The sequence below is a fragment of the Mesoplodon densirostris genome, chromosome 4, assembly GCF_025265405.1.
Source record: "Mesoplodon densirostris isolate mMesDen1 chromosome 4, mMesDen1 primary haplotype, whole genome shotgun sequence".
Taxonomy (NCBI): Eukaryota; Metazoa; Chordata; class Mammalia; order Artiodactyla; family Ziphiidae; genus Mesoplodon; species Mesoplodon densirostris.
Window position 1 is genome coordinate 9305225 of NC_082664.1, and position 121896 is coordinate 9427120.

At 43.0% G+C, this 121896-nt stretch overlaps 1 protein-coding gene across 4 annotated transcripts; it reads right to left on the reverse strand.

Moving 5' to 3' along the window:
• Positions 1-61631: 61631 nt before the first annotated feature.
• Positions 61632-120267, reverse strand: PAPOLA (poly(A) polymerase alpha). Of its 4 annotated transcripts, none has more exons than XM_060095670.1 (22): positions 120043-120267; positions 105422-105595; positions 104835-104901; positions 100153-100234; positions 98413-98522; positions 97903-97956; positions 93966-94077; positions 93166-93255; positions 92937-93075; positions 91362-91434; positions 89915-90035; positions 88873-88957; positions 84247-84300; positions 83591-83710; positions 82191-82300; positions 78998-79119; positions 73982-74124; positions 71794-71894; positions 71368-71588; positions 68035-68097; positions 65875-65949; positions 61632-63767 (listed from the first exon to the last, which is right to left on the reverse strand). In XM_060095670.1, the coding sequence occupies exons 1-22, from the start codon at positions 120048-120050 to the stop codon at positions 63672-63674; spliced, it is 2220 nt and encodes a 739-aa protein (XP_059951653.1). In that variant the 5' UTR covers positions 120051-120267; the 3' UTR covers positions 61632-63671. The 4 variants fall into 4 exon arrangements, with proteins under 4 accessions (XP_059951653.1, XP_059951652.1, XP_059951654.1 ...); XM_060095669.1 differs by having other exon boundaries at positions 105422-105607; XM_060095671.1 differs by lacking the exon at positions 68035-68097 and having other exon boundaries at positions 105422-105607.
• Between the last annotated feature and the right edge of the window lie 1629 nt (positions 120268-121896).

Genomic DNA, 121896 nt, shown 5'->3' on the forward strand with positions numbered 1-121896 from the left:
TTAAGTGTCCTTCAACAGATGAATGGATAAAGAAGGTGTGGCACATATATACAATGGAATATTACTCAGCCATTAAAAAGAAATGAAACTGAGTTATTTGTAGTGAGGTGGATGGACCTAGAGTCTGTCATACAGAGTGAAGTAAGTCAGAAAGAGAAAAACAGATACCGTATGCTAACACATATATATGGAATCTAAAAAAAAAAATTCTGAAGAACCTAGGGGTAGGACAAGAATAAAGATGCAGACGTAGAGAATGGACTTGAGGACATGGGGAGGGGGAAGGGTAAGCTGGGACGAAGTGAGAGAGTGGCTTGGACATATATACACTGCCAAATGTAAAATAGATAGCTAGTGGGAAGGAGCCGCATAGCACAGGGAGATCAGCTCCGTGCTTTGTGACCACCTAGAGGGTGGGATAGGGAGGGTGGGAGGGAGATGCAAGAGGGAGGGGATATGGGGATATTTGTGTACATATAGCTGATTCACTTTGTTATACAGCAGAAACTAACACAACAATGTAAAGCAATTATACTCCAATAAAGATGTTAAAAAAAAAAAAGATAATGTGGTCCTGGTGTAAGGATAGGATCAATAGAACAGAACTGAGAGTTCAGATTATAAAACTATTACATTTATAAGCAACTGATTTTCAACAAAAGTGTCAAAGCAGTTTAATGGGGAAAGAATCATGTTTTCAACAAGTAGTAATGTGACAATAAAATTCCCATATGCAAAAGGCTGAATTTAGACCCTTATTTCACACCATACACAAAAAATCAAAGTTAACTAAAACTGTAAAACTTTTACCAGAAAACTTAGCAAAACACTTTGAATCTTGGGTTAGGCAAAGAGTTCTTAGATAATGACACCAAAAGCACACACCATATAAGAAAAAAACTGATAAATTGAGCTTCATCAAAATGAAAAGTTTTTGTGCTTCAAAAGACAGCCTTAAGAAAATGAAAAGAGAAGACATATACTGGGAGAAAATATTTGCCCATCATATATTTGATAAGGGATCTGTATCCAGAGTACGTGAAGAACTCTTACAACTCAATAATTAGAAGACAAAAACCTCAGTTTAAAAATAGACAAAAGTGACTAGACATCACCAAAGAAAATATACAAATGGCTAATAAGCACAGGAAAAATGTCAACATCATTAGTCATTAGAGAAATGCAAATCAAAACCACAATGAGTTACCATTATACACCCACTAGAATGGCTATAATCAAAAAGACAATGACAAGTTTGGCAAGAATGTGACACACTGGAACACTCATACATTGCTGGTGGGCATGTAAAATGGGGCAGCCATCTTGAAAAACAATGTGGCAGTTTTTTCAAGAGCTAAACATAAACTTACCATACAACCCAGCAATTTCATTCTTAGGTACCTATTCAAGAGAAGTGAAAACATTTGTCCACACGAAGACGTGTATGTGAATGCTCATAGCAACATCATTCGTAAGAGCCCCCAAACTCAAAACAATCCAAATGTCCATTAATTGGTGAATGGATGAACCAAGTGTATATCCTTATGATGGAATTGTATTCAGCAATGGAAAGGAAGGAACTACTCAAACACCTTGGATGAACCTCAAATACACCACACAAAGTGACAGAAGCCGGAAGCAAAAGACTACATATTTTACAATTTCATTTACATGAAATGTCCCAAAAAGGCAAATTTATAGAAACAGAAAGCAGATTGGTGGTTATCATGGACTGGGGGTGGGAACAGGGACTGGCCAAAGATGGTGGAATTACCAGGGTGATGAAATGGTTCTAAAACTGGATTAAGGTGATGATTGTACAACTCTCTATATTTAGTAAACATCATTGAATTGTAGACTTAAATAAGCAAGTTTTATGGTATTTAAAGCTGTAAATCTGTAAAAAAAAAAAGTCAATGTCCTGGCAGAGGGTTGGATTGGATACAATACAACTCACCTTCAACCCAACCCCTTGTCAACTTGATTCCTCAGCTTCTACAAGACCGACATACTAGACTGTGCAGGCAAATGCCCAATTTTTTTACTGAAAGGTTAGGGTAAGGGCAGTTTCAGAAGGGGAATTACAAGGCTAAAGGAGAAAAGTTAAGGTTTAAAGATTTTGAAACTTCCTTCAATCTCGCAAGAGGTCACAGCCACATCTTCTGAGCACCCCCTGTTCCCAAGCGCTGTTCCTCCCTGAGCCCTCCCTGCATCCTTAAGCAGCTGCCAGGCCTCATCCTAAGGGGGTTATTCCAGCTCTGGGTGGGACCAGGTCTCTGGGCTCATAGGTGAGGCTCATGCATCTTCCAACTCTGGGGCCTTTAATCTCTCATGAGAGCTGGAGCTTGCAACTTTCTTTACCAGTTGACCATTTTAGGAACCCCAGTACCAGAGGGGATTTCTCGTGGAGACAGGCAGAGATACCACAGGTATCCAGTCCTTCTGTCTGAGGTACCAACGGGCTCCCAGAGTCTTTGGACCACCCCCCAACCCCCACACAGACTGAGAAGATGTTTCTTTCTTTCCCACTCTTTCTAGGGACCTGCAGGTCTCATCACCTTGATTACAACCAGCCAGCATACACCAGCAGGAGGCTGCCAGAAGATCATGCATCCGGGGCTGGAGTCCAAGGGTGCTTGACCGAGGAGGCCAGAGAATAAGGCTGGAAAGGGGAGATTGTCATGTTGGGTGCATTTCCCGAGAATACAGGATTTAACCTCCTTGCCAGAACACCACATGATGGTACAAACTTGCTACTTTGATGGCTCCAGAAGTGTGGGGAAAAGAAACAATGTCCACATTGAAGTTGAAATGTCAGGATTGCCCCAGCAGGCAGTACAAGAAGGGATTGAAAGGCTCAGAGACGTCTGTTGGATTGGATGTGCTACGTAAGGTCAGAAGACACACAGGTGATTAGGTTACACAGGAAGCCCTGGAAGATAAGTCATTTATCAAGGCCATGGGCTAGTGAGAGGAGTGCCAGCATCATTATGAAGTTCCTTGGGCATCCCCCTTCTGTAGGCCAGGGTTGATGCTAGAAGATGCATTTACAGCACTTGTTTCCCTGATAGCAATGGCGATGCGAGCCATCAGAAGCCAGGGTGATGCAGCTGTGATAAACAACAGGGTGGGAGTGGCAGACAAGGGGCTCAGAAGGGGTGGGCGTGCAAGCTGAAACAGATGCGTCGTCACGACAGCCCCACTCAGCGGCGGCCTCAAGTAGCAGTGATGAGGGAAAACCCTCCCAACGGGCAGAGCTCGAGTAGTGCCTCTGGTCATTCACTTTTGTGACCTAAAGTTAGGATATATAGTCTCAGGTCAATGGCAAAGACCTTGGCAGACTGGTGAGGGACTTGTAAAGAGGAAGATTGGAAGATCTGGGACAAGGAAGTCTGTGAAAGAAACATGTAGGTGAGTAGACGGGAGTGGACACAAGAGGTGAAGCTCTTTTTATCACATGGCCCACCACCAAAGAAGCACTAAACAACCCAATGGCTTGGCCAGCTGACATCAGCAAGACTCTTCATCAGCTCCCTCAGTGCCGACATGAGGGACACATGAGCCGAGGGGCCATGGGGGCCATGCATGGTCCCAAAAGCATGGGTTTCCACTTACCAAGGCTGATCTAGCTACTGCCACCACTGCCCAGGCCTGGGAAGGGCATGGTGACTAGGAGTCTAACCCCTCAGGGATGAGGGTCCTACAGCCAGATAAGTCCTTGAGACCAACAAGGGGACTGGTTGGAGGGGCAGGGAATCTAAAGTAGACAGTAAAGGCAGGAGATGCGATTATGCGTATGAGTTAGTGGCCCTGAGACCAGCTGTAGGATCAGGTTCAGTAGCTCCACTAACCTTTCTCTTCCAAGTTTCCAGCAGGAAGAGAGTGCCCCCTGGGTCCTAGAGGAGCAGCTCCCAGAACATCTATGCAGACGTAGATCCAGAGGTGCCAGGGGTGGACAGAGGTGGACGACCCATATTCCTCAACAAGGGGGCTTTTGTCCCGACTGCTGAGAGCCCTGTTGGCAGTCAACCTGCAGCTCTCACTGTGGGGAGTCCCCTAAGGCAAGGTCACATGCTTTCCCAGGTGCCCCACATGCCATGACTGCTCCCTGCAGGAATCCAAAAGGCTAGCTGTCTCAACCCAGCTCAGGTCAACAACGAAGGCCACTCTAGTTCCAAAGCTCACCATGGAGCCCACCCAGGCTGTCCTTGCACCCACACCTTGGCTCCTCCCTCTGCCCAGTCCTGCTTCCATCCCCTTCCATAGTTTTTCATTCCTTTATATATAAAGGTATTTCAATGCAATCGTTAATCACATGCCCAAACATTGTTTTATAACTATATATAAGAATATAATTCTCCTTCCACTTCAAAACCCACATTTCCGTCCAAAGGTCACAGCTTTACCCATCTCCATGCCCACATCAACCAGTTCTCCCGGCAAAACTTTCTAGGTCGGGACTTCCCTGGTGACGCAGTGGTTAAGAATCCACTTGCCAGTGCAGGGAAGCCCTGGTCTGGGAAGATCCCACATGCTGAGGAGCAATGAAGTGCGTGCGCCACAACTACTGAGCCTGTGCTCTAGAGCCCGCGAGCCACAACTACTGAGCCCGTATGCCACAATTACTGAAGACTACGCCCCTGCTCCGCAACAAGAGAAGCCACCACAATGAGAAGCCCACGCACTGCAATGAAGAGTAGCCCCTGCTTGTCACAACTAGAGAAAGCCCGCACACAGCAACGAAGACCAAATGCAGCCAAAAATAAATTTAAAAATTAAATAAATTTATTTTTTAAAAAACCTTTCTACGTCTTGGCTATTTACAACAAGATGGCTGCCATTTTTGTGAGCAACGCTTTGTACCAGACATTTCTCACGCATCCTCTCATTTGATCCTTAGCATGGCTATGAGGTCATTCCTATGTCTTTTCCATTTCTGATGAGGGAACTGGAGCTCAGAAGGTTCAGTTGCTCACTCAAAGTCACATCTCTAGTGAGCAGTGGGACCAGTCTGATTCCCGAGCCACTGCATGCCCACACCACTTTTCCAGTTACCACACAAAATGAGAAGACTTGCTCGGTGCTCCCAGAGGACAGGAGGAGGACCAATGGGTGGACATTTTGCAGGGAGGCATATCTCAGGTAAGGAAAATGAGGAACGCTAGCAAGGGAATATTCAAAAGGGAGATGGGCTTTTTTGAGATGTAGTGAGAGCCCTATCTCTGGGGATATCCAAGTTTCTACCAGGACTAAGAGAAATGTTAATTTGGGCAATCAGAAAGGCCCCAGCCAGCTCTCAGAAGAATGGATTCTCTGATTCCATAAATGACACGAATCTCCCAGCACTGAGCTGACTCGAAGTTACCAACTGACAGTGATTTGAGGATCAGCAGAGTCTTGACCAGCACAGAAGTCCTTCAACTGGAGTGAGGTCTGCCCTGGCTTGTGGAACACTGCCAACCACTGTGGGTGACTCTCACTGCCCCAAAAGCAGGACGCCTAACTGAATGACGGCTGGAGGTCCCTCCACAATCCTGATGCCCTTGACTGCATCCCACCAGGTGTTTAATGGATGCTCTAGATGTGTGTGGTGATGAATGTCAATCAGCCCCAGAGGGCAAACCTTATGGAGATGCAGATGGAGATACACCAACTACAGCTCCTACTGTCTCGTGATCTCTTCCCATTGCTAAAATGTTTGTCTTAAAGCCTCTTGTGTGTGTTACCTGTACGTGCATCAGCCTCAGATTCTGAGCAAGACTCCTTCCTCCGATATCCTCCTTGGTAACCCCTTGGCTTTGGGATTCCCAGACTGGAGGGTAGCATTCTTCCTCTGATGCAGTGACCTCTCTATCAGCACCCACACCAGCCAGCAAGCCTGGATGTCAGAGAAATTCAGAGTAGTTCCTCATCGAGAAAAGTGCAACCCTCAACTCAGTTCACCTATCCTTCAGTCACCGCTTTAGATCCAAGTGAAGCTGAAGGAATATCAGCTATCCAGCAACAAACGGGATTCTTTGAGGTTTAATATTCTTACCTGGAACTCATTCATTCATTTAACAGATATGTATTGAGCCAGGACCTATAATAGGCTTGTGTCAGTCCATTCAGGCTGCTATAACAAAATTCCAGAGACTGGGGGGCTTAGAAACAACAAAGATTTATTTCTCCCAGTTCTGGATGCAGGAAGTCCAGGATCATGGCACCAGCATGATCAGGTTTTGCTGAAGAGACCCACTTCCTGGTTCATAGCCAGTGCCTTCTCCCTGTATTCTTACATAGGGGAAGGGACTAGTGATCTCTCTGGGGCTTCTTTTATAAGGGCACTAATCCCATGATGGGGCTCCACCCTCATGAACTAGCACCTTCAAAAAGCCCCACCTCCCAATACCATACCATCCAGGGTTAGAATTTCAACAAGTAAATTTGGAAGGGACAAAAACATTCAGATCAGAGCAAGGCTCTAAGACAGGCAAGTGTTTTCTGTTAAAGACCAGACAGTAAATATTTTAGGCTCTGCAGGCTAGCCGGTCTCTGTCACAACTACTCGACTCTGGTGGTGTAGTGCAAAAGCGGCCACAGACAATGTGGAAACAGACCGGTGTGGCTACAGCCCAATAAAACTTTATTTACAAAAACATACAGCAGGCCAGCTTGGCCCACAGGCCTTAGTTTGCCAACCCCTGCTCTAAGAATACAAAGAAGAATAGGTGTTTCTACGTGTATGTAGGAGGAGGTGGGATTTCTTCAAGTCTTCTGAAATTTTGTGAAACTAGAAAAACAAACCTTGATTTCAACTCACTTTGACATGCCACAGCAAACCAAGGCAAGCAGTGAAGGACCTCTGACCCCCAGTTCTTGACAGCACCAAAGAGCCCTGGGACAGGAGACCTGGGTTTGCGTCTCACCAGTGCATACGCCACTTCCAGGATCCTTGGTTTCCTCTTCAATAAATTTACAATATTGATGCTTATATGAATCAAGGGATTATGATGAGGATCAGATGGGGTAATAAATGGGAAAGTGCTCCAAAAATTATAAAAAGTTATGGAAATAGAAGATATTTTCAATATTATCTCCCAGGGCTTTCCTGGTGGCGCAGTGGTTGAGAGTCCGCCTGCTGATGCAGGGGACACGGGTTCGAGCCCTGGTCTGGGAAGATCCCACATGCCGCGGAGCAACTGGGCCCGTGAGCCACGGCTACTGAGCCTGCGCGTCTGGAGACTGTGCTCGGCAACGAGGGAGGCCGCGACGGTGAGAGGCCCACGCACCGTGATGAAGAGTGGCCCCCACTTGCCACAACTGGAGAAAGCCCTTGCACAGAGATGAAGACCCAACACAGCAAAAATAAATAAGTTAATTAAAATCAGTTGATGATAATCTATAAAAAAATAAAATAAAATAAAATAAAATATTATCTCCCAACCTGATGCAAAGATTGAGATTTGGTCCCAGTCCTGCCACTGATTAGCTGTGACTCTCCGGGAAGGTCATCTCTCCTCTCTCCACCTTGGTTTCCTCATCACTGAGATGCTCAAAAGGTACGACTGAAGCGCTTTGTTGAAAATGTGCATTTTTATGGAGGTGGCTGTGCCCAGTGGAGCACCAGGGCCCAGGGTCAGTCAGCAGGAACCTGGGGCAGGTGGGCCACGGACCACCCCGTCCGGCCCCTGGCCCACTTCCTCCCGATGCTACACGAGCCCGGGGGAACACATACGTGCTGCACACTTGTTTCTTTGGAGAGCAGGCATCGTTTTGTCCAGGCTGTTGCCCGTGGGTCCTTGTGGACACCCTGCCAGGCTGAGGGAGGCATGTTGGAGGGAGCAGGTGCGGGGTCCCCGCCACCCACCTGCCTGCACCCGGGGTGTCTGGCCCACGCCCACCCGGCTGCCTCCCCTCTCCGCTCACCTCCGTTCCTCTTTCCTTTCCTCTTCCGTCTCCTCTCCCTCCTCTTGTTCCTCACCTCCTCTTCCCTCCGCCCCCTTTCTGCTTCCTCTCCTCTCTGACATGTCTCTTGGTCTCTCCTCTGTCTTGTTTCTGTTTTTCTTCTCTCTCTCCTTCTCCCTTGTTTCTTTTCTCTTCTCTCTCTCTCCTCTGTGGCCGTCTCTTGTTCATCAGACACCCGCCTTTCTTGACTCTCTGTCCTGTGCAAAGACTTTTTCCCCTGCTGCCTCCAGGCAAAGTCGATGGAGAAGAATGAATTTTTCAGTTGTTTTCCCATTATTCTGCTCCTTTACCTAAGAAAGTGGAACTCAGGTCCCTCTGTTTGTGACTTAGAGATATGAGACACCTTGATCTCTGAGTTTTGTTTTGTCATTTCCCATAAAAGCAAACCCCAGTCAGAAAGTCAGGCGCCAGGCCCAAGGCATCAGAGTGGCAAGGCTGTCAGCACATCAGGTGGGCTCTGCCCTGTTGGTGGTCAGGGATATTGGGGGGCCCCCTTTGGCTTCAGTCCCTAGCAGGAGGGTAGGAACCTGTTAGAAAGCTTTCTCCAAGTTTCCAAGGATGCAGGTGCTGGAAGTTATGTTTCTAGCCAAGGGCACCAGTTGTGCACATGCGTGCTCGTGCACACACACACACACACACACACACACACACACACACTGAAGGGAGATCTGTGCAGGATTCACCTGCCTCCCTGAAAACTTTATTGAATATTTACTTGATCGGGGTCTTGAGTCATTGGAACCAATGTGATGAGAACAACCAGGGAAAACAGACTTCCCCCAGTGAGTTTTCCTTCCTCACTCTAGTTTCAAAAGAAAAACTGAGTCAGGATCAGCTCACTTGGATTTGTTTTCTGTTTACCGGGAAGATGTCATGTCCCTCTCTGTCCCTGACTTCCCATAAGGCGACCAGGTTCAGTGAGACTGGATCAACCATCCAAGGGTCAGATGGGAGCCCCACGGGGATACTCAGTGTCACCACGAAACAAAAAGAGGATTGTCCTTATCACACCCCAACTCCTTTTCATCCTCCAGGTCTCAGCTGCAGTGGCGTCTCCAATAAGAAGCTGTGTTTACCACTTTATCCAAACAATCCAGAGTTTTCCGTATTAGTCTCTAGCACAGTCTCTGATTTGTTTCCTTCTTACACCTCCATCGACTGGACTTGTTTTGCTTGTGTATTATTTGTTGATGGCCAGTCTCCCCCCATACAACGCAAGCTCCATTAGGACATAGAACTTGCTGTTGGCTCAGCGCCTGGCACATGGTAAGTGGCCGGTTAGTATCTGTTGAATGAATGGATGGATGGATGGATGGATGGATGGAAGGGATCATCTTATCCATGCTCCTGATGTCATCAGCGATGAAACTGAGGGCCCAGGGGAAAAAACAATTTGCCCAGAACTGCACAGCCAGTGGGGCTCCAACTACTCCCAGCGCCCTCCCCTGACCCCAGGTCTCCCTTTCTAGGTTGGTCTCCCCTTAACCAAGGTCCTTCCACAGGAACTTCATACCCACCCACCTGCCATCCTCTTAAGCCAGGCCCATATTTCCTTTGGAGTAATAATTAAAATAACATATTCACCAGCTGGGTTTTTTTCCCCTAGATTTAATCTGCTCAGGCTCTGATTTGCATATTAAAAGCACTAATTAGCCCCTCCGAGTGCTTGAGCACGGAGAGTGCAGGAACTGGTCACGTCGTCCCTGAAGACTCATCCCCGGTGCTCTGGGCTGGGATTCGGATGGCGGCCGAGCCCTGGGCAGGGAGGAGCCTTTGTGGCCCCGCGTTTGGGGACTGGAGTGCTGCCCGGCTTCATCCTGTGGCTCTTCTTCCCTTTGAAGTGTCGTGTTGGATCTTTGATCTGTTAGTTGTCTGTGAGTTTCTGCTGTAGCACCTTTGGAATGTGCATTTGAGCCGCTCCTGGCCACACCAGGTGAGGCTCAGGGCCCCCGGAAGGCGGGCGGCCTTGGAGCAGTGGTCCCCCAAGGTGAGCCCCAGGTCCCTCACGGCGTGCTGTCCTTCCCAGCTTTCTGTCACTGCCTCCCAGTGAGGCTAAGAAGGGGCAATTCCAGCGCGCCGGGCCCTTTAAATTATTCCTTTATTGGAAGGATACAAAGGAATAGCTAACTGCTGTTGTTATTATTTCCTTAAAAATAAAATCGGGGCGATGTGTGTGAGGGGAGCACGAGGGGGGCCGACCATAAAAGCTGTCAGCCTATGAAGTGGGATTCTGAGTGTACCTCCAGCAGACTGCAGGCCCAGAGGTAGCATTCAGTGGGCCCCCAAAGATGGCTCCGAGTTTGCCCCGCTCCCCCTGGGCTGAGATGCTAGATGAGGACCCGCCTGCTCCGCGCATGGCTCAGGGAAGGAAACCGAGGCCTCAGGAGCCGACAGAGGCCAGCCAGGAACCTGGCTGGGGAGCCGGTCCCTGAATTTCAGAAATTCCACCTGGCACGCCACATGCTGCACCCCCAGACCCTGGGTTTTCACAGCAAACAGCCCCTCCCAGGAAGGCCCGGGAGCCTGCGGGGGCTGGGCCGCAGCAGAGAGAGCCAGATGGCGGCTGTGTGAGCACCAGGGGGCAGGCCAAAAACCGTAAAAGGGAAGAACTCGTTGGCAAGAGAGTTTCTTTCATTCCCTCCCCCAGCTCGGCTCGGGGTGGGCTCCAGCTCTGAGGGATTCAGGGGAGAGTGGGCGGCCGGGCCCAGCCCTGATCAGAGCACACAGCCGGCTGGCAGGAGGTAGGCCCAGAGCCAGGCCGACCTCCTAGGCTGCCTCAAGGCCACCGTCTGCGGGTCCTCCCCTCCTCTCCCCTCCCCGCTGCACCCAGAACCAGAACACCGACACCTCTTCCGGGCCATCCTGAGACACAGAGTCCTCCCCGGTCCATTCCTGTACTTGCTGCAGATTTGCTGGTTGGGCATCTCGCCTGCACCAGACAGCAGGATGGATGGAAGATTGAGAAGGCGTCTGGGAGGGTGAGACATGTGGCCTTGACTCTCTCTGCAGCAATATCAGTTGCCCGGAGGAAGCAGCCTAACTAGAGACACTGGCTTGGCTTTGAATGGAAAGCGCCGGAAGCACGGAGAGGAAACTTCAAAGTCAAGTGTGTATCTTACAAGTCAACAAAGACCCTGGGGAAGAGAAAGGGAGGAGACAGCGTTCCGCAATGCTCTGTGGACAGAAGACTATCTCTTAAGAATCTCTTTTGACTTTGGTGGGAGGAATCACCAGGAACTTAAGGAAATGTGGAGTCAACTGAAAAGTTTTGTATCTTTCAGTCCAAACAAGAATTATGGGGATGAGAAAGGGCCAGCAAACCACGGCAGCCTGAGGTTTATGGGGCAGAAAAACAGGGGAGCTAGAGTCCTCCGAGCCAGCCAGGCTGCATGGAAGCCACAGACGGCTGGACCTGGGGGAGACGGGGCCAGGGTCGGATGGCCTGAAAGAGAGGTGACCATGCTGGGCCACTGGGGCCACCAAGGTGGTGGAGAAGTTCCCCGAGGTCTCAGGATGGAAGGCTGCAGGGAGGAGTAGGGGCTGTAAAGGGAAGGGGAAAGGATGCCCAGCAAGTGAAAGAATTTGAGGTTCTCTTTGGGCCTCATAGAGCACAGGCTTGGCTCGGGAAAGTTGTCAGATATTTCCAGCCTTCAATAATGAGGTACACGGGGCAGTGGGAGGAACTGTCACCCCTGCAGGCGGGAGCACGGGTCCATCTAGAATGCCAAGTAGAAGGCAGAGTGGAGGAGGGGCTTCGCAGGACGCCCACAGGGGCTGGAGAGCTGGTCCCGGAGACCACACACCCTACCAGGACAACAGGCGGGTGGGGGGCGGGTGAGGGGCCGGCGGCTCGTTTTAGCTCAGCTGCGTGGTCCACGGGCATCCTGTTCCCAAGGAGAAGTGGCAACCCCTCCCTCCATCCAGGACCCGTGTGTCAGGAAGACAGAAGGCACAGGAGAAAGTGCCCATGAGAAAAGGTGATGGAGTGAGTGAAGACCAACATGGAATGAAGAGGACATTCCATGTCGGTCCAAGTCTGGAAACTCTGGGACCACAACTTAGAAAGTCCTGAATTCCACCACGTGTTCTGGAGGCTATTTTCCAGGAATGGTGGGTTTTCCCTCAGGGAATAGAATCTTTCCAATGGGGGAGCAGGGAACCCAAGTCAACTGGTTGCTGAGAAAATCCCCGCAGTTGCATTTCAGGCCCACAGACGGGCAATCCGGCGACTGGCATAGAAGCTGATGGCCCGGAGCTTGCTCATGTCTGTGTTCTCCGAACGTGGTTGCCTCCTCCCAGGTACACCAGCTGGAAAAAGCTACTCTCTGTGACCAAAGACCTAGACTGCCACCTGAAAGGGGGTCACGATGGGGCTCTGAGGGCACTGTTGTGACTTGAGGAACATGGTCAGCAGGGGCCGTCAGAGGTGGTCAGCTCCTTCTGCTGCAGGCTCCTCTGGGCTCTCGGATCTGGTTGTTAATTAATCAGTGCACAGCTGGAGGGCGTCCTGAAGAGGCCTGAAGGCCCAGGAACTACAGAGGTGGAGTGTCAGGTGTTGCCTTCCCCTTGGGCTTGCAGTTGGAGAAAGCTAAGTTGAGGAAAGAGATTCACCCCTCATTTGACCCTGAGGATGTAGATGGGGTGATGGGGGGGTTTCATCAGTTGGGATAGAAACAAGGGGACTCAGGCTCAAAGAGATGCCCAGACGAGCACATTTTAGCAAGAACTGGGTAAAACATGAAGACAGTGTGGACAGGAGAGAGACTTTGTATGTGTATCATGATTTTAATTTCTCCAAAATGATCTTAAAAAACAAGAGACTGGTAAACTTGTCTAACTTTTAAACAGAAGAGAGTTTTATATACACACTACTATAAAATAGGTAACAAACAAGGTCCTCCTGTATAGCACAGGGAACTATATTCAATATTATGTAATAACCTGTAAGGGAAAAGAATCTGAAAAAGAATATATATATATATATATATATATATATATATATATATATATATATATATGTGTGTGTGTGTGTATGTATAACTGAATCGCTGTGCTGCACACTTGAAACTTATATGATAATGTAAATCAACTATACTTCAATTAAAATTTTTTAAATAAATAAATTAAAATTAAAAAAAATTTTAAAGAGGGTTTTAAGTGCCATATTTGCAAGTTGGGCTGCTATTTTGGTGTTCCATGCTGTGAATTGTGTTTTGTTTGGACCCTCCTATTGGAGCAGCAATGACATCATTGCCTGCTGTAGGTGATGTGACCATGTCTGGTGGGGTTGTCTGGAGATGACACTGGACAGAGCTGAGGTGGGAAGCAGACTTGGGGGGTGGTCTGAGCTGGTGTCTCACGTGGCCATGGATCAATGTGAGATGGACACAGCCGGGTGTGTTTCAGGAGCTTCTGGGGCAGTTCATGAAGGTCCCTGAGAGGCTGAATTTCACATCTAACTTGGATCCAGGAGGGTTTTAAGGGGCTACAGGAAAGTTAGAAATTGACCTTCCAAGATGCATCTTCTCTGATATTCCCCTAATTTCTCCCCCACGAGGTGCCTAGTCACACTCCTGGCTGACCGTGTGCCCAGCACATGCAGGGAGCATTGGTCCTTCCGAGGGAGTGCTATCAGGCATCATCGGCTCATTCTCAGAAGGACTAAAGAATTCTCTGGAGAAGAAAGGCTTAGAAATACGTGGAACAGAGCCACACTCATGACAACTCTCCCCCATCAGGCCTCTCCTCGCCTCGGGGGGTTGGAAGGGATGATGGGCTATAAAAACTTCTCTGGCTTTTTCATCCTCTTCCCTGTTGGATGGTTGGTCCGTGGAGATGCTGTCGGGCTGACAGCTGTTCTCACTAAGAAGGGACCTTGGCCCAAAGGGGAAGCTGGGACAGTAAAGAGCAGAGGAATCAAGTTGCTGGTGGCTTGCGGGGGTGGGGAGGGGCAAGCAGGTGACTTGCTCAAGGTCACACGAGTTGATGCAGCCCCCCTTCCATCAAGAGGTAGTCTGTTGGTCAAAGCAAGTCACAAGGCCAACCAAGATACAAGAGGAGGGGGAACTGCAAACTAGCGCGGCTGTGTTTTCGCACCAATTCCATTTCTCAGTGTACACCCTCAAGAGACTCTTATGCAAACTGATAGGTACGAGAATGTTCATTACAGCATCGTTTGTTATGGCTAAATTGAAAATGAAAATGCTAATCATTGGGAGGATCTAGAGAAGAAAAAATGGCATGTTCATGCATTGGAAAACTATACAGCAATTGATAAGATGAACTAAGTCTCTGTTTACAACCGGGAAGAATCAAAGAGTATGTGGATTGGGAAAAAAACAACTTGTAGAATTGAATGTATAGTATAATACAATTTTAAGGAAATATTTTAAATAGAAAAATAATACCATATAATATTTACATACAATGCATACATTTATGTAGATATAGCATGAAATTGAAGGGATATGCATTAATTAGATGAGATTTGGTGGCTATGAGTAGAATGGGTGTGGAGGCGGGACTGTGACTGGACCAGTGATGATGCTGCATCTCTAACTGAGAAGAAGAATGAGTGAGTAGGTAGGTCCAATGTATACACTTGGCATCCAACACTGAGCAATTTCAGACTAAAACTATACTCTTGGCAAGAGGGAGCCATGATGGAGGAAGATAAAGGGGATTTGTAGAAAGTTGAAGAAAGGTTAGCATCATGCATTGAGGTAGGACCGCCTTGCATGGGAACACCCCTGCACACAGACTATGAACACTCAGCTCTTTGCTTTATCTTTCAATTGTTATCCTTTTCTGTTCATTCTTGCAATGTACACTCTTTGTCAGAAAGGCCGCAGGCCATTGCTATGGTCTAGATAAAGTTGGTATTGGTCATCTGTTATGGGCAAAGCAGCTAACACTGTTATCCACATGGGTGGCTATGGTTCAATGGATCAACATTTGTTCATTGACTCCTCCTCCAGTGAACATTTATTGAGTGCCGTTGATGTGTCTGGTGCTACACAAGGCACTAGGGACACACCAGTGACCCAACAGCCATGGCTCCTGCCACCGCAGATCTTACAATGGAACAGTCTCACTCAGTGAGAAGTTACTCTTGATGTTCCCGACCCTCCCCTGAATTATCCACTCTGCTGTGGTCTTATGGGGCCACTCAGCCACTCCCTGGGTGTCCTTACCCACGCTCCTCCATGGTCACAGGTGATGGCCCATGTAATTCCAATCCAGGTACCTCCTGGAGGTCCAGACCCGTGGAGCCGATGGGAATTTTCCACCTGGATGTCCCACCACCCGCAGCCTCTGCATGCCCACAGGTGAGCTCCTCTCTCCCCAACACCTGCTCCTGCCTTGCCTGTGTGCCCACCATCCACCACCCAAAACAGAAAAGGGGAGTCATCCTGGACACCCTCCTTCCGGTGCCTCGCATGGAAAGAGTGGCCAGATCTTGTTCATTCGACTTCTTAAACGTCTTGCTCATACATCACCTCCTCTCCACCTCTTCTTCTCAAGCTCAAGCCTTCTCATCTCTTATCTGGACCACTGACTGAGGTTTTATCCATGTGGTTTCCTGGGCCCAGGTGCCCACACTGTGGCTAATGACCTGGTTGTATTTCTCCCATCAAGCGCGGACCGTTCCACTGACATCGACTCAGGGTCTAACGCATCTGCCCTGTGCTGGGTGCTGGGGAACTGTTATGAACAAACAGAATTCTTCTTTCAAGAAGCTCAATGTCTCATGGTAACAGCAGGGAAAGAATGAATTACCATACAAATTACAAACTATGGGAGATAGCAGATGACACAGTGGGAGCACCCAGGGCCCCTTGATGGGGTCTTGGGGACCTTGTGAGACTTTTTGCAGGGACTGACAGCTGAGATGAGTGAGGTCCTTCTCATTGTCACAGACTGAGTCCAAACTCTCCAGTAGGTCTGTAAGACCCTTTGTGAGCTGGTCCCTAGCTCCCACAGCCTCATTCTCACCTCCTCCCACACGCACACACATGCACACACACACACACACACGTCAAGCATGTCCAACCACCACGTGGCAGCGGGTGGGGTCCGTCTCCCCGTCATCTGGCCCCGGTACAACATCTCGCATCAAGGATCGTGTCAATTTGTGAGCTTGCAAATCGGCACTTAGCTCGCATGCCAAAGTCCACAGTCCTAAGTTTCGGTGGCAGAAAGACATTGCTGAAAATAATTGTGCCTGGCAGCACTGGGCCGGTTCCAGAAGCCGGCCGGTGCTCCAGCGCACTCGGAATCTTTGGTTGCTCTATGCAACAGCCAGATGCCTCCATATCCTGCCCAATTAATCTGGAATGAGTTGGACTGTGAAAACGTACACTCACAACAAACTGCTTCTGAAAGAAGGACCCCAAAGCCATTTCCCGGCCCCTGCCCCTCTCCCCGCCTCTCCCCCTGCCACCGCTCACCCGAGGGCCCTGCTGCTGCCAGGCCCCCACAGGTAGATGGGACCAGGTTGTGGCAGAAAGCGACAGCCGCACTGGCGAGCGGGCAGCAGAGACCCCTGCACTGCCAGCCATTAGCCACTGACTCCATTCCCGCTGGCTCCAGCAGGCGATGATTACAAATTCCTGCTCACTGCCCCTCCCGGGAAGGAGTCCATGCACTTCCTTTCCTGGAAGTGGCTCTGGCCCATTTCATGTGGTTGAAACTCCGAAGGCATTTCTGAGGCCTGGCTTCTGCCGGCAGGGACCTGTTTCCCCATCTTGGCGCTCCCCGAAGAACCAGAAAGACGAGGCCAAAAAGGGAAAAAAAACACACCTGAGTACCTGTCCGGTGCTGTCCCTATGGTTCCCTCCAGGCAACCTTCTGAGCAGGGCTCTGTCCTTCTTCACTCCTGTTAACATGCAAAACGGAAGCTCAGAGAGGGTGAGCACAGTGTGGAAGGCAGCCCAGCTGGTGGGTGAGCTCAGGTAAGGGCTCCTGACTCCATCACCCCTCTGCCCACCCTGTTTTACCATGGGTGGGGCAGGGCCATGCAGACCAGATATCTCTGTCCATCTAGGTCTACACCGATGGCGGTGTTCAGAGGCCCATTCCTCCTTTCTCTCCTTCCCCCTTTTCTTGGCCCCGTTCCTCCCAAGATCTCAAGGGTCCCCTTCCATGTCATCCCAGTCCCCACTTCCCTCTCCCCCTCCATTTCTGGCTATTCGTGGAACTCAGAGAACTCCTGACTCCAGAAAGGGCATCCAGGCCTGGATGGTGGCTGGAAACATCCCAGAGCTTGCAATGGAGTCATCTTTAAGAAATAAATGACCAACGAGACCGTTCACGTTGTGCTCCTCCTGGGAACTCGGAAACTTCCGTGAGCTCTCAGCCTGGTGAGCTGCCTTGAGGTGGGCTTTGGGGGGCAGGTTGTTCTTTTTCTTCTTTCTTTCTTCTTTTCCCTCCAGCCTCTCCACGCAGAGTAAGCCGCCAAGTGCCTGCACCCGGCGCCACCTCCTCTACGCCCACCGGATGCTTTAAGTTGCAACCTCGGTCCCCATTTCTTCCTTCCAGCACCTTCTCCCCTCGCTATGTCACCCCACCCTGTGCCCAGCCCATGCACCCACCTCTGCCTCCATCACTTCCGAGAGACAGAACCTGTCTTCTGGGTCCCACCTTGACCAAGAGAGATACCCAATTTTCTCCTCCCACCAGCACCCAAAGTTCTGTTATTTTCCGGACTGTGCATGGAGCCGGGAACAGGAGACGTGCAGGAAAGGAGGCAGAGGAGGAAGGGAATGGGATACTGACTCGTCTCTCAAGACAACCAGCATCAAAGTCAAGCACGGTTTCAAGTAGGGATTGACTCTATCAGCTGGGCTTCTGGCGGCCTCGTCAGCCATCCAAGACCCGCAGGGGCTGGCCCATTTCAGGCCGTTCTGGCACGAGGTCTCTCCACTCACGCAGAAAGTCACTCCAACAATTAAGCTCGGGTCCCTTTGTTCCCTCCCCTTCCTCTCTCTCTCTCTCTCCCTCCCTCTCTCTCCTTCCCGCGAATGCCACGTCCCACTGTGTGGGGTACCGCAGGCACCCTCCCCATCAGGCCGTTTCGCAGTGGTACTGCGGAGCCGTGGAGAAGGAGCTAATTGGATTTGTTGTCACCTCCCGAAGCTGCCAGGAGCTCACGTCTGCTCTGGTTACAGATGAAGACATCACGGTGACAGGCTCAGAGACAGCTCAGCTGGTATCCCAAGGCCACTAATAGAGCCATGTTGATTTAATGTCCGAGTGGAGAGGTGCAGACAAGCTGTTCAAGTTTTCCCTTCCAAACAAAGCAGGGATATACCATCCGTCATCTGTGGATCAGTAAATAAGCATCCATGTGCCTCCAGGAGCTCTTAACCATCGCCACAAAAGAATGACAAACTATTTTAAATGGGGAGACGGGACTTTGAAACCAAGCATCCCTCTGGTTTATGCTGCCCTCAGGGAGCCCGGCTGATTCCACCAAACATAAATTTTACTTAACTATGTGATTATGAATGAATCCTATTAGCCTTAAAATTGCCTGCTCGGTAAAGGCGTGCCCCGGTGTCTGTGGTCTCTGGTGTGTGTGGGGGCAGATGGAGAGGCACCGGTGAAGATGAGGAGACCTATTTGTTTTCAGTGAAGTCATCTGTCTGTTCAATAGAGTGAGCACCCACTATGTGCTGGGCACTGGGGTGGGTGGGTGGGGGAATGGGATACAGTACCCTCACTGGGAGGGGTAGATGGACACATCGACAGGCACCCGCAGCCCAGAGCAATAGGTATGTGGAGACAATAAAAGCAGGGGGGCAAGGAGAGGACTGAAGGGGAAACGCCGTTCCCTTTGAGTGTCTGGAATCAGCTCCCAGGAGAAGAGGCATTGAAGCCCAGGGTCTACTTTCAGAGGAGGTGGGGGGCAGGGAGATTCACCGCAACTCTCTTCCTTCTGGACAGCTGGGGTCTATAACAGGGTTACCTGGGGTGACCATTCCCCTCTGTCGTCAGGCTGGTCCAGTGGACCAGGGATGGGAAGTCATTTTCTCCAGCCCTCTGGTCACCCATGGTCCCCTTGGGCCTGCAGGTGGATGGGGCCCACAGAGTGAGGAATGAGGGGTGAAGTGGCACCCAAGGTCTGAGAATTGTTGGGGGTGTCTGTGAGGAGTCGGTTCTTGGAGCTCAGACAGTCCACCCAGCACATCAGCCCCGATCGTGGACTGGGGCTGGTCCCCTGCCTTCCCAAGACTTCTGAGCATCCACATGACACCTCTCAAAGGAGTTCTCCCAGACAGGGCACATGCCAGGCTACTGACCACCCAGGGACCATCCTCAGTTATGGGGCCCAAGCAGGAGGGTGTTGGAAATGTAAGTCAGAGTGAACGATGCCCAGCTGGACATCACCCTCGGGCCCAGGCATCCGAATATCCAGCCCCCGGACACCCTCCCTGTCCCTGCCCCACGCTCTCTAGGCCTTCACTCTAGGGGCCCACCTGCCACTCCCTTCGTCAGCCCTGATCCCTAATGGCCCAACGGAGACAGGGTTAGAAGGGGTCCCACAACTCAACAGAAGGGAGCCCTCAGGGTCACTCCAAACTAGAGAACCATCCAAAGCCCATCATGGGAAGGGATCTACCCCAAACCAAGGAAGAAAACCCTGGCAGAGGACCTTTACATAATCATAGACCATGGAGTACAGCGCCCCCATCTTGACAAAGACCTCCCACTCCCTCAGCTGTATCGTCCCCCACTCCCAACCATCCCGAAGTTATAGAAAAGTGGACAGAAATCCACACACCCTCAGACTGCAGCTTGAAAGGAAACTGATCTCAAATAGGCTGGGAAAGGAGCCAGGGCATCACCCACGCACCCACAGGTGTTTCCCCAAGTGCATTCGAATGCAGCACACGAGGTCTGGGCCGAGCTGCCCCAGTGGAGGAAATCGGACAATATTACCAGGCAGCAATCCTCAGGGGAAAGTGATCGAAAAGGAGAGAGAGACAGAAAAACAAAGATCCTGGCCTACAAGGAAACATAATTCTGGAAAGAGAAGGAGGTTCCTCATTATTGAACAACTACTGAGCATGATAACTCAATAAAACAAAAGCACAAGAGAAAGAAGCACGGTGGAAGCATCAGTGGCAGGGAGTGGCTTCATTTAAATATAGAACTAAGGGGCTTCCCTGGTGGCGCAGTGGTTGAGAATCTGCCTGCCAATGCAGGGGACAGGGGTTCGAGCCCTGGTCTGGGAGGATCCCACATGCCGCGGAGCAACTAGCCCCGTGAGCCACAAATACCGAGCCTGCGCGTCTGGAGCCTGTGCTCCGCAATGAGAGGCCGCGATAGTGAGAGGCCCGTGCACCGCGATGAGGAGTGGCCCCCACTTGCCGCAACTAGAGAAAGCCCTCACACAGAGGCGGAGAGCCAACACAGCCATAGATAAATAAATAAATAAATAAATAAATAAATAAATAAATAAAAATTTAAATATAGAACTAAAATTCAACAGCTGTGGTTTTAGAAGAGACTTAGTATCATGAAATAGCAGACCTAGGGACTAGGGATGGAGGAGGAGGTGTGGTGGTCAGCCTCAGAGCTGAGAGGCCAGTGGATGGTGGCTGAAACGGAAGCATAGAGGGCCTTGCCATTAAGCAAGAGAAGTGAAACATGCGCATTTATTCTGGTTTCAGGAACCTCACCTAAATGATGGTAAGAGAACAAAACAGCTAAAAACACATAAGAACAAAGAAAGCAGGGATGACTACCTAGCCGATGAGAGAGGTCAACAAAATTTTGGAAGATGGACAGTTGATGGATCAGTGGTAATTGACTTAGCACACTAGAGAACTAAAATTTAATTTATTTCAAGGGGTGGGGAGGAGGGTGGGCAACAAGAAGTAAACAAGGTCCCTCAAAGAAGCCCAGCCAGACCCAGGGGCCAGAAGGACCAAGGACGAACTGAAGGCTGGAGGCTAAGATGGATCTAAAGACAGAGAACAGGTGGGGCTTCCCTGGTGGCACAGTGGTTGAGAGTCTGCCTGCCGATGCAGGGGACACGGGTTCGTGCCCCGGTCCGGGAGGATCCCACATGCCGCGGAGCAGCTGGGCCCATGAGCCATGGCCGCTGAGCCTGCGCGTCCAGAGCCTGTGCTCCGCAACGGGAGAGGCCACAACAGTGAGAAGTCCGCGTACCGCAAAAAAAAAAAAAAAAGACAGAGGATAGGTGGAAAATCAGAGTGAGGACAGCAAGCCCACCAGCTGTCCCAGTCACCTGGGCCTGAGGGGTTTCCTGGATGTAGGACTTATGATGTTAAAACCAAGATGGTCCCAGGCAAACGAGCTATCCTTCCCCACCCCCATCCTGTGCACCTATGAAACTGCCCCTCCTACCACCAGGAGAAGACTGGAATAAAGTTTACTTTGTGGTAAAAATGAACAAGGTTGTGGTTCAACAACCTCAGGCACAGTGAACACCCTACTGAAAATAGGGGGTTAAGAGAAAGTTTGCCTGGAGAATATGATGGGACACTAGGCGCCCTGTCCTCACTCGGTTCAGTCCCTTGGCAGCCTGGTTTATGTCCCAGCCTGTCCTCCACACACAGCCCCAGCCCCAGCAGGAGATTTGGAGATTCCCCTTTGAGGACAGCATCCAAGAGGGAAAATCTACAGATACTGACAGCTGGGAACCTGCCAAAAAAATGACCAGATCGTCATCCAGTCATCCTCTATGAGAAACGTCAGCCCACAGGCCCTGCCCCTGCACCCAGAGCTTCCACTCAGCTTTTTAGTGCCTCACTCTTAACTACGGATGGACAGCCAAGGATCACCACGCATGATCACTGGAACTGGAGAAAAGCCTTTAATACAAAATTTAGAAACAGAAAAAAATTATAAGGAAACAGAAATCATAAAATATACCACATCTGATAAATAAGACTGGATGCTAACAAAACAACAACAGAAGGAACAACCAGAGGGAAAGAAAAGGACCTAAGAAATTAAAAACATGGCTGAAAAGCAGAAACTAACACACCATTGTAAAGCAATTATACTCCAATAAAGATGTTAAACTTTTTTTAAATTAAATAATAATAAATAAAAATTAAAAAAAGAAAATCTACTATACTTTAAAATGAAATAAAAATTAAATTTAAAAAATAAATAAGTAAAATAAATAAAAACATGGCTGAAGAAATTTTAACTTCGGTAGACAGTTCAGAGGGCAAAGTTGAGGAAACCTCCTCAAAAACAGAAGCAAGACAGGGAACAATATTCAATATCCTGTGATAAACCATAATGGAAAAGAATATGGAAAAGAATATATATGTATAACTGAGTCACTTTGCTGTAAGCAGAAATTAATCACAACATTGTGAATCAACTATCCTTCAATAAAATAAAATAAACATAAGCAAGAAAAGCAAAGAGATGCAGTCACAGCACAAATTCAACATGCCAAAATGGTAACAGTAGCTATCTGTTACTCTCTTGTTTGTCATTTTGTGTGTTTTCCAAATTTCCCACCATAGACACATACCAGTTTTATAGTCAGAAAAATATATATATAAAAAGACATAGTCAAAATCCTGTGACCATACAATAGGCAGCATGCCGGGGACTTGGGTCAGGGGTGCTGAGCTGGGCTGGGAGGGAGGCTCCCCTCATTCTTCACGGGCACCCAGATCCCTGGGCAGCAGGGGAGGGGTTCCAGAACCCTCCCAGCCGGGCGCCCAGTGGCTCAGGGCCTGGCAGGACTGGGCCTGCAGGAGGCTGGGGAGGGGGGCGGCCAGTTGGACAGGGACGGAAAGGGGAGAAAGGGCTTGGATTTAGATGAGATGGGTCATTTTGCTTCACGTCCACAAAGGACCAAACAAGAGGAGTGGCAAAGAAACACCTGGGAGCTGCCAAAGTGGGGAGAACTGGGTAGCGGTCCCTCTGTGTAAACGAGGAGGGCTGTAGCATCTCTCCCCTTCGCTCACCAAGACCTCAGCCCGTGTTTTCACTCAGCAAAGCTGAAGCAAACACCTTCTCTGTGCCAGGCCCTTGCTAACACCAGACATACACTCATGGACAAGGCTGGGCCCCCAAAGCAGACACATGGGCCAGAACTCGTTCTAAGGCCCCTGGTGCTCTGACTCCACAGGGACAGCAGGTGGGGGTGGTGGCGGGCGGTCCACAGTGGGAGAGGAGGGGGCTCCAGTTCCTCGAATAATCCCTTTAGATGAGAAAGTATTTTGGAAAAGAGCACAAAGGTAGAGTACAACGATGACGGTGGTGATTGCGAGTCATGGTGCCTGTGAGGAAGACAATGCAGTGACCTTCCCCCGCACCCACACCAATCACACATCATCACCTCCACGCTCCCCAGGGGGAAACTGAGGCTCAGGGAATCAGGCAAGTCGCCCTGGGCCACCCAGCTGCACGATGCAGACTCCGCCCCCCACCTCACCCTGGGCGGCCTCATTCCACTGCCAGGCTCCACGCCTCCCCAACATGCTGCCCAGAGAACCTTACAAGTTACTGACGGAGGCAACGTGGCGGGAACAGCAGAGGTCAGTCTAGAGACACATGCCCCTCTCGGCCTCTGCTCTGCACATCCCCCTCCAAGAAAGGCTGTGGACACGACATTTCAGGCTGGCCCTGGAAGGGCACGAGGCAGCTGGGTCATTGAATCCAATGTGGCTTCTGAAGTAGGACTGAGCGAGGGGCAGGGGAGGAGAGAGAGGGATCTCATTTTTAGTTCAGAGGAGGCTTTGCCCAGCCCGGGGATGGGTATGTGGGCCACCTCTTGGGGGTCCTCCCGGCATCACTGGCGCCTGTGGAGGCACTGACCCCACCATTGCTGGTTTCAAGGCCTCAACAAGGGAATAGAAACATCCATCCATCCATCCACCCTGCACAGGGGTATCGACCACCTCTCAGAGTCACCTGCGCCAGGTGTGAGGACAGAGGTGGACACCACGGCACTGGCCCCTGCCCCACGGAGATGACCTACGAGGGGGACAGGGCCTGAAGTGAATCGTTGCTCTTGTGATAAGGGCTTTAAAGGACAAACACAAAAGAATTCTGGTCTGTGGGTGTTAGGGAAGGATGCCCAGAGGAAGTGATGATGACAGTGAAACTCACAGAATAGGCAGTGTAAGAACAGCCAGGAGGGGTGGGCAAAGAGGGGAGACTGTTCCCGGCTGAGGGAAGGGGACGTGCTAAGGTCCTGGGGTGGAGAGAGGAGCTGGGGACGAAGGAAAGGAGCTGAGCAGGCACGTGGATGCGGCCGAGAGGGAAGGAGCAGGAGACCGTCCTCATCCCCACGCACCAACCCTGGCAGCTCGGCCCAGCTTCAGGCTTTTAACAGACCGGGGTTTGGAGTCAGGAGCTGAGTTCACCAAGTGATGCTGTTAACTTCGTTTTCGTCTCTCTGGGTCTTGATGTCCTTGTGTGTTGAACGGATAAGAGCACAATAGCTCTTTGTACCCTGCAGATGAGTCTCTGAACCCAGGAGATGAGCTGTCATCCCTGGCAGAGGAAACCCAACCACCCTGCTGCGGGGAGGAGATGGGCCTGCAGCAGGGAGGGAGCACCGGAAGGTGCCAGAAGGACTGCAGAGGGGCCCCAGCACAGCTCGGATCCTGGCTCTGCCTCTACTGGTTCATTTCTCTCAGCCTCGGGCCCCTCATCTGGAAAAGGGGGACAATGACACCTACCAGCAGGGTGTCATTAGAACTGGTTCTGAAGAAGAACAAGCATTGGCCACAGTGTCTAGCACTGCTTCCGCCAGGCCTGCAGCGCGAGGAAGGTGTGGGGAGCCGTGGGGCAGTGCACGCTTTAGATCCTCGGGGGGAGGAGTGGCCACAGATGCGAGGGCTGGGCAGCGCCGTCTCCCCGGCGGCCCACGGGTCCCCAGCAGCCGGAGGACCACTGCTCCTCGTGTTTTCCACCAGGAAAATGGCTACGACAACAGCACATCCCAGAACCACATCCTAGTCTATCCCTGAAAAGACAATCTCTGAGTGAGAGAGTTTGCGGGACCGAGTGACCCTTGCTCTGACCCCTGAGTCTCAGCCCTGGCCCTTGGGGGTCTCTGAGGCTGCCTCCCCCTGCCCACCACAGAGGACACGGGGAGACCCAGCTCCTTCCAGAGCTTCCCCGATCACACCCGAATCTGGCCGTAACTTCCTCCAAAGCTTAACTAACCACTGAGGGAGGACGGCAGGGAACAAACACAGAAGCCGAGAGGCAGGAATCGGGTCCACCTGACACAGTGCAGGGTCCTGACCCCGGGAGAGCCAGCTACCCTGCCCCCTGCCCCCCAGTAGCCTCAGCTGGGTGGTATTCCAGAGTCCTAACTGGCCTCACACCCAGGCTGCGAGGCTCTGTGTCCCCAGGGAACTGACAGCCTGGGGGAGGTGGGAGCCACCACAGGGGCCTCACTATCAGAGGGCAGTGCTGTGACAGCCGGGCACAGAGAGCTGCTGGGGAGCCGACAGCACTTGGCCCAGCCTGGAAGGTCGAGGCTCCCTGGAGGAGGGCACGCTGAGCAGGGTCTTTGGAAATGGGTGAGCATGAGCAATAAAGAAGAAGGTTGGGAGCAGCCTTATGGAAACAGAGCAGCCTGGACCTCAGAGGCTGCTTAAAGCAGAACTGTCCGTTCATCTGACAAATATTTATCATGTTGCTACTATGTGCCAAACACCAGTTTAAACGTTGGGGAATGCATGTCCATAGGCAGATGAATGGATAAAGAAGATGTGGTATATGTGTATAGACAATGGAATACTACTCAGCCATAAAAAGGAATGAAATAATGTCACTTGCAGCAACATGGAGGGACCTAGAGATTATCATACTAAGTGAAGTAAGTCAGGCAGAGAAAGACAAATATCATAGGAAATCGCTTATATGTGGAATCTAAAAAAATGGTACAAATGAACTTATTGACAAAAGAGAAATATACTCACAGACATAGAAAACAAACTTACGGTTACCAAAGGGGAAGGGGGGGTGATAAATTAGGAGTTTGGGATTAACAGACACACACTACTATATAATAAAATAGGTAACCAACAAGGACCTACTATATAGCACAAGGAACTATACTCAATATTTTGTAATAACCTGTAGGGGAAAAGAATCTGAAAAGGAATATATATATATATTATATATATATATAATATATATATACATAGCTGAATCACTTTCATAGCTGAAACTAACACAACATTAAAAATCAACTATACTTCAATTAAAAAATGTTGGGGAGACATGGTATGTTAGGGGTCTCCAGAGAAGCAGAAGCAATAGGAGTTAGAAAGATATAGCTATAGATATAGGTATAGATATATAAGATATAAGGAATTGGCTTATGTGATTATGAAGGCTAACAAGTCCCATGATCTGTCATCTGCAGCAGGAGACCCAGGAAAGCCAGTGGTGTAATTCCTAGAACCGGGGGCAGATGGTATAAGTCCCAATTGAGGGTAGGAGAAGACAGATGTCCCAGCTTCTCAGGCAGAGAGAGTGAATTCCCCTTCCCTGCATGGTATCTATGTAGTAGATACAAGCACTATGGAGAACAGTATGGAGTTCTTTAGTCAAAAGTCTAAAAATAGAACTACCATGTATGACCCAGCAATCCCACTCCTGGGCATATACTCAGAGAAAACCATAATTCAAAAAGATACATGCACCCCAATGTTCATTGCAGCACTATTTACAAGAGCCAGGACATGGAAACAACCTAAACATCCATCAACAGAGGAACGGATAAAGAAGATGTGGTACATATATACAATGGAATATTACTCAGCCATAAAAAGGAACGAAATTGTGCCATTTGCAGAGATATGGATGGACCTAGAGATTGTCAGACAGAGTGAAGTAAGTCAGAAAGAGAAAAACAAATATCGTGTAATATCACTTATATGTGGAATCTTGAAAAATGGTACAGATGAACTTATCTGCAAAGCAGAAACAGAGACAGATGTAGAGAAAAAACATATGGATACCAAGGTGGGGAAGGGGGCTGGGATGAATTGGGAGATTGGTATTGACATATATACACTACTATGTATAAAATAGGTAACTAATGAGAACAGACTGTATAGCACAGGGAACTCTATTCAGTGCTCTGTGGTGACCTAAATGGGAAGGAAATCTAAAAAAGCGGGGATATATGGATACGTGTAACTGATTCACTTTGCTGTACAGCAGAAACTAACACAGCATTATAAAGCAACTGTACTCCAATAAAAATTAATTTTAAAAAAACAGCCATGGTCATTTCTTTTTCTCATGAATATGCAATTTCATGAGAAAAAGGCTTGTCCTTGCCCCACGTGGTGTCAGCTGGGGCAGCTGGAAAGGGGCGCTGAAGAGTTCTCTTCCAAGATGTCTCACTCACGGGTTGGCTACAGTTCTGCGGTACAGGTCTGAGCTCCTTTCCACGGGGGCCTTTCCAGAGGCTGCTCAGGCTTTCTCCCAGCATGGTGGCTGGGTTCCAAGGATGAATGTCCCATGAAAACCAGGCTGCATCACCTGTGATACGATCTGCCCTCAGAAAGAGTGTCTTTTCCACCATAGTCCAAAGTTCTCCCAAATTTAAGAAGAGGGGGAAAGACCCCACCTCTCAGTGAGAGGAGTGTCAGGGCAGCTTGGGAAGATCCTCACCATGGCAAGGAGTTTGGGTTTCACTGAACACGTGACAGCACAGTGTGGGTGGGTGACATGACATGATTACATCTGGAGAGGATCATGTGAGCAGCTGAGTGGAGAGTGGGTTGGAGGGGCTGAGTGGAAGCAGTTCAGGGGTCATAGCCATAGTCCAGCTGGGGCATGATGGCGGATTTGTCCCCATGCAAGCAAAGAAAGGGGGTTTGGTTTACAGGCATGCAGAGTGACTGGGCTCTGTGACAGGTCAAGGTGGGCCATGTGTGGCCTGCTCGGGGGTCTAGACTGCGGCAGTGGGGACCTGCTGAGGGATTTTAGGCAAGGAAGTAATACGAATGGGACTGTGGGCTTTTTTTTTTTTCTAATAAATTTATTTATTTATTAGTTATTCTGGCTGCATTTGGTCTTCATTGCTGTGCACGGGCTTTCTCTAGTTGTGGCGAGTGGGGGTTAGTCTTCATTGCGGTGCACGGGCTTCTCATTGCAGTGGCTTCTCTTGTTGTGGAGCATGGACTCTAGGTGCGCGGGCTTCAGTAGTTGTGGCACACGGGCTCAGTAGTTGTGGCTCTTGGGCTCTAGAGCGCAGGCTCAGTAGTTGTGGTGCACGGGCTTAGTTGCTCCACGGCTTGAGGGATCTTCCCAGACCAGGGCTCGAACCCATGTCCCCTGCACTGGCAGGCAGATTCTTAACCACTGCACCACCAGAGAAGTCCCCAGGACTTTGTTTTAAAGGGAGACCTTGGAGAATACTGGATCTGGGACAACAGTCTGGCCTGTGTAGAAGTGGCCTAGAGAACCAAGTTCTGAGCCACCTCATTCAGCAGCCTCAGTAAACTCACCAAATGCCGATGGGCCACCTCTGTTTCAAGTCCTAAGTCCGTTCTGGGGACTTTCTCTATGAATTCACAGAGCTTTTAGATTTTATCACCTTCTTGCCTCTCTGGGACACGTCTGCTGCTTCTGCCTACCCAGCATCCATTCCCTCTTTGTATCAGTCAGCCTTTACTGAGTGGTGCTGTAGTAACAAATGATCCCCAGACAGATCTCAGGGACTTACAGTGGCAAATGTTTATTTCTCGCCTGCATTTCACGTAGGCTTCAGGTTGACGGCAGCTCTGTTCTGGCGTCTTCTTTAGTTTTGGATCCAGCCTCTGTGTGTGACAGCACCTCCTAGAGGCAGAGGGAGAAGATGAAGGGGGCTGGTGGGAAGCTTAATGTTAAATCTCTTAAAGCTTCCACTCAGACATGGCACACATCACACCTGCTTGCATGCCATTGACCAGAGCAAGTCCCTCGTCAAGCTCAAGGTCAGTGGGGACGGGAGGTACACTGCAAGCCAGGTGGCTTGGGAGGGAGCGGGTGGGTGTATAATCCTCCGATAAGAAAGGAGAATGAAGACAATCTACCACCCACCCCATCTGGTAGCCCCTTTGCCATAGATGTTGCTTCATAGATGGGCACATGGCCCAAGCCAGGCTGAGTCAACAAGATTCATTTCTAAGCCTTTCACTGGGGCTGAAGGGAAAGGGAAGTATTTATTCCCATTGACACTTCTGAGAAGGCGGATGTGAGCCTGGAGCTTCCCACAGCCAGCCTGGTGCTACGTGGGGACAGCCTGCCTGAGGATGGAGCCCTCCAGGAGACAGCAGGAGCAAGGCCAAGTCCCAGCAACATCACTTGGGCCCCTGAAGCCAGTTGTGGAGGAGGCTGCCCGTGGTCGGTTTGGTCACAAGAATCTGCCCAAGCTGTTTGAGCTGGGTTTCTGTCGCTTGCCACCATGTGTCCTGACAAACACGGCAACCGAATCAGGCCCTCTCTGACCATCACAGCTGAACTTCCTTGAAGGTGTGCTTTGCTTTTTTAACTAGACATAAAGTCCTTAAGGAGAGAAACGCATAGCACATATTTTCAATCACCCTGAGTATCTAATACACCTCTAAATACACATTTGGGGGAGAAGCATTTATGGAGCATTTACTCTGTGCCAGGCATTGTGCTAGGTGGTTTTACATGTCATATATCATCCCAACTTTTGAGGAACCCCATCAGGTAAATATTACGGTCAAGATTCAAAATAATTAAACTCTCTGTCCAAGTTGCACCCAAGTCAGTAACAGAGCCGGAGCTGGAGCTCACATTTGTCCCTGCTGTTGGCAGCTTTGTCTCCCAGAGCTTCCAGACCGCCTCCCAGGGCTCCAACTCAGGGTTCTGACTGTCATTGAAATGGATGTGTCACTCCTTTCAAGCCAACCTGCTTGTGACCAGATGCAGTGAGACGGCCAGCCAGGGCCGGGTCTGGACTCCGTGGACAGCAGGGGAGCCTCTTTGCCTTGGCTCAAAACCCCAGGGCTCCCATGCTGACGTCCAGCCCAACCTCGCCCCTGACCACAGCCCAGTGGGCCTGAAAAGAGGCACCGAAGGCCGTACCCACTCAATTCCGCCACCTCCAAAACCAGCGTATCTCTGGGCCAGCCTTTCGCATCTCTTCCCGTAGGCCTTGCAGGCCAAACACCACCTGCCAAAATTCCAAGCATGTGCCACGACCCCAGCTGAGCCCAAGCTGCCCCAAGCCCTCTGCCTTCCTCGAATTCCTTGTCCCCAGCGCCCAGGCCTCCTACCCTGAGGTTATTAAATATAACCCCCATTTGCAGGAAATATGCAAAAACTGTTTATCTTTGGAAACTAAAATATATGAAACTGAGTCATCAGGCAAATTATATGCATCAGTAAGTGATAAATGTTCAGGGCCAGCAATCCTGAAATAGCGCATGAAAGCCTTTTTCTACTCCTCTTTCTGCCTACGGAGCACTTTCGAGCAAAGTTCATCCCTGGCAGTACAAAGTCAAGCCCCATGGAGCCTCTCCCGTCAGTCCTGCCCGCTCAGGGGGTGCTGGGGGCCCCAGGGCAGGGAAACACCAGGGGCCACTGTCACGGTCCCTCTCTCCGCTCCAGGGCAAGACTGTTGCGACATCTCTTCACTCCAGATACAACCCCAAGACCCCCAAGGTTTGGCAGCTTGGAGCTAAAAGGAAGTCCAGTAAACGTTACTTTCCCAAACATTCTCTCAATACAACAGCCACCAATGGCAACTCCTCAGCCAGGACAGCCAGAGAAGGGCCCTGGCAAAGCGGGAAGTCAGAGCACCCCAGGGATCCACTTCACGAGGCCCTCAGAGGGACCACAGCTCCGGGCGGCTCCCCCTTCTCCTATGAGGTCCCTGCTCTTCCTCAACCCCTCCCCCACCGACACGCACACCCACTGCCTCCTTCCCCTCCCCCCCACACCTCCTGACCACGTGGGGTCCCTGCAGATAAACCATGAAGCTCTGGGCCACAATGGACTGGACGGCAGGAGATCCAAATTCTAGTCCTGCTCTTCCCCAACTCACCACATGATCTTAGACCTTCTCTGAGCCTGTTTCTACATCTGTAATCCAACAGTCTCTGGTCTAAAGCCCCTGTTGGCCCATCATTGATTTTCTCATTCTAAGCAGCTGCTTTGGGATAATCCAGACACTCATGCATTCACTCAACAAACACCAGTGGAGCACCTCCTGTTTGCCAGGCACTGTGCTAGGCCTTGGGGTGCTGGAGCCATGGAGACAAGGTCCCTCCCAGGAGCTGCTGGCAGTCTGGGTCCTGAAGCGCTCCCTGGGTAAGATGCCAGCTGAACCCGGAGTCAACATGCTGCCCTTTGTCCCGCACTGGGTCTCAGCTCCATCCCATAACCTTTATGTGCCGGCCTTCTGTGTGGAGAGGTAGTAATTTCAGTTGAGCATCATGGTTAAAAGCTCCAGCAGGGAGTTCCCTGTTAGTCTAGTGGCTAGGATTCTGGGCTTTCAGTGCAGTGGCCCAGATTCAATCCCTGGTCTGGGAACTGAGATCCCAAAAGCTGCGCAGCCAAGAAAAAAAAAAGAAAGCTCCAGCAGAAATGAGTTCCAATTCAGGTGCCCCCACTTACATTTTTTCACTTCGGTTTCTTAGCCTAAAATGTACATGATATGGAACAATCTTACGGGGCACCTCGGGGATTCCAGGAGATCGAGAGTAGTAGTTGGCACAGAGTAAGCAGCTGTCATTACTAAAGGGAGTCCCCCTGGCCACACCAGCACCGGCCACTCTGAACTCCTGAAGCTGCACGATGCATGGCTTCCTCCAGCTCAGGTGTGGCTTCAATTTCACTCTCTGCTGTCAGGGCCCAGGATGACCTCTGCTGTCCTCTGCTGTCCTCTGCTGTCCTCCACCCCTCTCTCCTGGTTTGGGTTCTGGCCGTACCACCATGGAGCGGTCTGTCCTTGGCTTGTCATCCTCATCTGAAACGTGGAGCTGATGCCACACCTCCCCTGCTCAGGGCTGCCTTGGGGACCAAATGTGACAGCATCCATGGACCCTGTCATTCCTGTGAAGGTTTCGTGCCTCAGAGTTAGTCTCCCATAAAAGCAGAAAGTCGGCTTCCCTGGTGGCGCAGTGGTCGAGAGTCCGCCTGCCGATGCAGGGGACACGGGTTCGTGCCCCAGTCCGGGAAGATCCCACATGCCGCGGAGCGGCTGGGCCCGTGAGCCATGGTCGCTGGGTCTGTGCGTCCGGAGCCTGTGCTCCGCAACGGGAGAGGCCACAGCAGTGAGAGGCCCACGTACCGCAAAAAAAAAAAAAAAAAAAAAAAAGCAGAAAGTCACTCTTCCTGTGCAGGATCCACTGGGAGGCTTTGGGCTGCAAGTAACGGAAACACAGACTCAAAGAAGTTTAGACAATAAACAGGTTCATTGCGCCACATAAAAAGGACCCTGAGATGGCACCAACTTCAGATGTGGAAAGGCAGCTGCCCAGCTTCATTGTCAAGGGGAGTGGGAACCTCATACCAATCACAACGCACAAAGCCAAGGCCAGGTGGAGGAGGATGGACCCTGAAGAAATCAGACCCCAGCCACAGGGAAGGAGGAATGGATTCAGAGCAAGCTCAAGAGTGTCTGCCACACCTGCTCACACGGGAGCGTTGAGTGTGAATGCTTTCGTCTACGTGCAAAGCATTCTCAGCATTTCCTAATGAAATTGAGAAAATGAGTAACAAGAATTAGTAAAGCCTTAAAAAAAAAAAAGAATTAGTAAAGCCTTGATTGGGAAAGATACACAATCCTGGCCTTGGTGATTTCCTCCCGAGAGCCACGGGCTCACACAACTCAGGATGAAACAGCCTTGGGCGGATTTACTGGCCGCTACGCCACGTCTCCAGTAGAACTCTTGGTCTGGCCAGTTGTTGTTCTGGCAAATGCCTATGCTTTATGAATCTTCCTCCTCCAGACCGGGGATTACAACTCACCGGGAAAGGGTACGGAGCCGAGGAGGGAGGGCACCGGGGAAGGCGAGTCCTGGTCCCGCCAGGCCATTCAGGACCCTCCCCACCCTCCTCACTCCTGACCTGCTTCTGCTCTGATCTATCCCCAGCAACCCCCTCTTGGTCCCTTGCCCTGACTGTGGTCCACGCTCTGGATCCTCTAAGAATGGCACTTGCACAGGCCTCACTGGAATTACAGCCTCCGCTAGAGGGACTGGTTCCCCGTGGCTGGGCTCCCAGGGCCACACTGCCTTAGGCAGGTAGAGGCCCTGCCTTGGCCTCAGGAAACCCAACCAGCCCCCGCCCCTGCCTCACCCCCATTAACCAGGGCAGTCCTGGTGCCACTGCCATGGGCCCCAGCAACCTCCAGCGAAGACCCCAGTTCTGCAACCAGCACCCAGCAAACACTCTGGGATGCTCTAGGGCTAGCACCCAGCAAGGGCCTGGTGCGTGTTGGTTGTCATGGTGACAGAAGCAGCAGTATCCCCCGAGGGCAAACGGGGATCACAGTCGAGGTGTGCTCCTAAAAGGACCAGCTCAGGTATCAGTCCCGGAGGTGAACGAGAGGTTGGAAGTGAGGCCGAGTCAGGAGCGAGGAGTGAGGCTGGTGCGGGGAGGTCAGGTCCCCGGGCTGTCTTGGCTTCAGACCGTCAGATGACATAAATGCCCTATACGTGACTGCACATTCCAGCGCTGCAGTAGCCACATTGCGCCGGCTGGTACTCTGTGGTCCCCTCTCCTCCAGAAGCAGCCCCCGAAGCAGGGGCTAACCCTGCGTGGCCACGTCTCTGGTGCCCACCCCACTCCCAAGCGGCTGGGCCAGAGTCTGCCCCCCAGGATTTGGAAACTGAGCCATGACTGTGCGAAGACTTGGGGCGGGGGCACTGTAGTGAGTCAAGTAAGGGCCAGGTCCGGGGATGGCCACCACCTCCTGCTGGCCAGGTCCCCGGGCCGCCCTGCTTCCCGTCCTTCCTGGGCCAGCACCTCCTCCGATTCCGCAGAACTCCCCCTTCCCGCAGTAAATTCTCTTTTGTTGGATAAGACAGTCAGAGCACGTGTCTGTTGGTTGTGCCCCCAAAGGATCTGAACAAATACAGTGGCGTCAGCCACATCCTCCCTCTACAGGCGTGGAAACTGAGGCCCCAGAGGTCATGTGACTTGCCGAGGTGACCCGGGGAGAGAATGGTGGGTCTGGGAGAAGCCAGGCTGCTTGGCATCACCCCTCACTCCAGAACATTCCGTAATACATGGGACTTGGCACCTTACCTCAGCCCCCTTGGCCCTGGCTTCAGATGGGTCCTCACTCCAGGCCCACTGATGCTGCTGAAGGAAGGAAGATCCTGGTCTGGCTCAGAGCCAAGCCGTGAGAGGAGATGGAAGAAGAAACTTCCCATCACCCCCCCGCCCCCTCCCCACAAGCCTGCCCAAGAGCCCCGGCTTTCAGAGCTATTGCGGAAAGGCCCTCCACCTGCCAACACACCTCCAGCTCTGACAACTTCCTGAGGACGAGAAAAGTTGCAACACTCCCCGGATAAGGAATCTGTGCAGAAGCAAAGCGGGGAAAAAAATGGTTGTGGTGTGTTTACTGCTCCCTTAGCTGGAAGGAGTGATCCTGCTCTTGGTAGTACATAAACTCTTGGCAAAGTTGGGTTTTCCATGGTTTGCTGAACTCCTGAACGCAGATGTCCCATTTGTGTTTCATTAGTACATCCGCCGCTCTGCGGCTTTCGACCTCTGCACCAGGCAATAATTACCTGGCTCGGGCCCATCCCTCCACCAGCTGGCTGGGGACTTGCTCTGCCCGACCAGGGCTGTGTCTGCTGTCAGCCCTTTCCAGGCAACTGGACAGCTCCGTCAAGGGGATGTCTCAGCTGAGCCCGCGTTAGCATGGGGTGGGGGAGGTCCGTAGACTTGAGCAGACACCTCCAGAGGGAAAAGAGCCTTCCAGAGTCCAGCCACCCTTGGGGAGGCTGGAGGAGGGAGGGAGGGAGGGTGAGAAGCGGGAGGAGGGAAGGGTGGAGGGGAGGAAGCGGTGGGGGGGAAGAAGGCTAGATGGGGAGGAAGAAGGAGAGGGAGGGGAGGTGGGTGGGGACCAGGCCCTGGTGGGGGAAGCCTCATCCCTGAGCTGGGCGCACTCGGGTGGATCTGGCAGGGCCCAGCCTGGATCCCAGCTTCACATCGTCGGGCTCCAGCCAATGGGCTCGGGTGGCCTCTCAGTCCCAGGGCAGCGGACATGCAGGGGAGCTCCTGGCAGGGTGTCGGCTGGATTTCAAGAGCAGCCCTGGCACAATGCAGGACTTTCACCCAGAGCTGACAAACCTGAGTGTGGGTGAGGGGGATCAGGGCAGCCCACCCACTCCCCACATGCGTCCCTGCCCAGGCTGCACTCCTGGGGCTTACAGACAGCCAGTGGGGAGGACTCCCAGAAGGAAGGAATCGGGTCTGGACCCTGAGGCACAAGCATGCAGTGGTCCCCAGGCCCCAGCCTGCTGCCTGTGAAATTCTGAAATTCAGCCTCCTTCCCTTGTCTAGAACCCTTCCATGGCCCTGAGCCCAAACTGGAGTTTCCAGCTTTGTGAGAAGCCCCCCAAAACCTCCATGTGCCCCTGGTATAAATTTTCAACTTCACCTTTTCATTTATCTGCACCGAGGTTTGGGATCTGGACATTCAAATCAAGAGTAAGTCTAACATAGAGAACAGACTTGTGGTTGCCAACGGGGGAGGAGGGGGGAGGGGAGGGATGGACTGGGAGGTTGGGATTAGCAGAGGCAAACTATTATACAGAGAATGGATTAACAACAAGGTCCTACTGTAGAGCACAGGGAACTATATTCAATATCCTGTGATAAAACCATGATGGAAAAGAAATGAAATGAAAAAAAGTGTATATATGTATAACTGAATCATTTTGCTGTGCAGCAGAAATGAACACAACAACCTAAATTAACTATATTTCAATAAAATACCTTTTTTTAAAAAAAAGAGTAAGTCTAAGATGGGACCGGGAGGGACTCAGTCAGAAAGTTATCACCTTTTGGATGGAGGAACCTACAGGGAAGGGTGGGAAGTGAAACCAGAAGGGAGGGCCAGCATTCATTAAGTGCCTACTGCATGCACCACGCCAAGCACTATGAATCATGAACTTATTTAATCTTCCCAAAAACCTGAGAGAAAGTTGTTCTCCTACCTGGCTGATGAGAAGACCGTGCCTCAGAGAAGTTGTCCCCAGAGTGGAGCTGGAATTCAATCTCAGGTATGGGGCAGTGTGGGCTCAAAGTTGCACAGGACCTGGGGGAAGGCAGAGTGAATGTTTACAATTTTGTGAAACTGCTGTTGTCAGTGATCCTGAAACATTTCTCAAGTAACTAGCACTTGCAGAAGTCAACTGCACAGTACCTTTCATTACAAACTTACAACCTATAAAATGTGTCCTTAGTTAGACTGCTGGGGTTTGTTTGGGTTTGTTTTAGTGAATGTATAGAAGTGTATTTATATCCACAAATTCATGGTTGCACTTGTCATCTTGCTGGCCTTAACACAAATTTCCCCATAAGTTCGTATCCACAAACCTTCCCTCCAGGAGACTTTCAAGCACAAAAGCATCACCACCAAGGAGAGGAGAGAAAAGCACTGACACAGCTAAAGATGACAAAGTTTATCTTTTGGCGCCAGTTCCCGTGTGAGTTAGCCTGGACGTCCCGAGTTAGGAGGGGGTCAGAGGGGCCTCTGGGCTTGGCAGCTGGGGTCCGTTAGCAATGCCTACCCAGGACATGGGAAGAGAGAGAGGCAGCTTTCCTGGCAGGTATTAATCCCTGGAAAAGCAGAGACGAACCGAAATGATGGCCCTCCAGCTGCCAAACTGAGCACTAGTTTGGGGGCTACGACAGACTCAAATGCCCTCAGCTGCAAAGGAGCTGGGCTCCCGCCACCCCAAAGAGCCCCTGGGATCGGAGGTGCCCTGTTAGCTGGGGAGGCCCCGGCCATAGACGAGCAATGACCAGGGCAGGTTAAGGCAAAGGGGTCCGCCTTGGACAGCCAGGGAGCTGGCGTCACCTCTGTGACTGGAAGTCAGCCAGCGCAGCTGCGCTAGGCAAGCGAGCTCAGCCCCAAGCCCTGGCTGAGGACGATCCACATCCACCTCTGTCTCCATCTGCCCAGTCTGAGGGTCATCTCACACGGGCTGCCTTTGCTCGTCTGGCGTCCATCCGTGCTTCCACGAGAAAACACTCACGAGAGGCCTCTGTGTGTGTGCGAGAGATTCAGCTGGAGTCAGGGGGCTCCAGGGCGTCCCATCGCAGCCATGAAACGGCTAGAGGTCCTATGAGGGCCTCACTGCGTGTTCACTGCCCCACCGTCCTCCCAGGGCTGGATCAGCGTGACGCAGGCCAGTCACTCACCTCGGGTGCAGAATTTCAGAGGGCGCCAGAAATCAAGATCAATAATATTTTAATGCAAAGAGTAATGGGAATGAGTCCATGATGAATAAAACATCAACATTTGCAACAGAGACAGGATCATTCTTAAGGATTTTTCCTTTTGCCTCTGTCTCTAATACGGCTCTTCACAGTTGAAGCTGTATTTAAAATGTTGATATCTTGTTCATCGTGGGGTTTTTTTTTCCAGCGATTTCGAGTTTTTTAATGTGGCATCAAGACACTATTTTTCTCGATCACTGAGATTTGGGGCGTCCCCTTCCTCCTGCCCCCCGGGGCCGGGGCCTCTCCTGCCCCGGTGCCCCGGCTCCCTGCAAGTTTCTCCTTCCCAGTTCATTCACCCCCCTGCCTCTGCTCCCAGCCTCGAAGGAACACTGACCATTTCTTCCTTTCGTTTTGTTCGGGCCACTCATCTCTTCCCACCTCTATCCCCAAACTCAGCCCTGCATCGCCCAAGACCTGAAACTTTGAAATTACTCTTAGCAAAGCACCGCCGATTCAGACAGAGGGGCAGAGAGCAATATGCAAGGATGGGGATAAATACAAGAGAGGATTTTCTGCAGACGTGAGGCCCCCTCACTCACACAGAGGGCTGTTCCCCCTAGTTATTCTAATGGCGGGAGAGCCCCGCGGAAGCCAGGAGGAGGCTGCCAAGGCAGGTGATTTGGGTAAGCTGTCCTAAGAATGGTGAGGATAAAAATCAGTGGCCACACAACATTGTTAATCAACTATACTCCAATATAAAATAAAAATTTCTACCACTAGGGTAGAAAAGATGTGGAGTCCGGTTTGCATGACTATTGTGTGTGCTGGGAAGGAGAGGTCTTTTTTTTAAAACATCTTTATTGGAGTATAATTGCTTTACAACGTTGGGTTAGTTTCTGCTGTACAACAAAGTGAATCAGCCATATGCATACACATGTCCCCGTATCCCCTCCCTCTTGAGCCTCCCTCCCTCCCCCCCTCCCCATCCCACCCCTCTAGGTGGTCACAAAGCATCGAGCTGATCGGGGAGGCCCGTCCTCTCTCAAGGGCCCGACGTTCAGCAGCTCTCCTTGGCATCTGAGGGGGTGCACATACCCTCTGGGCAGGACCCCGCAGGGGCCAAGGCTGGTCTGGAGGAGAAGGGGGGTGATTGACCCATCTTGCCTCCCCGTCTGATGCTCGGAGAGCCCCCGTGGCTCCCACAGCCCCGCTGCTTTTCCTGATCCATCCTCAGTGTCTGGGGCAGTCGAGAACACTAAGGAAGGGTCCCCGTGCCCACACTTCTGCAACTTGGGCTGCAGAGACCAAGAGAAATCAGGAGGCCCCATCTGGAACGGGGAGGATGCAAGCTGGGCCAGGAGTGGTACAAAGGCCTGCTTGGGCCTGAAGAAGAACTGGTGGGGTCAAAGCCTCAACAGAGTCAGGCCGGTGTCCTGGGAGGCACCGCCCACCAGTGCCCCTGGCAAGCAAAAGGAGAGACGGTGAACACACTGCGTGTACTAGGCGCACAGACGTCTCAGCCTGGAGCATCACCAGTCCTAGTCTGTAGCGGAGGGAGCTGAATGCAACGCGGCCAGAGGAACCCAGGCTCAAGAAGCTGCCTGGCCAGCTACCCAGGGAGCGGGACAAAAAGCTGGGGCGGGGGGAATCCAAGTGTGCTGCGCATGCGCAGACCGTACTCCAGCGAGGTGGGCAAGCAGGAGGTCAGAAGAGCCCCGAGGAGAGAGGGAGGAGGGAGGAGGGAGGCCACGCTCTGGGAGGGAAGGAGGGGGCCTTCTCTAGTGCTTGGGAAAGGGCTTTACAGACTGCAGGGCTCGGGTGGTGTCTTGTCCTTGCTACTTACTAGCTGTGTGACCTTGGCCAAGTCACTCTACCTGCTTGCCCCTGTTTCCTCATCTGCAAAATGAAGATTGTGGTGCTGCCCACCTCAGGTTGTGGTGACCATTCACGGTTCAAACTGTAAAGTGCTTAGGACAGTGGTTGGCACACAGTGAGGGCTCTATGTGCTGACCGTATTTAGTAGCATTATGGACACATACCAAAGGCTATGTTTATTATATTTAATTCATATTATGCACAGTGGTTTAAGCCACCCAGCCTGTGGCACTTTGTTATAGCAGTTTGTATAGCAGCTCAAAGTAACTAAGACACACGTCTTCCAAGTCCATGCCTGATTTTTATATTCCAGTAGTCAAAGAACCACTGCTGAAGAAGAGCTAATGGAGAGACAGAAGAGCAAGTGCCAAGGAATGTTTTCTAGGAACATGTGAGTTCTGCTTCTGATCCAAATGAGTTAATATTCCTCAACAAAGGGGCTTCCCCAGCGGTCCAGTGGTTAACACTCCATTTTCCAATAGAGGGGCCACGGGTTCGATCCCTGGTCAGGGAGCTAAGGTCCCATATGCCATGGGGTATGGCCAAAAATTAAAAAAAAAATCCTCTTCATTATTCAGAATGGGATTAGTGCAGCCCATCTTCTACGACTGTTGGAAGGGTTAAGGAAATGTACATGAACTGCTAGGAATTTTCAGAAACCAAATAATGTGCCCCAGGTTACACAGTGTAACCTGGGGTAGGACCAAAACCCCAGCTTCCCTGTTCCCAGCCCCGTGTCTGTCCACTAGGCCACGCTGCTCTTCGTGGTCTGACACCCTGTCACTTCTTTAATCCACTAGGGCAGAAGTCACAGACTGGTGGTCCAAGAGACAGTTCGTCTTTATAGCAGTTAAATTCTTTTTATTTTATTGCTGGCTTTTTTTAAAGATTTATTTTTATTAATTTATTTTTTTGGTCATACCGCATGGCATGTGGCATATTACTTCCCTGGCCAGGAATCGAACCCACATCCCCTGCAGTGGAAGCGTGGAATCTTGACCACTGCACCGCCAGGGAAGTCCCTGTTTTTTAAAAAAATAGGAAATTTCACATAAAAACATGGATTTCCACCTTCCCCTGAGAAATCATTAGCTGTACAAATGCTGGGCCTGATTCCTGCATGGTGACAATGGACCAGCCCTGAGAGGTAGCTGTCCCCCCAGGGCAGGTTATGGGCCCTGTTTTGCCATGCCCCACCCCCCAACAAATACCAGACTGCTTCTTCCATTTCCTTTCCCTTCTGGTCCCTTGAGCATCAGGGCACAGGAACATGTAGCCTTTTGGAGGGAAAGCCCCTTGCTGCCTAGAGGAAGACCTCGCAACACCACAGCCAGTGAAAATTGAAAAGCATCCCTTAAGACATGTCCGCAGTGATTAGCAGGCTGGAGACATGATTTATGAAGAAGGATGGACACAGGAAATGTGCCGAGCTTGGCTAAACAGTGACATGGGCAGAGATGCTCCGATCGCGGGTCTTGGGAAGGAGCTGAGTCATTAGCGGAGACTGAGGGGGCAACTCAGGGAGGCAGAAACTGAGGCATGGAAATTTCCAGTTGAATTATCAGGAAACTACCCCTAGAATCGTGAAAGCCTGGGCAGAGGGAGGCGTCGATGTGGAGAGGGAAGGGAAATGCCTTTCCTGTTTCTGGCTTCAAAGGAAGACACCAGATAATTCAACGGACACAGAGGAAGCAGCTCTCCTGCAGAGAAGCTCTGTGGACTGGAGGAAGTGGCCCCAGGAAGGGTGATCAGCCTTCAGTCTTCAACACCCAAAGAAAGTGGCACTGGGGCCTGGCCTACCTCAGCATCAGGGATCGTTATCAAAGGCTGGCCATGGGATCCTGGTTTTGGAAGACTAGTCTGTAGGAGCTTTAGTCAAGACTCTTCAGGTGCAACACAAACCCAATTCAGACTGGCTTATGTGAAAAGGAAAATTGTCACCTTCCGTACATGATAATTTCAGAGGTAGCACTGCTTCAGGAATGGCTGAATCCAGGGCTTCAACTGATATCATCAGGACCTGGTCTCTCTCCATCTTCTAACTCTGCTTTCTTCTACACTGGCTTCATTCTCAGGCAGATTCTCCCCCATGGCAGTGAGTTGGGGACCACCAGCTCCTGGCTCACATCCTGGAGACCTCAGGGAAAAGAAAGCACACCTCTTTCCCATGAATTCCAGCAGACATCCCCAGATCAACTCCTATGGAACCAATTTTGGATCACGTGCCCATCCCCACTGTAACCAACCAGATTGATCTGGGGGTGTGAGGCAGTGATTGGCCATCCAGCACTCTGGGCCCACCCATGGCACTTGGGGTTGGAGTGGGGTTGACACCCCGGGATCTGGAGAGACCAGCACTGAGTCTGGCCCAGGTCTCACAGTGGACCCTGCGTGCCCTGCCAGCCAATGAGGCTGGGACAGGCAACATCCTGGTCACTTGGTAAGGGCTGCCTTGGGGTCTGCGTGAAGCTGCACCTCAAAAAACTCAGTGCCCACAGCCTACACTGGTCTGGAGAAGGTGGGGTGCAAGGGCCCCAGGGGATCTACGTCCAGAAGGGCGAGAGGGTACATCCAGGCACCTACAGTGCCCCCTGCCCCACCCCAGAGAGCTCTCAGTCTCAGCCTCAGAAAGAATGAGCCCCCTTCTCCTGCCCAAGGACTGGCTTGGGCACTGGCATGCGGTTCTAGCCAGTAAGGTGAGGGCAGCTGGATGGGGAAACCAGCCTGGGCTTCTGGAAAAGGTTGTCCTTGCTGATTTAAAAAAAAAATTTTTTTGATACAATGGTCCCTTTTCCACCTTTGGACTTCATCGCTCTTCATCATGTCTGGATGGCATGGCTGGACCTGGGCAGCCGACGTGCCCCATGAGGGGAGGCAGCCTGAGGTTGAGCTGTGGTGCTGAGGATGCCCGGGGAGGGAAGTCGCTGAATTAGCAAACCTGGAGCTGCCACCTCTGGAAATCCTGCCACGTGCCACAGACAGCGTCCTCGCTTTTGAAAGTCACTGAGCTGGGCTTTCTGGTACCTGCAGCTGAAAGCAGCCCACCCAGACGAGGACTAAAGGATGGCAGCTCTACTCAGAGCAGGAAGGGACGCGGCAGGCTGAGCGCCCGGGGCCTGGCAGTAGTTGGGGGCCCAGGCCTCGCCTTGCACCCCTCAGTTTCAGCTGCAACAAACTACTTTTTCCATCACTTCTAGGCCCCAAAGGGAAAATTTTTTTCCTAAGTAATGTTCTTACTCTGGTTTAAATAAGCCTCCCTCGAAAAGGGAACCCTTCTACACTGTTGCTGGGAATGCAAATCGGTGCGGCTACTATGGAGAACAGTACGGAGGTTCCTTAAAAATCTAAAGATAGAGTTACCATCTGATCCAGCAATCCCACTCCCGGGTATATATCTGGAGAAAAACATGGTTCAAAAGGATGCATGCACCCCAATGTTCACTGCAGCACTATTTACAATAGCCAAGAAGCTATCTGTCGATGGGCATTTAGGAAGCAACCTAAATGCCCATCGACAGATGAATGGATAAAGAAGAGGTGGTACGTATATACAATGGACTATCACTCAGTCATTAAAAAGAATGAAATAATGCCATTTGCAGCAACATGGATGGACCTGGAGATTATCATACTAAGTGAAGTAAGTCAGAAAAAGACAAATACCACACGATATCGCTTATATGTGGAATCTTAAAAAAAAATGATACAAATGAACTTATTTACAAAACAGAAATAGATTCACTGTCTTCGAAAACAAACTTATGGTTACCAAAGGGGAAAGGTGGGGGGAAGGGATAAATTGGGGGTTTGGGATTAACAGATACACACTTACTGTATTTAAAATAGATAACCAACAAGGGCCTACTGCATAGCACAGGGAACTCTGCTCAGTATTCTGTAATAACCTAAATGGGAAAAGAATTTGAAAAACAATAGATATATGTATAATTGAATCACTTTGCTGTACACCTAAAACTAACACAACATTGTAAATCAACTATACTCCAATATAAAATAAAACGTTTAAAAAAAAAAAAGCTACCCTTAAAAAAGCCAGGGACATTTTCTTTGTACACGGTCAAAATAGAAAACTCCCCACCTCACTGTCCATCAATGAGGGTAATTAAATTCATTGAACTACAGCCATGTGATGGCTGTGTGTGCAGCCGCTAGATTGATGCTGACAAATGGTGCTTCTTTAGACACAAGAGATGCTTTGTATATACCATTAAAAGGGAGAAAAAATATACAAAACCATAGGTACGGTATGATCCCAATTTCATATGTATATATTGATTCATAGTTTTTTAATATGTACACAGAGATAAAAAGACTGGAAGAAATACAACAATGTTTAGCCCTGGGTGGTGGAATTTGTGGGAATACTTATTTTCAACTTTATATTTCTACATAGTTTCAAATTTTCTACAATGAGCCTATATTAGGATGGTAACCTGAAAACTACAGTGAATATTAAAATAAAGCACTTGACAGCACTTGAGAAAGTGCCGGAAGGAGAGACAAGAAGTCTTTTCATGTCTTCTGCAAGGTCCAGGCCTCCAAGCACCCACAGAGGCCACGTCAGGCCAGAGCTGACCATTCGTGAGCACAAGGCTCACCCTGCTGATGATACAGAAGAAAAAAGTCACAGGCTGAGATTCCTGGGCCCAGAAAGCCCCCTAAAGTGTGCAGAAGGAGCCCTCCCTCCCTCTGCGTCCAGTCACCTCCATCAAATCCACCTCCCACCAGATCTTGGGAGTTTCCTCCCCAAGACAAAGAGGCAGCCAAGCCCCCGGAAGAGCGCTGGTATTGAAGCCAACCCCACACAGGCGACTCCCTGAGAGCCCCTCAGACTCAGGGAGTTTGGCACGTGGGAGGTTAATTCTCTTATCAAAACTGTACAAAATCCTAATTTTGCAGAGTGGCAATTTGGGGGAAAAAAACCCAGCAATGGGAAAATGTTGGTTATGCAGCACTAGACATTCAGTTCTCAGGGGATCAATTATAAAAACACTCATTCAGCTATTTCTATTCAAATGAACACCTGAAGAGGAGGCCTCAATGGTTTTAAAAGTGTGTGGATATTACTGGATAAATGTTAGTCCAATAAAAGAGATCATCATCCGCTATTTGTGTACATTTAAGTTGACACCAAAAAGATCTTTGTGGAGGATCGCTGCGGCTGCTTCTTTTCCTGCATGCATCTTCTAAGCTCCTACTCCCTTAACACTTTAGGGACCGAAGAAAACAGACCAAATGCGGCTGGGTCATGGGTTTGGGTGTTTTTTTTCCCTCCTTCTTCTTCCCCCAAGATTAAAGGGACCAGGGTGCTGGGATGGCCATACCTGAAGTGGGGAGCTGAGGTCCGTCACACTGATGAATATGCAACGTCCTGCTCGGAGGCACAGTCACCATCTCTAATAAGAATTCACGAGCCTGTGTTTGAAAACAGACATTTGCATTTGCCCTGCGGTCACAGTACATGGACCATTCTTATTCAAAAATTTATTTTTCTTCTTTTTTTAAGGCCTGGAAATATTCCTTGCCCTCACTTCCCACCAACACACGCGTCCTTCTTCTGTGATCCCTTTAAACAGAAGTTAAGAGAAGGGAGCCCAGAGACCCCGCAGCCCCTTCCCCTGAAGCTGCCGGGCCTGGGGGAGGACCCCAGCTCCCAGGAAGGGACCCCCTAAAGCCTGATTCCAGCAGATATACATACATTTGTCACGTCCAGCAGGTTTCTCAGGCCGGAATGAAATGCAGAATTAAAAGGAAGGGGAGGAAAACAAATGGGGAGGGATTTGGGGGTTCAACCAGCCCCCGTATGAGAAGTCAGGGTGGGATTCTCTGGCCGCGTCTGGGTACCCGACCGTGTCCGGTGGTGGCTGGTATTTCTCAGCCAGTGCAGGACAGGATGACCAGGGCGCCGTGGTTTCTGAGTTAAAAGTCCCTGGAAAAACAGCACCCAGCGGGTTGTTTTTGAAAACCGTACTTTTAAAAGGGGGTCTTTTTCATCCTGATCCATTAACTTGTTGGCAGTATCTGACAGGGGGCGGATGCCACCACTTGGGGACAAGGCGCCAGCCTGAACACCCCGTCGCTCTCTGGGTTTCTCCTCCCTTGCTGCTTCCTCGGCGAAGGGAAAGGCGCTTGGCCTCCAAGGCAACCCCGGCCCCGTCCGCGCCGGTCGCGTGGCTGCGACCCCCGAGGCGACCCCGACCATCCGCGCCAACCGCATGGACGCGGCAGCGTGCGGCCTCCCGCGGACCGAGCGCTGGTCCCGCCCGGCACCCCCTCTCGAATCAGCGTCCCGGCCGGTCCTCGGCGGACCCCCGCCGCGCCCCCCTCCTTCCTGCGACGTCGGCCGAGGTCAGGGGCTGGGCCCACGAGCACCGAGCTTTGCGCCTTCCTCCTCACTGCGGGCGCTCGGAGCCGTGGGCTCGCCGTGTGAGCGCGGCGCCTCCGCGGGGCCCGGACTGTGCGGGGATCATCGGTCCCGTCTCCGCTCCACCCAGGGGCGCGGCCGGGGACAGGGCGGCGGGGGAGGGTGGGCGCCGCGCGGCTCTGGGCCGAGCCCGCTGGCCGGAGAAGGCAGGTTCCTTTGTGGGCCGGCCTGGGGCCCGCGAGCCGAGCCCCCATTTCAGGGCTAACAGTGACACCTGCAGTTTAACCCGCCACATGTCACGCCGCGGGACAGCCGCCCGGGAGGGGCTGGGCCTCCGGGCTCCACCCCATCGCCCACCTGGGGCCAAAGGGGCCAGGGTGGCCAGGGGTCCCCAGGGAGGGGGCCAGGCGACTCAGCCCTCTGGGCCTGATGAAGGATCCAGAGAGGCGGGGGACCCACCGGCTGCCCCCCCACCCCCGCCTGCAGCTGGGAGCCTCCAGAACCAAGAACCTGGCTGGGCCACTCTCCCCCTGACCAGGGCCCCATGGAGCAGCCCTCCGGCCACCAGCTTGGGCCAGACGAGCCCAGGGGGTCCTTGCTGGGAGGAGGCGGGGCTGTGAAGCACTTCCTCACCCGCTCCCTGGTCCTCTCTGACCCCCCTCAGCGAGGGAGACGACCAAGTCCAATGCCCTCATTTTACAGATGAGGAGACAGGACCACAGAGCGGAAGCAGCTTGATCACGGTCACCCAGGACTGCCACGGGCCCCTTCCTGGCATGGCCATCATGGGGACGTGTAACTCAACTTTGCCATAGACGGTCCCCTCTCCGCCACAGTCCACCCTCCGCGCTCACACCCGCATGCGCGCGCGCGCACGCGCGCGCACACACACACACACACACACACACACACACACACACACACACACACACACACACACGGTGTGAGAGCAGCAGGTCAAAGCTGAGCTCTTCTCTGAATTCAGTGCCGGGTCCTGAGGCTGGTTTCAACAGCACCAGCCCTGCTTCCTCCCGTTAGCTAGTTCACAAAAGTCTGAGAGCCAGGACTCAGGGAGGTGGGAATGAAAATGAACCGACAAGACAAGAAGATTTCTTTATAACTTTGCTCAGTGCTCTGCTGATTGCTAGCTCAGTAGCAGATGTGGTACACTGCCTAATGATGCATAGACAAGCAGCAGCCCCTAATCCCTAAATGAACTTAGCTCTAAATATATACAGGGGAAGCTATATAAACTCCACTGAGCCCCTCTGCTGTCCCTTCCGGCTACCCGAATTGAGGAGTGACAGGAGGGAGAGGGCGCCTAGGAGAGAGCTGGCAGGGGCACGAGGAGGGCAGGGAGGGGAGGTGGCCGCCCACCACGTGCACCCCTCGGTCACGTGACCAAGCCGGCCCGGGCACTTCCTCCCCATTCCCGCAGCGGGATCTGAGGGGCTTCCTCTCCAGGAGCCTACAGTGCCAACCCTGCACCAACCAGCATTCTCTCCATGTAGCTGCTTCCCATTAAAGGTACCGAAACAATCCCCTCAGATTGGCTTTTCTTCCCAGTCTTGGTCTCTGCAAAATACTTCTGTGGCAAAAATCAGCAAGGTTTTCAAACTGCATTTTTGATAAAGGAGGTTAAAAGGGCATCAGCCCTGGGCCTTCTGTACTGTGTGCAGGCTCTGGGCCGGGGCCAAGGGGAGCCCAGGGGCCAGTGGGGACAGATATGAGTCCCAAGTGCAGGTGTGTGCCAGAGGCAGACTACTGGGCTCTAGGAACACAGACTGGATGGACTCTGCATGCTCCCCTCTGCCCCGGGCCCTGCAGGAGTGCCAGGGAGAGGGCAGAAAAAACAGCCAGTGCAAAGGCTCCAAGGCAAGAGAAGGCCTGGCCTGGTTCAGAGCTGGCTGGTAAGTCTGGAGCCTGGAGGGCGGGGGTGACAGGGAGCCTGGGAGCAGCCGGGGTAGGGCCTCCAATGCCAGGAAAGGAGCTTGATCTTTATCCTGCAGGAGGATTCCCTGACCCTCAGTTCCCTCAGGTTGCTGCTGACAAATAAAGGCTCTTGCTGCCATGCTGAGTGGGTGAGCAGGAGGGTGGGTCCCAGTTCAAGACTCAAGTCCCAGAGATCTCAAGACCCCAGTCAAGCCACTTCAAATAGCTGTTTAGCCCAGATGGCCTGCTCATCTTGAAGGAAACCCAAAGAAGCACAAAGACACACAGTGGAACAGAGAGTGAAATCACCCTCTGCCCAGCCCCCTAGCCAAAGGAGAGCTTATGCATATGCAATGTGGGCCCACTCGGAAAGCTTTCCATTAGCCGCGTGGAGAAGCCGAGGCTGGGCCAGGGAATCTATATTTCACCTTACGTTGCACACAGCTGGGTTCAGACTGGCACCAGTGCTAATATGCAAAAAAGGCAGTATCTGTATTCATCAGGACTCTCCCTGAGAAGCCAGGAGGGGCTGGGCTTCTCTTGCAGAGCCAGCAAACAAAGAGAGGTGGGTGGGGCATGCCAGGGGGTGTCAGGCTGGCAGGCTAGAGCCAGGAGGGTCAGAGGCCACTGGAACGGCAGGAGAGACCAAGTCTTTGTCAAATCACAGATTTCAAGGGGGAAAAACATTCTTGATCGAACTGGAGACTTAGAACCCAAAGGAGCTTGGAGCTGGAAGCACCTCCAGGAACCCCCTGTCAATTGGCCTCATTTTATTGATGGAAAAATTGAGGCCCAGAGAGAAGAAATAACTTTCTGAGAGACACACAGCCAGTTGTGATTTTTCTTTTTTTGGTTAATATGCAAATACAGTTGTGTTTAATTTTTGTTCATATAGTTAAAGAAGATCCAGGAGATCCTTCGAAGGTCAATCCCATCCAGGCCATGCTAATATTCTGCTAAGCACTGTGCAGAGAACGAAAAAGCTGAAGGTATGATCCTTGCCTTCAAGATGCGTACATACTGTTGACAATAAAAAGCCCAGCTCGGGCTTCCTTGGTGGCGCAGTGGTTGAGAGTCCGCCTGCCGATGCAGGGGACACAGGTTCGTGCCCCTGTCCGGGAAGATCCCACATGCCGCGGAGCGGCTGGGCCCGTGAGCCATGGCCACTGAGCCTGCGCGTCCGGAGCCTGTGCTCCGCAATGGGAGGGTCCACATCAGTGAGAGGCCTGCGTACCGAAGAAAAAACAAAAAAGCCCAGCTCCTATGCAGAACACTTAGCAAACAAGAAAAAGCAAACTGTAATAAGAACTTAAAGTATGGGGCTGTCTGCGGCCTCGGAAAAAGTCGTATGAGGTACACACGGATGATCTATGGACCACCAGCCTGCTCGCAGGAGTCCCCTGGGTCGGCATCGCATCAGAGGATGCGGTTTGAAGGTATCCCCCAACTTGTACGTTTTTTTCACTTCACTCTGAGCCCACTCTTGACTCCCCTTCCCAAAACCCCTTCTTTAGGGTTTTCTGGGAGAAATGTAAAAACCTCACCAGTCTGTATAGAGGGAGGGAGAGAATGCGTCTCAGTTTGGATTTCTTGATAAAATATTAATTCTCTGTGGTGTTAATCTTCAAGGTCAGATTCAAATTGCACACCTTCCAGGAAGCCTTCCTTAACTCCATACCTCTCAGCATTTATATATGTATTTACAAGAAAGATTAAGTCAGGCACGGTCTCGTGACTTGACATTTTTCAGTGTATATTGGGTTGATCCAGTAGAACTGAAATGTCTTCCAAAAGTAAAACCTTGTCTTTCATTGTCATACCTTCTTGATCTCAAGGAGTTGAATGGGAGAGGTATAAGGTAACATAAAGGTATGTCCCTCAAAACACTAAGAAAAGACGCAGCCCCAATGGTTCAAAGTGTGCATTTCTTAAAAAGTCAACTGAGGCTAAAAGGCAGCCTTCCTTCCCTCCCCCGGCACAATTAGCAAATCGATTAGCAAAGCAGCTGTCGATGCCAGACTTCGGCATCTTACAAGCTGGCCACCTCTTATCTGAACTAGTTTCCTCATCTGTAAAATGCAGTCAACAGGGCCTATTTCACAAGCACTTTGTGAGGAGTACAGGGGATCAGGTAGGTGACATTTAACCGGGGATACATGAAGCTTGCTGAAGTTAAAGGCATCTAGGATAATCTGGTTCGAGCTGTGAAAACAGATATACAAGCATATCCACGAATTCGTACCCACGGGTGATCCGCGAGGTAGCCACGAAGAGCCTCGCTAGGCACCTGAAGAGGCAGGGCGCAGCCTCGGTGATGGGTGTGTGACGTTCCTCCCAGAGCTCGGAAGCCTTTTCCGCTCACTGCTTGGTTCAGAGATTCAGGGCTGAGTTCCAGAGCAACAGAGTGTCAGCTAGCCAGACGACCAGATAAATAGGCTTTCACTTGTAGCCTAGATCGCCTGCCCTCCTTCCTGAGTCTTCCCATTTTTTATGCCAACTCCTTTTGTGATGATCGCAGGAATTACTCTAAAATCAGCCTGTGCTCCTCGGAAGGACAGACAGTTAAGGCTGAATGTGGATCTGGCCTTGCTCTCTCTTGAATGCTCTTAGCATCCATTTAAAGAAATGGGGGGGCTTCCCTGGTGGCACAGTGGTTGGGAGTCCGCCTGCTGATGCAGGGGACAGGGGTTTGAGCTCCGGTCCGGGAAGATCCCACGTGCCGCGGAGCGGCTGGGCCCGTGAGCCATGGCTGCTGGGCCTGCGCGTCCGGAGCCTGTGCTCCGCAACAGTGAAAGGCCCGCGTACCACAAAAAAAAAAAAAAAAAAAAAAAAAAAAAAAAAAGAAATGGGAATTCGAGCAGTGATATCATGTTCATTTTTTTATTACAATGACTCATAAGCCAAGATTGGGGTTTTTGGAAATCACGTAAGTTACAGCTTGAGTTCCTTTACCAGCACGGGTCCAGAGCTATGCTACATTTTCTCTGGCCATCCTCAGGAATCTGCTTAGCCCGTCATTTTACTCTGCAAAACCTGCCATAGCCAGGGAGGTGAGGACCTGGAAGAAGTTGGGTAATCAGCAATTAGTCCTCATCCAAGGAAAGGCTTTGACAGTGACCCCTGAGATCTATAAGGACCTTCTAGTTCCAACCACATCCCCATTAGCTAGGGCTCCCTGTCATGGTTTATTCAGTAAACAACAACAAGATTTGTCATGTCAGAGTCTCTTCCCAGTAAGGGGGAGAGACCACAGGCAGAAACAGTTCCTGCCTTGAGGAAGCCCCTTGGCCATCAGGGTCCTCTCTTCAGTGTCTGCCTGCTCAGGGCTGGTCAGAAGGTTTGAATTCCCACGTGACTGCTTTCTGGCTGGTGCCCTTGAACAAGTCACTGAATCTCTCTGAATTCTTAGGTTCCAGGCAACAACACTCCTCCCACGGGGCTGTTTTGAGAACTGAGAGATGCAGAGTGCCAAGTGGAACCTGGTACACAGTCAGGGGCCCCTGTCCTCCAATCCATCGCCCTAAACATTCCTGTCATAGCGATTGGCTCCATCATCTAGAAGCTGTGGGACCCTGGACAAGCAGGTAACTGCTCTGGGCCTCAGTTTCATCCGCTATAAAATGGGAACCATAATATTTATCTGCTTAAAGGATTGTTGATTCAATGAGATAATCCATGTAGGGCATTTAGCATAGCCCCTACTACATCAAGTCTTAATAAATGTTAGCTGGTGTACGCTCCCTCACCCCACCCCCGGGACATCGGAGCTCCTCGGAGCAGGAATTGGTCAGTCCTTCATTCCCTGAACGTATACTGGCAAGCATCTATCTACCACATGTCGTGGGCTATGGCTCTAGGTGTGTAACAAGACACGGCCCCAGCTTTCAAAGAGCTCAGTTCCCAGGAGGGGTGAAAGGCAATAAGGCAGATGCTAAGAGATGGAGCCACAGAGTGCTTCAGGAGTGGAGGGGTCCAACCCAGCCTGAGGGATCCAAAGACTTCTCAGAGAAGATGATATCTAAGCCACAACCTGCAGGAGTGAAGGCCAGCCAAGCCCAGAGGGGATGGAGAGTGGCCCGTCAGGAGGGGCCTGCTCTACCGCCCTCACCTGACCCACCCAGAGATCGCGCCAGCACCTGGGGCTGGGGAAGTGCTGCCAGAGTGCTGCCCCAGCCTGCTGCACAGTCAACGCCCTCCTCACATCTGGCTCACGGCCTCTCCTCCCGAGGAGCAAGCGGGTAGCTGTGGTCCTGCACCGCTGGGTGTGCCAGGCCCGGCTGCTCCAGAAAAGCCTCACAGACCCCTGGGGAGCTGCTCACACACCCAGGTCCTCAGGTCCCCAGTCAGAGATGCGGGTCGGGGCCTCAAGCTGTGCTGCGGAGTGGCTTGGGTTTTGGAACCAAGGTTCAGGGCGAGGCTGTCCAGGGGTCAAGCAGCAGGGGCCGTGAGGTGTGCGTCACGCCTCGGGCCAGCCACACGCCCCTGGTCTCTTTCTAGCAAAGGTCCCCAAAGATCTGTCCTCAGTTCTCCTCTCCCTGCCTCCCCCTCGGCGCCCCCCACCCTCAGATCTCCCCTCCCAGCTGAGAGATGTTTATCGCTGGCTACCACCCTCCCCTCCAGCCTTCAGTGGAGGCTGTAATTAGTAGCAGCAGACAGACAGCCGCGTCAGGAGGATGGCACTGCCCCAGATCCTGTTGGGCTGTCTTCTCCAGTGTCTCCCACTTGGGTCACAAGGTGCCTTGGGACTGGGGTGCCCTTTGGTCAAACTGTAGCATCTCCCCGTCAGTGGTGAGAGTAATGCCTCCCACCTCCCCTCCACGACTTGGGGGCACCGAGAGCGATCCAGCCTTGACCGTTGACTGCTGGGTGGATGGGCGCTGGAGCCCTGAGGTCAGCCGGCAGCGCAGCAGCAAGGTGGGGGGCGGGGGGAAGCAGCGATCCCGGGCCGCACCCGGCCGTGGGTTGTGGCTGGGAGGTGGCAGTGAAGGCAAGCAGGGGTGGCTGCGTTATCAAGGAACGTACGCAGAGCTGTTTCTAGCCTTAATGAAGACTCACAGATATTCGGCTTAGCAAAGCTGAGCCCCCACAGTGACGGATGTCAGGGACTAAAAGGCTTTCCGGGGGGGGACCCTGCAGAGACGTGGGTCCCTGTCTTCCTAGGTCCCATCACGGCACCCACACAAGTGTCGGAAGGGAAAGGGCACACTGCTCACGGCCTCGGCTGGCCTCGGTGACGTACCTCAAGCCCCGTGAACTTGCTCAGGGACCACAGCAGCCATGAGAGAAGCGCTACTGGCACAGACCTGGGTGTCGTAGCCAAGTGGCCAAGGCAAGGGGCAGGGTGGCCGCGCTGGTGGGGGTGACCCAGCGCATGGAACGAACCAGTGTCCAGCTGCAGGTGCCGTGGCTCCGTGCTGAGCCCCAGCGCACGGAACGAACCACGTTTTCAGTCAGGACCACGGGATTTGGAAGATCTCCCTCATGGGGCTGGAAGGATCGCATGAGGTGGGGTCCCCAGAGCACCTACTGCGAGCCTGGCACTCAGAAAGGCTGGTGTTATTCCATCTTACAGGCAACGGTGGTCTGTCCCCAAACCCCCAGATCAGGGAGGAAGAGAGGGCAGGGGAAACCTGAGAGTACTAAGCAGTTGTCACAGACTATGGGTGAACAAGAGCGAGATGAAGGGCTCCAACCTGGATCTGGAACGAAATGAGGAGCAAGGGCAAGGGCATGACAGCGAGAGGGTCCGAGATGTCCCAGTGCGGGCTGGGCACTGGCAAAGGACGCTTTCTCCTGGCCTCCCGCTGACCCTAAGCACAACGCAAGCACAGAGCGAGTGGTCTGGAAGCAGGGTCTGGTGCAAGGTTGAGAGGGACTGAACCCCGCCTTTTTCATTCGGTTTGTGCTCCACGCACCGCCCCCCGCCCCACCCATCCCCACTGTAGCCCACCAAGAGCTTGGATCATGTCATGGTCACGTTCACACCAGAGGTGCGACATCTCTTTCTGGTTACCCTACCATGACTGCTTCCCAGCCACGCCACACACTAACCCCGCCGTGCCTTCCCGTCTGTGCCTCCACCTGGAATGCTGTCCCCTACCCCCGCCAACCCCTTCTGGCCCCCTGGTATCCTTCCGTGACACATCTGGGCACTTCTCTCTCAGCCCCAGCTCCTGTGCATCCAACTTCACGAACCCTGGCACCTTCCTGTTCCACTGAAGTCACCAAACTCCTTGGTGCTTCAGAAGAGTGTTGCCCCCCGTCACTGTGCACCTGGCGGCCGCTGCCTCGCTGGGAGCTCGTCTGCTATAAAAGAGAGCCCCGGCCGTTTTGGAAGCACTGGGTTCGTTTGCTTCAGAGCCTGCTAGTGATCTGTAATTCAGTTGTTGTGTGGGCCATCCTTACTCCCTGTGAACTATAAGCTTTCCTAAGGACAGCGGCTATTGCCAGTTGCATTGACCGTGGACACCCAGGGCCTCTACACAACTGTTAATGAATGAGCCAGTGTCTCAAAGCAGAAAGGGACTGGGCTTTGGAAACAGGTTCAACCCATTACTGATTCCACGGCTTGTTAACTACCACATAGAGTTGACACTGCGGCTAAGGGTGGTGACACCAAGTGCCCAGCACAATGCTACTAACACTCAGTCTCAGCTCCCGTGCCCCACTTGCCTGATTCGCTCTCACTGCGACAGCACCTGGCAGGTAGGATCAGTGACCATTTGTTAAGTGAATGAACACTCTGAGGCAGAACAGTATCCATCAGAATTCCACTACCGCACCATAAAAATAAGAGTGGGTAGAATCGTGGCGGGGAAAGACCTGGCTAAATTAAGACTTTCTGAACTTGTTCGTTCTAACCATCTGATGAGGTGTTCATTTCCACATAAAGCCAATCACCACAGCAAACCACCAGAATTCTATCCTCTCCCTAAGAATTTCAGGGAGGACTTCCCTGGAGGCGCAGTGGTTAAGAGTCCGCCTGTCAATGCAGGGGACATGGGTTCCAGCCCTGGTCTGGGAAGACCCCACATGCCGCAGAGCAACTAAGCCCGTGCGCCACGACTACTGAGCCTGTGCTCTAGAACCCACGAGCCACAACTACTGAGCCCACATGCCTAGAGCCCGTGCTCCACAAGAGAAGACGCTGCAACGAGAAGCCCGCGCTCCACAACGAAGAGTAGCCCCCGCTCGCCGCGACTAGAGAAAGCCTGCACGCAGCAACGAAGACCCAACGCAGCCAAACATACATACATACATAAATTTATTTTTTAAAAAAAGTATTTCAGGGAGTCTTTGACCACCACACAGCCTGTTCCCCTCTCATCTACCCCTCCTGGGTCCAGACACCACCACGCTTCTCCAAGGCCACACTCCAAAGGGTGCTTCATTAGGACACAAGGTATTCTTGGGTTCTTCACTACACCTACTCAACAGCCATGACAATGTGTAGGGAAAATGCTATGATATAAAATTGCTTAGCTAGTATCGCGTTAAAAAAAATCAAAAAGGGCACGAGAGACAACATACATGAAGAGATCTTAAAAACTAACTTTAAGAGGCAGGATTATGGATAATTTTTATTTTCTTCTTTATAGTTTTTTGCATTTTTCAAGTATTACAGTGAATATGTATTCCTATTATAACCAGAAAAAAATCAACAAATTCTAGATAGCATCAAATGTGCCTAAAATCAATTCACCTAATAACGAATTTGCCAAATGACATATTCACCCACAACCCACATTGTAAATAATACGAATAACACTCATGGCATTTTATATACAATATAAGGGACAAAGCCCTCCCTACAAAAAATTTGTTTTCAGATAACAATTTGTCTATTTACCTCTTTTTTTTTAACATTAAGTGTGGTTTTTATTTAATTCCTCTAGCGGCACGTCTGCCTTATTTTTATGTTTTTAATAACAATTTATCAAATGAGTATCTTCAGACATGATACAGTAGTTACAGCACCTCCTGAGCAAGCTCTAAGGTCACTGCTGATGTTTTTATTCTACTCGGGAGCAGTTTAAAAATTTTTAGCACTTCTTGTAGGTACTATTCTGTCTTAATTGGCTATAAAAGAAAAATATTTATAAGAAATCATCTTAATATGGAAAATTATTTTTTTTAAAAAGTCCTAATTTTAGACAAACCAATTGTTGAGAATTGGGTGTGAATGGATCAGTTCACCCAAACTAGCCAGAGCCTGAACCTCCCCAGCACTAATAAACACACGTTCATTTCCTCTAGAGTCTTTGAAGTTCATCTCCCACTGCAGCCTGCCTTTGCATCGCCTGTCTTTGCAGATTTCCATCCCTCTCAACTTCAGTAGGCCAGCTGCAGGGGCATCCAAAGAGCAGAAATGCATTTGAGCTGTTCTGAAACTAGAAGCCTGTGCAAAAAAAGAGCTAATAACCCTGGCCTTCCCCAATGATATCCAAAGAAATACACTAAAAAGCAACATTGCCGAGTGGGAAAACACGAGGTCATGTTTCAGGATTAAGTCCTTAGAATAAAGCAGGTTCGAATCCCAACTGACTGACCACGGGCATGGTGTGTCACAAACTAAGCCTGTTCTCCTCATCTGTAAATGGTGGCGCCATTTGCTATGTCATAGGTGGCTCTAACAATTAGACCTCCTACTTTGACACCATTTACTGTCAGAAATGTTTCCCAGGTCCATTTGCTGTGTTTGAACCCTCAGCCAGGAGCAGGCAGGCATGCTCTGTGTCCTCTGAAGCTGTGCGCTGCATTTCTCTTGGCACCGAGGCAGAGGAAAGCTTTCCGATGAAGAGGCCACTCTGCCCCCACCCCACATCAATCGAAAAAAAGAAAAGGAAAAGGGCTTTACCTGACTCAACTTTTTCTCCTTACTTTGGTCCTGCCCAAATTTCACATCAGGAAAACAGCTTTGGGAGTTAGGAGGGGTGGTTTTCCAGATACTCCTTTGCCGTCTACAACTGGCCTTTGTGCCTGCCCTCCAACAAATTTAAATTCGGTTTAACAAAACAATTAAAAATCTGTGATTCCCTAAACATGTTATTTACTTGTTAATCCACATTGAATTCCAAAGAGAAATAAAAGACATAAAGAGTTATGTCTTACTCAGAAACTGAAAGGAAAGCTTTAAACAACTTGCACAGGGTCACCAGGCTCTGGTGGACAGGATAGGATTAGTACTTCCTAAAGGCCTGGGCTTTTTGTTAACTGGTGACAGTATTTGGCTGAAATAATTATTTACAAACAAAATCCAGCATCAGGTTGATCTGACACAAAGTTTAAACTTTAACAGAATCTCAAATATTCAACCTCTTTCCAATGTTAGATTCCCTAAATCCTACCTTGGATCAAAGCACAAATTGCCAGAGACCATTTTGGCTAACCCAACGAAGAACTAAAATTGTCAAAACTTTAAGGCCAGTGAGTGTTCAGGGTGAAAGTCTCATGTTAAAGGAAGTATGGATTGGTCAGAATCTGCATCTAAAGGTAACGGTGAGATTACTGAAGATCAAGGAAATCACGATGAGCCCGATCTGAAATGTTAAACACTGTGCAGCAACGGAAATGATGAAATACGGACTCCCCCATCAACAGAGATGGATAAGCCTGTCACAGATACAATGAACTATATGTCTCATTAGGTTCCTTCTGAGATTTTATGAACATGTTTTTAAAAAATTTTAAGCCTTATGGTAGATACACATACTTCCAATCCAACCATGTTTGCAGAGGCAAAGACCATACTTGCAAAATTAACTTTTTCAAAAATTTTCATTGTCAAGAAACTAAAGTGTCCACATTTGGGTCATTTATTTAACAAGACAAAGGCCACAATAATACAGTAGTTTCCTTAAAAGAGAAAGCTGTCCAAGATAGTCTCATATTCAAGAAAAATAAAGTAGAATACATGTAACCTAGAATGGTTTAAAAAAATCATAGGCAGAATCTCCATCTTTAAAGCAGTGTTTATTAGAGACTGCCAAAAATTCTTGTGGACTATCAGGGAGACCACACAAAACAGAGAACAGCTTAACCGAATGCCAGTCGCCCAAGCTTACCAGCAGTGATAGATGAAAAATACATACAATGATAATCATTATGACCAAGACACGTAACACCCCATAACCAGTACTTACTGCAGCCAATGCTTATTCTCGAGGCCGTCAGACTTGACTCCCGTAAGACTCTAAGGAGAGCGCTCAACTTAGGCTTTCTATAAGAACTGTAATATTTTCTAAATAAAACTTAACTTTACTAAACCAAATCAGAATGAATTATGAGTGCTTTTAAGAATCTGCAAAAATAATTATTTTACAGTTGGGAAATGTGTGCTACTCGCAAATGTATTTGTCCTGAGCGTTCCAAAAACTAGATAAAAACGGAAATGTGAGACCAAGCTTACATTACAGAGCTGTAGCGGCCTAGCAGTACACTGGCGCTCCTTCTAACAGTCCTGGCACAGGGTCCAGGCACGGCCGGCTCTCTGCTGGGGGCGGCTCTCTCGGCTGTGAAGGCAGATCGTGCCCTCTGTCACTCACGGGGAGCAGGTCTGCCTGACTGTCTCCTTTCCACAACTTTATCATCAATCTCTTTATTAACAGCTCCGCTGCAGTCAGAAAACGCAAACAAGGAGCAATTTTCATGCCAGACTTCTGGAAAGCGCACAGCGCCAGGTCCCACACAGTGTGAAAGCGTGTAGCGGTTGTTCTGCCGAGGGAGAGACAGCCTCCACGAGGAATAAGCACAAGGCTGGGATATTTTACATTCTTATACTAAAATGCATCTACCCACTTTCTTACGCCTAAAATCTGAAAAGAACCCAAATATTCACACGTGTGTGTGCGTGGCGATTGAAGAGGGGCACAGCAGTGGCACAAGATCATTTTACTCTCCAGAGATGACTGTATTATTTTGCATTTCCATAAAATGTATCATATCCCCTGAAAATATCTTTAAGGGCTATATGACATTAGAAAACATACAAGGCTGAGATAAATGTCTGCAATGACCTGAAACCCATAAAACTGAAATTTTTGAATTATTCAAAATACATATTTTCAGATTGAAATCTGTTGGTCAAAAAATAGCATCTTACAAATTAATGAAAGGAAACGCTTCTAAAAAGCTTGCAGAGAATTTGTAAGAGACTTAAATATTTTTTAACTGGGTCATAATCACATGACTAGTATGAAATTTAAAACATCCAAGTAAAAACTGAGTATACTGTCTAGATAGTTCCAAATACTGAGATGCACGGTACTTAGAGTGATACTTTATCATTGTAACTGTTAATTACATTACACTCAGCCCAAGACTTAAACCTACCATAGGGCAGAATTTACCTTTAATGGGTTTCCCTTTAATCTGTTTTGTATTTCAATCTATTGATGCGATTGTTTGAAAAATATTCCGTATCTGTAAGTAAAACAAATTTTTATGTTTTTAAAGATTCTGATACTATACAACTAAATTGACACTGTTCTAAATAATGCATTTTGCTGTAGTGTGTCTTAGGTAGACTGTCTTAGGGCTGTGATGTCTGTGCTCAGGTGGAAAAGGACCTGCTAAGATCAAAGTGGTAGTGTTAAATTGAAGGCCAGGGTCAATCAGCTCTGGGGCTTCTAGACCTGTTTATTCTACAATGTGAAACAAAACCGACACACCCTTAGGCTTTCCCTGGTCAATGCTGGGACCCATAAGATGGACTGTGGAGGGTTTAGCATAAATCTATTCTCCCCACTAAAAAACAAAAACAACACATAAACAAGAACTCTAAGCTGGAGGGCAAGGAGGAGACTGTTTTTGATTAAAGGCATTATCCTGTACCTTATAAATATCATAGCAAAAAATATAAAGCTTTGATTGGAGCACACACACAGACTGTTCTGTTCTTCATTTCACCTACTAGTGAAATTTAAAGATACCCAAAACAGAAAAAAAGTGTCTTATTTACATTATGTTAAAGTAAGAATATTTTCAACATTAACATTTTAAAAATTAGGTGGTTAAACTCTATAAACCCTTAACAATACTGTGCCCTTTGTAGATATGATTTCTAGCTACCTGAAAACGTGAAGTATTTAAAAAGATGATAACTGGAGAATAAAGTACAATTACAGTCACAACCCTTCACGAAACAAATGTGAGCTTTCTGAAATGTGAACTTGAGCACAGCCTCAATTCTACCCTTTCAGGGAAAGTCCTGTGAATCAGTGGGGGGGGGGGGAGGTGAGGAAAGGAACAATGCACTTAAAGTTCCACCCTTTGCCACAAATATGTTTATGGTTTGATCAGCTGCAATGATGTTCCCAGAACATTAAGACAAAAGCATGTCTCTAAGGAAGAAAAGCAGAAGTTTAAATGACTTCCCAAGTATATGAAATCACTTCTAGAATTAAGTACATACAATCACTTCCAAAATACATGGCTCAGAAATACTGATGCCATCTTTTTGGTGCCAATAAAGCTATATAAAATGTCACAAGAATTTTTAAACTGATGAGTACGGAGAAAGGATGAATAAACTGATTCTACAAATGAGAAACATATCGCACAGAATTAAACAGACCACTTCTCTCTATATGGCTGAAGGTCATGTTTATTATAGAACACACTTAATATTTCACTTGCCAAGTTCAGGTCTGCACTGAGACAGCATCCATTTGTGAGTTTGGTTTGAAGAAAAGCTAACAGAAAAGAAACAGAGTGGAGAATTAAAAAAATAAAAAAAGCAAAAACATACAATTCAGGCTAAAAGGCAACTAATTTTCCTTGTACTCTATTCTTTTATTAGAATTAAAATAGGCAAAAGTATAACCAAAGGATTGTTCAATGCCTTTTTAGGTAAACAGTTTATCTTTTTGTTTAAATGCACTGAAGTGCACTAACAGTTAATATTTCCAGGGCTTGGTCTACAAGTTCGTGTGTATTAATGATTTATCCTTTCATGTATCAATTACTACTTGCAGCTGCTGATCATTTATTGCCACCTTGAGTGCAGCCAGAATTAATACTACGCAGAGCTCTAAAACATTTTTCTGTGTGGAGAAAAAAAGAGGTGTTAATTAGGAAAATACAAACTTTATTCCAGAATATACCCAAAGCCACCAAACACAACTTTCAATTATCATTTTACTAATTCAGCAAGATCCATGAAATGCCAAAAGTCTATGTGGGTGATAAAACTCAGAAAGTTGTGATATTCATTCCCATGTTGAGGTGTCTGTCAGAGTAGAGGAAGTATGGCAAGCTCTACTCTGTAGGTGTTAACAATGGCACCAAGGGTAATTTTTGCAATATTTTCCCTTTTACTGAATAGTCCCAAGTTAAATGTTATTTTAATAAAAGGTTATTCTACATTGCAGTCATATATTTTTACATATAGTAAAGGTATTAGAATTTGGAATTTCAGGAATGAAAATATGCACAATTGCATGTCCCTTGAAATAACCTAGCATAAGGAGGTCCATCCCTCCATTCAAAGCATTTAAGATAACCATACTCAAAAGCTGGCCATCACATGCATACAGAGCAGTTCATTCCTAACCCTCCTAACCCACAGTTAAGTATGTTGACCATTTAAGGGTTTAAGAAATGTAGAATCTGATTTGCATTTAGTAAAATGAGAAACAGGATCCTAAATTCACTGAAAAACAACAGTGCCACCTGCTGACATTGGAGATAAAGCACCAACTGCTTTGAAAACCACCAGCTCTGAAAAGGAAGCACATCAACAGTACACTGTCTACATGCATGGAATAAATACAAAGAAAAGATACAGTGTCTATATAAACAGAATAAATATTTTGGACGGTGGGTGAGTTAAAAGTTAATTATTAAGTACTACATTCATGTTTTCCTCCCTAATGATCAACTATATGAAAAACAAATACCTGATTATGTGAGATATCAATTAACACTAGGTTGCTGCTAACAGCACAATTAACCAGATATAAATCTTTTCTAAATGTAACCAAAGTAAATTCTTTGGCAAATCTTCACTTAGAGCTATAACTTACAAGTAGAAATAATAATATCACTGAAAAAAACAAAGAACAGTCAAAAGAAACCAGCCAACTGTGGGATTGTGCTGTTTTTTTTTTTTATTGTGTTTTCAATGGAGAAATACATCATCTGTTTACAAAATAGCTCTTGAAAAATACAAGGAGTACAGATACTATAAAACAAAGCAAACTCCAGTCATGAGACACTACGTACATCATGCGAAAGCAACAGTCTGATCTCCAAGTTATGAAAACTAGAATTAAAAAGTCACTACACAGAAAAGGTCCAAGTTCCCAGCTTGGCAAAACTTGGGTGCAGTTACATGAAACATTTAATAAACTGAATTCTTTTTCCCCAATGTGTAAACAAAATGACAAGACTAATAAATCTGTGCCTGGCAATTTCAATCTAACTCTGAAGCTACACAGAACACACAGACACCTTGTAGACTTTACCTGTTAGTCTGACCATCTTTTCTTCTTAGGTGGTAGGAGGAAGGGCAAGGTGACTGTGCAGAGCAAAGATGTGGGAAGTAGAAATACTGTATACTAGACATTACAAAGTATGGTGAAAAGAAAGCCTCAATTAATGCATAGCCTAAGGGGGAAAAGACTACACTCCAACTTCGGAAAATTAATTTAGAAGGATAGGGGAAGAGTTTAAGTAATTGCAGTTTAACATGAAAAATGCACGTGATAGGGTGGAGCACAATGGAGGATTCATAAAACATGCTCATCAGAAAAATCTGTTAGGTTTGCTTTGTCCAGATTAAGAAAGAATAACTAAGCTTATCAACATCTGGCATCCCTCATATTCTGTAAAGATGAATGCTCTGCTGCTTACTTATGTGGAATTACTTATTGATAGGATAAAACAAAACAAAAAAAGGAGAGCTGACTAGATGTCAAGTGCTTGCTAGAAATGATGTTTAAATGTGTCTACATGTAAAATTTACTGACAAATTTTGGTCAACCATTTAAAAATAAAAATATGTTTAAAATTCTTGGAGGAAATGCCTTTTTGTCCACACGTTTAAAATTGAAAATCAACTTTACTATAGTCAGGAGTTCTGTGGAGTGTACAAAATTCCTCATATTTAGAGATCAAATGGCCGTCCAAGATAGATATCATGTTTCACAGGCATTATTTTTAGTCACCCTACAATTTCAGCCATGGGACCAAAATTTAGTGTTCTGTGCCATGCGGCCACAGGGTCACTGGTTTCACACCATGGCTTAAGAAAATACTGGCATTTTGTTTTTTATGAAAGAAGTCCTACCTTATGCATACAAGCAAAAAGGGGAGAAGAAAAAGAACGGGGAGGGAGCGAAACCTTTGTTTCAAAGACAAGATATTGAAGGCAAAAGAATATGGAGCTTTAACAAGCTCAAAGAAAGATATTCGTTGGCTGATCGCTGATTTGTATGCACTCTAAACAATTCTATAAATAAAACCAATATAGCATTTCTTAATCATGACCCCATCAAAACGAAGTATCTCCTAATTATTCTTTCAATGTCAAATATATACCCTAGAGTTGACAATTCATTTTCAAAGGTTACAGCTACCTCATAGGGATTGAACTAGATGTACTCTTATCCTTTCTCTGAAGTATAACAGTACACCACTGCACAATGGCATCCAATTTGAAGACTAATGGTAAAGGAAATTCTTCAGGAAAAAATGAAAATTCATCAAGCTGAAAATCTAAAATTAGTTCTACTTTCTAATAAAAAAAATACATAAAAGTGCATCATCACAATAAGGAATTCTTACGCCAGTTTGTATTGCAAATTTTCCAAACAATGCAGCAAACATAAACCCAGTCCAGATGTCAATTATGAATACAAATATAGCTTGAGGTTTTTTTTTTTTTAAAGGCAGTAATTTTTTGAAATAGTTAATGCAACTGTTGCTAACACAATAATAATAGTACTCCTGGCTTCACATACTAACCTGGACTTCCGATCAAGTGCTGATTAGCCCAGTAAGGGAGGTCACAAAAAAAACCTAAATCCATTTTCAGTCATGTCTAGTCTTGTACCCTCCATTCGCCTTTTTTAGCATTTGAAGACAACAGGTTGAGTTGGCAGATATTGTTTATGGACCCCTGAGGTTGTTTTTACCGATTCAATCTCAGTTTTATTGAATTCTTGATAACAGGAATAGGATTTGCAGGGAGAGCAGGGATATCAGAAAGGTCTGTACTGGATGTTTTCTGAGAATAAAAGCAAAGAACACAACATTGTTCAAAGTACTATAACTTAACAATGAGATTTACTTCTCACTGCTTTACTTCCTAAGAAATGGATAGGACCTTATCATAACTATTAAAAATTTAAAGAAAAACACTCCAAAATGCTTTCAAAATGGAGTGTAAATAAACATGCCTATTACTATGAAATTGTTTGTTCTAACACTTGTAGAAATTTTCAAATAAGTAGCAGTATTTTAGTAATATTTTAGCAATATACAAAACCTAATTTCAAATACAGCTTTAATAAACACACTCCTCCAACAATCACCTAAAATATACTTATTAAGTTCATGTTAAGTTATGTTTACTTGTAATAACACTAACAGCTGTAATATTAACTGGCATTGGAGCACCCCCATGTGGGAGAATACTTAAAGTTCACCTTTTACACAGGAGCAGCAGTAACAGTTAACAGTAGTGAATGTATTATTTTCTGACCCTGTAAATTAAAAATTAAATCTATACAACTGAGCAATAATTTGATTATTCAAAGTTTAGGGAGGTCTTATTATGTTAAAAACAATTAAATAACAAAGCCTTCTTTAACATCCAAAAACATAGAGATGGCATTTTTAAGTGTTTTATTATGGAAAATTCCAAACATACACAAAAATAGAGCATTATATAATGAATGCCTATGTATTCATTATCCAACTTCATCAACTGTCAAATCAAAGCCAATCCACAGTCCTCCCACCTTCACTCCCAGATTATTCTGAAGCAAATCCCAGAGATCCTATCATTTCATCTGTAAATATTTCAAGTTTATCTCAAAACAAGGATTCACTGTTAGACACAGTCAGAATATTATAATCACCTCCCCAGAAATAAATATGCCCCTTATGTCACCAAATATAGGGATGTATTTTTTAAAAACTTTTAAAATCAATATAATCATTCCTTTTATATTATATAACTGGGTGATTTTTTTCTCTCAATGGCTCTAAGGATCTTTTCATTAGAAAGAAAACTCTAATTCCTTATCAAAATATCTAAAAGGCAAATACCCACGGGTACGAATCATGATGGCGATGAAGTCAATAAGACAAACTATGAAAATAGTTCCCTAGAGATTAATGTGGCAAACCAAAAGGCATGCAATTATAACCACAGAACTTAAGTTTGACAAACAAGTTTGTCCATGTATCAGTATCAAACACAACACTTCCTAATGTTGTTGGGAGTTACTCCACCTCACAAAATTTTTATTAGGTAAAGGCTATGAAAATAAAAGACATTTCAGAAAGTAGTCATAATATTTATATCATTAGGGACTATGAATGTTAATAGCCAGCAAAAACACGTTGTAAAATGATCACATTAAAATAACTCTGAACCACAAAGCAGCACAGTATCACTGTATCATCAGTTCAGCAGCATCACCGGGCAGCAGTTGTCATCTCAGTTATTTTGTAGAGGTTAACCAGTTTAATGTCTACTTAAAGAAAATATTTACTTTACGTCAGAGTTTGACCTAGACTTTGGGGTATATTCAATTTGAAAGGATTCAAGAAGAAAACAATTATTTCACAAACAAAATGAAGGTTCACAAATCAATGAAAAGAGTCCAGGTGCCTACTGTATGCAAGGGACTGTCACAAGTAGAATTTCTAGGACAAATGAAAAAATAATTTTAAAGAACTATGGATTACACTAAATTAATAATTGAAAATCAGAGGTGAAAAGTGGGGCAGAAGCACATCTTGAAAATTAAAAGGTATTATTTAAAAAATCCATGAAGAATGGTTTTAAGTTCTAATTTAAATTTCCCTCTCTGACCTATAAACAAAACCTCTACGTGAAGACTACACATTGTGCAGTGAGGATTTAAATGATTTGCAATATCAAATAATATGTAAGGGGATGAGTTAGCATCTTGGCAGTGCAAAAGAACGGTTCCATCATATCCAGTGCTCCACCTCTGAACACAATAAATACATTTGCAGGCTAGCAATTACTTTCACAAAGATAACTTTATTAAACTTCTGTATATGCTCATTTTAATTCATTATACAACACTAATCTTAACAACATTTATAAAATTCTCCTTGCTTTTTGCACTTAGTACCTGAGAGGCCAACAGGGAAGCCGCTGTCTGAATGGTTTCTGATTGAGTTGTACTTGTCTCTGTATCAAGTTGTTCCTGTGAGACAAAGAGGACGGGGGAGGAAAGAGACTTAAAAAAGGATAAAAGAACATAACTGGGTTTGGTGGCTAATAAAAAAGACAAATTGGAAGACAGGAGGGATCAACAGAAAGATGTGACTACATTACAAAATCATCTATCAGCATCAAAGGGTTAATCATCAAAAAAAGCCTCGTAGGTTACTTAACCATTTCAGATACACATATATTTCTATTTGCCTACTTAAACCTTATAAGGCATGGTCAAAATATCTCATGACTTTCCAACCAACTCCAACTTGGACATTGTAAACAAGCACTAATTAAAGACACATACATGCATATTATAAAACGTTGCCCAGACAATAATTAACAAGAATATAAACCCAAGCTCAGCTTTAGCTATGTGAAAAAAATAAAACCCATTCAGTATTATTAAATAAAATTACCCAGAAGCACAAAAACTGCTCCCAGGCCTTTAATTAAAAGTAGAAAATGTCTCTAAAACATTCCTCCTTCCTTTTGGTTTCTCTTCCCCGTCTCAATAACCAATGCACTGATTCTACTCTAAGAATCATCAGAAAATACAGGGTGAACTGTTGTCATTCCACTGCTCTAACCTTTTTTAAAGCAGTGTCCCCAAATAATACATATACACACACACAAATGAAAATAAACATACAAAAATTTGAATTTCTATAAAACTATATAATAATAATGAAATACCAAATTTCTCCTATGAAATTGAAAAGGGTAAACAGTGTACTAGAAATGGAAGACTGCAGTCTCTCTGAAGCACAACTTAGCAATACATATTAAGTTTTAAAAGCATCTATTTGTCCCAGTAATTCCTCTTTCATTAATTTATCCTAATAAAATAAACATAAATGTATGGCAGGTATTTAGCTACAGCCAACATTACAGTAGAAAAGCGCAACTTCCTTTTTTAACAGAAACAATTGTTAACAATAGGGAACTGGTTGAATAAAATATGGTAACAGCCTTAAGACAGCATTCTATGCAGCTATTAGTAATATTTGTCAATTATGCAATGGCATGAACAATTTTTCTTGGTTTACAGAGTGAATAAAGATTTGAAAGCAAAACGTACTGGTATATATGCACACACAAAATTTATAGACACCGAAAGAATACTTGCTAAAATATCTATCATGGAAATCAGGATAATTTGGGGAAAGGAGAAAGATTTCCAGTTTTTCTACAACAAGGAGAAAAAAGTTAAAAGTCTTCAGTACATTTCAGTTTCTGAAAAAATGACGTTCAAAGTCTAATACTTTGGCTAAACCAATCTTTCCCACCCCATTTACCTTGATTCAAGCCCCTTGTGCCACAGCTTCTAGCCAGAACTGTGTGCCAAAAACTGGTTCTCTAAACATACCACACTCTCACCCCAATAGTGAGATGAACTTCTCATCCTGTCCTACCCCAAATCCTATGTATCCTTCAAGGACGACCCCAAATCCTATGTCTTCCTTCTATGAAGCCTTTACTAATTCTGCAGTCTTGCCTCTCACCACCCCCACCATCCTCAATTACTTTTTCTCTGATAACATAATTAACCACTGCTACCCCTTATCTTCTCTACTTATAAGTTCCATTAAAAACAGGAACGGGCCTCCCTGGTGGCGCAGTGGTTGAGAGTCCGCCTGCCGATGCAGGGGACACGGGTTCGTGCCCCGATCCCGGAGGATCCCACATGCCGCGGAGCGGCTGGGCCCGCGAGCCATGGCCGCGGAGCCTGTGTGTCCGGAGCCTGTGCTCCGCAACGGGAGAGGCCACAGCAGTGAGAGGCCCGCGTACAGCAAAAAAAAAAAAAAAAAAAAAAAAACAGGAACATCTCACTCATCACTCTATTCCATTTAGCATCCACCAGATAACCCCACATCTAGTAGGACCTCATACACTTGAGGAATTAAATTTCAGTGCTATAAATTAACACTAAAAAGGGACAAACACTTCTCTAAAAACAATATTGAAAACCTAAAACCTACAGAACGAAATACAGTGCAATATTATAAAGACATTTCTATCACATCTTCTGTACTCTTAATTGTGAATGTATTCCAAGGCTAAATTAGTATACCTTTGTTTCTGTTTTATCATGTCCACTCAAAGCAAGACAGTTAGCATCTTCACTTGTTTCATCCTGTTTTTAAAAAAAAAAGCTTTATTCTCTAAAATGAAAATTTAGATTATTTGCCAATCAATGCTTTAATTTATAAAAATTTTAAAGTATAAAAATAATTAACCTGTAAGATCGATCAAGTATGTCCTTAAAATATGTTACTGGTTCACTTAAAATTATTTTTCATGTTAACCAATTTGGCTTCAGTTTCTACCAAAATTTTAAAAAAGAACACGAGGAAAACTGTTATTGTTGATCATCACCACCTGAAGTATATTCCCCAAACCACTAAGTTCATAAAATATTTTTTGTAAGGAAGAGGAAAAAAAGAGTTCCTTGATCAAACAACTTAGGAACTTGGAATACTATCACCCCCTTTCTGGGAGATTCACACACATTAGCACATAAAAGGTTCTGAGAAGTTCTAGAAAGAATCTTCTCTTTAACTTTCCTAAACTTAACCACAGAATCCTCCTGGCTTAGTAAGTCTTATTAACATCCTGAAGGAGGTCTGATCAGTATATGTACCGATATATATATCACACACAAATATATATGGTGATAATATACTGTAGATGTGTTTTTGAAATATTTATGGTTGAAATGACATGCCTGGGATTTGCTTCATAACAATGGGAAAGGGAGTAGATTTATAGATGAAGGAAGACTGGCCTTGAGTTGTTAACCATTAAAGCTAAGTGATGTAAATGTAACTTGTTCATTACAACTTTGTACATGTTTGAAATATTCCATGACTTTAAATATATATATACATATAGCATCATTTAGCCATATAATTCAGGTGACAAGGCAAACTTTTTTCTATTTTAATTTTACATTTCTACCATCTGTATGTATTTGAAAAGCTTTAGTATGTGATAAAAATTAAGTAGAACTAAAGTACTTGACAATACCTGAAACTCTCCTATCTGTATACATGTTAGTATATTATTAATTGAGTAGGACCAGTGTTTCTTTCTGGTTTACTAAAATTTCTAATACCAAGTACTCATTAACAGAGAATGAACGACCCACTAGGAGACCTTCAAAATCAGAATATTTGTAATAATCTTCTTCAACTTTAGTACCATGAGATTTAGGCCCGGGTTCTAATCCTGGCTCTGACTTTAATTAGCTTTATAAACAGGAAAGCTATTGAACCTCAAGTTCTTCTGGGAAAGGAGGAGATTAGTCTATGAGATAACCTAAAATCCTAAGATCCCTTCCATATCTTAAAATGCTATTTTTGTTAGTCAACTCCATGGAGCTGCCATAAGCAGGACTCAAACTGTGAGAAAATACATAGTACAGAAAATTACTGGGGACAAGGCGCAGGGAGTGATGAACCTATATTTTTAAAGATACTTAAGAAACATGAATCAAGGATCTTAATTTACTTACAGATTTGAACAAATAATAACTACTTAAAAAAAAAAAAAGCAATGACATAATCAGGGACATTTGAGCCCTGACTAGATATTTGATATTAATGAATTGTTCATTTTTTTAGGCGGGTTTACTTTGTTTATACTTTTCTCTTTGTAATTATTATCTTTTAGATACATGATTTTAAAAATACTAAGGAAATGATATGACTGAAGTCTGGATTTTGCATCTAAATAATGCAAGTACAGGGGAAATGGAAAAGAAAAATAATTAAGGGTATAGTGGCTGAATTCACTATACCTGAAATTGCATGAGGGGTACATGGGTACATGAAATGATTCTCTTGTGTATATTTAAACTTTTCTGTACTAAGTTTAAAAATCCTATATTCCTATTGCCTCTCTAAACTAGACATGAAACATGAGTGTTTTCTACCAAGGTAAGTGCAAATGAAATTATAAGCATTGTACTGATATACATTTTGGAACTCTCACATGGTAAGGAATGAAGCCTTTAACATTAAGGAAACAGAATGACAGGTATCTAGAGTCAGGCCTACATATACCTCACTAAGGCGAAAAGAAATGTGAATTCTGAAATGCTGACAACTCCCAACAAGTATCAATAAACGGAAAGTGGCATTACACCAAAACTACATTCTTAGGTTGCTGTACAACACAATCATGTAGAACGGGGGCTTTTAATAAAAGACTACTAGGCCTGGAAAGTCCGATTCAGTGTATCTGGAGGCCCTAAAATCTGTATTTTAAAAAACAAAAACAAAACAACAAACCCTGAAAAACTAATTCTGATGTACAACTGAGGTTGAAAATCACTGCCTTAAGAGATAATTACAGAGACAAATGGATTTCAGAATACATGGTGTAAGATATGATATACCATGCCCATTTTTCATTCTCATTTAGCATCATCAAGTGACAAAATTCATTAAATTATTCATGTGTAGTTAACAGTGACTGTTTCCAAAAAAAATCTAAAACAAAAGGATTCAGAATAAGCTAGAAGTACTACTTACAAAGACAATAATCTTTCACTATTAAAAATCAAAACACTGCATAAAATACCTAGTTTTTTCCACCATTCTAAAGAAACTTTCATGTAATGCATAAGTTCCTAAATAAAAAATTATCAACCAAAAATCACAACAAAACTGGTGTTTTTTGGGCTATCATCTCTTGGACAATGGTGAAAGTTTAATTAATAGAAAAACACAATGAGAGTGACTCCAGGGAACAATGAAAGTGTGACATAAGGCTACTTCTATTTTAAGACAAACATCAAAATCAGTGTACACTTTTAATGGTTTTCCTAAAACTATCTGAGACTTTGACAAGGTAAACCAGCCACTATAAAAAGTGGAAGTATTGTTAGAAAATTTCCTAAAGGGCTGGAGGATACAATCATTCAAGGTACCAAAACTAATCTGACTTCGCAGCTTATGGTCAGTCATTCAATAAGAATTCCCTGAGAACCCCTCATATTCAGTGACCCCGTAATACCAAGTACAGTGTAGAAGCTCCAAAACACCACCTGGATCAAAGAAGCAAAAAACTGTGTCCAAAGGGGCCACCAAAGAATTGGTACACATGAAACATACAGTTATGAGAGAATAATAAATTAAGATGAGATGTAAATCCATGCGAAGTTGTGTTACAGCCTAGACACGTTATAGAAATTTAAACAAGAAACACAGCTTTATGAAAGAGTTAGACACTGTAAAGAGTAGAAAAGGGTGAAAAGAACTATGGCATTGAAGCACTACCTAAAAATAATCTAAAAGCTTTCCTCCATGCTGCCTCTCAACTTGGGCTCACAAAGGTTTTCTTCCACTGGATTTTAAAACAGGTAAGGTGGTATTCCCATGGCTAACTAATATATAGATACCTCTTCTGTTTTGGTTTTCTTGGGACTCTCCTCTTTATGAGGTGAGGATGTCCTCTTGACTCCTACTATAGGATTAGGTGTCTTTGTTGCTGCATTTCCTGAAGGTCTTGGTGGTGGGTTTACCAGACGTGTTGAAGAAACAACTCTGGAGACCGTAGGCTTTGGTGGTGATGAAATGGCTGGTTGTGTGGCAGTTTGAGGAATGCTTTCACTCGATGTACCTAAGTAGTAAGTACATAAATACATAAAAGTTAAATCATATCAACATCAGTAAAGCTTTTTTATTTTATTCAAAAGTTTATAGGTAAATAATAAAATGGTATTAAAAAACTGAATTCAAGCTACTTAACTAACAAAGCCATCTTTCAAAATGAAAGCTACAACCAAATATAATGCAAGTATTTTCAAATCTGTCAATCTCCTTACCCCCTGAGCTTTCACTGGAATTTACTTGTGGCACAGAAACTTCAGTAGCCTGTATGTTGGTCACAGATGCTGCTGTTACAGCTGGAGCAGGACTGTTTCTGCTAAAAATGGGGAAAAAAATAAAAAGTGAAAAAAGCAAAGAGAGATGTATAAAATTCAATAATAAAATGTAGTATGTGCAGAAGTTATTCTCTAAAGTAAATGATTCTTTAGTTTTACTTCTCATACATACATATACATCAGTAACTAACTTTATTTCATAAAATATAATCAACAATCAAAAGCACAGAAACACTCTAAAGCAGTGCTAGTCAACAGAACTTCCTATAACTATGACCTATACCTATGCTACCCAATATGGTGGCCACTATACAGATGTAGCTACTCTACACTTGAAACAGAACTAGTGGGAAATAGAATGTTTAATTTCATTTAATATTAATTAAGTTTAAACTGCCGCATGTGGCTAGTGACTAACATATTTGACAGAACAGCTAAAAAAAATCTGTTCTTATTTGACTTGGGGTAATTGACTTAAATGATTTGGGGTATAAGAAAATATGATCAAAAGCTGTAAAGAAGAAAATGGTCTGAGAATTAGAAATAAGTTTCTGCATACAAAACGTAAAGGTTCATGAAACGCTAAAAGCCCATCCAATGGCCCATATACACAACAAAGGATCTCAAAACCCAACCCCTCCTTCAATGTTCTGGATCCCACTCACTCCTGTCATCTCAGGAAACTCAAATCACCCCTCCTTCACTGTCCTATCTATTCAACTTTTCTGTCTTAAATAAATCCTATACATTAGCGTTTAAATAATCTCATTTTTATTATCTCCTGAAAGAAAAAAGCGAAAAGTCCTCTGTGGTTATTCAGTCTCCTTCAACTACAGCTTATTCAACTCCAACTGTTGAATGATGATGCCATGAAAAGGTGGGCAAAACTAGAGGACTTAGATTTTTGGTGCATACATGACATTCACAAAGCTCCACAGAGCTTTGGAGCTCACTGGTATATGGAAGTAAATGAGGTCAAGAGAGTGGGTGATACCACACCCCCAAGAATACAAAGAAGGCATAAAGGACTAACGAGAGAGCCCTGAAAGGCACAAACGTCGAACGATTAAACAGAAAAGAAGAACTGGTCAGAGAACAACCACAGATTCAGGAGAAAACCTGCAATAGCAAAGCAGCTAGTACATAATAAATACTCAGTATTTGTTGAGCAAATACACATCTATTTTACATTCATGTGCACAAACTCAAAAGTACAGAAAGGCTTTTATATAACTCCCAAAATTCTTGTTAAAATTTTTGCTTCTTCACTCAAAAAAAGATGATGAAACCATTAAAAATAAAAATCTGGAAGTTAATGCTGTACAAATGAAGAATTGTTTTAAAACTACAAGATTTAGGGGCCACGTTGATGCCTAACGTCTTCAGGTTATGTATGACTGGTCTAAAAACACATCACACGTTCAAAGTCCAAGAGAAGAAAACTAAATCCGTCATCTACTGTATCTCGGCATGTTCTACTTCATACGAATCCAAAGATTCATCCCAACCTTCATCTTTGCCATTGGTTATACTTTAACAATCCAATTTTTAAAACTGCTTTTTTCAAAACATTAAAATTAACATGCATTCATAAAAGTGTTCATGGTTTAAGTATCAACTCATTGAACAAAGGGATGGGCATAACCATCACAATTTAAAATAACAGCAGTACCACCAGAATCTATAATAAACAGCTCCCTTTGAACATACAGTGGTATATCCATTAAAAAATAAACCTGCAATGATAACACTATAAAGATTTATGGAAGTTAAAGACAAATATGGCTTTTTGTGTTTTAATTTTTGCCAACATAGCCATGTTTTTCTTTTGAAATAAAAATGTTTAGCTGCTTTAAATGTTCCTAAAAAGATACTTCAAAAGAAATTTCCACTAAAACCAGCCCACATAAATCTCCCCTTCTTTAAAAGATCCCTAATATTTTTTCATAGATAGTTTTCCCCTGCTACACAGGTAATAAGCATCTCAGGACAAAAAGGTGATCTTGTCCCTCTTGTCTGGTTCTCCTTAGCACACCATACAGTTCACCATAGGCAGTAGGTATTTCAACATATGAAACTGGAGGGGTTATTCAAACAGCCACTCCACTTCCTTTCCCTTTTTCCTTACCCCTGAGAGCTGCCAGAACTGTTCAATGGACTGGTCTTCATAGCACTGGTAGGTGAAGGCACAGACATGCTGTTGTCACTGTCCATAGACAAGTCGAGGCTGCTGTCATTCAGAGGTGTCAACCTGACACCTTCTGTTGAATGCTGCAATTAATAAAATATTTAATCAAATATACCTTTATTTTATCTAGACCTTTTAAACATAAACATCTTTTACTTCACTGATAAATGATTTCCACTAAAGAGCACAAATCAATATGTTTATGATAATCAGAAGTGTCATGCTGACTATAAAAGGTGAAGAGTCGGGACACACATACCTCCTGACTTCTAAGGATGCTCAACTTAACTACAGTTCTTCAGTGGGAGAAAAAGCGAGTAAAAAAATGCTATAATAAACCTACACACTGAATGTAAGGTACACTGCAAATTAAAAAGCACTTTAATATGAAAACACATGTATCTTACATCAGAGGACTATTAATACATACACACACTCACATATATATTAGAAAAAAAGTCAATGGTAAAACACGATAGTAACAATGAGTATCTCTGGCCAGTCGGATTAGAAGTAATTTTTTGTTTATAGATTTCAAATTGTTTTACAATGAAGATAAAAATGTATAATTTCTAAAGAAATTATCATGTAGGTACAATTTAGTGCCACTCCTAGCTATTTGTATGAGTTTCTCAAAAGCAAGAGATTTCCAGTGCTCTATGTGCAACTTAGGATTCTAACATGATACATTTAATAGTGTTAACTAGCCTGTTAGAATAAAAGCAAAAATAATTTTCTGAAAACTAAACTTAATGACCACATATAAATCCTAATGTTGCTCCTGCTTCTTAAAAATCAAAGCACTCAAAAACAGCTAAATAGTGCAGGAAAAACCAAAAGCTAAAAAACTATAAATGGTGGCTATGGGATAAATTTCTAAATTGGCCAAAGTTTCCGTTTTTGTAATCAATGCTATTATAACATCAAATTGATTTCTTCAGCATTTTTTTTCAGAACACTTTTAGTTTCAAGTGTTCACTTACCTACAAAAACATTTTAATGGAAATAATTTGCATTATTAATAAAAACCCATACCCCATATGTGTGTGTGTGTGTGTGTGTGCATGTGTACACCCACACTCCAATTCCCCAAATGAGAAGATAATCTAAATCTTTGAGTTAGCACTACAGACACACCACCTGTGTACATAAATCAATATTAATCAAATGGGGAAGATGAGATTTGGGAGACGGGAGAGGAGAAAAAGGAATGCCTTTTGCCTATGAAGTCAGCTGTAAAACCAGTTTTCTTAATATTGTAAAATAAGCATCTTTCCTATGCAAAAATGCTACCACTCTCACTCTCCACCAGACAAAAATTTGTTCAGTAAGTAAATTATACTCCATTTCACACAGTTACCTGCCTGACCAGGTGATCAAAACATAACCTGTGAAGTAAAGGCCACTGTTGGGGATGATCAGTGAACATGAAGGTTTTAACTGGTTGGTCTGAACACATAACCATCAAGCTGCTTTGCTTTGCCTCTGTGTCTATATCAAGTTTGGCACAAGAGACTTCAATGCCACAAAATCATAAATATTCTATCAAACTTTCTAATAAAAGACAAATAAAGACGGAACATACTACAGAGAAATAAACACACATTCTTTGCATGCAGACTTAGGTCCAATTCATCTCATAGTACATGACCCTGGGCAAGTGTTTGAATCACTCTGTTTCTTCTATAATAGAGACAATACCTACAGGTTACTCTATCATTAAATATAGAATACACATCTTCTATACTGGTACAGTGCTTTGCAAATAGCAGTTAATAAAAGGAAACTATTAATAAGAGTGGAAAGAAAAGATCCATGGATCTAGATTCCTAGACACTTGTTTTCTTGTAAAAACAAGAAAGTGCTATTTTACTAGGGGAAACTTGGAAATAATCTAAATGACAGCAAACAGAGGACAGATGTAATCATACTGTAGTCATACAAAGAAATACTAAGCAGCCATTTAGTATTTGTAATATAATATAACTTGGATAAATGGTCACAATATCGAAAGCACCCAAAAAAGCAGGTCACAAAATGGTAGGTATCATTAAAAACCTCTTAAAAATACACATCATCTGTGGTTACATCTATGCACTGAATAGTCTGTATAGAAATAAACTAAAATGTTAAGAGTAGCAATTACTGGGTAGTGAGATTATAGTTAAACTCTATTTGATACATATAATTTTTGGACTAATCAATAAATTTTTTATCACTAATGATACTTTTTATAATCTAGAAGATTATATCTAGATAGATACTACCTTAAGTAATAGAATAAAAATTAAATTTACTTGAACTATACACTAGTTGTTCCAAATATCAATACTGCCATGTAAACAGGAGTTTTAAAAGGTAATCTGAATCAAAGGTTCAGGAAAACCTAATTACTTCATTTATAAATATTTCTATTTCACTAAAATGGCTAAGTTAAAGAACATAATCTAATTATGCACATTCACTTCTAATAACACATAAAATGTTTATTTTTGTATGTAGTAAATATATATGTAAGTACAGCTGTTTAAACCCATTAATAATGCAACACCAAGGGACAGTCAGAAGACAAATATTGGACCTGACATTTTATTTTAAAAATAAAATAACTGGGACTTCCCTGGTGGCGCAGTGGTTAAGAATCTGCCTGCCAATGCGGGAGACACGGGTTCGAGCCCTGGTCCAGGAAGATCCCACATGCCGCGAAGCAACTAAGCCCGTGCGCCACAACTACTGAGCCTGCATTCTAGAGCCCGTGAGTCACAACTTCTGAGCCCACGTGTCACAACTACTGAAGCCCGTGAGCCTAGAGCCCATGCTCCACAACAAAGAGAAGCCACCACAATAAGAAGCCTGCACACTGCAATGAAGAGTAGTCCCTGCTTGCTGCAACTAGAGAAAGCCCGTGTGCAGCAACGAAGACCCAATGCAGCCAATAAATAAATAAATAAATATAAATTTATTTTAAAAATAAAATAAAAAACAAAAACTTTAAAAAATAAATAAAATTACTTAACAAAAGTATGTTGGGCCTCCCTGGTGGCGCAAGTGGTTGAGAGTCCGCCTGCCGATGCAGGGGATACGGGTTCGTGCCCCGGTCTGGGAGGATCCCATATGCCGCGGAGCGGCTGGGCCCGTGAGCCATGGCCGCTGAGCCTGCGCGTCCGGAGCCTGTGCTCCGCAACGGGGGAGGCCACAGCAGTGAGAGGCCCGCATACCGCAAAAAAAAAAAAAAAAGTATGTTAAGTTTACTTTATGACAAAAAATAGATTGCTCAATAAAAATGTCACAATTTTGTCACTTTCTAGATTATCTGATAACTCATGAAACCATTAGGTTGAGAAGAGAATAACAAGTTAATCTGTATAAAGGCTTTAATGTAATATGTTACTTTAAAAAATGAAATATGCTTTTAAAAATTGGATTTTACACATTAAAAACAAGTACCTCTACCCCCATGTTATGAATAATGAGGACAATGATAATAACAAAAACAAATGTGAGCCTTCAGTATGTGCCAGGCACCCGTCTAAGCTACCTCTTACAGGCACTGGCTCATTTTAACCTCACAAAATACATAACGAGGTAGGTAAAATTAGAACTGTGATTTTAAGGCAAATCAAGAACATGATATTTGTAATACAACTTGCCCAAGTCTCATAGCTAGGATGCAATGGAACCTGAACCTGAACCAGGTAGTCTACTGCAAAATCCTTGCCCTTGATTTAGCTACTTTTGTATAATAATATATTCTATGTTTTAAGAAACAAAACATTATGAAGTTATATTAACTTCATTCCTCTCTTCCCAATCCCAGCCCCAGATAATGAATCATCATCACAGAATGCAGCAGTTCTCATGCTCTAATGCATACTTGTATTTCATATTCTATCTTAAAAAATATATTGTAAACTTTATATAAAAGTATCAAATGATATATATTTATCTGTACTTTTTAACCCAATACATTCATATATGTATCTCTAACTCATGTATTTTCACTGCTCTAAGTATTCCATTTTAAGAATAAGCCACTTTTTCGGGTTCAAGCCCTGGTCCGGGAAGATCCCACATGCCACGGAGCAACTAAGCCCATACGCCACAACTACTGAGCCTGCACTCCAGAGCCCGTGAGCCACAACTCCTGAAGTCCAGGCTCCTAGAGCCCGTGCTCTGCAACAAGAGAAGCCACAGCAATGAGAAGCCCGTGCACCGCAACAAAGAGCAGCCCCTGCTCACCGCAACTAGAGAAAGCCCGCGCAGAGCAACAAAGACCCAATGCAGCCAAAAATAAATAAATAAAATGAATAAATTTTTTTTAAGTTATAAAGAATAAGCCACTTTTGAAACCACTTAAAGTAAAAATATAATGGTTATTTCTGCACTAAAATTTCAATACAATTTCAAATTTAAAAGTCCAAATAAGAAAACCATGGCTAATAAGTTATACAACAGGAAGCATCAACACCAGAACATCATACTTCAGGTTACCACTGTCAGTGATCTTACATCCAATAACTTTTAATTTTTAAATAATATATGTGTATAATCCTTATGAAAATAAAATGATTTTCATTTAAAAAGTCACACAACTTACTTGATCCACATATTACCTAATTTAACTTTCTTTACCTTTAAAAGGAAAGGAAATTACATACTGATGTGGGCTATTAAATGGATACCAATAAGAGATATTGAAAAGAGAATATAAATATATATATAAAATAAGGATATGAAGCATTGCCACTAATCTGAAGTCTGAAGGAAGTGTGTGCAAGAAACCTGATTAGAAGCAAGGTTTCACATAATGGAATTTCTCCATGTAACAGGTTTTCAAAATGCTGTGATCTATTTCAAATATGACTTATTAACTCAGCCTAAATTCTGAAATATTGATAGGCTGGATACATAAAACATTATGTTAGTAATGCTTTTTAAAGTACTTTCTAAATTTACCTTTTTCTTTTTCTGAAGCACATGACTAGGCAGTAGTTGATGGAGTTGCTTTCTTCTTACATGCATTGCAGCAATTTTCATGTCCACCTCAAACATCTTGCTGTTTATTGCTTGCCTATAAACTATACAATTAGGAAATTGTTACAAGAAATAGAAACATCTTCAATAAAGGCAGTTAAACTCACCCAAGAGGAGCTATTCTAAAGTAGGGATCCGTTTTCCATCAATATTGCCTATCTATAAAATTATCAGGTCAAAACCTATCTCACAAGTGCCTTTTACCACAAAGTGTACATAATGAATAAAAACACACAGTATATTAATTCTTCCAGTGTAAAAACTCTTAAAGTAATAAAAGAGTTAACTCCTAAGAGATGACAGAACTGGAGAAAAGGGGTTTCTTAAATTCATACTTATTTATGCTACCAGTATAATTTAAAATTCTAGCCCAAGTATGTAACAACCACAGCAAAACAACAAAGTGGAAAATTTCATTCACTCAGTCATACAACTATTTACTGGGCACCTATACTGTATCCCATGTTTTAGACATGGGGGATATAGCGGGAAATAAGAGACCAAAAACTTCAGAGTCCACATTCTAGCGGAGAAACACAACAGAAAAAAAGGTAAAATATATTTCATATCCGATCGGTGATAAGAGCTATGGAGAAAAAATTGAGTAGGGAAGACGACAGGAAGCTCAGCCTGGAAACTGAGATTACACTTGAGTGAAGACTCAAATGAAAGTGAGTAAATAAACTGGGAGTACCTGGTGGAATCTACTCTAGGAAGAGGCAAACATCAAGGACAAAAGGTCCCAAGCATGCCTGGGATGTTTGAGGAGTAACAAAAAGGCCATGGGGAGAAGGGAAAGTAGAAGATCCGTAATCCTTTATCTGCAACTGTAAAATCCCAAAAGCTCGCTAAAATAGAAGTTTTTCCTAAGACTGGCACCAAACCTCAACTGGCAACAAACCCTGATTTGAACTATTTGTAGCTATTTAATCTCTCTACCTATACCTTATGTAAAAATCTTACAGAAATGTTACTGCCTTTGACTACCAAATGTCGCTCCAGACCCCACTGGGAATATTACTTACTAACTTTGTTACCTTACTGGCCTCAAGACATATGGATAAAGGATTCTGAACTTATTAAGTTTTATATATGTCTATATATTTCTTATTATCAATATAAGAAATGAGGTCAGAGACATAATAAGAAGACTAGATCACATAAAGGCTGGCCAACCACAGTAAAGATATGGACTGATTCAGAGTGAGATGGGTAGCCATTATAGGTTTTAAGCAGGTGAGACGTGATTTGGCTTAATGTCATTTTGGATGCTGACTAAGAATGGCTGAAGGCAGAACAAGAAAACTACAGAAATGGCAGTAATCCAAAAGACCAGTGATAAGTGGCTTGGACTAGGGGTAATAGCAGTATAAACAGCAATTGGTAGCAGAAATCTCAACATACTCTGAAAGTAGGGACAGGAGGATTTTTTAATAGATTAATACCAAGTATGGGGAAAACAGGATTCAAGGAGATTGCAAGATTTCTAGCTTGAGCAACTACAAGGACACAGCTGCCACTGCCTGAGATCAAAAAGATTTGAAGAGAAGCTAGAGGAGACTGGGAGTAAAAATTTTGAGTTGTCAACATGTTAAATATGTTTTATTAGAAAATCCCACAAAGCATTCCATTAAAATGTTTCAAGATACAAGACAACTAAATATTTCCTTCCCAAAATACCTGAAAGTTGCTTTCAAATCTTGATGGTTCATTAGCACAATCTTTGATAAGCAGTTCAATTAGGTATAATGTCCAAAACAGTTTTCTAGTCCAAGTATCTCTACATGATTTGTTAGTTCATAAATAGTTTAAGTTGACATCAAAATTTTTACTTTGGAAAAAACCACTACTCTGGTGTTCAGCAAGTGGAGCTTTCACGTTCCAAACCACATCCTAAAAAATCTACGTGCTTTTGTTGTCATAATGATTAAGGGCCACTACTTGACAGGGACACTAAATAGCCTTGAACGTGGACAGTTCTTCACAATGCACTGTACCACGTCCTACTTACATTCCTAAAGATAAAAAATCTACTTTACCAATTATTTGAATAAGAACTCAACTCAATTTTACATAAAAGCAAAGTATTTTTAAGCTGAATTTTCTAGGAAACTTCATGTCACCAATGGCAATGCTGCTGATGGTCTCTGAATCACAACACATAACACCTGTATCATAGGAATTCCGATACCACACTACTAGTGATTCTACATATAGCTACAATTACCTACTTAGGTATGTCTTCTAGTCACTGTACCTAAGCATTTACATACTGAAATACATATTCTTTTCCTTTTATTTCTCCTTTACATTTAGTGTATGATACTGACTTTTTTTAAAAAATGTACCGATTTTTGTCTCTCCTTCTCCAAGGAGGTAAAAAATTTTTACTGTTACATCTGAATGTCCTTAGGTGAAGACTCCTTATTGTGGACAGGTGAGAAAGACACACACTAAAATTTTTTTTAATGGAAAGGAGAGATGTATGAAAGAAAAAAGAATTAGTCCCTAAAGAAGATGCACATTCATCATTGTCGCTAAGTACATTAACCATTCCCTTGAAAATTTGCATATCTACATAGAGTCTTGGCTTCTGTCAACTATACCCACCATCTGGTCTTTAGTTAAACCATACTACCTTGTATCTCAGGGTACAGGTCAATCCAAAATGAAGCCTTCATCATTGTATTTCCCACCCATGAATTAACATTTGAGTCTATAAATGACGTAGAGGATAAATTTCCTCATGTCACCAAAAGTTTAGCTTCATAAATTTCTAAGGTTCAAGATTATTAAGGCAACCAGACACAGATTCAGTCTTTTAAGACAATCAAATATTCAGGTGGTTTCTAATTTCATAAGTAATCATGGGCAAATTAAATTTAAAGTGGTTCAACCATTTAACTTTAGGTCTACCACAAGAGAAAAAAAAATCATTTATATATTAGACATGACTGAAACTAATAACTAATCCAAAAAGATTCAGGTTATTTTGATGATCATTGTAAAATATTCCCAAGTAATTTTAACAGTTGTTGCAAATTCCACTATGGTACACATGAAGACAAATTCAAATATGCAAGTACATGGTTTGATTATCTAAGTAGAGATGTACCTGTATCTGTGAAAGACTGAATATCGTAGGTGAGATCAACACTGAGATTTTCAGAGTTTTCTGTTTTTTTAAACACCAACCCAATCACCCACATCGTGCGAAATTCTTCCCTGTAAAATAAGAAGCGCATTACTATAGTTTATCAGGGTTGCCTGAAACAGTTATCAATGTGGTTGACAACCTGAGACACATGAAAATACTCAGAATACAAATATATAAGCAAACTAAGTAAAGTTCTAAACCAAACTGCATCAAAACTCAAATTCCTCCTCCATACCTGTCCTCTATATTCCTATTGCTATATAAAAAACTGGAGTCCTAGGACAAATATACTCTTCATTATCTACGTACTGACAGCCAATATTCTTAATGATAATCCTAAGTACCAAAGGCACTGCAAAGAAAAATTATGTTCATGCTAATGGATGACGTGTTTTAGAAAAATTTGAAACAAAGAAAAATAGTGTAGATATAAAAATTTAACTAGACCTTAACATACATTCCTTAAACTTTTAAACTCAAATGAAAAGGCCACATGAACAGAAATCTGACTGCAGCATAATAATAATGGGTGATTCAGCTACTTTTCAACATTTAATGATATATCTACTGAATGGATCAGTCTTTTAATAATTAAGATCGCAGCAACAAAAAAATTTATAAAAAGCTCATGCCAACTCTTTTACATGAATGCAAAAGGAAATAATCTGTAGAACCAGAGTAACAGCTATTCTATTACAGCACAATCTTAAATGATCCATTCACTAATATTTTTCAATCTTTAATGCTACTGCATTTTTTTGAAAAAGCTCACTATTAAAACTCCCCTCACCCTCTAAATACAACAAAGTGGTTATAGGCAAAGTAGAATTTCATATAGGTAATAACACAGCAACAATCAAACCAGAAATTGACCTACAAAAAGATCCTTAAAAGAATAAGGCAAGGCAGCTTTTAATAACATTTCTTCTCAATGTTCCAGAACCTATCACAGTTCAAAATTTTGCAAGGTCATATCAAAGCATGTTTTCTTTTTCAAAAAATTAAGATAAAAAGCAAAGATCGATGTTTGATATAGTAGCTATCCTGAAAACCACTCTACAAAAAGGGGGAGGTGTGTTAAGAAATGCTGAAGTGCAGACCTACAGAATCTGAACTCAAATTAGTTAACAGGCACCTCATCATTACAACTTATTTCAGGGGTGATTTTTTGCAAAAAAACAGTGTTTCTCTTCAGTGTTCCTGATCAGGAAACCCTAAACCATAAATTTCAACTTGGTCTGACCCATATGTAATCAACAGAATAGTAACTCAAGTTATTAAAAATTGCCTGTAAAACTTCCATGAGCAAAAGTTGAAAAGGGGATGGGGAAACTGGATTAAATTAGAGGACTGCTTACTTGTCAGGATTTTCTTTGGGTGCTGGAAATGACTGGGGATTCACATGAGCCAGTGTAATAAATTCATTCTTCTCCAAACTTCCAACCAGGATTCGGATTTTTGATTCCACCAAGCCCACCCTGAACAAATGTCACTCATTATTAATGAAAATTCTGGTTAATTTTAAAAATAAAATAAAATGCACAAAATCAAGTATGTTTGTGTGAAGCTGTAATATGAAGATCATAAAACACACATATGAGGGCAGTTCAACTATCTAAACTCCCATAGATAAAACTAAAGCCTTATGTTCTACCCCAAAAATGAAGTGAAAACTGCAGGAAGAAGAGAATCAAGCCACATTTCAAACCAGGAAGGTTACAAAAGACAACCCCACAAATATTTAAAGAAAAAAAATCAGTAAACTAAAACAAAGCACTTTAAATATACAGTTAAATAATACATGGATCTCTATAAGGCAAATAAAAAAAATTGTACATATGGATCCCCAAATTCCTATACTTCTACTACAAGTAGTAAAGCTCCATTTATGAACAAAACCAAACTTGATGTTTTAAGGACTTCCACCTCCTACTGTGTTCTGTGCCTATCTGATTCATTTTGAAGTTGTTTTTGTTGTTGTTTTTTGTTTTGTAAAATCTAATCTTATACTCACCATTCTAGGCGTTGTTTTTCAGTTGGTGCACTTGCTAGAAGTACAATATAATGCCTTTGAAGATAAAGACAACATGCTATTTATTTCATTTAAGTGCTTTGTGCTGGATATTAACACCATAATGTAATAAGCTTTTTGACAGTTATAGATCAATTTAGCAAGAGAGAACTGCAATCTCAGTTTGCACATAAAATCATAAATGCTGAATTCCACAAGTTTCTAACTACTGGCAAATTTAATTCTCCTGAAAAAGGCAGTTATTTTATGAATAATTACCCAAAAAGCAGCTTAATTCAAAAACGATGACTAAATATCAACTGATAATTTGGTTCAATGATTCTGGTGGAGTGCTTTTTCTATAAAGAGCTACCTCACTAAAATATAACCTATTAAAGCAAAATTGCTTTGATGGAAATAAAGCAACAAGCCTTTAGCCACAAAAACAGGATCACTAAATATACATACATCAGTAACTTCAAAAATAGTATCAAATACATCATGCTTTTTAATTCAAAGGTAGCAAAAAATAAACTGAATACTTAAGTTAGGCCTCATGATTTTTTTCAAGCAACAGTATGAATTTCTATAACAAAGATGCAGACATCATTAATGTGAGAGCAACAAAGAAATGTGATTTCTATGCAGAATCCAATTCCATTCAAATTAGAGCAAAATCAAGTTTTCATTTCAGAAAAACACCATCATGACCGACTATTTTAAATCTTTTTAAAACAAACTATTTACAAGTAAAGAATAATTTTGTAAGACTAAAAAAAAAAAAAGTCCAATCCAACATACTTTTCTACAAAATCCATTTTAGAGGTGATAGAAATCAAACTTCTCACCAGAAACTTTACCTCAAAAAGCAAACTGATAGGAGGTGGAAAAGTCAGAATTATGACTAAGAATTTTAAATTAACTTCAAGTATTTATAAACTTAAGGTAACAGAGGTAATATACATAAATATGAAAACACATAGACAGAAAAGTAAATGTGCAGTCCAAATCCATACAGACCAATACTTCGTTTCCTTTACCAGTTTAATTTGTTCAGCAATTATTTAGAGCAAACCAAATATACAGAACAAACACAGCCCAAATAAATAAAAGTTAATAAAACCACTAAAAGCTCATGCATTTTACATACAGAAAACCCTCCTGGGGCCCTAAACTCTCTTATAAATCAAACAAAATCCTAATACGCTCAGTAACCTGATTTCCAGTTCCCTGGGAGTTTGAAAATGGACAACAGATCTTAAAAGGGGGGGGCCGGAGAGGAGATGGAGAAAAAACTCTGACTAAAGTATATCAACTTATAAGAGGATAAGACAAAGTATAAAAAGCAGGCATGCACACAAAAACTCAAAACAGCAAAGCTGTCTGGGTTCACCTAATATGAGGACAAAACTCAAGTCTCTAAATCACTTTTACCACACTACTGAAATGGATACTCTTAATGACCACCTGAGTCTTGAACAAAAACTTAAGTGATATATAATGTTCTCTATTTATGAAAAATATAAAATCCATTTGAACATAATCTTGTTGGTAATTCAAAGTTTAAAGTTTTAAAGCTCAGAGTTCAACTTTGGTTCTTACTGAAATCCAGTGGAAGGGGGGGTCTACTCTGCACATCCTTTATGATAAAGGCACCTGTTTAAATAAAGCTCGAAGTTTTAAACAGCTTAGAAAGTATGTATGCGAAGTCAAATGTCCTTCACTCAGCCAAATTTAAGCAAATGTGAGATGAGACAAAATTCAGTAATCATGTTTAAAAGAAATAACCTGTCATTAATTCTTAAGTTACCTATCAGAGCACAGAGACCAAGCAGAAATAGGTCTAAATTTAGACTGTTTTGTTGCTGCTCCAAAAAACACCATCCCCTACTTTACAGTGCCACTATCATGCTTCAGGTACTCAAATGCCTTCATGAAACACTGAAGCCAATGCAATAATGATTAACTTTCCCCCAAATTTGAAGATTATCAGTTTCTAATAAAAAAAATTTAACTATAAAAATGTACCACAGTTGAATTAAAACCTCTTTAAAAGCTTCTAAAAACACTTAATTTAGTTATTATCATTACCTCACAACTATTTACTCCAAAAAAGCATTTTGTAAGTAGGTTTCCTGGCCATTTCATCACATTAATATTTTTCCCTGGGTAGATAACAACTCAGATATGTGCACCGAAAATCTAATTATCTCTTAGACAAAAACCCTTGCAATTCCATCAAGTAACTCAGGTCCAAGAATTACAGTTCACTATTTTTAAAGTCTTTAAAACATTATGAGGCTAAGTTATTCTACACATACATACTCCTTGAAATTATAAATTATTAATCTTATTCCTGAGAACATTTGGCTTTTTTCCCTAATACCTTTGCTTCCTCGATTCCTAAGGAAATGGAACATCTGAAATAAGTATTCGCATCTCCTATGTCAATAATGATTTATTTTACTGCTGGTTACTTATGTGAGCTTGAATATATTAAAGGTAAAACATGAAAAATATTTTCTTAGAACTATAAAATTTCACAAGGCAGTGTTCTCCCTTTTTCACAAGAACACTGATATCTTCTGAAACATGGTCTGCTTTCTAAGACAACTGAAATTTCCTTCATGGTTTCTTCCCTTCCAAGAAAGGCAGGCAGGTATACTATGACTTAAAATCTTTCATATAACACAATACCTTCAGGATATACTTGAAATAAGCTTAACCAACTTTGACTCAAGGCAAAACTAAGGATTTCAGTTCAGTTGTACAGCTAATCTTTGGGGTAATGCATACAATATGTTAAAAGAAAAATTCAAATCTGGGAATGCCTCAGAGTCTAATGATAGCAATCACTAATTCTTTAACAGGAAAAATTTTTGCAAAAAGTTAAAAACGTAAGTAGAATTTGGTATAGGTAAAATTAGCTCCTTGTTGTCATGTTTTCAAATCTTTTTTCGCAGGAGTCACAGCTGAAATTTAAATTTTCTGATATAATTTCCTCTATTTGTTGCTACATCCTCATATCTAATTATGTTTAAAGTTGTTTTTAATAACCTAAAATAATTTGATTGTTTCAAGAGAATTCAGTAAAGACAGTAATCTATAAATCTTTTCATCAGTCAACTGAAGACCTTATATGTACTATTTGGCATAGACTGAAGGACAGCCTCAAAGTTTTAAAAGAAAGATTTAGGCAAGCTTTAAAAAAAAAAAAAAAAAACCTTCAAAGTTCTAGTAATACAAATTTATTCAAATAGATGACATTATTAAGGTTTCTTCAATTTCAACACTAGTCTTTCTTAAAGTGAAAGAAACCAGTTAAGTGGGTACTTAGAAGAACTTCATTCTACCCACCTCTTACTGCTACAAGAAAGTGAGACAGGAAAAATTATCTAGCTTCATCTTGGATTCTCAGGCATTAAGAGATGCTGGCACTTTTCTAGGAGACCAATTTCTTTATTCTCCTTACAAGTAATCATGTACTCTTTCATGATGTAGTTTTTAAAGCGTCAGAATATTATATTTATTAGTTTAAATGTTCAAAGGTACTTCCTCAACAGTGGTTAAAATAAAAAACAATGGAAAATTATCTGCCAAATGGAAAAGCACAACTTATGGGGAATAAGTAATAAACAAGAACATTCAATGTTATGCTATTTAAATTTTTACTGACAATGCAGTGCTCCCAGAACACAACAATTAAGCTGGCTCCATTATTGCTTTTTCATGCAAAAGATACAGAAACAAAACACAGAGACATCATGAAGGTCATCATTCTTGTTTTTAATTGGGGAAATAGCATAGAGCAATCTTGCTTAGATTATTACAAAACACAATCCAACACAAGATCAAATGGTCAGGAAAATTTCAAGCATTAAAGAAAAAAAATTTTTTTAAGTGGGACTTTGGCAAGTTTTCAGCTCAGGGCAAATAAAAGTGCAAGTCCATTTTTTTAAAAGTACGATTTATTATAACTTACAGTTTTCATCAAAACCAACACAATCAGGCTATTAACCTGTACTACGGTATTAAACCATTATATTAAAACCATTAGTAAAAAATATTACACCCACTGAGATTCCATGAAAATTATCTGTAGAAATATTTGAAGGGGCTTTATTAACATTAGAGGGGAAATGGTAGGCCAATCATGTGCTATAACTACTGAAAACATTTTACTGACTACATACACTGACATTTTATTAGCTTTGCCTATGTTATAGAGAATCTTAATGATAAATAAGTTTCCAAAATTGGCTGAAAATACTTAGTTACTTAATAGAGACTATTAACTACAGATTTTAACAGTTCACTCCTTTGCCAAGGTATACAGATTTAGAGTTTTGGTGATGACTAACAAGCCTTCAGAACTGACGTTGCTACAAGTGTAGAAATTCAGTTACATCAGGAAGCAAAACTGTATGGACTACACTTTATCTTGAAAAAGAAATAATAAGGGGTTTACTAAAAACAGTATGCCCTTTGTGACAGGAAGAAAACTTGTATAGAAGATGTTTAAAGGAAAATTCAAGACTACATTAGTCTAGCAAAAAGAGATGTCACGTATGCTACCATTAAACCATTACTTAAGAGAGCAACATGTCCGACATGCCTTAAAATACATACTTGTACTTTTGAAAGAAGTTTGGAGCTTCAAAAAGTTTGGACCACTCTGCCTTACTCAGCAAAATTTCATCTGTGATAGCAAGACCTAAATTAAAAACATATTAAAATGTTTGCATGCTTCAGTCTAAGAATCTAGAATTTTAAAGATCTTAAATATACCACATGCATTCACTATATTCCTAAAATCATAATTTTAACATAGCAAGTTTAGTCTATGACTCTAGAGCATACAGATTCTCACATACACCCTTTTCAAAAAACCTGGAGGGTTCCTTTCAGATCCAGGTTTCTGGCAAATTGCCATTACTCTAAAATGCCATGCTCATAGAATGACTCTCTCCTACAACTGAAGCACTGGAGTTACCCGAGAAAGAAAAACTTCGCATAAGCTTTGCTTCCTGCCTTTCTAAAAAACAAGTTTCCCATAAAAGGATAGCGACATCTTCCCATGAACAGCCCCTGTAGACTACAGAAAAGAACTTTACACTTCTGAGTTTGACGCTGGCAGTCCTACAGCTGATTCTATTTCCTTGACTTGTGTCAAATTAAACAATCCAGTTCTAGCTACATCCCTTAAAGACCATTTAGCAATAGCTACTCCTTCAAATTAGCAGTACTACTGGGATTCAGAAGTTTAGAGGTTATTCCAAAAAAGTGGGCAGTTTGGCCAAAATCCTGCTCAAAGCTCTTTCCAAGTATACCGCCTGCTAAAAGCCTCTCATGTCACCCAGTAGAGAGAAATTATGATATCATTTAAAATTTCACATGGCAATAGTATGGAACTAAACCATAAAGGCCCAGCTAAGGACACAATTTTCAATTTTGGTTAATCTTCCAATATATAATCAAAAATAAATTGCTTAAAAGAAATTCAACTGAGTTTTCCAAGTTAATTCTCAAATATAATCTGTAATCAATAAATAAACACCAAAATCCACTTCGGTGAATGCTTTCTCCAATTTAATTGAATACCCGACTATGGGGTGTACAATGGTATGTAAATCCTTCGTGTATAAAGGAGAGCATAAGGATAAACACTTACCTTGTTTAAACTCCTCAACCATGACCATCCGTGTTGAAACGGACACATTGTACGTGGAGTTCTGTTGTGGGTATGCTGGTGTAATTATAGGCATAAGATGGTACCTATCACTGGGGTTTACCTACATACAACAACAGCCAATCAGTTTCTTCAAGTACATATGCAACAGATACTTGGACTTTTTACCCCTTGTTAAACTGAACCAATGATTAAATTTTATTTCATTTCATAGCTGGAGTTGAGAAAGAAAAACCATGTAAAGAGATATTGTTTTTACAGGAATTCTTTACAGGATCTGTGATTTGGTCTAATGTTTTGTTTCAATCATTTGGGCATATGACTGTTTTGGCAATCTTACTAGAAACAGTGTGCCTGTCAAGCAAAAGAAGGTTCTATTTGGGCATCTACTGATGTTTAGTTTTTCTTTTTTCTACAACAGAAATAGAGATGTACACACAATTACACTTTTGAGAAATGTCATAGTATGTTCTGTGTAAAACGAATTTTAAACTTAGTTTTTAATATACCCTTAATTTATCAGGAGTACAAGCTTATTAACACATGGTAAAACTACTTTATCCATGTTGGTATCATTTTAAGAGATAATGAAATGATTTAATAACTATTAATTTTAATCTGTATACTAATGATAAAAGTGGCATATTTCCACAGAAGAAATTGTAAATTCACATCCCTCCAAAATTAAATGTCTTGAGGTTCGGAAAACTTAAAAATTCACAGCTTGATGCCATTAACAAAGCTTAAAACTGACAAAATTTTTGATGTTGCAATAAAATAGCAAATTAATGTAGAAAAATAGAATTTTATAAACCTAGAAAGCCTTATTCAAACCTAAATTTATTTTATCAATTAATAAAGTACATGTTAAACATTTAAACTGAGTAAGCAGTAAAGGTCGTAACTTCCAAAGAAGCAGAATGGAAGCTCCTCTTCAGCCCAACCATGCTTTTGTAATCTGAATTATGCAAACCGATTTTTACAATTACATCACAGTAATTAAAGTGATATTGCTTAGAAGTTATCTGCCATGGTTAAACATTAAGCAAGTTTTCCTACAATAACCGAATTTTAACAGAATATTTAGATCAAACAAAAAAAAATACAGGGATTTTTAGTATCCTTTTATTTTTTCTTTTAAGCACAAATGCCCACACAACTTTGACTTACAAGGTAGTTCTATATAGAATAAATTAAAATGTTAGTGATCTTGATATTATAAACTATGTACAATTAAATGTAGTTTACAGGGTACATAATTATGCTTCTCACATCAGAGGAAAATTATAGTTGAGATTAAAAAGAAAGTGTAATACGAACATGTCCACTCATACGTAACAGGATGGGAAGTCTCCCTGAAGTTTATGCAGATGATTTTTACTTGTTATTGCACAGTGTGAATTTGTAGGGGAAAAAATAATACACTAACCCTTGGGTCCCATACAGGCAAATTAAGATTGCATTCTTCAGGCTGTTTCAATAGGACTGGATTTGGCCATTCCCTGTTTAAAAAGATTGTAGCACTTGATAAGACTATTGGATATTACCATCTACACGTATTTTGTTAAACATACAGCATTTGTGAATGTGATCCTTCTTCATTCATTTTGCACTCTTGGTATATATCATCTTTTATTCCTTTATTCCTTTCTGTCGACGTTAGACTACTTGAATTACATTTCCTCTATGAAAGTAACTTAAACCATTTGGTAGCTTTCTCAGACTGAAGTCAAATATCTTCTCTGCCTCGCAGAGAAGAACTGATAAAGCACTATTCAAATTTAAAAGTACTATTCCGAGACATCTGATGTCTTCACCTCAAACCTGAACAGGATAAAATCTCCCTTGAAAAGAAAAACATCCTGTCTTTAATTCATTATAGGCAAAGGAGTATGAATAATTATAAAAATTATTAGGAAAATTTTTCTCTATCTAATGACAAAGGTTATTAATGTGAATATGTGTAATGATGTGAACACACTGTTTTCAAGATATGTTTTGTGAGTTAGCTACTTCAGTCCTTTACAGAAGAGATTAAAAACTGGAAAACATTTGCCATCTTTAGTATCAAGGTTAGCTTCTTAAAAATATTATTTGCCATGTATGTGTAGCATTAAGAGAAATTCTGACATTTTTCTCATCAAATCTGGTTATATATAATTAAATGCTATCAAATCCATAATTACAGAATGTGTATTGAAAAGTGTGGCACAGTTCTAAATTATAAATTGTCACCAATAACTCTTATTTTTATAAAATAACTAAAACTCTTTTTTCAGAAGGAGGAGGTACAGAGGTTGGCACAAATAGGGAAGACAAATCTTTCAGATCAATTTGATTAAAAACGAAGAACTCTAACCTTTTGGGCCAAAGCAACTAATGTGAAGTAGCAATCTTTTATCTTACTTAAAAGAAATAATGGTTGACAAATGCGACCAGGCTGAAATGAAGGAGAGCATTAAAAAAAAACCTCTCCTGGGTTAATGACTAATCTCAAAGGGATGCTCAATTGCTTTTCAAGCACTTACAATTATCCTTAAAAGCTTTATATACACTTACATCCTTAACATTCTACCAAAGATAAATGGGCAGCTGAAGGCAAAAAACAACCACAGGAAACTAATGGCCTATAGATCTAGAAGAATTCAAAGAGTAAATTAAAAGAGGTGGTATATATAAGGTTTTATCCAAAGTAACTGATATCCCAACCTATCAACTCATTGGATTTTAGCAGACATTATAGCTAAAATTCAGTTTATTTAGAGAGTAAGTTTACGCATGGAAGTACAAACAGCACCTGCCTTGCTATCCTGGGAAAGCTAGGGAAAAGGAATGGAATTTAGGTTTGCCATTTTATACACAACATGATCTCCCCAAGGCTACCTATACTGCTACATCATGAGCTAAAATTTGAATCTGAGACCAGCTGCAGAAATGTCATAGAAATAAGACTAAACTTCAGTGTCTACAATCAATTTTATTTTAATATAATCTAAACACATACCATTTAGAAAATACCAAGAAAAATTTATGTACAAGAGTTGATGCTATTGCATTTGGATAAAGCTGGCAAGTTCTTGCTACTAGCATAGCCCAGGAAACACCACCGAGGAAACCTAATATATTGGAATAGATGTTGTGGCCTGTTGATAAGGGAAAAGCAAAAAGAAAAGTTAGTGTTGAACAAAAGCTTAAACATTTTTAATAAGCTAGCCAACAAATTCTGAACTCACGTTTGGCCCACAGTTTGATAGCTCTCAGGGTTAACCTGAAGTTGTCAATGTTTGGTACTAGATGTAAAATTTCATCGGTTACCCTGCAACCTGATTAATAGGAGTAAAAAAAAAAAAAAAAAAAAAAAAAAAAGAACATTACATCATCAAAAGTTTAATGATAATATTTCTTTTAAATTTTCTGAGACTAATGTCAAATTAAATAAAAATTTACTTTGTAAAATCAGTAATGTTAATAAAGAGGCATATAAAAACTATAAAACTTTTACCTCCCATCACAACCACTCTAAAACCAAATAATCTGAACTGTAAGATGCTTTATTTCAAAAACTTTCAACCCATAATTAAAATGTGTTCCAGTTCAGAGACGGTGAATAGGGCTTGATCCATTTAAGTTTCCAAGAATTGTTCTTCAAGAGCATATTAACAAAACAATGCTAAAGTAAGTGTTCAAATGTAACCCTTTTAAAAGCACAACAGTTGAAAATGTTACAAAGGTTAACAGGATCAAACTTAATAGTTACAAGGTGAAACCTGAGCCACTAGCAATAGAGTACGAATGTCAGACAGTATTTAAACATCCCAGGAAGAAAAGAAATAACAATGCAAGATACCAATGATTTAACAAGTTACTAAATGCTCCACTGCAGTCTAACTATTAAGTAAAAAGTTCATTTTATTTCACTCACTATGGATAAACAATATGGCCATTAAAAGCTTCATTATGAAGCTTGAGTTAAAAACTATTTCATATTTGACCAAAACTGCTACTATGCAAAAGGAAGTAGGTTTTTACATACCATTAAGACTTCTTATGCATCTTATATCTAAATTTTTAAGCAGACTGTCATCTCTTAAGTCCAAGTCTTCTGGAATAGTCTGCAGTGCTAATCTTGCAAACAAAATATCAATCTAAAACAAAAACAAAGCAAAACATTCCATGTCTGCCTATTTTTAAGTCATTTCTTTAAAAAAGAAAACACTTAATACTCCTTAAAACCAGGATCTCCTCATCAGCTGTTAACATGACAACACCTCCAAAAGTTCAAACAAAATTCTTACCACAGGTATTTTAACCAGATGCTAAAACATGGTAATACTAAACAGAACATGTATAAATAGCTACTTGTCATTGTAATCATACTAAGTTTAATATACTAAGTTTGCTAAATGCAGATATACTGGATTACTTAAAACTAACTGTTTAGTTCTCCACCTATATGAACTGTGAATTATATTCTAAAAGGTGCCCAAATATAAGGCCAATATGGTTATATGTAGCCCAAATATACCTGTCAGTAAAAAGGGAACTTCTTATATTTAAGAACTTATGTACCTATAATATTCCAGTCTGTTTCTCCAACTTAGTTTTGACTAAATAGAAACAAAACAAAAACTGGCTAATTTTGAAGACTCATAGAATGCAACTGACAAAATTGTTTTTTTCCTTTTTTTCAAGGAAAGCAAAAGAAATTTGGCACAGATTTGGTAATTATTCCTGAGGGTATGATTTCATGGTTCCAACCTTTGAATGCTGCTGGAGAAACAAGCCTTTTATAAGATCACTTTAAAAATCAGTATTTTATATTTGCAAACAAAGCAACTGACAAAGGATTAACAAAATATAAATAAAATATACAAGCAGGCCTTCCCTGGTGGTGCAGTGGTTGAGAGTCCGCCTGCCGATGCAGGGGACGCGGGTTTGTGCCCCGGTCCAGGAAGATCCCACATGCCACAGAGCGGCTAGGCCTGTGAGCCATGGCCTCTGAGCCTGCGCGTCCAGAGCCTGTGCTCCACAGCGGGAGAGGCCACAACAGTGAGAGGCCCAAGTACCGGGGGGGGAAAAAAAAAAAAAAAAAAAAAAAAACAAGCAGCTCATGCAGCTCAATATCAAAAAACTGTACAGCTACATGTAAAAGAATGAAATTAGAACACTCCCTAATACCACACAAAAAAATAAACTCAAAATGGATTAAAGGCCTAAATGTAAGGCCAGATACTATCAAACTCTTAGAGGAAAACATAGGCAGAACACTCTATGACATAAATCACAGCAAGATCCTTTTGACCCACATCCTAGAGAAATGGAAATAACAACAAAAATAAACAAATGGGACCTAATGAGACTTAAAAGCTTTTGCACAGCAAAGGAAACCATAAACAAGACCAAAAGACAACCCTCAGAATGGGAGAACATATTTGCAAATGAAGCAACTGACAAAGGATTAATCTCCAAAATATACAGGCAGCTCATGCAGCTCAATAACAAAAAAAAACAAATAACCCAATCCAAAAATGGGCAGAAGACCTAAATAGACATTTCTCCAAAGAATATATCACTAAGCATTAGAAAAAAGGAAATCAAAACTACAATGAGATATCACCTCACACTGGTCAGAATGGCCATCATCAAAAAATCTACAAACAATAATTGCTGGAGAGGGTGTGGAGAAAAGGGAACCCTCTTGCACTGTTGGTGGGAATGTAAATTGATACAGTCACTATGGAGAACAGTATGGAGGTTCCTTAAAACACTAAAAATAGAACTACCATACGACTCAGCAATCCGACTACTGGGCATACACCCTGAGAAAACCATAATTCAAAAAGAGTCATGTACCACAATGTTCACTGCAGCACTATTTACAATAGCCAGGACATGGAAGCAACCTTAAGTGTCCATCGACAGATGAATGGATAAAGAAGATGTGGCACATATATACAGTGGAATATGACTCAGCCATAAAAAGAAATGAAATTGAGTTATTTGTAGTGAGGTGGATGGACCTAGAGTCTGTCATACAGAGTGAAGTAAGTCAGAAAGAGAAAAACACCATATGCTAACACATATATATGGGGAAAAAAAAAAAGGTTCTGAAGAACCTAGGGGCAGGACAGGAACAAAGACGCAGACGTAGAGAATGGACTTGAGGACACCTGGAGGGGGAAAGGGTAAGCTGAGACAAGTGAGAGAGTGGCATGGACATATATACACTACCAAATGTAAAACAGATAGCTAGTGGGAAGGAGCCGCATAGCACAGGGAGATCAGCTGGGTGCTTTGTGACCACCTACAGGGGTGGGATAGGGGGGTGGGAGGGAGACGCAAGAGGGAGGAGATATGGGGATATATGTATATGTATAGTTGGAAACTAACACACCATTGTAAAGCGATTATACTCCAAAAAAGATGTTAAAAAAAAATCAGTATTTTAAGAGCTCGCTGTGAAAAATCATTTAAACATGCACCTACAAGACAGGAAAAAACTGTACATTTACACAAGTAAGTACCTGTGGTATAGCCTAAATTTTCCAATGATACACATTCCAAAATCCAGTATCTCCCCTAATTTAGACAGAAATAAAGACTATATGCTCACAGAAAAAAAAAAAAAACAGGTAACTCAAAAAGCAACTCAGTAATAACAAGCACATTAAATATTTCTAGTAACCATTTGACTTTTATCTCCATCCTGAAAAGTTTACACAATTGAGTTGGTTCTCCACCCCAAAAAATCTCCCCTTTGTTGGTTAACGTTCTTTTTGGGAAAACAAGGCATCACCTATACATTATGGTTGTTTTATATTTATTTAAACACTGACAGTAAATCAAAGCTGCCTGAACTTGATAATCCTTTACTAAATTTAACGTCTTATGTCTACTTATTAAGATTAGTCATATTTCATAGAAGACAGAGTTGGGCACCTTATGCAACAATTATAGAAACCACTTTTTTTTTGCAGAACCATGAAGTATTATTCTTCCATTTCTGAGATTTTATAACCATCATTATTACTATGAGTGACTTTCCAGCACCATTATGTATGGCAGAAGTAACATAAATAACTAAAGTTGCTTCAGGGTCAGCTTTGTTGCAACTACTTTCATTACACACATTGAAAACATCAAAGAGAACTGCACATCATATCAAGAATCTGAGCTCAGAGCTTCCTTGGTGGTGGCACGGTGGTTAAGAATCCGCCTGCCAAAAAAAAGAATCCGCCTGCCAATGCAGGGGACACGGGTTCAAGCCTCTCGTCCGCGAAGATCCCACGTGCCGCAGAGCAACTAAGCCCGTGCGCCACAACTACTGAGCCCGCATGCCGCAACTACTGAGCCTGTATGCCACAACTACTAAAGCCTGCATGCCTGGAGCCCGTGCTCCACAACAAGAGAAGTCACCGCAACGCAATGAAGAGTAGCCCCTGCTCGCCACAACTAGAGAAAGCCCGCGCGCAGCAACAAAGACCCAACACAGCAAAAAATAAAAACAAATAAATAAATTAATTAATTTTAAAAAAAAAAGAATCTGAGCTCATATATCCTTCCCTATCAGAAAATATTTCAGCATACATGACATCAGGTCACAATTTTCTCTCAACTCTTAAATATTTAATTTAAATGAAGCCGAAGTTCTACTTGCAAAAATATAGTTATATTACCTTAATGAGACTAAAAGCATATAAAATCTGCATATGGAAAAACTATCAATTAACCTGTTGTGTAGCAGCCATTTCACAGTCAGTACATTTCTGTCTGTATTTTAACTCCTGGTTTCACTAGGCTCTTTTTTAAAAGAGACTACAAAGAGTAGCCTGTCACTTCCATTTCAAAAAAAACTTAATTCGTATTAATATCATACCAACTCACCAATTATAAACCTTTGAAATAAATCAAGTTTTTAACCTACACCTATCAAAATAACACACAGTAAGAACTGTCTATTTGAACCTTACCTCTATCCCATCAAAACACAGTTTGATAACTGGTACAAATGCCTCTTCAACAGCCTGTGGGAAAATTTAAAAATCAGTGTCTCTGAAAGTATACCTTAGGGCTACACTAGCTTTAGCGCTCTTAACTGAATGCAGTACTGACATTGCTTAAACATAATTTACCACAACACCTGACACAGACTAGGTTCTCAGTAAACAGCTTTAAGACTCGAGAATCCTAAGTCGCACAAGCCTAGGTTCAAATTCTTGATCTCTGCCACTCGGATATGTGATGGTGGCCAAGCTGCTTAATATTTATTTTGTTTGCCTCATTTCCTACTCTGTACATGAGATTAGAGATTTATGATTTTAGACTGCTGTAAAGAATAAAATGCAAGCATACACATTAAGCTTAAAAGGGTCTGGCAAATTGCAAGAGTTCAATAAATTAATGGCTATACCATAAAACTCACTCAATTGACTAAACTGATTTTTATAACTCCTCCCCTTTCACTCTGAACATTTACGCACTCTTAAATCTTTTACTTCTTCCTGTAATTTCAACTTATCATAGAACGAGGTGAAAAAGTCACTTCGATCAACATGTCTTGGTGCAACACACAACGCGTCAATATCGGCACCTAAAAAAAAAATTAAGCCCATCAACCACTAGTTACTATTACAAGAATATTATTTTGCATCTTATCATGGCAGTATTTGATGTTGAAAACCTGTTAACGTTACACTGATAAGCCTCTAAAAATGCAGCCCTCTCCTTAAAAAAAAAAATTACCAGTCAGTATAAGAAAAACATGACCCTAATTGATGGGATATATTTTTTCCTGCAGCATCTTCTATTTGTAGTGGCCCAGGTGAACTGGGAGTCAAAGAAAGGTGACTCAGCTAGGAACTCTTATGGTGAGAAAGGCAATTATGCAAGAATACACCCAACATCTTGGTGTCGTTAGTCACAGCCATGTTCATTAGTGAAACAAAAAAATACAGTTATCGTCTATACATTGTGACTGGTGCTTCCAGGCTCCTACCTGCACCTAAATGGGACCTATGCACTTCAAAAAGGACCAATGGCAAGAATCCAAAGAGGCAGACCATGGTAAGAACAGCTGTTATTAATTTAGTGCTTGATAGGAGGCCAGCACTGAGTACACAGGGAGAGCACAAAAAAGATGATTAAAATCGATAACTGGGATCATAAAAGGAAGAGATCAAAACGGCATCTGGTCAACATACTCATTTTCCTAAAAGACTCAATACCTGAGGCACTAACTCTGAAGGCTATTCATCTGGCATATTCATGAAAGAGGAGAAGGGCACACAGTTCACAGGACACACCAAAAACAAATGTACTACTTCCAGCACAGAGCCATGGGTGATGGGGAGAAGGAATAATGCCGCAACAGAGAGAGCCCAAGACTGGCAGATACTTTTAACAGAGGCTAGGGGCTAATTGTTGAAGAGTACAGCCTTGGACCGCTACAGTTAGAATCTTAGCTCTGCCAGGAGACGGCTGGGAGCAACTGTTCAAGCTGTGTTGCCTTTTTAAGTCTCAGACTCCTATTTGTTACATAAGCATAAATAAGATTATGAAGAGCAAAAGCTTACTAACTATGCTCAGTAAAAAAGAAAGAGTTCAGTAATGTTCTCTGCCATGATAACACTCTTACTGTATATTTATTTACACAGGGGAAAAAAACTACAAATGTCACTAAGAAAGTATTATCAGTGATTGTTACTGTGTTGCAGATACACATTTTTTTGGTTTGTTTTTTCCTTAACTATATTTCACGACTATAATACAGATTTTTTTCAAGCTTTAATTCATTTTTCTTCTGATTTCCAGAAGAAGATATCATTATTTTAATATCATTTTCTTCTGATATTCTTCAGGTAGAGGAAATGATACACAGAGCAGCACTGTCCAAAAACAACTCCCCAATGGGAAAAGTGTATTGCATGCGCACTTTCCAGTATGGTAGCCACTAACCATATGTGATTATTTAACAATGAAAATGTGGCTTACTACTACAGAGAAACTGAATTTTTTATTTTACTTAATACTGCATTGGAGGATACAGGTATGAAAGGTATCATTTTATATCCTTCTTCTTACCAAATTTAGGCTCCCTGAAGTACTCTCTTCCATGCAAACCTAAGCTGTATAATACACTGCAAGTAACTGAGATGGATGTGTCATAATTTTTAAAAAATTAAAAAAGTATTCCTTCTCAAGATAATTAAAACAATATTTACCTTTTGTATGTACTCCTAATCTATAAGATCCAAATGTAAATATTTTTCCACCAACATTTTCAATTACAGATTGTGGAAGATTCTGTTGAAGCAAACAAAAAATAGTTATTTTGCCAGTGGAGCACAAAGGTAACTACTTCAAATAACACTGTACATTAAAAAAAAAAAAAAAAAAAAAACCAAACCCAAGTAAGATTTCTATGCAAATTTATACAGAGGGTAAACAAACTATAAGTTCTACAAAATACCAGGCCTTCACAGATCAACCTAACTCGAAATTTAAGCAATTTTCAACTTTCAATTAGTGTTAGAATTTTGCCACATTTTTGGAAACTGCTATAAAGACTGTGGTAGAGGAGATCATGTGATTCCACAGAAGCAATGTTAGAATCAGAAATTTTATTCATGATAAGGTGCTGCATAAATCATGAATGTTAGAATATAACAAAAACACATTCTGATTGCTTAAAAGACTGTATTCAATGATTATACCAAATATGCCACAGTACATTAGACGATAATTTTACTGTATCAAAAGTGACTTTAAGGCCAATAAGGCTACGTTTAATAGTTTAGTAGGCTTTAGTGGGATGATTTTGAGCAGAACTAAACTTACTGATGATTTCTTAGAGTAGAAACACCAGGAATGAGGAGAAAGCAAAGCACTTAAAAATCATCTTCCTGACCCTGGTATGACTATAAAGTACTATGGAGAATACTTAACCACCCTTGGTGGTAAGGATAATGTCTGTCCACAAAAAAAAAAACCCACCATATCTTAATGTGTGCTAGATCAATGCTTCTCTTTACTTTCTAATTCCTCAGTAGAGTCTTACTCAGTAGCAGAACATAAAAGAGACCACTCTTCCCCACCACCCTCCCAAAGTGACATAAATTGTTACTTCATATTCCAATAACCTTAAAAATAAATTGTAAAAGGCTCATGGGATTCCCTTGTTTTTTAAGGGCACACTTAATTATCACTTATAGAAAACAGGCAATTTAAATGTGTAGTATTACATTTTTAAAAAGGAGACACCACCATCTCTTCCTATGTTTAGATATTTTAAAAACCACTTGTACAGTTGGCTTGGTTATTTAAATTAAGCCAGCAAGATGTGTACAGAAATATGCCTACAAAGGAAGATAGGAAGAAACTACCTGAGAATAATGTTCTGTGGACATCTCTAGTAAAATACAAATCTTTCGGATAAGCACTCTCCAGGAGAACTGTCCAATACAGTAGGCACTAGCTATATTTCACTATCACTTGAAATGTAGCTAGGGTGGCTGAGGAGCTGAATGTTTAATTTTAGTTAATTTAAACGGAAATAGCCAAGTGTGGCTGGTGGCTACTGTATTAGAAATTAGTATGTTTATAGCTATTACAGTTGTAATCCAGAAATTAAGATTTCTTAATTAACATCACAGAAGAACTTTTCAATTGCAAATCTTTTTTAAGTCTCAGGATATTAGATGGCAAACAAATCAAATAGCTTAAGTAAAATTCATATTTTATATAAATTTTCCCCAAAATATTATAAATTAATTGTAACTATACATCAAAAACCAGTGGTTCTTGGGGCTTCCCTGGTGGTCCAGTGGTTAAGATTCCATGCTTCCACTGTAAGGGGTGCAGGTTCAATCCCTGGTCAGGGAACAAAGATACCACATGCCATCCAAAAAAAAATCAGTGGTTTGCTACTGATTTAACTGGAGATATCTTTGGTTGTCACAATTTGGGGAGACCAGACAGGCAGTGCATCTAGTTGGAAGAGTGCTGCTTAACATCTTCCAGGACTCTCCCTAAAAAAGAAATATGTAAGGAATTCCCTGGTGGTCCAGTGGTTAGGACTCCACACTTTCACTGCCAAGGACGCGGGTTCAATTCCCTGGGCGGGGAACTTAAGATCCCACAAGCCGCGCGGCGTGGCCAGAAATGAAAGAACTACGTGGCCCAAAATACCAATAGTGTCAACATCAAGACATCCTGTATCAGGTCTTAAAACCAAGCAGCTGAGGAAGAAATTCTCCCTAGGAAAAGAGATACAAAAGATCAAACTTGTAGGGTTTCCCTGGTGGCACAGTCGTTGAGAGTCCGCCTGCCCATGCAGGGGACAGAAGGTTCGTGCCCCAGTCCGGGAAGATCCCACATGCCGCGGAGCGGCTGGGCCCGTGAGCCATGGCTGCTGAGCCTGCGCGTCCGGAGCCTGTGCTCCGCAACGGGAGAGGCCACAACAGTGAGAGGCCCGCGTACCGCAAAAAAAAAAAAAAATCAAACTTGTAAAGCCTAACCCCTAAAGTCCCATTCTCTAACCAATTTACTACCTACAGAGTTAGGCTACAGAGAAAAGGACACAGACAAATTTGATTAGGAATGAGCATTAATTTCATTAATCCAAACAATTTTTCTTACCCTCATGAAAACCAGCAGGAAGAACTGTATCAAGAGTTACCAGTTAGGGCTTCCTTGGTGGCGCAGAGGTTAAGAATCCGCCTGCCAATGCAGGGGACACGGGTTCGAGCCCTGGTCCGGGAAGATCCCACATGCCGCGGAGCAACTAAGCCCATGCGCCACAACTACTGAGCCTGCGCTCTAGAGTCCGCAAGCCACAACTGCTGAAGCCCACACACCTAGAGCCCGTGCTCCGCAACGAGAAGCCAACGCAATGAGAAGCCCACGCACCGCAAGGAAGAGTAGCCCCCGCTCGCCGCAACTACAGAAAACCCACACGCAGCAACAAAGACCCAACACAGCCAATTAATTAATTAATTAATTAATTTTAACAAATAGAATTACCGGTTAAAGAAACTAACTAGGCACTCAATTACTGAAACAAAACTATCAATGAGACAGTACTCATTTCACATTAAATAAATCTAAGTTCTGGCCTTCTAACAGTTTTCAACTTCAATGTCTAGGAAAAAGCCATTAAAAACAAAGCTGTGGGTTTCCCTGTGGTGGCGCAGTGGTTGAGAGTCCGCCTGCCGATGCAGGGCACACGGGTTCGTGCCCTGGTCGGGGAGGATCCCACATGCCGTGAAGCGGCTGGGCCCGTGAGCCTGAGCGTCCGGAGCCTGTGCTCCTCAATGGGAGAGGCCACAACAGTGAGAGGCCCACATACCACAAAAAAAAAAAAAAAAAAAAAAGCTGTGTTCCCTATACAATATTAAAGAATCACCTAAGTTTAATAAATGAGTAAAAATACTTAAACCTGGACATCCTTTGCTCAGCTCAAAAAGAAGTTCTTTTTAAAATATCATTTTTATCAAAACTCTATCAATGACAAACATGTAGTATACATGGAGTCCCCAGTTTAGAATATTCTGGTTGCTAAAGTTTTAACCAGTTGCTTTGAAATATATATACACTGCTTTAAGCAAACAATATTATAAATTTGACTAAAGCCAGAAGACTTTAACTTTTCTTCTACCTTGATACCTTCTCTCAGGTTTTCTTCTACCTTTGGTTCTCTTACCATCAATTTTTCAGCTCTATTATAGACTAAATATGCATTTTGTACTACCCTGGAAAAATGACCACTATTTACAGAGTTTTTTAAAAATGTCTTCTAAACACAACTTTACGAATACATTTCCACAGAACAAACATATGGACACCAAGGGGAGAAAGTGGCCGGGGTGGGGGGTGAATTAGGAGATTGGGATTGACATATATACACTAATAAGTATAAAATACATAACTAATAAGAACCTGCTGTATAAAATAAATAAAATTCAAAAAAAACACAAAAAACTACATTTCCTTTACCAGAAGCCTATTCATGGATTCAACAGTTGTAGGATTTTCTTTTAAAAAGTTATTAGAAACTCAAAGAATGTTATTATAAAAAACTAAATAGATAATTCAGTTTGAGTCTAACATCTGAAGGCCTAAAAAATGCTCATTGTTGCAGAATTCCTTAAAAGGTAACAAGACTCTAAAATACTTAATAAACATGTTTAATACATTTTTTTCTAAGTGAAGCAAATGTTTTATTGAAATCAGCTGTCAAACCACAATTTATCCAAATGACAATGATACATTGTTCTTAAAAGAGTGGGCACAAATATGGCACAGACACAATCCAGCATCTATCAAAATACCATCTGTAAAGAACCTGACTTATTTCGTGCTGTGTGTGAATGTGGTCCAGCATATAAGGTAGACTCAAAACCAGTCAATTTTTTTCTTGATAACATGAAAAACATTTCACTACTTTGCCTCAAAATTAAGCACACTCATCTGTCTGTTAACAACCGTGTTTAATACATTTTTTAAAGCACCTTTTGAGGGAAACATTATTTCTGTGAAGCATGTAAGTAATTACTGAGCTTTGAAGTGTTACAACCAAAAGTATTTATAAAATCACTGCATTCAGTTCAGTATTTCCTGCTTTCAAAATAGCTAGGTACCGGGACTTTCCTGGCGGTCCAGTGGTTAAGACTCTGCCCAATGCAGAGGACTCGAGTTTGATCCCTGGCTGGGGGACTAAGATCCCACATGCTGCACGGTGTGGCCAAAAACCCCCCCCAAAACCCCCAAAAAAGCTAGATACCAAATACAAATTCTGCTGTCAACAGTCTAAAACACATTCCGCATTCAAGACTCTAAATAGTTATATAAGACAATTGCTGCGTTCAGCTGGCAAATTACTTCCTATACAATTAAGTCACCTTACCTTGATTTCACTGATTTCTCGTATCCACTCTTTTACCAGGTTATTTAATTTTCCCAAAATCAAAATCCTGTTGATAGAGCAAATATCAATCACGTATCAAGTTGTTTTGTTATTCTAGATCACTACTAATTAAAATGAAAAAGCTTTCAATAGGTGGCTTCCTAAATTTTAACCAGTTTTTAAGTTATCAGAAAGAAAGTTTATAGTAGTTAGCTATATGTAGGCACTGTTACACTGGGTGAGGCATTCCTCTAGCTGAGCAAGCCATTCCCCTTTCTCCTGACAATGCTGTAGTACTATACTAACCAAAAGTATCACAAATCTAAATTAAGGGAACAGAACTTTATATAGACGAAAAGTTTTTTCTAGGTATCACTCTTGTTTGAAACAGACATATATTGGGGAGAATAATTCTGACTTGCTGAGTTCCTCAAAATTAGTTTATTATGTTAATAAAAAATTATAACTTAAAAAAAGATATACATATACACTAATATGTATAAAATGAATAATAAGAACCTGCTGTATAAAAACATAAATAAAATTCAAAAAAAGATATATACATACACACCCCACAACACACTGACCTGCGCTGCAGTTCCTCTTCCTCTTCAAAAACGCCAAAAGGCTTCAGAGTCTCAATTAGTTTCTGGGTAAGCAGGCAGTCAGTCTCCTTGGGGGCTGCTAAGCTGATGGGAGAGGTAATGCCATAGTGCTTCTGTGGTGGCTGTGTTTGCTGTGATCCCTGCGTTGTAACTGGACTGCAAACAGAACTGGATAAAATTACCGTCAAAAAATTTCTACAATTTAAAACTAATCAGCATGACTAGAAAAAAATGCTTTAGTAAAATGCACTTCTAAACATAGTTCGTTCCCTGCCATACCCCAAAAAACTTTCAATACATTTTGTTTGTTTTAAAACAAAAAGTAACACAAAAATTAAGTGATGAAAACATTAGCTCTCCTCCCACTCCAAGGATTTTAACTTTGTCACTATCTAAATATCTAAATAAACTATAAATAAGAATCCAGATCAGGGACTTCCCTGGTGGCGAAGTGGTTAAGAATCTGCCTGCCAATGCAGGGGGACACAGGTTCAAGCCCTGGTCCGGGAAGATCCCACATGCTGAGAAGCAATTAAGGCCATGTTCCACAACTACTGAAGCCCACACGCCTAGAGCCTGTGCTCCACAGCAAGAGAAGCCCCTGCAATGAGAAGCCCACACACTGCAATGAAGAGTAGCCCCACTCACCACAACCAGAGAAAACCCACACGCAGCAACAAAGACCCAACGCAGACCAAAAAAAAAAAAAAAAGAAACCAGATCAAATAAATCGCTAGAGAAAATGCAATCTAGGATATAGTGGACTTCTGAGAAATTTTACTTACTCCTTACTTCTTGAAAAGAAGCAATTCCTGATTTTTACAACCAAAAGGGTTTTAATATAACTGGTGAAAAGGTATGGCATGCTCTAAAGAAAGGCTTTAGGAAATTAATCTGACTCAATTATTTTTTGGTGAAGCCAATTCTTGGGTTCTTTTCTCCCCTTTTTTTAATAGCCAAAATCTATAAAACTGTTATTTCTAAAGAGATGAGGATATATATAAAAACACTATTTTACCAATACAACAGACTCCCCAAATGGAATTTCACATCTGACTTGCAATGAATAAAACTCATAGATAATGAGGCAAATAACATAAACATAACTTGGAGGGGAAGAACTATATTCACACTAAGTTTGTTACAGAATTTTTGGTATGAGATTTACACTTCAACAATAACTAGTCAAAAGTTTTTCCGTTTTAAGAGCAATTCCTGATTTTTACAACCAATAGGGTTTTAATATAACTGGTGAAAAGGTATGGCATGCTCTAAAGAAAGGCTTTAGGAAATTAATCTGACTCAATTATTTTTTGGTGAAAACAATTCTTGTTTTTTTTTTTTTCCTCCCTTTTTAAACCAATGGACAGGGACTCTAAAGATAAGCAGCACAATTATTAACTAAAAACTACCTGGTCAAATAACATACAGAACCAGGTAAGGACTAAGGAAGAAGATAACATCTGAATCAGTTATTTGCTCCAAATTCTGTTCCTTACGAAATAATTTATACACACACACCCCTACTTTTTTTCAAGTTCTAAATATATATATATACTTTTAATTAAAGTGCAATAATCTACTAAAGCAATAAGATGCCAGAAACCTATGGCAGGTAAGTCCCATTATGCATTTACTACCGATCCCTGGGTTCTGGTTTATACTATGACTGCAGGACTATGTTTTATATTTTATCTTCTGATATCAACAGAAAACCTAAGAATGCCAGGAAGCCCATAGTGTTTGTTACTAATTAGTCACTAGGCTGTATAGCATTTAATCAATGCTTCCTAAACTAGTTATGCATTGTCTCAATTTTAATTCAGATTTTATAGTAACATTTGCTGAATATGAGTCAGATTTATTATCTCTTATAGCAATTAACTTATGTCTCATCACTTCCTCCTACTACTTTAAATTGCATAGCTATACAAGGCTATGATGTTAATTCAGAGCTGCGGATCCACATGAGCACCAAGCATCCTCAAAAGACTAAATATCTTAATGTTCTATTTTTCAAATTTATGTAGCATCTCCCATGATTAGAATATACAAATTAACATTAAGTGTAAATGCATTCATAATATCTTGGTTAATACATATTTTCGTCAATCAACAAATAGTTATCATCAGGTTCCACAAAGCTGACACCAAAAAGGTGGCCCTCAAAACTGCCTAACCATTTCTTCACACCATGCTCTAATAGATTCCAGATAAATTACGTATTAAGTATAAAAAAATACACTTAACTCATATCTTAGTATAATTATATTTTCTTGCATTGTTCATTGCTTCATATGAGCTTCTCCAAGTAAACTATAGCCCTTCATGACCACCCCAGGATTATGAATACTTTTTACAAATGATTTTAACGTAAGTAGAGTCAGATATGAAAACAAGTGTAAAATCCTTTCGAGCTAGACTTGGTTCATGCAAGGAGAGCTTTCAAGTCAAGTGTAAATTGAATTCATGTTTTCCTACCTTAAAATAATAAACCTCTATTAGATTGTTTTGTTTTGAGCAAACATCTGCATTCTTTTCCTTTCTGAAGGGGCTAAATTCATTACCAGTTGAGTTTGGATGATCACCAAAATGAGTGCCCATTCTCTGTGGGCTTAAGCTTTCTTGCAGATTCCCATTTTTTCTTTCTCAAAATATTCAGGTTCTTCATTGTCATACAAAAATCAATGCTTGGAAAGACCCTTGTCTACTTCAACTGTATTAACAGAATATTGGATATAGACTCAGATTTCTTCCTTTTTAAAAAAAATCTATTTATTTATTTATTTTTGGCTGCATTGGGTCTTTGTTGCTGTGCGTGGGCTTTCTCTAGCTGCGGTAAGCAGGGTCTACTCTTCGTTGTGGTGCGCGGGCTTCTCGTTGCGGTGGTTTCTCTTGTTGCAGAGCACGGGCTCTAGGCGCACGAGCTTCAGCAGTTGTGGCACAAGGGCTCAGCAGCTGTGGCTCACAGGCTCTAGAGCGCAGGCTCAGTAGTTGTGGCGCATGGGCTTAGTTGCTCCACAGCATGTGGGATCTTCCCGGACCAGGGCTCAAACCCGTGTCCCCTGCACTGACTGGCAGGCGGATTCTTAACCACTGTGCCACCAGGGAAGTCCTGGACTCAGATTTCTAAATTTAAACCAAGTTTGTCTACTTTAATTTGAAAAAAAAAAAATTGATGTCTACATTAGTTTCCACATGAACATTTTGATGGGGAAACAAATCATACTCCGGTTGTAAATGTTTATTTATTCAAAATGTAGTCACGTCATATAAAACCACATTTACTTGTCCCATCTAATTCAAAAAAGAACATTATAGGGGGACGTTCCTGGTGGTCCAGTGGTTGAGAATTCGTCTTGCAATGCAGGGGACGCCAGTTCGATCCCTGGGGGGGGAAACTAAGATCCCACATGCCTCAGGGCAACTAAGTCTGCACACTGCAACTACTGAGCCCACGTGCCACAACTAATGAGCCCACATGCCACGACTACAGAGAAGCCCGTGAGCTGCAAGGAAAGATCCCGCCTGCCGCAACTAAAAAAAAAAAAAGAGAGAACATATGTATCACATATCTCTGTATGTACACATATCTAAAACAAGTTACATATAGAACATATACTAATTCAAGAACACATATGAAAAGAAATGAAAGTAAATCACAAGCAAATAAAAGGAAAGAAACAAATACATGTTTTGCAAAGTACAAGATACCTGTGTCTCCAACAGAAATGGCTTAATCTTACACTAAGTGGCTAGACTAGGAATTCTAGGCTGCCAGATGCTCTGAATGTCCAAAATGTAGAAATATTAGCTATGATTGAGCTTTAAATGGAAGAAGTCAAAATTTTCCATTTAATTTTTAATATTAGAAATTAAGTAGAGTGATAAAACAATTTAAGGGTCTTTTTGTTGCTGTTCTGTTTCTAACAAAACAAATATACACACTCCAATATTGGATAATGTGAAGGATTCTGCTTTACCGACTTTCTCCTGGAACTATACACCAGACAGCTATCTATCAATCCCAAGAATGCAAAGCTCTCCCTCAAATTCCTGAACACATGAGACGCCTGCCCATGTCTGTCACTTTCTAGAGACATTTTTACCAGTATTTAGTTTTCTTCAGACATTATTTTAAAAATAACTTCTACAATTATATAAAACAATAAGAAAAAAAACTAGATATGGAGCCACAGTATTTGTGATCCACTGAAATTTCTTTCTGGTTTTCAATTTAAATATCAAGAACAGCTGTGCTTTTCCTGAGTAACTGGCTCATTTTCATCTCATGAACATATCTGTACTTACCTTTAGGCTACTGCCTGAATTCTTAGAGCAAAACTGGTGGCCATCCAGCAAGTTCTCTACAAAAATCCAAAAATCACTGTACTTCTGTAAGAACTGTTTTAGTTCCCTAATTTCTTGCTGTTTTATATCTCTATCCTGATTCTCCCTTGTCATCCACCTTTAATGCAAACACCGTGCTAGTTTTAAAATGTGACTAAAGCATTCTTAAAGGTCTCAGTCCTTTCTGGGTCAGAGCAAGATATAAATACCTATACATACAGTACATATACAAATCTTGCCCCCCTCCAAAATTACAAAAGACAGTCAAACACTCCTCCCCCCACCCCACTTTTTTGGGAGTCAGGAGGGGGAAACGAAGAGGGCACAATACTAAATATTTTCAGAATTCTTCTCTCTCTTAGAACATAGGGTATTTTGTTTATAATATTTAAAATAATTTTCATCAAGGCAAAGCTTACCCAGGACATATACCCACCTTTCCTTTTTTATTATTATTATTTTTAATTTCAACAACATTCTATGTAACAATTCCATTCCAACTACACTTGTTCTGCCTCTTGGCATCTTGGTCCCACTCTTTCTACTCCCCTGCTATGCCAGACTACCATTCATACTGCTACCAAGTGTTACCTTCCTAACACACAGCTTCCTTAGAAACCCACATGACTTCTGGTAATGGCATTCAAAACTCTGTCCACAAAAACTGCTCTCAACCCAGGAGCAATCTGAAAAGAGACAAAGCAGGCCTGATTTCACTTCTAACAGTTATACTACTCTGGTTTCACTTCTGCCACTAGTTATGTGATTCTTCTTAAGTTGTAACTCTATGGATTTACCTTAGAATTTATTATATCTCTTCTCTACTTTGGGTGGCAAACTAGAAATTTAAATACTATAACATGTTTATGACATGAAAGTCCAGTTTCCAAACACGGAAAGTTTTTAAACCAATACTCAAAAGAAAGGTCCAACCTTTCCTCATGCTAGGCTGTCTAAGACCTAACTCTAATTAGGATAAATATTTAGGTACTTAGAAATGGCAACATTTTTGTGAAATTGGCATATGACTGTAGGCTGCTTATTTTGGCCAGATACTTGTTTCAAAAGTTTAAGCATCCAATTTAACCAATACATGTGCTCTGAAATATCAAGAACCACTTTGATTACAGTAACTATAAAGCTAACTCAAATAGTGCAAGTTCCTATGATTTGTAAACTATAGTTTACTAGCCATACATTCAAATAGTCGAAGTATGATCAACCTTTGGACATATCATATTGACGACCACTTCAAGTCAGTGAGGAAAGTTAAGGAATACTCAAATGAAAGACCTATATTAGTACCTGTTTTCACTAAGTGAATGAAATCCAAAGAGGATTTTCACTTTTACGAAAAAAAAAGGCAAAAAGCAAAACCACTCTTCGTTTGTTTTGCAAGCGGTTTCAGAGGCAGCATGCATGCTCCCGGGTAGCAAGAGCGACACTAACAAGCTTCTTCCCCAGGATATACGTATATTCAGCATCAAACTACCATAGCCTGGAACTGTGTCTGTGAGCAGCAATGCTTTATCTCAATTTATTCTATGCATCTGTTAGCAAGATGTGTATAAGGTAGTTGCTTCTTCATTTTATGCCGTTTTGGCTTACAAAAGCTTTCACAGGACCTCTATTTTTGGATAGGGAGGGAAACCTGTATTCTTAATATGTTCTTAAATCAACTTTTAAAAGTTTCACTGAAAATCAAGGAAGCACATTAAGACGATCACTTTTTCTGTCAGCCTGGAGAAAAACAAAGCTGATGTACATCTGGTAAAAAATGAAAGACTTATTATAAACCTCCAACGTTGGCAAGGGCATAAGAAAATGAGCACTCTTATCCATCACAAAGGATGTGAACATGGTATATCATTTTAAAAAGCAATCTGGCAATATTCATCAAATTTTTTTTAAAGCTTATGTCTAGCAACTTCAACTTCACCTCTAGCAATCTATCTTACAGAAATACTAGGACACAATGACTCAAACTGAAGGCCCTGATGTTGGAAGACATATCCTCTTTAATTTACAACACATTTTTAGTATATTAAATGTGCACATTAAAGCACAAATTTCCACTGCTCCTGGAGTACGAATACAATGGCTTAGAAGACAGGCCAAATACGGGCCCAAAATCCTGTTCAGCAACAATAAGCTTGAAATGAGCAATGTCTACCACAGCATTATCCTTTATAGAGGGAGCATGTTTGGTATTTGTAAATAAATACCTCTCTTGACCCTACAGATTCTGGAATTTGACCCTTCTTATAGAAATAATACAAAAGATACCCAAGGTTGTTCACTGGAGCACTGTACACAATGCACCAACAAACTGGAAACCACCTAAATATCCATTAATATAATATAGGACTGGCGAATTATAGTACATTCTTACAACTTAATACTATGCTATATAAAAAGAATGAGGTGGTTATCACCTGTAGTAACATGGAAACATGCCCACAATATGTCAGGTGAAAAAAGTTGTAGAATATAATTATGACAATAGCTAGAATTTATTGAAACCTCAACATATTCCAGTTAGTGTGGCAAGCACTTTACATTATTCCCGACTATTCCAACGACTCTATTCACTGGGTCAGGATATGATCTCAGGCATCTGACTATAATCATAGCTTCTATACATCTTTCACAACATACAGTCTTGTACCTTTAAAAATTATTTGTGTATTATGTCTATACATGCATAGAAACACACGAAGCAGAATTGATTGGTGGAAGAATTTCATCTTCAAGGATTTTGTTTCCATTTGTTAAAGTACTTTTAAAGATAAATATTAATGAAGTCATACAAAAGTTGAAAATCATCGAATTCTACTATTCACCATTAAGTTTGTGATAGTAAAGAGGCTAAAACCACCCCCTAAAATCATCCCCCAACAGCAAGGGACAACAAACAAATGTTCAATTTAAATCAATAATTAGCTTTTTGATTATTAGCTTTGTAGTTTATGCTAATCAAAATGTTATTTTAAAGAACTGAAATAAAAACCTTAAAATGGATTTTTCAGTGTAATGCTTTGTGATTAGAAAATTAAATACAAAGCAAACCATGATTTACAGCTCTAGAAAACTGGTAAAGCACCAAAGCTATCTATCAAACTTCATCAATCCTATTTTCCTACAAGCACCTTTTCCTCATTTAAGTTATTTTTCCCAGAAAGTATATTACTAGGCTGAAATTTACTGAACTAGGATCCTAAATATGTATGAGAGACAACGCTAAGATCAGGAATACAGAGACAGTCTCTATCCTCAGTGACAATCTCAAATTTGGCCTGGGATTCAGATCTTTAAACAACAGATCAGTGCAAAGTAAAAGCTTAAAATAAACATTACAGAAACAAAGAATCAAGGATATACCAAAGGAAAAGGTTAAGGAGGTATGCACTCTAAATGACTTGGAGAAGGGGAAAAGAGAAGTCTCTGCAGATGACTAACACACAAAGGAAAGGACAACAAATCACGTGGTGTTTTCTGAAATAGTTAATATTTAACGACTTTCATCGCAATTTAAACAAAGCTCATGCTACTGATGAATCTCTGCCTCCTCACATTGGGCATGTGGAATTGGTAGCACGTAGTACTAAAAGGGTCAATTGCCTCAAAATGTATAGATCATAGCCAACAGAAAACACTGTCATTTCTTGCTAGTTTTAGTCAGTGAAGTTAAAACTGAAAGCTTAACTTACTTGATATTCTTCTTTAGAAGTAATCAGATAAATCACAGTAACACTTAATGGGTAAATCCCAAGGTGGTCCAGTAGTTAAGAATCCGTCTTGCAATGCAGGGGATGCCGGTTCAATCCCTGGTCCGGGAACTAAGAACCCACACGCCACAGAGCAGCCAAGCCCGCGCACCGCAACTACTGAGCCCGCACGCCACAACTACAGAGCCCGCACGCCACAACTAGAGAGAAGCCTGCGCACCGCAACAAAGAGACGATGCACAGCAACAAAAGATCCCGCATGCCACAACTAAGACCGAACACAGCCAAAAAATAAATAAATTTTTTTTTAAAACCACAGTATGTAATTTGCTGTTTAAAGGCCTTAACCTTAAACGTAATGTGCCCATTCAAATTAAGCAGGAAAAAAGGACATTGAACAGAACAGGAATATGGGATCTCTCTGAACTATCGGAATACGCATTAAATATTAATTCTTAGCAGAAATAATACAATCTCCTCTTTCACAAGAAGTTTAACACATATTTAAATTTTACCTGTAGCTTAGAAGTCAAGCATATAGTCAAGATAACGCATTTGCTCACTAAGACATTATTCTAAGGATGGCTAATTCACCTGCCATCCTGTGTAACTGGTACTAAGCATAGTTAGAACCTAACTATAGTCTTAAAATATGTATTCCAGGTGGATCATCCAGCCAATATTTAGTAAGCAGCAGCAGAGGCTCAAATATAGATGAAGCAATAGTTAACGCTCAAGGGGAATACATGATGATGAATCCCAATGCCAAACTTTGGAAATAAAAGGTTGATTATACAGAGAAAGGGTACTTGTTACTGAATTGTGACAATGGCCAGGTTAGTTTTCCTTCCTTCCTGAGGGCACTTCCAACTGCCCCTCTGCCCTCTCTCCAAGAGGGGCTAGAAGTAAAAAAAAAACAAAAAAACAAAAAACAGCCAAACCACAGCATTCCTGCATCAGTATTTGTCAAGCACAATTTGAAAATGAAAGAAATGTAACTAGAGAATCTAAAAAGTATAAAAATGTCTCAGAAAAGAATAGTCAAAAATGTAGTAAATCATAGTATTACAAACAGGAAATGCAATTTAGATGTTTCTGATAACCAAAATGACAGGAACACTATTCTTAAATAAAACCTTATTTAAAACTATAAAGACGACTGTAAAATGCAAGAAGCTGGTTTCTGAACGAACTATAGAGGGAACAGAAATGTGAGACAATCCTGTGACGGAAGAGGAATAAAAATATCAAATTTAAACTCCTATATTTTTTTCTTCTGCAAATCCTTAAATTTTCAAATGAGAATGCTATAAAATTCTGCAGACCTGCAATCCAACGACTAAAAAACAACTATCTTCCACACAACTTGATCTTGAAAATTAAGTATACTTAAGACATACAGACTCCCACTGAGCTGATGAAACATAGTTCCCAACAAGATACACAGAAAATGGTACAGTACTAGAATGAGAATGAAACATGGAACCCAGAGTTGAATTCAGCTGCAGTCTACAACTTAGCACCCTTAAGACCTTAGAGGAGTGACGACTTTGAGCCTCACTTTACAAGAACTAATATCTCCTGCAATGGTGCTGTTTTATGAATCATAAACTCAGATTGTACAATTATTTAAAAGCTGCTGAATAATCAGAACGATGAACATACCAAATGAAAGACATGCCTCTTCCACCAACCAAAAATGAAAAATAGCTGGGACTCCAAGTGGCCTCATTTTGCCTGAGAGTAGCTTTTATAAACCTGCCTAGATGCAACTCAGGGTGAAATTTAATTGTAATGTTAACTTGAAGTAGCTTAGTTACCAAGGAATGGAATATTCTGATGAATCAAAACATTTTAAAAGTTAAATGTTTTCAAGCCAGAAGGCTTTGGGGGGTTGAGGGAGGGGGTGTCAGGGAGTGGGAACTGACTTACAAATTCACTCAAATCCAATGATCTTCCCTCCCAACTTCTCCATCAAAAGCATGAACCGACAACATGCTTAAAGTAAAATACCACATTTCAAAACCATAACTAACATTTATTAAGCAGCAAGCAACTCATTACAAAATCTCTACATCTTAAAATCTGAGAATCAAAATCTCTCAGTTAGAAGTTACCTTTCAAAGGTTATCTAATACACTGTTTTTCACTGACAACAAAAAAGGTCTTTAAATCATGTGTGTGTCCATTCCTCCAGACCATTCAAAAACCACCAGAGATGCTGCACAGACACTACCACTGGAAACGGCGCAGCTTGGGACAGCTGTCACTATACGTCAGTTTCTCGAACTTTTGGGGCTTAGGACCCTTTCACAACTCTTAAAATTTATTGAGGACTCCAATGACCTTTTGTTTATATGGATTATGTCTGCCATTATTTACTACATTAGAAATTACAACAGGGAAATTTTTGTATAGTAACAAGAAATCTATTACATGTTAACATAAATGACTTTTTAAAAAATAACTGGTTTCCAAAACAAAAAACTTAGTGAGAAGAACAGTACTATTTTACATTTTTGCAGATCTCTAACTCTGGCTTAACCAAAAATAGCTAGTTCCCATATCTGCTTCTGCATGCAATCCCTTTTGATAAGTTGTTTTGGTAGATGCACAGGAATAAAACCTGGCATTACACCATTATAACTAGAAAACAGTGTTCTAATAGCCTTTTCAAATAACTTTGGATATTCTTCTTTGATAGTACACCAAAATGCCACAAGTGGAAATTTCTTAGAGACTAGTTACAGTATGAAAGCAGAAACCACAGCAATAAACCCTTTGTACTATTGCATTAAAATCAACTGGTCCACCTTGCACTTTAAATGTACCTTTATCCATGCATGATTTTATTACATCATGGTTGGTGGTTTGGAAAATGTGGGTTCACTTAAGATATGCATATCTTCCAAATGTTGGCACATTATTATACAAAATCAAAAAAATTTTTCACTAATATCACCATCAATCAAATCAGAAACATTTTTAATTACTGGGAGGCTGTCAAGCTCACAATGACAGAAAGAAGCATTCTAAAATTCTGATTTTTGCTTGAAAGCTCAAATTTTATCACTGGCCACAAACACTGCCAGTTGTTCTCCTTAAAGAGACAGGCTCCATTTTTCAAGTAAATGCTAAGTAGTCAAGTATGAACATCATAGTTCATCAATTGTTCTTTCAGGTAAAAACAGAGTTCAATGAGAAAAGCACTAGCTTAACTCACAAATCAATCATACATGTGCTCTTCGCAAAACCATCCTACTTTTTAGCACACAGCTTTATGTGTACTTCCCATTTTATCACAACATACTCAAAAAACTCAAGGGTCACGGCTTAATAAACATTTTTTTACTGCTTCATCAAGGACTTTTTTTTTCAAACTGTGTGTTTGTGTGCATGTGTGTAATGACGTAATACAATGACAACTAGTAGAATACAGTGCCTCTGCCTTGATTCTTCCTAAAGCATCATTACCCACCACTGCTTTTGCACCACTGGTGCAAATGTCAACAGACTAAAGACATAACATCTCAATATTATGAAAAGTTTGGACTTTATGTACTCCCTAAAAGGATCTCAAGGACCCCCAACATCCAGGCTTCTACAAAACACACTCCGAGAACCACTGCTACACGATATTACTACCCACCAAAAGGTCCCAGTTCCACCTCTTATCACTACATGAAACTACTCCATTTCCCTCTTTTTTGTGACAACCCCAAAAATATGGAAGAAAAGCTATCGTCTCCCCCAAGTCTTGCTAAATATCTCTTCCAATAACATTCTACAAATGTGGCATGAATGCTAAGTCACTGATAATGTTTACTCCCCTTAAAGTCTTTTTATTACCAGTGTGATAGCTAGAACTGAGCTGATGCAAATCATGATCTGACCAGCACACAGTAAGGCAGAAACTGTAATATAGTTCTCATACAGGTATTATACACTGTATTAATGCAGTGGTTCTCAACAAGATGTTGGCCCCCAAGGTACATCTGGCAATATCTGGACACATTTTTGGTTGTCATTACCAGGACATGGGGGGTGGGACTCCCACTATCTAGTAGGTAGAAGTCAGGCATGCTGTTAAACACCCTGCAATACACAGGACAGAATTATTAGCCTAAAATGTGAATAGCACCACCATGAGAAATCTGGTATTAATGGATCCTAAGACTATCAAGAATTTTGGAAGCTTAATCACCATGGCTCTTAAACCATACCAGCTTTTCAAAATTATATATGCAATTACATATGCTTTTGGACAATATATGGAGACCTGCTCACAATGTTTTCTAACGACGTAACTTCAGTAATCTGTTTTGATTTCATCCATTCTGACAATTTACCTATACCTTAACCCCCCCCACCCACACACAAAGACTTAACAGCCACACCAAACAGGAAAGTGGAAGTCAAACACAATACAGTCTGGAAATCACAATTCAAAACATCAAAGAAATAAAATTAATGACACCAGAACATGAAAAACAAAGAAAGCAAACTAATGAGAAAAAAGGCCTACTTAACTAGGCAGTCTATGGTCTTTTAGTTTACTTTAAAAGGACTATAGTACACATAGGGTTAACAATAAGAGAAAAGCTAATGAAAAACTGGCCATATTGTTCACATTTCAAGAAACACACTAGAAAGACAATATCCATGTGTGAGAATCTGCTGCCTTCACTTTGTCTTCCATTTTAAACATTTGCACTAACTTCCAAAGAATGTGAAGCACTTAGGTCTTTAAAGGAAAGGTATACCTCCCTTCCTCAAAGCATGTTGGGAAAAAGCAGGTATAAAAGAACTTTTAATTTCTAAAAAGACATAAATTATTTCTTCATTAAGGCCCTTTAAGGCATACATTTCCTATTACTGATCAATTTTTAATACTGACATGATTATCAGAAAGAGAAGTCCTTTTTCCAAAACAGCAATAAAATGTGAGCTAACACAAAGAAGTCACATGGCATTACTGCAAACATTTAGGTTTACTTTAATTGCTGCTGAATTGAAAAATGTCACAAAAATCTTGCTTAGACTCGGTTCTCCTAGTAACCCTTTTTATTGTTCCTTAAAAGGATGATTCAATTAACAAGAACCTTGCACCTTAAAAGATTTTAGGTCTGCTATATTTAATTAAAATTAACAAATATCCTCATTACAGAAATAATATGTTGATAGGCCTCTTAACAAAATGACTAGAGTGGGTGAGAAGGAAGGAGCATGAAATTCCTTTTTAAAATATCGTGTAAAATGGGACAGATGTCTTTAAAGCCTGTTTCAAAGTTAGAGCCTCACCTGTAAAGAGAGACATACACACACATATACACATACATAAATAAAACTGTAAAACTATAATCAGTGATATTTGCAGAAAAGAACTTGTTTTTACTTAAAAAATAAAATAAAATAAGCGTGAGGTGCTACGTTAGGTGTCTAGAAACCCCAAAATCTTTATTCTGCGTTTAAGGAACACTTCAAGGGTCAATTACATGCTTCGGGGCTACAAAGAGAACTCGGCCCCCCATGTCTTACCCTTGAATCTTCAAAAATGGAAGAAATGCAGTCTCACGATTTAGGCCTCTACTCTGCTGTATACACGCAGAAAAAAAGGCTGTAATCTTTCGATCAACAATGAGTTCTCAAATTACATCCCATTCTTTGAGAGAGAAAAGAAAAAGAAAACTTTAAAAAACCCAACAAGAGACAGAAAGTATAAGATGCAGGCCTAGTGAGATTAGAAGGCATAGATGAACTACAATAAGAAAAAGTCTACCATCAGAAGAACAGAAAGTATCACTGCAGATGGAAAGATGGAAGCAAGATGAAATCCGGCGACCCTATCGAAACAACACCGGGAGAGCAACACGTAACGCAACGCCTTTCGACGGGGGGCACCCAGGAAAGTGCCCCTCTCCTGGCAGCCGAAAGGCTGGAGGAAACGGAGGCGGGGGGAGGGGGATGTTCGAACAGCTGGGCTCGGCGCTCAAAACTGGGCTTTTAACTCGTGCTCAGGCAAGCTGGGACGCGGAAGTGGGTTAACATTGGCGCACTAAGTGGGCATCTTGGAAACGGGAGGGAGAGCTAGACCGGGAACAGAAGCAGAGAAACGAGCCTGAGAGGCGCCGGGGGGCGAGCCCGAACCCCGTGTGCAGACCCCGCGAGAAGCAGGGCCTTCCTCCCCGGCAGCTGGGCACCGGGGTTTTTTTTTTCCCCCCTTTTCTTTTATCGGACGAGGCCGAGAAGCGGGAGCAGTAGGGTTAGAAGATCCTCCGGCCCTTCCGGAAGGGGAAGGCCCCCGGCCCGACAGCCACCGAAGCCAGGAAGGGGTGGGGGGAAGCGGGAACCGAACACAAGGGGAAGTGCGGCGGCGAGTCGGAGAGGAAACAGGAAGAGCCCCAGTCCCGCCCGCCTCCCCCTCGGGGCGAGGGCCCGGCTCGCGCGCCCCCCTCCCCCTCCCCTCCCCCGACGCCCCCAAGGCCCCGCCGGCGTGCGAGAGAAAACAGAATACAAATCACTTACAACGGCATCGTCTCCTGCGCCGGCACCGCCCAGTCACTTCCCCCCCGCAACCGCCGCCGCTGCCGCCCTGGGCATGATCCACTGAGGCGGGAGGGAGGGGGGGGCCTGCCTCAGCCCTGGGTCCAACCCCACTCCCGCACCCGTTCCCGCCGCTTTAAGCGCTTCTCCTCCTTCCCCTTCGTCCTAACATGGCGCCCGAGCGCTACCACAGCAACGTTCTAGAACCGCTGACGCCGCTACACACGCTATGCGTGCGCCTGCGCAGCAGCCGCCCGGCCCGCCGCGAAGCCTCACGGGAAGGGTAGTTCGTACGCCGGCAGGCGCTCCGGCGGCTTCCGCCCCAGTTGTGTTCGGCTTCCGCGGCACATGTAGGGCGTATGGGTGGGAGCCGATTGGGAGGCTCTGGGCTCGGGGGTGTCCCTCCTGCCGGGCCGCTCTTGTCGCCGATGGGGGCGATGCAGCCCGGAAGGCGCGAGGAAGGCCCCGGAGAGGCGCCGCTTCCGGTGCATTGTGAGGTCCCGCCGTTCTCTCCGCCCGAGGTCGCGGCGGCTGCGCTTCCCCTCGGACTGCGTCGGTGGAGGCGCTTGGAGGGGACCGAGGCGCCCACGCGTGCCCCGGGTGCCAGCCGAGCGCTGGGCTCAGCACGGGGACACTGGGTTGTAACAGGTTACTCAACCTCTTATTTTTTTGCAAAGTGAGGGTAATGCCTGCTTCCTAGGGTAGTGGCGCCTATTTAATGGGATAATGCAAGAAGGGTGCTTGGCACTGCCGGGGACAGAGGGCGCAGAGACGTCAGTAGGACTCCCGCCTTACCCGCTAGACTCGGTTCCCCCGGCGCGGAGCTTTGGAGTTGTTCTGTCCACTAAGGTGTACGCAGGCGCTCAGGAAATATCTGTTGAATGAATAAATTTGCTGGATAGGACTGTGATGACAGCAGATTCGAGAACAGGAGCTAAATTTATTTCTAACAGTTGGTGCACTGGAACTCACTATAAAGCTGTCCTTCAGTAGAAACGTAGGTGGCAGTAAGCCTTGGGATATTAGCAAAGGCCGTTTCGCCCATAGTTTCCCTGAGGCTGTGTTTTGCAACCCCTTCTCTCCATGGGGTGGGACCTGGGAGTTACCTGCACACCTCCAGCAAAAGTTTAATAAAGAATGCCTGAGACTGACTTGACTCTGATATTCTTTCCCTCTTCGAATTTAGAACGCGTTCCAAAGCGTCACACAGAAGATTAATGGAGGGGAAGGGGGGCATCCAATGTGGGAAAGTTAAAGTTATAAATTCTTTAAATATGCACTTGTAACTCCTCAGGAAATTTGACAGAAGATTTCCATTTTTTCACAGAAAGTCTAGTGGGACTAACGTTCTAGGACTAATGAGCGGCTCAGTGGGAAAAGCACAGGATCCAAACCCGCATTGTCCAATAAGGTAGCCATTTGTCACATGCGGCTTGCCGGCACTTGAAATGAGGCTAGTTCATTTAAGATATAAGTACAAATCACGCACAGATTTCAGAGATCTTACTATGAACAAAAGAATGAAATACCTCACTGACAATTTTTTATATTGTGTTTTGGATATAGTGCATTAAAGAAAATATGAAAATTTCAACTGTTTTTACTTTTTAAAATGTGGCTGCTAGAAAAATTTAAATTATGTATGTGGCCATGATTTCTATGGAACAGCAATGATCTGGAGACAGACTTGTATTTGATTCTCAATTCTACTTATTCCCTTACCCTCTTGTAGCTTTAGCCCAGTAATAGACCTGTCAAAATTTTTGAAAATCTGAGATCCAGTAGAATCAATAAAATATTAAAGCTATGGTCTTAAAAATTACTCATAAAGATAGG

What these genes read in the sequence shown, in the direction of transcription:
- PAPOLA (XM_060095669.1), bottom strand. An exon ending in GAGAAATCAGTGAAATCAAG is followed by an intron (nt 100,235 to 104,834) that starts GTAAGGTGACTT and finishes TTGCTTCAACAG; the next exon opens with AATCTTCCACAATCTGTAAT. An exon ending in AACTTCTTTCAAAAGTACAA is followed by an intron (nt 84,301 to 88,872) that starts GTATGTATTTTA and finishes TTATCTTCAAAG; the next exon opens with GCATTATATTGTACTTCTAG.